This window comes from Rhodamnia argentea, chromosome 11 (assembly GCF_020921035.1).
Source record: "Rhodamnia argentea isolate NSW1041297 chromosome 11, ASM2092103v1, whole genome shotgun sequence".
Taxonomy (NCBI): Eukaryota; Viridiplantae; Streptophyta; class Magnoliopsida; order Myrtales; family Myrtaceae; genus Rhodamnia; species Rhodamnia argentea.
In genome coordinates, this window is record NC_063160.1 from 21,798,366 (window position 1) to 21,906,246 (window position 107,881).

Sequence of the window (107,881 nt, forward strand, 5' to 3'; positions counted from 1 at the left end):
CGTCGAATCCTAGCACTCCGCCCACCCTCCACAACCCTCATCCGTAGCTTTTAGATTTTATAAACATCGCTCTCATACGAATTCAGCCATAATTCAAAGCGGGTAACGTTTATATTTGTAAATCACAAATCGTAGAGACGCGGTCGTTGGGTTTGAGGAAGAAGAAGAAGAAGAACGCAGCCAAATTTCCAAATCGCTTCTAGAGCTTCCCGTGATAGCAAGGTCGGATCTATCGAAGTCAATGGCTCCATCATTGATCTTACAATGAAAAAATTTTGACCGACGGGAAGCATAGAAACTCAATAAATCAATAAACTTATTGAGTATGTTGACCGCTCGTGGGTTGAATGGTACTATGTACTTTCATCTCATAACGCACGACGTTTTTAATTATCAAAACCAAAACAAAAAAAGAAAACAAAACAAAACTCAACAGATCCACAAATTACTCCATCGAGAAATAAAGGTGCCCGAGAGTGGAGTCCACCATTCCGATCACCTCTTCCACTTTTATATAAACCTGTCATTACCAGTTCTTCAATCTCGCATTCAAAACAAAATATTCCCTAAGACTTTTGCTTGCGTCTACATCAAGATTTTATTGATAGGCCCACTTCGATATCCATCGATTAAATTGCCCGTCTAAGTCGAAGCTCCATCACGCTTGACGTTCGGGACATTAGACTAGCGACTATTCTTAACTAGACGAACCCAATATAAAAGTCCTCTCATCGCCAATATAGGGAAAATTAGCAAAAAAAATCGTAAATTTGTTGCAATTGTGCAAATTCAGTCTTAAATCTTCTTCTTCTTTTGCCAACTGGATCCTAAATCTTTTACTTTAGTGCCAATTCAGTAAATACGTGGCGTTATCATTGCTGACGTGGCAAATTTTAGTACTATTTTTTTTCACTATTTTTTTTTTCTTAGTTCTCCTTCTTCCTCCAGTTAGTCACTGCCAAAGGCGAGGGCAACCTCATTGGACACCGGCGAGTCCTCGCCTCCGGTCGGTCACCGGGCAATGGGCTAGAGAAAGAAGGAGGGAAGAAAAAAAGAAATGAAAAAAAAGGAAAAAATAAGTAAAAAATTTGAAAAAAATGTTAAAATATTATTCAAACTACCACGCCATTACCAGCCAGTTAAAATTAAACGGATGAATTGAATTGGCATAAAGGTAAAAGATTTATGAGTCAATTAGCCAAAAAATATATTTTTTGATTGAATTGACATAATTATAATAAATTCATAAAATAATTTTGGTAAATTTTTCCGCCAACATCAAAGCCTACGTCACAGCTTGCATCGTCCACGAGAGCTAAACTAAGGAACATTCAGCATTACGAATTGGGTCGCGGGCGCAACTTTCGAAGAGAGGTTTTAGGGCTTGTAGAATTTGGGGAGACGAAAGATTCGGCAGAGCGGCGGACGGAAAGTCCAAGTTAGTCGTCACTTGTGATGTAACGAAAAATTGACAAGAAAACACAGCCCGAATTCCCACGACCCCGATCGACGAATGCGTTCCAAGATTCCCCACCCACCCCCCCGAACGCGTTCGCTTTTTCTGAGGAAGGCTTTAGCTCGTGTTATGTCCTTCTAGCCCAATATTTAGCTCCACAAATTCTATTCTAAAATCACGTGTCTAATTGCGTATCGCGAATTTTCAAGCGAGCGAGCTATATTCAAATACCGGTAACAGCTCGACACGGCGTCTAATAAGCCAATTCTATGACTAAACTGTCGTAAGCTTAATGGGTTCTCGTATCTCATGTCATGCTATCGGTTTCTTACACAAATGTAAGAGAACTTCTAGTTTCAAGATATTTTTCGAATCGAATCCTTTTGAACATCCGCATTACATATAATTAGAACTTATTTCCCTACTTTTTCTTCCTGGGTTTTTTTTTTTTTTTTGTAGCTACTCATCAAGAGTGTGTTTAAATTAGAATAATGCACATATTACCCGATAATGTAGACGGATCTCTAGCTTTTTCTTAGGAAAGTTCCGCCGGTTGATGGAGGCACAATCCTCGAATGCCACTCTCCCTAAATGACAGAACCCCTAGTTACTCACTCGCTCTTACTTGCATCGTACATCCATCCGGTCAAAATGATCATCCCGAGTCAAAATGCGACCTTGAGTCAATACACGTGCGTGCTTAAAATGGGGAATGTTTTGACTGATGAATTAAGAAATAGAAGTGCGATTTTGATTGCCGAATGAAAGATGATGTGAATTTTCGTGGTGCCGAGAAGATTCGAAGGTCCACGAGACGTTAGTAAGGACAGCACAATAGCGACGATTTCACGCATCGGATAATTCAAACATGCCACGTGTCCATAGTCAATAGAAATAAAATGACCACGTTTCGTTAAAAGTTTGGCATTGAATACATGTATTGACATTACTCTATGAATGGAGAGCGTTTCGTTTCCAATAATAACCGAGGTACGAGACAAGCACATGAGCAAATACTCGGCATCTTTGGCATTGACCATATTTTGCAATAAAGAGGAGGAAAATTTTTTTACCGTCCGACAAATATTTTGTGTTCGATCCCCGAACTAAATACATCTCTATGCACGTTTACATGCTTGTGAAATTACGGGATATACATTGTTTTAGGAAATTGGCGGTGGGAATAAATGTCGGGACTTTATCATATCCTGTGTTTGGTTTCTGGCGAAAGTAAGACAAAATTGGATATAAGTTTATGTACAACAAATGCATCAGATAAAGGAATCTGGGGACAAAGTTTTCATAACAATAATAACATTGATTATCATAATTTTTATAATAATTTAAAGGAAAATTTTCAAATAAGGGTCTAAAGTATCATAATTTTCACAAATAAAGGCATAGAGTGGATATTGTCCCAAAGAAGGGCATGACCAAAGGCACTTTCATTATTTTTTGATTTTTTCCTTTTTTTTTCCCTCTTTTTCTTTTTTTTCTTTCTACATCTCACCGGTGGCCGGTTTCAGGTGATGGCTGGCCATCGGCGAGGGTCGCCTCCCCAAGGCAAGGCCACCCTCAAGGCTAGCAAGGACAACCCTCGCCTCACCAGCAAGAAGGAAGGGCAAAAAAAAAAAAAGGGAAAAAAGAAGTAGGAAAAAAATAACGAAAATGTCACTTGTCGAGTTTTTCTTTGAAATAATGAGGGTACTCCATGCATTTCTTTAAAATAATATTTATTTCAGGCATTTATTTATAAAAATGACGGTACTTTGGGCCTTTCATTTAGAATTTTCCTTAATTTAAAAGGGCAAGTTGGTTCTAAACTGGGCAGAAAAGGTAAAATCCAAGTGGGAAAAAGTGAAAGGCCTCATGGGCTGGTGGACGAATTAGGTCGCGCATTGGATTGCGAAAGGGACGGATCATGAAGATCGTCGTCCTAACATGGAGAGGCGAGATATTATTCTCCATGCTCGGGGAGCACGATCGACCGCGCCTCGCACTATCTGCGGGCGTCGTTTCTTGCTTTGTTGCACTAGCGAGCGTATCCTAGCGTGTTGACCTCCCCGATCTAATTTAGGGGACCGTCACGAGTATTGATTTTCCCCTAAATTAACCCCAAAGATTACGGATGATGAACCCGAGTTGAAGAGGGAACGGTCTGCGCTACACGAAGTTCCATCTTAAGCTCGGTACCAATTGTGTCTGTGTCGATTCAATTCTAAATCATTTTTCTCGCCGATTTGATCCCAAACCTTTTGCAATCGTGTCAATTCGGTCCATCTGGCTAATTTTGGCACGCCGGTGCTGACGTGGACCATGTCGGCCATCGCTAGCCAGAGGAAGAACAAGAGGAAAGGGAAAAAAGAAAGAAAAAGAAAACAAAACAAAACAAAATAAAAATATAAAAAATATTAAAATATTATGTCGCTAGACTGTCAAAATTGATCGGATTGATTGAAATGGCATAATTGCAAAATGTTTAGGACTGAATCGGCAAAAAAAAATAGTTTAGGACTAAATTGATATAATTGCAATATGTTTAGGATTTTTTTTTTTTGTAATTTTTCCGATATTTTCTTATTAATGTGTTATGGACGTTGACATATACGTGTGATGTCCGTGACTCGTAACCAGCCAATCAGAGGCACACTTGGAGGAAAGATGGAGAAAATTTTGCTCGCACCCATGATCGACCGGAAAGAATGTGGACCTCCTCGTACCAATGTTAGTCGATTGTGAGGTGCGCATGCTTATTTTGTGCCTTGAAAAATGGATCTCTCTTTTCATGGTCGAATGCATTCGAAGAACGCGTTGGTGCTCCCACCGGACGAGGCCCCCCCGACTAAAAGTTTACGAGAGCAACTACAAACCGTTTCGAAACCTTTAATCGCCAGCCTTTTGTCTGCCTAACGCAATTCGTGACGAGCATGAGTTCTAACATGGAGATCTCATCAGGCGTTCACTCGTCAATTTAGAGCGGGTATGAACGGAATACCGACCCTCGAGACGGACCCGTCAATTCCACCGGTACCCCAAACATTTTTGCAGCTGGCGATCAGATGGCTTGCCAATTCGCACACGTGAAGCAATCGCCATCCACTACCACTAGTAGCAACTAAAACTAAAACCTTGCTAATTATTGGGACTAGAAACAGCACCCTCTTCGCCCATCTCTTGTCGTGGCCTCGAGCCCCTTTTTCCTGGTTTGTGTTCGTGCGGATCGATTGAACTGTCGCATTTGTCGCTTACCTCTGTCTGTGTACCTAAACATGTCGTTGTCTGATGGCGAAATCAGACAGACCTTACCCACCACGAGCGAAGCTCTTCGTTTTTCTTTTTCTTTTTCTTTTTCTTTCCCTTTACTTTTTCCCTCTTTTTTTGGTGGGTGGGTCGAATTCAAGTGCCTAAAGCGAAATTCATACTCGATTCGTGCGCCGTACGTGCGACAGTAGCTCGAAGAACTGTTCTTATTCGACGAAGATTTGGTGTCGATGGGATCTAGTGCGGCAATTCCTGTCCACGTGTCGTAATCGCGATCGAGTCTCAATCCATTCGTAATAATATCTGGATACCGTCACTTCTATTTCACAAATCGAATGATTAACTTATTATATACATTTGCTATCACACTTTCACTCTTCGTGTCGTGTTGGTATTTATACTTCGTTATCGTATCTTACACCCGTGGTCGTGCTGTGTGAATAAGTTGTGTTCGATAACGCCCATCCTGTGAAAATGGGAGTTTGCTTCTTGACAAAATATGGACCCCTTTCTCGAGAGTCAAATGTTTTTGAAGGCAAAACAAGGCATAACGTTCCGGATGAAATTATCATCTTGTTATTTCTAAATGGAGAGAAAGTTTTGTATCCGCCAAAACTTAGGTGATAGTAATAACATTTATTTATTTATTTTAAGTTGGTCGTGCATAACGAGGCAAGGTGAACAAATGTAAAAAAAAAAAAAAAACGGAATTGCTAATTCAAACTCGTTCTATTTGTCCTTTGGACTGATCAGCCCTAACAGGCCAAGAACTTCTTCTTCGATTGTCGATAGCGACTTTGAATTATGAGGATCCTATTCAAAATTTGTTAAATTATACTTATCATAACAAGTCATTGAGTGTGTAGATGAGAAAACTATAGGGTAAAAATTTTAGTATTGCAGGCCTGCTCTTTCTACTGCTTCGCTCCCGTTTTCATGCTCACAATCGGGCAAGGAAAAATTAATCACTCGCTTTCCTTGAAAAACGAATTTCGGGGTAATAAGTAGTTTCCTTCAAGATTAAGTTTTTCATGGAACCGCATATCGGGTTAAAAAAGGTTTCCTTCAACATTAAGATTTCCATGAAACAATGACTTCCTAATACATGTACTTTGTGCACAGTAATTTTTATTTCATGGACTCTCTCTCTCTCTATCTCTCTCTCTTCTCACGTTTTGCGGAATTGTGGAGCCCGGAGCTGGACCTCTGCTGTGCTGTCTCCAAGCTCTGCATAGTTGGTCTTACTTGTCTATCTCGCGCATTTCTTTTTCTCTTTTAGTTTTCAGGCCCGGGCTTTAGACCCTTCTTCAAAACCAATGCCGTCCGCGTCTCTGCTTTGAACTGCTCATATTTGATGAGAGAGAGAGAGAGAGAGAGGGATAGAGGATGACCCAAAAAAGCCCACCAAAATTCAAAGTCCAACCTTTGATTCTTCGTTTGAACGACACAGCACGGTGATGTATCATCTGCCGTTAGCTCGCTTCGTTTTCCCACATTCTTTCTGCTAACAGCCGAGAATTCCTGGGTAAATGCTAGTTTATTCTTTCTTCCTTTCCAAGGACAAAAGCTCTCACGTGATGCTGTAAGTTGCAATGTGCAGAGCCAACAAGAAGTCGAATCATCCTGGTTTGATGGGCTTTTGGGTTCTTCAACTTCTTTGACACGAAGACTGACGAGGAAGGTACGGCTAGCCCTTTCCTTCTGGAATCCCAAAATCTAATGGCTGACCAAACTCTGGCTCGTGGAGGGGACAAAAAGGGGCTTTGACCGCTGGATTTTCAGCACTCCATACGCGTGTTCAGTTTGTTCTCTTTCCCTCTGTCCGAGGGTAACAGAGGTGGTGCCAAATTTCATAGTCCTATTCTATCTTTCCTTCGCTTTTGTGGGTCATCTTGATCGTGTTGTTTTCTCGGCAGTTGGGTTTTCTGTGGTCTGAGAAGTTGTTCCAAGTTGACATGAGAGGTGGGAAGGCTGTCTGAATCTGACTCATCCGAGGTATCCTATCACCCGCGTGAAAGGGCCTTTATGATTTCCTTTTATATCACTAAATCCATTTTGGCAGACACATTATTTTCTTGGTTGTTATATAGCAGGGTATGTGAGTTAGAGAATCTGCAAATAGCTGTTTGAGTTGAGTGTATAAACAGTAAACGGATGGGGATTCATTTAGGGGTTGCTTGGTTGAGATGAAGTATGTTCTCAAAGCTGATAAATCTATTGAGGGCCTGCTTCTGGCCTTGGTCAGATCGGTATGTCCACACGGGCTCGGACGCCGGAGGCCGCCAAGACAGGCTTCTATGGTTCAAAGATTCGGGGCAGCACTTGAATGGCGAATTCTCAATGGCTGTTGTCCAGGCCAATAATTTACTAGAAGATCAAAGCCAGATAGAGTCGGGCAATTTGAGTTCACTCGAGTCCGGCCCCCACGGTACCTTCATTGGTGTCTACGACGGGCATGGGGGACCGGAGACTGCGCGCTACGTTAATGATCACCTCTTTCAGCATCTCAAGAGGAAGTGGATTCGAACTTCGCTAGAAAGTTCCCTTTAACTCTAAATTGAGCTACGAGGACGTAGTTTGATGTTTTTCAAAGTTCGCTGCTTCTGAGGAAGCGAGGTTATTGATGATTGTAATATTCAAAAGGTTACGGCTTTGGCAGAGTACTGGGGATATGAACTTGAAGAAATTATCAGATTTTTAGATTGTCACGGCCATCGCTAGATGGTCATTGGTGTTGGATGAAAAGTCTTTGGGGGTGTTATGGACAGTTCAACCATTGTTTGCTATTGCGTCAAATTTCGAACTAAACTGTGCCTTCGTTTTGATAAACTACATCCTATTTGACGAAAAGATATACTCTTTATTGAAGTTGAGCAGACTTTGCAGGAGCTGTCTCTCTGTCTGCAATCTCCAAGAGGACTAGTAGCTTGATTACGATGATTCTAGTCGTTTGATTATGTCTAATTTGTGTTGCTAGTTTAAAATATTTTTCGTAATGAAGTGTTTTTCCTTAATTGTCCAAATATCAAAGTTTTTAGATGCCCATTGTGCGCATTTTTCATGACGCGTGAAATTTCAAAATGGAAATACTCTCCATTTTGGGGTGTCATCCATACTCACTATCGATAGAAAAGCACGGGGTCCCACTCTTTGATGAGAGAGTTGGGGTCACGAGGGCAGCGCCCTCGAGTCGTCAGAGCGCTTTTAAAATTTGAGCTCGTATTTTTTTATTGATAGTTTGGGTTTGGACACATAAATAGCTATTGCTATATATTATCTTTTTTCTCTTATACTTAATGGATGTAACAGAGAGGTGCGTTATGCTAATTACAGCGGAATCCTCTCTTGGATGTAGTCCTAATTTAAAGGTGAATTAAGATAAACGTTGTGTGTTGATTTCCTTTTCTCTCTTTTACGTTTAACTTAGTATGTGATTTTGTGCGCCGAATCCTAGCGCTCCACCCACCCTCCACAGCCCTCGTCCGTAGCTTTTAGATTTTATAAACATCGCTCTCATACGAATTCAGCCATAATTCAAAGCGGGTAACGTTTATATTTGTAAATCACAAATCATAGAGACGCGGTCGTTGGGTTTGAGGAAGAAGAAGAAGAAGAAGAACACAGCCAAATTTTCAAATCGCTTCTAGAGCTTCCCGTGATAGCAAGGTCGGATCTATCGAAGTCGATGGCTCCATCATTGATCTTACAATGAAAAAACTTTGACCGACGTGAAGCATAGAAACTCAATAAATCAATAAACTTATTGAGTATGTTGACCGCTCGTCGGCTGAATGGTTCTATGTACTTTCATCTCATAACGCACGACGTTTTTAATTATCAAAACCAAAACAAAACTCAACAAATCCATAAATTACTCCATCGAGAAATAAATGTGCCCGAGAGCGGAGTCCACCATTCCAATCACCTCTTCCACTTTATATAAACCTGTCATTGCCAGTTCTTCAATATCGCATTCAAAACAACATATTCCCAAAGACTTTTGCTTGCGTCTATATCAAGATTTTATTGATAGGCCCACTTCGATATCCATCGATTAACTTGCCCGTCTAAGTCGAAGCTCCATCGCACTTGACGTTCGGGTCATTAGACTAGCGACTATTCTTAACTAGACGAACCCAATATAAAAGTCCTCTCATCGCCAATATAGGGAAAATTAGAAAAAAAAAATCGTAAATTTGTTGCAATTGTGCAAATTCAGTCTTAAATCTTCTTCTTCTTTTTTACCAAGTGGATCCCAAATCTTTTAATTTAGTGCCAATTCAGTCAATATGTGACGTTGCCGTTACTAACGTGGCAAATTTTAGTAATATTTTTTTCACTCTTTTTTTTTTCTTTCGTCTCCTTCTTCCTCCGGTCGATCACTGCCAAAGGCGAGGGCAACCTCATTGGACACCGGCGAGTCCTCGCCTCCGGTCGGTCACTAGGCAATGGGCTAGAGAAAGAAGGAGGGAAGAAAAAAAGAAATGAAAAAAAAGGAAAAAATAAGTAAAAAATTTGAAAAAAATGTTAAAATATTATTCAAATTGACACGTCATTACCAGCCAGTTAAAGTTAAACGGATGAACTGAATTGGCATAAAGACAAAAGATTTATGAGTCAATTAGCCAAAAAAAAATATATTTTTTGATTGAATTGACATAATTATAATAAATTCATAAAATAATTTTGGTAAATTTTTCCGCCAACATCAAAGCCTACGTCGCAGCTTGCATCGTCCACGAGAGCTAAACTAAGGAACATTCAGCATTACGAATTGGGTCGCGGGCGCAACTTTCGAAGAGAGGTTTTAGGGCTTGTAGAATTTGGGGAGACGAAAGATTCGGCAGAGCGGCGGACGGAAAGTCCAAGTTAGTCGTCACTTGTGATGTAACGAAAAATTGACAAGAAAACACAGCCCGAATTCCCACGACCCCGATCGACGAATGCGTTCCAAGATTCCCCACCCACCCCCCCGAACGCGTTCGCTTTTTCTGAGGAAGGCTTTAGCTCGTGTTATGTCCTTCTAGCCCAATATTTAGCTCCACAAATTCTATTCTAAAATCACGTGTCTAATTGCGTATCGCGAATTTTCAAGCGAGCGAGCTATATTCAAATACCGGTAACAGCTCGACACGGCGTCTAATAAGCCAATTCTATGACTAAACCGTCGTAAGCTTAATGGGTTCTCGTATCTCATGTCATGCTATCGGTTTCTTACACAAATGTAAGAGAACTTCTAGTTTCAAGATATTTTTCGAATCGAATCCTTTTGAACATCCGCATTACATATAATTAGAACTTATTTCCCTACTTTTTCTTCCTGGGTTTTTTTTTTTTTTTGTAGCTACTCATCAAGAGTGTGTTTAAATTAGAATAATGCACATATTACCCGATAATGTAGACGGATCTCTAGCTTTTTCCTAGGAAAGTTCCGCCGGTTGATGGAGGCACAATCCTCGAATGCCACTCTCCCTAAATGACAGAACCCCTAGTTACTCACTCGCTCTTACTTGCATCGTACATCCATCCGGTCAAAATGATCATCCCGAGTCAAAATGCGACGCAGTCAATACACGTGCGTGCTTAAAATGGGGAATGTTTTGACTGATGAATTAAGAAATAGAAGTGCGATTTTGATTGCCGAATGAAAGATGATGTGAATTTTCGTGGTGCCGAGAAGATTCGAAGGTCCACGAGACGTTAGTAAGGACAGCACAATAGCGACGATTTCACGCATCGGATAATTCAAACATGCCACGTGTCCATAGTCAATAGAAATAAAATGACCACGTTTCGTTAAAAGTTTGGCATTAAATACATGTATTGACATTACTCTATGAATGGAGAGCGTTTCGTTTCCAATAATAACCGAGGTACGAGACAAGCACATGAGCAAATACTCGGCATCTTTGGCATTGACCATATTTTGCAATAAAGAGGAGGAAAATTTTTTTACCGTCCGACAAATATTTTGTGTTCGATCCCCGAACTAAATACATCTCTATGCACGTTTACATGCTTGTGAAATTACGGGATATACATTGTTTTAGGAAATTGGCAGTGGGAATAAATGTCGGGACTTTATCATATCATGTGTTTGGTTTCTCGCGAAAGTAAGACAAAATTGGATATAAGTTTATGTACAACAAATGCATCGGATAAAGGAATCTGGGGACAAAGTTTTCATAACGATAATAACAGTGATTATCATAATTTTTATAATAATTTAAAGGAAAATTTTCAAATAATGGTCTAAAGTATCATAATTTTCACAAATAAAGGCATAGAGTGAATATTGTTTCAAAGAAGGGCCTGACCAAATGCACTTTCATTATTTATTTATTTTTTCCTTTTTTTCCCCTTTTTTCTTTTTTTCTCCTTACTTCTCACCAGTGGCCGGTCTCGGGTGATGGTTGGCCATCGGCGAGGGTCGCCTCGCCAAGGCAAGGCCGCCCCCAAGGCCAGCAAGGACAGCCCTCGCCGGGCTCGCCTCACCAGCAAGAAGGAAGGGCAAAAAAAAAAAAAAGGAAAAAAAGAAGTAGGAAAAAAAAACGAAAATGTCACTGGTCGAGTTTTTCTTTGAAATAATGAGGGCACTCCATGCATTTCTTTAAAATAATATTTATTTCAGACATTTATTTATAAAAATGACGGTACTTTGGGCCTTTCATTTAGAATTTTCCTTAATTTAAAAGGGCAAGTTGGTTCTAAACCGGGCAGAAAAGATAAAATCCAAGTGGGAAAAAGTGAAAGGCCTCGTGGGTTGGTGGACGAATTAGGTCGCGCATTGGATTGCGAAAGCGACGGATCATGAAGATTGTCATCCTAACATGGAGAGGTGATATTATTCTCCATGCTCGGGGAACACGATCGACCGCGCCTCGCACTATCTGCGGGCGTCGTTTCTTGCTTTGTTGCACTAGCGAGCGTATCCTAGCGTGTTGACCTCCCCGACCTAATTTAGGGACAGTCACGAGGATTAATTTTCCCCTAAATTAACCCCAAAGATTACGGATGATGAACCCGAGTTGAAGAGGGAACGGTCCGCGCTACACGAGGGTCCATCTTAAGCTCGGTATCAATCGTGTTTGTGTTGATTCGGTCCTAAATCATTTTTTTTCCCGATTTGATCATAAACCTTTTGCAATCAGATCAATTCAGCCCATCCGGCCAATTTTGGTATCTAAGCATCGACGCGGACCATGTCGGTCATCGCTGGCCGAAGGAAGAAGAAGAGAAAAGGGAAAAACAAAACAAAACAAAACAAAATACAAAAAATATTAAAATATAATGTCGCTAGACGGTCAAAATTGATGGACTGGACTGAAATAGCATAATTGCAAAATTTTTAGGATTGAATCGGCAAAAAAAAATTATGACTAAATTGATACAATTACATTATATTTAAGATTTTTTTTTGTAATTTTCTTGATATTTTCTTATTAATGTGTTATGGACGTTGACATATACGTGCGATGTCCGTGACTCGTAACCAGCCAATCAGAGGCATGCTCGGAGGAAAGATGGAGAAAATTTTGCTTGCATCCATGATCGACCGGAAAGAATGCGAACCTCCTCGTACTGATGTTAGTCGATTGTGAGGTGCGCATGCTTATTTTTGTGCCTTACAAAATGGATCTCTCTTTTCATGGTCGAATGCATTCAAAGAACGCGTCGGTGCCCCCCACCGGACGAGGCCCCCGACTAAAAGTTTACGAGAGCAACTACAAACCATTTTGAAACCTTTAATCGCGGGCCTTTCGTCCGCCTAACGCAATTCGTGACGAGCATGAGTTCTAACATGAAGATTTCATCGGGCGTTCACTCGTCAATTTAGAGCGGGTATGAATGGAATACCGACCCTCAAGACGGACCCGTCAATTCCACCGGTACCCCAAACATTTTTGCAGCTGGCGATCAAATGTGCAACACCCCCATGTGTCGTAACAATCCAGTGCCCATAAATGATCAAATTCATCAGATGGCTTGCCAATTCGCACACGCGAAGCAATCACCGTCCACTACCACTAGTAGCAACCAAAACTAAAACCTTGCGAATTATCGGGACTAGAAACAGCAACCTCTTCGCCCGTCTCTCGTCGTGGCCTCGAGCCCCTTTTTCCTGATTTGTGTTCGTGCGGATTGGATTGGACTGTCGCATTTGTCGCTTACCTCTGTCTGTGTACCTAACAATGTCGTTGTCTGATGGCGAAATCAGACAGACCTTATCCACCATGAGCGAAGCTCTTCGTTTTTCTTTTTCTTTTCTGTTTTCCCTTTTCTTTTTCCCTCTTTTTTGGTGGGTGGGTCGAATTCAAGTGCGTAAAGCGAAATTCATACTCGATTCGTTCGCCGCACGTGCGACAGTCGCTCGAAGAACCGTTCTTATTCGATGAAGATTTGGCGTCGATGGGATCTAGTGCGGCAATTCCTGTCCACGTGTCGTAATTGCGGTCGAGTCTCAATCCATTCGTAGTAATATCCGAATGCTGTCACTTCTATTTTACAAATCGAATGATTAACTTACGATATACATTTAGTATCACACTTTCCCTTTTCGTGTCGTGTCGGTATTTATACTTCGTTGCTATATCTTACACTCGTGATCGTGCTGTATGAATAAGTTGTGTTCGATAACGCCCATCTTATGAAATTGGGAGTTTGCTTCTTGACAAAATATGGACCCCTTTCTCGAGAGTCAAATGTTTTTGAAGGCGAAACGGGACATAACGTTTCGGATGAAATTATCATCTTGCTATTTCTAAATGGAGAGAAAGTTTTGTATCGGATGATATTTCCGCCAAATTTAGGTGATAGCAATAACATTTAATTTTTTTTTTTAAGTTGGTCATGCATAATGAGGCAAGGTGAATAAATGTAAAAAAAAAAAAAATGGAATTACTTATTCAAACTCATTCTTTTTGCCCTTTGGACCGACCAGCCCTAACAGGCCAAGAACCTCTTCTTCAATTGTCGATGGCGACTTTGAATTATGATGATCCTATTATACTTATTAGAACAAGTCATTGAGTGCGTAGATGAGAAAACTATAGGGTAAAAATTTTAGTATTGCAGGCCCGCTCTTTCTATCGCTTCGCTATTGTTTTCGTGCTCAAAATCGGGCAAGGAAAAATTAATCACTCACTTTCCTTGAAAAACGAATTTCGGGTAATAAGTAGTTTCCTTCAAGATTAAGTTTTTCATGGAACCACATATCGGGTTAAAGCGGTTTCCTTCAACATTAAGATGTCCACGAAACAATGACTTGCTAATACATGTACTTTGTGCACAGTAATTTTTATTTCATGGACTCTCTCTCTCTTCTAACGTTTTGCGGAATTGTGGAGCCCGGAGCTGGACCTCTGCTTTGCTGTCTCCAAGCTCTGCATAGTTGGTCTTACTTGTCTACCTCGCGCATTTCTTTTTCTCTTTTAGTTTTCAGGCCCGGGCTTTAGACAATTAGACCCTTCTTCAAAACCAATGCCGTCCGCATCTCTGCTTTGAACTGCTCATATTTGATGAGAGAGAGAGAGGGAGAGAGGAAGAGAGGGAGAGAGGATGACCCAAAAAAGCCCACCAAAATTCAAAGTCCAACCTTTGATTCTTCGTTTGAACGACACAGCACGGCGATGTATCATCTGCCGTTAGCTCGCTTCGTTTTCCCACATTCTTTCTGCTAACAGCGAAGAATTCCTGGGTAAATGCTAGTTTATTCTTTCTTCCTTTCCAAGGACAAAAGTTCTCACGTGATGCTTTAAGTTGCAATGTGCAGAGCCAACAAGAAGTCGAATCATCCTGGTTTGATGGGCTTTTGGGTTCTTCAACTTCTTTGACACGAAGACTGACGAGCAAGGTACGGCTAGCCCTTTCCTTCTGGAATCCCAAAATCTAATGGCTGACCAAACTCTGCCTCGTGGAGGGGACAAAAAGGGGCTTTGACCGCTTGATTTTCAGCACTCCATACGCGTGTTCAGTTTGTTCTCTTTCCCTCTGTCCGAGGGTAACAGAGGTGGTGCCAAATTTCATAGTCCTATTCTATCTTTTCTTCGCTTTTGTGGGTCATCTTGATCGTTTTGTTTTCTCGGCAGTTGGGTTTTCTGTGGTCTGAGAAGTTGTTCCAAGTTGACATGAGAGGTGGGAAGGCTGTCTGAATCTGACTCATCCGAGGTATCCTATCACCCGCGTGAAAGGGCATTTATGATTTCCTTTTATATCACTAAATCCATTTTGGCAGACACATTATTTTCTTGGTTGTTATCTAGCAGGGTATGTGAGTTAGAGAATCTGCAAATAGCTGTTTGAGTTGAGTGTATAAACAGTAAACGGATGGGGATTCATTTAGGGGTTGCTTGGTTGAGATGAAGCATGTTCTCAAAGCTGATAAATCTATTGAGGGCCTGCTTCTGGCCTTGGTCAGATCGGTATGTCCACACGGGTTCGGACGCCGGAGGCCGTCAAGACGGGCTTCTATGGTTCAAAGATTCGGGGCAGCACTTGAATGGCGAATTCTCAATGGCTGTTGTCCAGGCCAATAATTTACTAGAAGATCAAAGCCAGATAGAGTCGGGCAATTTGAGTTCACTCGAGTCCGGCCCCCACGGTACCTTCATTGGTGTCTACGACGGGCATGGGGGACCGGAGACTGCGCACTACGTTAATGATCACCTCTTTCAGCATCTCAAGAGTAAGTGGATTCGAACTTCACTAGAAAGTTCCTTTTAACTCTAAATTGAGCTACGAAGACGTAGTTTGATGTTTTTCAAAGTTCGCTGCTTCTGAGGAAGCGAGGTTATTGATGATTGTAATATTCAAAAGGTTACGGCTTTGGCAGAGTACTGGGGATATGAACTTGACGAAATTATCAGATTTTTAGATTGTCACGGCCATCGCTAGATGGTCATTGGTGTTGGATGAAAAGTCTTTGGGGGTGTTATGGACAGTTCAACCATTGTTTGCTATTGCGTCAAATTTCGAACTAAACTGTGCCTTCGTTTTGATAAACCACATCCTATTTGACGAAAAGATATACTCTTTATTGAAGTTGAGCAGACTTTGCAGGAGCTGTCACTCTGTCTGCAATCTCCAAGAGGACTAGTAGCTTGATTATGATGATTCTAGTCGTTTGATTATGTCTAATTTGTGTTGCTAGTTTAAGCAAATCCGTGTTCTATGCTTGACTGAGGAAGTGCTTCATTTCTTTTATTGACTAAATGCTTTTCAATTGATCACGTACTTTCCTGAAGTAGTCAGAGAGCTAGTTCCCTTCTATATTAGTTAATTGACCTCATTTTTCAGGGTTGATATCGGAGCACCAATCGGTGTCTGCTGATGTTATACAGAAGGCATTTCAAGCAACAGAAGAGGGGTTTATGTCTATTGTTACCAAACTCTGGCCAGTAAAACCACAGATCGCAGCTGTCGGATCGTGTTGCCTAGCTGGCATTATTTCTGAAAATACCCTTTACGTAGCAAATCTTGGAGACTCAAGAGCTGTTCTGGGAAGAGCGGTGAAGGCGACAGGGGAGGTACTGGCCATCCAGCTGTCGACAGAGCACAATGCAAGTATAGAGTCCGTGAGACAGGAGTTGCGTTCCATGCACCCTGAAGACTCACAGATTGTAGTTCTGAAGAACAATGTATGGCGGGTGAAGGGCCTCATACAGGTAAGTTAGAGCCAGGACTCAAAGATTAGTATATGCTCTCACCGCAGATCATCTGCTTATATATGTTAGATTACATCAATTAAGATAATAGTCCATAGTTTGATATTAGATTTGGAAAGTTCCTAATATCTTTGATGGTACATGCTAGGATAGTGCTTTGCTTTCGGCAAACGTTTTTTGTTATCAGGAAATGGGTTTTTGTGCTTGAAATGGTGCCCTCTCTAAAAGGTTCCAGTGGGAACATGAACAAGTTTAAGGACCTTTTCCTAGCACAACTGACCAGCAAGCTACAACCTTCTGCAATTGCAAAAGGAGGAACTTGAAAAATGTTCTGGCAAGGCAATAGAAAGAAAATATTACCAAAACTTACAACAACGCTGGTTTTATCGAAATCAGTTGGTTCTTCCTGCAGCAGTGCAGCTTACTTGTCCTGTCTTCTGTTCTCTCTCTCGATTAGTAATTTTCATATTATCTTTCAGTGTAATTGGAAATAGTCTGAAGTTTTCATCTTTGGTCCTATGGGTGTTATAGCGCACTTTCCTGGGAAACCAGCATATGCTGTTCCTAAAATTGTCATTTGCTCGTAATATTTCTTTCGCTAGAATTTGACTGGTAATTCTGTAGATCTCAAAGTAATGGTCATGGCATTCGGTTTTGCAGATTTCAAGATCTATTGGTGATGTATGTCTGAAGAAGGCCGAGTTCAACCGAGAGCCTTTGTATGCAAAGTTTCTCCTTCGTGAGCCTTTTGAAAGACCGATATTAAGTTCAGAGCCATCAATCTCGGTGCAACAGCTTCAGCGACATGATCGGTTTGTCATTTTTGCATCCGATGGACTTTGGGATCACCTCAGCAACCAGGAAGCAGTAGATTTAGTTCAGAATCACGCCCGCAATGTAAGTTTAACTTGCTACTTTTTCATTTTTTTCCCATTAAAATAACGTAACCGTCTAATTTGCATTCAATTAGCATGCTGTACCATGGAAGGTGTGGGTGCATTACCTTAGCTGTTTACAATCATATTCCATTCTATACTTCTGGGCTGATCTGAATTGAAGAAACTCGCTATCATGGTCATGAATAAAGGATACAATAATGCAATATCATATTTAACTAGAAAAAATATGTGCACTCAAATCCACTGACCTTCGCTGCAGGGAAGTGCGAGGCGGCTAGTGAAAGCTGCTTTGCAGGAAGCGGCAAGGAAAAGAGAAATGAGGTACTCGGATTTGAAAAAGATCGACAGGGGAGTCCGCCGGCATTTCCACGACGACATCACGGTCATCGTCTTGTTTCTCGATGGGAACACGATGAGCAAAGCGAGCTCAGTCAGGTCATCGAAAGTATCAATTAGAGGAGGCGGCATCAACTTGCCTCCCAATACTTTGGCTCCTTGGTCTACGGCCCCGGAGGCCGGCGATAATTGAAGAAGCTGCTCTTGGGATTTCTGTATTCATCATTATGCTGCTCTAGATGTATTTCTATTGTGTACCGGGCAGCTTCCTTGGCAGATGAAAGAGGAGATGGGCCTTAACACTCTTCCAGCTGAACTGGGACTCAGACTGAAACAATGGCCTTTGGAAAGCAAAGGGCTCTGGAAAGATAGTTTCATCAACTGGGTGGGGTGGTAGGATCACTCCACTACGAGCCTCTCTGAGGAGCAATTTTTGCCTTCATTTAGTCCAGCTGTGTATCAGCTCTGTAAATGATGTTACTTGTGAAAACAATTTGCCTTCTTTTAAGATTCTGTTGGGTATTTTTGCCTGGTTTTTATCAGTGGGAGTTCTTTTCGGAATGTTATGATTCCCAATGCCAAAACAGGGGGAGAGTGACCTTTTGCTCTCTCTGCTCATTTCAGTTCACGCACAGTTTTATTACGAGAGAAATAGGTCCAATATCCGAAAAAACTCTAATTTTAATATTTGTGATAATTATATTAAAAAAAAATTTATCTCGTAAAAAATCTCTAATTTTTACTTTTATCCTAATTTTATCATAAACTTTTACTTTTGTCCAAATGTTACCCGCTTAGTACCAAAAAAATTTCCAGCTTTAGCATATGCCCTAATGATATCTAAATTTTTTATTCAATTTTTATTTTTGTTTCAATTCTACCATCGTTGGCCTTTCATCCAATTAATCCTACGTGATATTTTCACGTCGTTAATAAATTACTTCTCAGCAAAATTGACATGAAAAAACTCCAGAACTTATCTTTTGTTGTTTGCTTCCCCTACATATTGCCCGGAGATACAAAATCACTTAAAACGGCGTCTTTCGTATTCTTTTTGGCACTCAATAACTTAAAGAACGGTTAGACATAAAGATATTTGTATGAACGATCTAAAAATCTATTCTAAAATTTGAAGATTTATTGGTAAGTTTGGTGAGAAAATTTGAGTCACGTAGGATTAACTAATGGTGATTATGAATGGAAAGTCGACGATGGTAGAATTGGGATAAAAGTAAAAGTTGAGGGTTTTTTTATGAGACAAAAAAATTTCGGATATAATTGGAACATATGCTAAAGTTGAGAATTTTTTTGAGTATTAGATCGGTAAAATCGGGATAAAAGTAAAAGTTGAAATTTTTTTATGAGGCAAAAGAAGTTTTGCATATAATTGTCACTAATACGAAAGTTGGAGTTTTATTTTAGTATTAGGTCAAGGGAAATAGGTACAGACTGTTGGTCATGGTCAAGGTCATAGTCATGTCATGGATGTTGTTATGCTATGTCTTTAACTGGGTATCATATCTGATTAGTGATCTTCCTAAGTGCTGATCATAATCCCTGACACAAGTTTTTTCTCTGCAAAATTTCAAGAAGTTCCTAAAGTTTGGTGCTTTATTCAATTGGGGGGACTAGCCTTGGACCTTCTTTGTAAAAGAACATATCGAGCACGAGATTAGAGCAATTTTTTTCCTTTTAAGTATTCACTGAGTATGTACAGGGGAAGTAGGGGTTCACGAGGCAAGAGAAAGGCTACTTGTCTTTTCCCCCCTCTCACTGGTCAGGCTTTGTCAGAGCATATTCTCGATCGCCACGAAACCAAAATCTTGTCGTCTAATTCGCAATTTGTTATTATTACATGTCCTTAAACAAGTCACGACCCTTGGATTAACTGCACGGTCCCCCATGCCACTACTGGCATCTCAAAGTACTTTTAATTTTTTTTGGGAGTAGAAATGTGTGAATGAATAACACCAATTATTACAGGGAAAATATGTTTCTGTTTTCTTGATAATCCGAAGAATAAGTTTGTTTGTCAAGCTCATATTTTTCTGACTATGAAGGCGAGGACACTTTTCCCCCTGTGAACTCAGCAGAAGGTCTGTGCACTGCAGATTAGGATAAGTATATGATAAAATTTCTTCTCCAGAAGATTAGTCAGAGACATGGCAATTTGGGTTGCGTGCGTGCAGCTTCTAATGCAATTTATTCAGCTGTTGAACTTCTTTTTCTAGACAAAGGTGAGAAATTTGCATGAGCCTACCTGAATGTTACATATTGTCAACTTTGCATCAGAAGCTTAGCTTCCGTATGGCGGTGTTACGTTACTATATGCCTGCACCAAGTAAGTGGGGGGTTTAAATGTACAAAGTATGGAAGGATTTTCATGTCTCCTTTGCTTTATTTTGTTTGCTTTCCCGGTATTTTTCATGGGTTGAAAGCTAGCGCGGAGTGGCTGCAGCACTTTTGGACTTCCATAAAGGAGACGTTTCTCTGTTATCAAAGGAAAAATACTCTGTTATGGTGGCAACCCTGCATCAGTCCACTCATTTTTAGCAGAGAATTTCTCCTCCGCTGAAATTCACATAAATATTTTCACTCTGTCCATGCAAAAATCTTCATCAGCTCTCTTTAGTATTGAACATTAAACAAATGCTGTCTTTGTCTGAACCAAAAAACGTGAAAGAAAAAGGGAAATGGTAGCAGATATCACTTTCCAATGTTGAGCCAGGACTTGCTCCCTCTCTCTCAATCTGAAGTCGTGAATGTCTGCGTTTCGTGTGCCTTGACTGCCTCCCCCACTCCTAGCGCAGGGTGAAGTTAGTTATGAGATGGGTGTCTTGTTCTTGGCCACAGGTTTGACTATCATTTTTATTTTGTACTGTGTCTCAATGGTGGTTTGACACTTTGACTTTTCCCTTCATGGGTAAATTAGTTCTCTGTACTTTTGAAGACCCAAGAATGAAGTTTCTGTCCAGAGTTTGAGGTCATCCAACCCAAGTTTCTCATTTTTGTAATTTTTCTGAAATACCCTTTTTCTATTTTTTGTTAAAAAATTAAGATTTAGAGAAAAGCGGTGTTGTTTTAGTTTTGTATTTCATGTTTTAGTAATATAATGTCATGTAGACGAAATAAAATATTCAATTGCACTGTTAGAACTTAATTGTACTTTTTGTAAGTTTTAGAATCCAGTAGCACTTTCATGATGAGTTTTAAAACTTTCAATGCTCTTATTTTTTATTTTAAATTTGATTCAATCTCTCGGCCTTCTTTGTTTTGGGATCTTGACCATTTTCGCAAGCAAAAGGGAAGTCGTAGAAAGTGGTACGACGCTAGGATGGATAAGAAATTTTTGGCCTGTTCCCTAACTGATAATTACATAATCTCGGTGCATCGCATGATTGGGACATTCGGGTCGGACTTTCTTTAATAAATGCCAAAGTATAAAATTAACCCAATGCGGTAATTCCGTCGGAAACCTTTGTATTTTGAAGCATAACGTCTTGACCTATTCAAATGAGGCGGAGCAAAATAGATTACTCCTGTAATGCATTGAAACCGCTCAAAATATCTATCGTTTGAAAGATGCGAACAACAATGAATGCCATTTAAATGACTCGTAGAGCTAAAATGTCTTTGATCCCAAGTAATACCCATATTCTCCCCCTTGTATGCATGCCAACTGTTTCTACTCTCTCCAGAGGGAGAGCAAAGTAGACCGAATGATCATATATTTACTTTGATTTCCCGTCTAGGTCATTAAAACCAGTAGAATCAAAGGTGAGAAGCTGGTAGGACCAGCAACAACAAAAAAAGAGCGGAGGATAAGGGCGCGCGTGGTAACATTTTTGTTCTAGAAATTAGCTTTTAATTAGAAGTTGATTTTTTTACTTTTTGAGAGATGTAAATTTTTTTAGTTTTTGGCTCTATAATTACTCCTGGAGCATTGTTTTTAAAAGTAAAAAAATAAAATTACTTAATCAAACGGATTTTTATTTGAGAAATAACGGTGGTACTAAAGGAGTTTTTCTCTAAAAGCGCACTTGCAAATCATAAATTTTATTTCAAAAGGATTGTCATGCGCCTGGGTGCTTTCTTGATCCCTTCCATGGGCCAGAAAAAGCTTCTCTCACATGACACGCCCATGCATTCAGTTCCAAATCTATGATGAGCCATGAAACATTAGATTCAGAATCTTGGTGCCATCTTGCTCAGGAGTTTCAGATGGGGTTAGTTTTTTCTTTTTTGGCCTAGCTCTTAAGAAAATGACAGGGGCAAAAGGGGTCCCGGCCAGGCGAGGCGACACTTTTCTTCTCCAGAAACTCCTCCAGTACTTATTGAAGAAAACGATGCCTTGGGACAAAGCACAATTACACCCTTCATTAGGAGTGGTTTCCGAGGTAAGTAATCGCGGTCGTGTTTGTATAATGACAGTGGAAAATACCCACCAGAGACTGGACAATTAATGAACCACTCTCTCTCTCTCTCTCCCTCTCTCTCACTAGGCTGGTCTCTCTGCACTGGTTACAGTGAATGAATGACCACATTTGGTTCGTCTCTGACCCTCTCTCTACTGGTGCTGGTTCCCTCTATGATCTCTGCAAAAATCAAGCACAGCCCTTTAATAATTTCACTTTTTTTTTGCCTTCTTCTTTTTCAAGAGCCACGTATGGAATGATAACCATGGTTGTACTTGTGCCCCTCGCTAAACTCATGCCTACTAATTACCAAACAGCAAAGCACAAGGATTCTGGTCTCTCGCTCCCGCTCTTTCTCGAGCCCCCTACCTTTTACTTACTCTACCTATGCTCCAGCTGCTTTTGGCCCTGTTGTAATGTAATCTCTCTTTTCTCCGTCCATGTTCCCTTCTAAAATTGTATATTAGAAGATAAAACTCTCCATCTTCTTGTTTCGCAGTCTCTCTCGCAGTTTCAGGGTATTAAACGAAAAAATAAAAAAATGGTGGGCTTAGGGAAAAGATGGAAATGGAGGAGGGGAAAGAACTACTCTTGCTTTTACCTCCAGCCTTTCTAGACACTCTCTCTCCAGAAAAGTTCACTCTTCTGTGTTTGCTTCTTTGAAGCTCTTTGTTTTTTCCGCTCTTACTTGGGGCTCTTTTGCTTGGAGAAGGAAATGGGTCGTTTGGAAGCTCCTTCAAAAGATGTGTCTCCACCAGAAGCCGGCGTGCCAGAGCGAATCCTGATATGGGTATGGCCTAAAACTTCCAATGGACCAGCATTTTGGACTCTGCTTTCTTGAAAACGCGGCTCAAGCGAATACATTCTCTGTCTTGGCGAAACCCAACCTCCTTTGTATCCGAAAAGGATAAAGAGACACCCCCAAAAAACCAACCTTTTTACATTCTGATAACCCGTATACCCCAACTTGAGGTTTAGGGAAAAGAAAAAGAAGCAGAGAGGATGGGATGTGTTGCTTCTAAGCTTGGTGAAGAAGAAGAAGTAGTATCCATATGTAGGGAGAGAAAGCATCAGCTCAAGCTAGCCGTTGAGAGAAGGTATGCTCTCGCAGAAGCACATTTTAGGTACTGTCAATCTCTACACGCAGTCGGAGCTGCCATTAAGCTCTTTGTTGCTAGACACTCTTCACCTTCTTCACCTTTCCTCATAACTTTCTCTCCACCTTGCACGTCCCCATCAACCTCCACCGAGAATGTCACCAACAACACCATGCTGCTCCAACAGAGGCCTTCTGAGTCCACCAAAGAGTCCATCCCTCGTGAGCACTGTGATTCCTCTGCTTCTTCAGATGACTCTTCAGAGGAAGAAACTGAGAAGAGAAAAAGTGCAGAAGTAGAAGAACCAGCCTGCGGGTACTATTATATGCAAATGCCACCACCCATTCCACCTCCTCAGATGGACTTTGAGTGGGACTTCTTCAACCCCTTCTTTGGCATGAGGCCGGACGTCATGAGTGGGTATAGGCAGAACTCTGAGGATGATCTGAGGGTTGTGAGGGAACAGGAAGGAATACCGGAGCTGGAAGAAGAGGAAGAAGCTGAAGAGAATGGGGTTGACGGAGAGAAAAAGGCGGTGGTTGTTGAAGAGAATATTGTAAGCGGAGGGGAGGCTAAGGAAGAGAGCGGTTTGGTTGAAATGGGGAATGTGGCGAACGGTGGCGGCTGTTTGGCCCAGGGTGAGCACAAAGGCTTAACAGTGATTGACATGCCCGAGAAGGGTAGAGAACTCTTGGAAGCATTGAAGGACGTTGAAGACCATTTCATAAGGGCATATGATTCTGGCAAGGATGTCTCTAGGATGTTGGAAGCTAACAGAGTGCATCTGCAATCTGGATTAGAGGAAATAAAAGGTGAGATTAGGGTTTTCCGGGTTGGTAGATTTTGCTGTCACATTTACAATGTTATTGAATAAAATCTTACTTCAACCCCGAGTACCCATTTTGTCATCCTACTAAACTATTAGCAGAAGGCAGCTCGAAAATCATTTCATGAAAAAGGTCACCTTTTTTGCATGCATTTCCGACCAATTTCTCAATTCATGTCTGATTAATCAGTGTTGAGGGAACTTGCTGTGTAATCCTTTCTCTGTTGTGGTCTTGGGTTCTCAAGTTCCTATTGATGGATTTGTTAGTTTTGTTGGTTCAGTTGTGACCTAGGTAATTCAACTTTACTTTTCCTCTTTCCTTTCAGTGATTCGGATTTCTAGACCCATCTAAAAAGTTGGTGGTTTTCATCTAATCTCGAAACCTTCTATTCCTAGGTCTCAAAAGGTTCTTGTTTCACTTGCCAGGATAAATCGCAAAATTGGTGCCCGACATCTTCTGGGTGTTGTGGTTTCACTTTTATTAGTGGTCCCTTTCCTGTCGTTGCTGCATTCTTTCTTCTCTTCTCAATAAAATCATTGTTGGGGCTTATTCTTGTCCCAGCAGCTAATGAGGACCAGACCACAATGTTGTCTGCCTAGGCTTCGATTTGTGCTTGCTCTGGACCAACCTGAGGGGAACTTAATTTCTCTCTGGTGGATGCAACCCACTCCAATGCAGACTGGAGGGAGAGGAGAGACGATTAGAAGTTGCTTTTTTGACCCCAAAAAAAAAAAAAAGAGGTTGCTTTCTCTTTGAATTCATTTCAGGGGACATTGTCTCCAACATTAGTGAACTCTTTGTTTTTCTTGTTGTTTAAGTTATTTTCTTGACCTCATCATTCATGTTCTTATAGGAGTTTTGTGAATCATTTTAGTCCTGCCCTTTTCTCTCAGGTTTATCTCTTTTAAATAACCTCTTTCTAGCAAGTTGCGATTCTAGAATATCGTAGCATTCGCCCTTCATTTCTATTCACTATGTAATGCGACATTTTCTTGATGAGGCATGATGACTGTGTTTCCTTCCTTAAGAGATAAATCAGAAGTGCCACATCTTTCGGATTTGGTGCATGTTTCCGATATTCTGTATTTTGCAGAGATCTGTTGGCACTCTCTAACTTCCAATTCTAATGCAGAAAATTCCACAAAAATTATCCAATCGTTAACGTGGCACCGATCAACTTCATCTAAGCCTACCTCATGCAAAAGTCTGGTGGCCTCAAGTTCAAAGGGATCGTCTACATGGACCGCATACACGAATGAATTGTTTGATGACTATGGAGGGATGGTTTCAGGAAGCCATTCACTCACGTTGGAAAGACTATATGCATGGGAGAAGAAGCTCTATGAAGAAGTTAAGGTAAAGCTGCATCTGTCAAAACTCCACGCGCTTGATTAGCTACTATTAACGAGTTCTCCGCATTGTCATGTATGAAATTGAGAAATAAGAACTACTCAAATCATATAATCTTACTGCATCCAGCATCTTCTGGTTCCCTTTTGCTGATTAGCTACTTTTTACCTGCTTTCATGGTTTCATGCTGTGAAAAGCAAGTCTCCTATGTCTTCACATCTCACCTGAACAGGGTATGCTCTTGGAAATGTTTCTTGATTCATGTAAAAAAAGATGAATTCTTGAAAATTGAATTCATGTCTGTATAATCTGTATGTTATGATGTCGGACTTAGTTTCATCTAGTTTACTTTCATTTATTTCGACTTGATAATTTCAATCCTATATGCCCAGGCTGGAGACAACATAAGAAAATTGTATGAGAGGAAGTGTACGCGGCTGAGAAACCAAGATGTCAGAGGAGATGATGGACCCACGATGGACAAAACCAGAGCTGCGGTGAAAGATTTATATGCTAGGATCTTGGTTGCGATTCGCAGTGCCGAGTCAATTTCTAAAAAGATTCAGAAGCTTCGTGACGACGAACTGCAGCCTCAAATTCTTGAGCTTTTGAAAGGGTAAGCGAACACCTAGGAAAAACCCTGTTTTTGCGTTCCAAAAGTGTACATCTTTCTGTGTTGGCTCTGTGAATTTCGTCAATGTACATCTGTTACATGAAGGTAATTAAGTCTATTTTCAGAACTTCATGGTCTTGCTCCTTGATTCGTCATTCTGTTCACATCGTGCAGCCTTACTCAAACCTGGAAAATTATGCTAGAGTCTCACGAGACCCAGAACAAGATTCTTCTCGAAGTTGGTACCTTTGCTTGCCCGATGTATGGAAAGTTCTGCAATGACTCCCACCGGCTCGCGACACTCCAGCTTGAAGCTGAGCTCCAGAACTGGCGGTCATGCTTTGCCGACTACATCACATCACAAAAGGCATATGTTGAAGCACTTCATGGTTGGCTTGCCAAGTTTGTAGCGCCCGAAGTCGAATTTTGCTCCAAGGGCAGGAGTTCTTCTGTGCCGTACCGTGTCAATGGTCCCCCTTTGTTACCGATCTGCCACGACTGGTCGGCCTTTCTGGATAAGTTGCCGGATAAGGCCGTGGCGTTCGCATTGAAAAGCTTTGCTAAGGACGTGAGAGCTCTTTGGGCCCAACAAGGGGAGGAGCAGCGCCAGAAGAGGAAAGTGGATGCGCTGGCAAAAGAAGTCGAGAGGAGGACAATGTCGTCGTCATTCCACAACGCGGAGACCCAGTTTCTCGAGTTCAGGCCGAGCGAGGACAAAACCAAGCTCGAGATCGACCATCCCGAGCTCACAGAAGACAAGGGGGATCACTTGGACACGTTGAGGAGGAAGTTAGAACTGGAGAAGGAGAGGCACCATAATTGCATGCAAGAAACGCAGAGAATCACTCTAAACAGGTTTCGGACCGGGTTCTCCGCGATCTTCGAGTCCATGACGGAGTTCTCCAAGGCTTCTCAGAAACTGTACAATGATCTGGTTGCTTACGGCGACAACGCAGAGAAAGCCGACAATGTAACGCGTTTAGAAGGCTCCCAAGCCGGAGACGGTTAAAGGAGATAATGGTTGGACTTAGATCTGACGGTTGTAGGTCTAACTTATCGGGTCGGGGCTGTACATTACCGGTTCGAGTCGAAGCGCCTCGCTGAGATTTGATTGGTGTCCTTGTTCTTTCTTTCTTTTCTTTTCTATTTTTTAACTTGGTAGGCTTTGGTGAGGACTGTTATTAAGATGTCCTTGGTGGTCCGTTGTGGTCACCCCCTTGGTTAATTGTTTATTGGCAATACGTGTTAGGAGAGTTTGCCTACTCTCTGGGAATGTTACATGCAAAATATATGTGAGCTAAGTTAAGCAATTGCTGGTTGATGGTCAAAGCCATTGTAGGAGTGATACTTGAAATCAGAAAAGGTGGGTTGCCTTTCGGACCGAAGAACGAAACAGTCAAGCCCGACCCGTCCATTCGCATTTCGGGTTTGGGCGGGCTTGGACGTCAATTCGTTTGCGCCTCCTGCGTCGACGGGCTTGGGTGGCTTAATGGGCCTCCAGGTCCGCCCAGGACCAAGTCCAGGCCCCCGGTAGAAATATCTCGCGCGGTTTGGTCTGCCTGTTGGCGGTTGCCACCTCCACCAATGAACTGATCTCAACCGTTTTTCCAATAACCAGGCAAGAGAGGGAGGGTGTGTGGAGTGAAAACAGTTGAAAGCCGCCGCAGATACCATTAGTCCACCATGTTATCTTTCTCTTGGAGTTGGAGGCAGAGTCTCACGCTATCGCCTTCTCCATTTGATTTCTCCAACAGACCGGATCGCAACAGAGCCGGTCCTTCTCTTGTTGTCCATGCCAGCGCAGAGAACAACGACAACGGTGAGGACGGGAAGAAGAAGAATAAGAAGGTGGTGATTGTTGGCTCTGGTTGGGCCGGCCTCGGTGCAGCTCACCATCTCTGCAAGCAGGTCCTCCTTCATCTTCTGCTTCCTTTCGATCGTTGAGATGAATATGTGAGTTTAGATTGTGTTCAGTTGGTGATTGTGCAGAATACCGACGTTTGACTTCGAAGGGAGTGCCTTTCGTGTTTTTTTTTTTTTTTGGTCCCCTTCTTTTTCAGGGTTTCGATGTGACGGTTCTTGAAGATGCAGACGATTATGGCAGTCCCGACTCAATTGGTATACAAGGTACTTGAAACGGCTCTTTTCCGTGAACAGGATTTCGTTGGTTCTTCTTCTGCTTTGTTGATGTGTTGGTATGGCAAAGTGCCTATGCGAATCTCGTAGCTGCTAATGTAGGACCAGATTAGACTAGTGGAAACTGTGAGTTCATAAGGTAATTCTGCTAAAGGCAGAGATGTTGTAATTATGTCATCTCCCCGTTTCATGTGAGCATTCACCAAGGATGATCGAAAGTTGATGAGCTCCAACTTGTCCTTTCCATGGTCGAGCTAGCAAAATGACCTTTCGAATTGCATCATGCGCAGAGGTGTCTCCCACAACTTAGTAGTTGGAAAAAGAAACCACACAGAGTTCTTTTGAAAGTAGTTGAAAAAGAAACCCAACAGAGTTCTTTTGAACACGCAGGCTTTTGGTACCCTTACCAGAACATCTTCAGCCTCGTCAATGAGCTTGGGATCAAGCCCTTTACAGATTCGATGAAGTCTGCTCTCTATTCACGTGAGGGGCTAGAGGTACTTGAAATATCTTTTCCATTTAACATTCCAAGCGCGTGAAAACGATGATAAGAAAACTACTTTTAGTATGTTTGGGATGGTGAAGTTTCTGCATATCTTATGCTAGTGAATGGAACCATTCTCAGTCACATGTGGCACTGGCTTCTCTGCTGTCAAATTCTGGTAGCCGTGATTATGACAAGTGCATAAGTCTTGCATATCTGGAGAGCCTTAGTTTTAGGTTTCTCAATGTGAAATTTATACTCATGCAGGTTGAGTTTCCGATATACCAAGATCTGCCTCAGTTGCCTTCTCCCTTGGGAGCCTTAGTTCATACTCAAGTACTCATCATGATGAAGCTACACGACACTGTCAATATATATCAAAGCATGACCAAACGAGTAACTCTGGTGATGCTAAATTATTCTTTGTGACATGCAGTTTTTTCGACTGGACTTGGTGGATAGACTGACGTCAGTTTCTCTAATGGCTGCAGGCATGTTAAGGCTTCTCAGTCAAGTATTGGATTGCATGACTTGTTTTGCAACTTCTCAATGCAATGGTTTTGCTGTATCTGTACCTGATTATAGATGATATTTCCTCTTAATGCCAGTGTTTTGTTATTCAATCAGGGATAGTTAAATGCAAAAACTTCTACAACTAAGGCAATAGATCATGCCAAGAATTTCCAAGGAGAATTCGAGTAAATTGAAGCATATAGCATGGCATATATGTGAACAAATTAATGAAGAAACAACTTGATTTGATTGCCCTATTGTAATTTCCTCTTCGATGAACAATGGAAAAGTAAATGAAGCATGTGATACGCTGCCAAGTCTTATAAATTTAATTTCACCGTGATGCGTTGGCTGATAAACATTATGACTGTGGATTGCATAGTTCCATATGTGTGAGTTGTGAAGAAATTTCTAGCTAGTTATTGTAGGACAGAAGTGGAGAACCTTTCTTCATTTGTAGTATTTACAGATGGATCTCCCTTGACTTCTATCCCTCTTCCCACCCCCAACTTACAAGTGAGCAGCAAACCAAGAGAGTAAAGTCAGCATCAGATTAAATTTGCCAGTCCTGTAGGATTGTTTTTGATAAGATCGTCAATAGCATTTGGTTACTAGTCTTATGACTTTTGCCGAATCTCATCCTCCTATCACAGCTAATGTGTGCATCATGCTTGCAGTGGTGGACTTTGACAACACTGATACTGCCTGGAGAAAGTATGATCCAAGTAAAGATCCAACACATTCGTTAAAAGAAAATCTGTCTATGGATGAACTTCATCACTAGCCAAAGTTCATAAGACAAATTCTTACGATATATTCAACTGGTAGTTACTGCCAGGGAGCTTTTCAGACAGTTTGGCTTCTCAGAGAAGCTCTATCAGGATGTATTTCGTCCAATGCTTCAAGTGGGTCTCTTTGTGCCACCGGAGCAGTGCAGTGCTGCTGCAACTCTGGCAATGCTATATTACCTCATCCTTGCTCACCAGGTCTTTTGGTTCTCTTCTCTAGACCTCGTTTGTAATTACATGCACTTGATCATGGGCAGTTCAATATGACAGCTGGCAGCTAGGGAACCATGAGATATCTCCTATTATGTGAAGTTTCTGGAAAAGAAGAAGAGGCAATTTGTCAGCGATCTTGGCCTATTGAATGTGCAGCATTGGTGCAATTATAGTCAAGATGGATGATGTGGTCCTTTAACCAGGATTTAACTGAGTGTCTGCACCAGGCCGTCCTGACGGACAATGGCGTTCATGTTTATGAAATGGGCACATCAAAGTGTAACACTCTCCTTTTGTCTTGGATGCAGAAAGATTTTGATGCTGTGTGGTGTCGGGGGACAGTCAAAGAAACAATCTTCAAGCCGTGGAAGGATATCATGAGGACTCAAGGTTGTGTGTTTTTAGAGGGTCGAAGCGTGACAGACATAATGTTCGATGAGGTGACAGGCTGCATATCACGAATAGCTTGTGGGGGAGAAAGCCTTAACGCAGATGCATTCATTCTAGCTGTCAGAATCTCCACGATTCAGGATATTATCAAGAACAGGTGATTCTTGTTCTCTCTCCAAAAATTTGGTAGTCAAAACAAATTAGTTATCTTGACTTTTAGCATATATGGCTCCTTTCCTCATTCAATGCGCAATTCTTTGCTTCTGTCCTATTGTTGGCCATAACAAGCTGACCCTGCTAATATTACTGAACTCTTCACTCTTAAAGATGAGCGAAAATTTCTATGTCGAAGAGCTAGTCAAATATGTTTTACTTTGTGAAACTTGGTTCTATTTGCTCTCAAAATCACTGATACTTGAGATAATAATGCGTATTCTTTCGCTAGTATAATTTAGAGCAAGTCTATACATGCTGGATCTCTGATTTTAGCGTTACATTCTTCTGTGATTCTTTTTAACTTGATGTCGAGTTCTGTGTAGCTCAGTATTACGCACAAGGAATGAATTTCTGAAAGTCATGAACTTGGCCAGTGTTGATGCACTCAGTGTCAAGCTTCGACTTGATGGGAAAGTAAGTGCTTACAGATTTCTTCGTCCTAAAATCTCCAGCTTTCTGCTAACATTACCCAATAAAGGGGAGGAAATACGGACAGTCAATAAGTGAATCAGGAAAACTTGTCCACCCTCAGTGTTGCATCCTGCCTTTGAAATGTTATGACAATTTAGAGTCCTTACATGATTAAGAAAGGTCTCCGTGTATTTGGTGATTTCTTGTTATAGCTAAATACGTGTATGTTATGAAGTATAGTAAAACTCTTGTGCATAGTAATTACTAGGAACTAAGCTGTTTCGGTCCAGATTATGCTCATTCTCTTCGGGGTGTCTTGGAAAGCTGTTGATATTTTGTTCCTCCCTTGTAAGGGGCTAAATGCCTTCTAATGACAACTAATGAGAGGTTATGTAAATCGACATATATCAGGTTACCCTTCCCAATGCGACCAATGTTTGCTCTGGGGATGACAACTGCTTTGGATGGACCTTCTTCGACTTGAATGCACTCCACGACGAGCATAAAGGCAATCCTATGCAAGTCATACAATCGGATTTTGTGAGTATTAACGTATCTTTATTTGTCTTAGGTGGGGCAATTTTTGCGACAGTGATTATCGATGAAATAATGAACTTTCCCTGGTTCATGCAGTATTATGCCAATGAACTGCTGGTGCTCAAGGATGAGCATTTAGTTGGGAAAACTATGTTGTACCTTGCTGATGTTGTGAAGGAGTTTGGGAATTCTACTGTGGTGGATAGGGAAATTAGTAGATTTCCAAAGTCCTTAACTCATTTCTTCCCAGGTAGCTCTTCAATAGCTTTATGCTATTGGTTTCTTTAATGCAGCTGATGCTAGACCTTTTTCTCATGGTAGATCTCACGGTACAGATGGCTAGAGAATTCAACAGATTGGGTTTGCACCATCAGAAGATGAGAAATCTTCTGAAATCTCTTCTGCAATTAATGAACTTAAGAAGATGCTTTTGGTTTTGGATACCTCTTTTATCCACGATAAATAAAGTTTTCTGCTGTTCATCTTCCTTGTATTATAGGTTCGTATGGTTACATGATGCGTGGTTCTACATCTTTCCCAAACTTGTTCATGGCCAGAGACTGGATTGTCAACCGTCATGGTTCATGGTCACAGGTTTTTGATCTGCCACTGTTTCTTGTTTCTTCCGATTTAAGATTCAACAGCAGACGATAATGACGATGGACCCGTCACGGTTGTGAACAGGAGAAGTCTTACGTCACGGGGCTCGAAGCCGCCAACCGTGCAGTGGACTATCTCGAATATGGAAACTTTGCTAAAATCATACCTGTGGAGGAAGATGAGCAGCACATCCAAGCACTTCGCGGCCTCAACCGACGCTTCGGCGAGATCAGAGCTCAACTCCCGCTGCCCAGTAACTTCCTTTGGTGAAAGCATTTTGTTATGCTTAGTCTCTTTGAATCCGATAGATCACCAGTGAGCCTGAAACATACTTGTTCAGTGAGAATAAAGATTTGGTGTGTCCTATACAACTCCAATGACAGCTAGAAAGAGTTGATGACCGCCTTAGCAAAGTTTTTCACTCAATAATTGAGAAATTTTGTGGATGTCATACGATCCTCAATCATGTCACTCTTGTACTTACGAGTACTAAGTTTGAGATCGAAAATTACATCTTTGAAGGCGAATCAAGTGATTCTAATTTGCTTATTTCTATCAGCTTGCGCTAGATTAACCCTCTAAATGGCTATAACTCTCCTTAATTTTATCGAGTTAGACGAAAAATGACCTCAACAGAACTAATTAACCGAAACAACAAATGGAATGAATGAAAGTTGTTACTTATTGAAAAATGCAAAAGCGAAAACATAAGATTGTCCGTTTGTAAACAAAATAAGGATAATGTACTCAACCACTTTATATTATTTTCTGTCCATTTTAAACAAACTGCGTCTCCTCTCTTCGACTTGCTAGCGTGCTCAAGCTGATTTTTATAAATAAAACCAGTTCATTTCACTCTCCATTTTGGAGCCACACATCCCCGAGCAGGAAGCCCGACCCGGTTCATGTTGTGGACATGACATTCTCGACAGAACTGCCTGAGAGAGTCCGTGAATAGAGTGTCTTGGTACACTTTGAAGCTGCAACTATAGAAGACCAACATGTCAGCTTCACTTCGGACGACCACAAACTAGGTGTTTCTGCGGCCCGACCGTGTTTCGGATGGCCATGTTTAACGTTACGAAATTCGATGCCTCTGGCTGCTATAGCAATAACGAATTCGTGGCAAAAGTATTAAAAAAAGTCATAAACGTTTTATATTGGTATCAATACAGTCATAAACATTTCAATTAGATCAATTTAATCCTAAACTTTCTTGTATTGATACCAATTCAGTTAATCCGGCCAATTTTGATCGAAATCACTGACGTGATCGCCAACGATGCCATATAGGACGGCCGGCGCCGACATGGACATTTTTCAATAATACATATTTATTTTAGATCAATATGGTTGCCTCACTCTGGTGAGGGCGACCTTCGCCCAACCCTCTCCAAGCATCGCTCGGTCACCGACAAAAAGGAAAGCTAAAATAGAAAAAGGAAAAAAAAATAAGGGATGAAAATGCCCTTGACCATATTGAAGGCCATGTCCTTATTTGAGATTGTCATGACCACTTCAAGTCTTTATTTGAAATAAAGTTTATTTCAGACCTTTATTTGAGATAACGAGAGGACTTCGGACTCTTATTTAAAAAAATATCCATTTCAAGCCTTCACTAAATTTTTCCTTAAAATAGAGAATGCTGACTCCCATGGCCTTCTCTTGTAAATCATCCGGAATGCGTTTCCAATTTGCTTGAGTTGGCTCTTAGTTGACTTTGTTTGAGAGACAAGCTGAAAGGTAAGTTCTTTTTTCATGTACTATTCCGTAGGGGTGAGTAGATCGGATCAACCGGACCAAGAATTGCCTGGACCGGTGATCCGATTCCTGGTTCTAGAGGGTAGCAGTTCGATTTTCGGTCCTTAAAATTAGAATCGATGGCCAGGCAGTCCAGTTTCCGGTTCCGGGAATACAGGATCGGACCGGTCAGTTTTAGTTTGTTTTTTTAATTTTTTAAACGTACTCTCAAATCTAATATTTCCTTCTTTCTTGTCCAAACTTTCTTCCCGTGGCCTCTCTCTCTCTCACATCTCACGCAGTCACGCCTCGCCCTTCTTTCTTTCCCAAATCGTCGCCTCTCTGCTCGAAGGTTACCCGTGCTTTCCTATGACAAGTGTGAAATTGAAGGTGACGCAAACATTTGCTGTTGCCATCTCTCACTATCGGTTACTTCTTCGTTCTCATGATTCGGGATGTTCTAATACTTCTTTATCTGCTCTTTTCACAGTAACATCCCCTTAACATTTACAGTAAATCCTTATTGCTCCCGTTACATGTGAAGAGATTAAGGAGGTATTGTGGTTCCATGAATGGGAATAAGCACTAGGATCAGATGGCTTTTTGGTATTCTCTTATATTTTTGCTTGGATTGTTATCAGTAAAATTTTCTGTGATGCAATGTCTTGTTTCTTTTCCTCTTCGAAGCTATTGAAGAAAATAGATTCGACAGCAATTGCTCTTGCTGATTCAACAACCGCTTCTGCAATTGTTGATTTTAGGCCTATATCTCGATGTGATGTTATTTATAAGCGAGTTACTAAGATCCTAGCTTCCAGATTGAGTAAGTTTTACCTCGTTTCATTAGCATGAATCATAGGGATGGTACATCTCCAAGGTGCTTGATTGAGGCTGATAAGAGCTTGTCTTATTGAATTTGGATTCCCTTCTATAGATTCTGCAAGCAATAGGTGTGCTAGTTTCTTTACTGATTTGGATCAATCACGCAGTCACTGTAACACCCCCATTTTGTAGTTCGAAATAAACAAGAACTGGGCAAAATAAATTAAAAAGCTTATTCATCCGATGGAAGAAGAGAGTGATTTAGATAAGCTCCAGAAGCGACTAACAGCCCGAGGAGTGGGCGGTGACCGCGAGACAACTTCTGGGAGTTCGACTCGTTGACAAGATTCCGGCCCAATTGAAGAGGCCGAAACAAACCAGGTTAGTGGATGGATCCTCTCCTTCCACCACCAGCCGAAGGCCCATGAAGGCAAGGCCAGATTTACTCAGTTTAATAACAAGAAAATGGGTCCAACTCTCTTAAGATGAAAACAACCCAAAAATTTGAGAACAAAAGGGTGAAGGAGGAAGTGTGGTCGAGCAGTAGCTTCCTCGAGGGTGTCACTGGCGAGAATTCTCCATTTTCCTCTGGTTGCTCATCGTTTGGCAGGCATTCGACGACTCTGAAATAGTCGGAGAGCTCAAGCCAGACGCATGGCAAAAACTGAGGCAAGTTTCTCTTCTAAAACACTTGCTAGCTTTCACAACGCGATTCAGTTTCGGTAGGCCGAGGGATGCGCCGATGCGGGGGTGGTCTCGGCCGTGGGTTAGTGGGTAGTCTTGGTGGTAACAATAGATAGCTCTTGCGGTAGTGGTTTTTGTCGAGACGGTTGGATCACAAAATGCGTAATCCGATTCTGGTTGAGGTGCCGAAGAGTGGGTTTTTGTGGGTTTGGATATCCGGAGTCGAGAAGGGGGAGGGTGTACGACTGTTTCGAACTTGGATGCATGCTGATGTTTTAAGCTGCGTTGAACTCACTAGGCGTTGAGCATGAGATTGGGGCGACAGATCAAGAAAAGCCGAGGGGGATTAGCCGGCCAAGAGAGAGAGAGAGAGAGATTCGGCGAAGGTGGCAATGTTGTGCTAATATTTTTACTGGAATTTTCTTGTTTTGATTTTGAATTAGTCGATCGTCCGAGCTGGTTGGTACGGTGAGTGATGTCTGTGGATGAAGGGTGGACAACGTGGAGGCCGAGAAGCCCAAATAGCGAGGTCTATGATGGGAATTTATTTGTTGGTTGTTTTGTTCGTATTAGTCGAATTCTTGATTTTACTTTATCAAGCTGATTAAGCCGCGATTGGCGAGGATAGGGTCGAATTGAATCGTGCGAGAATACTTGCTTGTGTGTGATAGCTGGTATTGGGAATACGACATGTATAGTCTCGTAGTCATGGGACTCTGCGTAGTGATGATTAGAGAGACGCACTAATCGTGTACGTGTACGTGTCCGGTCTCTCATATCCTAAATATAAACCAACCGAGCTTTCGTGATAACGAGCTTCGTGCTTAAATGTATACCTTATGGAGTTTATGGGAAGACCTTGCTGTGTGATTGGGTGGTCCTATTGTGTGACTGGACCCGTCTCTGAGGCGATACGATATGTTATAGAACCCCGCTATGTGATCCGGGTAATCCCGTTGTGTGATCTAGGCGGTCCTACCATGTAATCTGGACCAGTTTTTGTTGCCATGCTATGTGATCCGGGTGGCCGTGTGATTTGGACCCGTCTCTGTTATGGTACGAGACGTTACATAATTCCGCATCGAAAAGTAACGAATTATGATGGTGTTGGATAATACGTCGTATGTATGCATGTTGATACTTGTACTTTGTATTAATGCCTACGCCCCGATTCCATTTAGTTAGGCAGCTTGAGTAAACCGAAAACTTGTTTACCTTGTGTACGGGTGTTATCTGTCTTGGCCGTTATTGTAATTCATTGTCTTTGTTTGTCGGTGGTTTAGAATTGCAACTTGCTAAGTTATCTCACTCCTTTTCGTTGATATTTTTAAGTAAATGACAAGCACTTGTTAAGGTGTCGAATTCGAGGTTTCACGTCGGGCGATATCAAAAGAGGAGGATTAGCGGGGTCAAATCGTTACAGTCAACACATTTTCTTATTCTTTGAATCTATCCTGTGACAGGTTATCGGTCCCATTGAACCGCTTGGGAACCGAATCGAGAACCGCTCACCCCTACTATTCCACAGATGGTGAAATTTCCTCTCTACTCACTAAAGACTCCCTCTCGGATAGCTGCAAGTTGCATTTTAAACCGAATCACTATTTACTTCCCCCAGTTTGTGTTGCCATAGAGGTGACTGTTGTAGGAAAGAGGCAGAAATCACTTCGAACACAAACTATATCTTTCTCGGAGATGTTGACAAAATGGTAGGATTTTAACTGCATACCAACATACCATTCGACTAAATAGACCGCGATATCGATATGCGTACAACCGGCAGGCAGTTCTCTGTCAAATTCGCAGCAACAGAAACCAGCTTCACTGGTCACTTGGTGGGAAAAAAAGCAACTATGATGCTGTGAGAAGACCGACTTGGATTCACAATTACAATCAACTTGAATTTTGCAAGACAAGACGTAGGAAGCGGCCATCTATGGTTGGTCATTCCACTGGTGATAAGCAGGGCCGCAATCCTGCAGATTGGGGCTGATCGAGAACCGGAGCCATCTCCTTTTCTCCACGTACCTAAGGAAGGGCTCCAGAACAAGCCCGATCATCACCGCCACAAGGCTGATCCCCATGACCTTGTTCGGTGCTAGAGCCACGACCACGAGGAGAAGCGCGGTAGGGGGTATGCACATGAGAATCGACCCGACTGTCCCGACCGGTATCCTGTAAGGCCTAGAAGCCGCTGGCTGCTTCACCCTCAACTTCACAAAGGCCGTGAACTCCATGATCATCCCAAAGCAGTACAAGAAATTCTCTGCAGCTACTATCTCCTGGAAGCTCAGCCAAGAGAGCATGATGACACCCGATGCCGAGAACAATATCCCGGTGAGCGGAGTCCCGTGGCGGGAACGCTTGGCGAAGAACTCGGGAAGCATACCATGCTCCGCCATGCCGAGCAGTTGGAACGAATCGCTGCTCATCTCGGCCAGAAACATCCCCATGTTGGAGAGAGCGGAAGCGGCTTGGACCCAACTCCGCAGCCAGACACCTCCGAGGATCTTCGCAATGTCCGAGAAGTACCCGTCAGACCACAGCTCGCGCTCAACAGGGATGGCTCCAGTCCCAATCAGGAGAGGGAAGAAGTACCCGAGGACGACCAAGATGAGAGCGTAAAACAAAGCTCTCGGGAGCGTTTTGCTCGGGTTATCTACTTCGCCAGTGAGAGTACTGATGGAGTCCCAATAATTGAGGTTCCAAAAGAGAGTGTTTAAGTACAAACCCCAATTGACATTGCCAAGATCTACCATCAACCACCGCGAAGGTTTCAGACGAGGAATGGCCACCAGTCCCATGACCACAAAAGGAAGAAGGGATATCACTCCCAACAGTATAGCAACCCAACCCACTATTGTCAAACCCCTGTAACTCATATAAGTCAGCACAAGAGTCAGCACAAGCACAGCTACAGTTCTAGGAAAACCGCCTTCGAGAGCCGGGACTGCCGATTTAAGATAGTCCAAGAAGAGAACAGGGTACAACGCATTGTCGATAACGCCACTCAGCCATTTCATCCAGCCCTGTTGGAAGCCCCAATAGGGGCCTAAAGCCGATGAAACCCAAACTACATAGCCTCCATTTTCAGGAAACATGGTGCCCATCTCCGCAGTTATCAGAGCCTCAGGGATGCTCCATATAAGTGGGAATATCAAGAAACCGAGGACGGCTAAAAAGGGACCTGCGGCTTTCACACTGTCCTCTACACCAAATGGACCCCCAGAGACTTCATAAAAGATGAGGAAAACAAGAGGTATGATTGAAACCTTTTGGAATTTCTCCAATGTTGGGGATGATTCGCCCCCCAATGATGTGTAGTCCAAGACACCATTGTCTCCCGGCATGGGAGAAGTTTGCTTTGAAGTCGGATTTCTCTGTTTCTGCAAGCAAAATTAAGGAACATTGAAGGTCTTAAAAGAATGTGGGCTGAGTTGATTCCTTCAGTGAAGGGCAAAAAGCACACCTTACTGCAGTACATGTTGAGCATCCTTACCCACACATTTGCGCTTCGTATTCATTAATCATATAAAATTCAAGTATGTGAGCTAGCTGCTTCTCAATACAGATAGACTTTCTATGCTAAGCCGGAAAATTTTTACACCTTCATTTATGCAATGAAAAGTCATTCGACGTACACTACTAAGCTCTTTTTCTCACTTTCTCCAACTATGATCAGGTTCATGTTCAAGCAAAATCTGAGTAATGGTTACCCATTGAAACAACACAACTAGTGCAGAGAATGCAGCCACGAAGAGTGCATCTTATCAACTAAAGAAAGAAACCCATTTTCTCCTTTTGGCCAAAAAGAAAAGAAACCCATTGGGCGGCACAAAATTGAACACCTGAATCTTCTCCGTTTGCACAGAAAAGACGGCAATTTTAAACACGAACTCTGAAAATCAGAAGAGAAGGGCTTTCCTTGTAGCAACCACAATACACAAAAGAACCAAACCAGATACCAAAGAACAGTCACCTCTCGATTTGTGTTGCCAAAGCCAGCAAAATCAGACCTTTAGGAGGCGATCACAAATCTAATGGCGAACATGCGATTGAACGAACGAGGAGATAAAAAATTGCAGCTAAATGACATCAATATTACCGACCATTATAGGAGGAGGAGGAGAGAGAGAGTTTTGCAGCAGCAAGAAGAAGCGGTGACGATGAGCAACCAAAGCAACATGTGTCAACCATGCAGGCAAAAGCGAATCCGAGAGATCCCAACACGTGCGCCTCCAGGACCGAGCCCTCCGTCACGTGCCCAAGACCCACATGCGCCAATCGCGATCGCAGACTCGCTCCTCGAACCCCATCGCGGGAAGCCCCAGCCCGAGCCCGAGCACATTCAGTTCGGCTTTAGAGGGATGAGAGAAGAAAGGCAGAGGAGGAAATAAGTTGCTGGCGAAGTTTTCTACGAGAAGGTTTTGCGATGAATCCAACAGGGTTTTACTTCTTTTTCCTCCCGCTTTTCGCTCTAATCTATCGTCCAGAGACTCATTTCTTTTTCACTTTTTCCATTTTGGTCCGCCCGCTGCACCCAATGCCTCACCGACGCGCGTGTAATCACTCTCTCTCTCTCTCTCTCTCTCTCCCCCCTGCTGTATTACCCCTGCTGGGCCTGTTCACCTTCTATTCCATCCTTCGCAGAGAGAGAGAGAGAGATAGAAGAGAGAGATCATACTTACAACCTCCATTCTGTGGACACCCCAAATCGAAAACCGCTTTAAAATCAATTAATGTAAGGCGCCCACACACGCACAGACTCTGACTCTCTCTCTCTCTCTCTCTCTCTCTCTCTCTCTCTCTCTCTCTCTCATCAGTCATCGTCATCCCCCAGCCAAAATAAAAATCACTTTTTTTTTATTTCAGTCTCCTTCTAGATTCCTCTCACTTACTCACTACTGCTGCTAACCCACCCTTCTACTTTTTGTGTTTGCCCATAATCACGTTCTTTGATTACTGCCTCCCTCCCTCCTCTCCACGAAGATTCACCATAATCTCCCCCCAATTAGGAAGCAATCTCGCAATTCCATTCCCGTTCAAATTCTTCTTCTCGCGATCTCTCCCTCTCTGCGGCGCGCTGGGTTTCCATCTCAATGGATCCTCCCATAACTACCAAGACCCACCAGTCCTCCGCCCTCGATCACACCTTCCTCCACCACAACGGCTTCGCCACCGCCGCCCAGCTCGAAATCTCCGACATCGAGATGATCGCCTTCCAGTCCGTCACGTACACCAGCCTCCGCGACCTCCTCCCCTCGTCCCCGCCCCTGCCGTCGGCCGCCTCCCCGACCACCAACTCCAGCTGGTACGAGATCCCCATCAAGAACCCCCTCGTCAAGCACGCCGCCCTCGCCTACCTCCAGCCCATGTCGTCGCCGCCCGAGGTCGGCGACAAGGGCCTCCTGGGCAAGCTGAAGGACAGCTGCGGGTGCTTCTGCTGGCTCGGCGACATCTTGTCGCGGGTCCTGAGGGAGGTCTTCGGGAGCTTCCTCTGCGACGACGACAGAGGGTGGTTCGAGTACATCGAGGACGACGAGGAAGATGAAGATACAGAGAAAATCGACTGAGCAAGGTTCCCTTTTTTTTTTTTTTTTGGGTTCGCCAGGAGAGGAGTTTCGTAGGTTTGACTGGTGGATGAGATGGAATTGTACATCAATAGTGAAGATTTTTTGCTGTCAGTGGATTCTTTTGTAAGTAATAAAGAAGTTCTAAACAGGAAATTAATAGACTTGTTCTGATTCGGCGGCTCTATTGGGCTGGTTCTGTTCGTCTGCTTCTCGAACGAACGTCTTGGCGAACTCGTGAGCTGTAAACATTTTACGCCGTTGCTGCTGTTCGGCGATTAAAATACAATCCTTGGGTCGAATCATTCTCATATCGTACGCACAGGTGTTTAACGACCGAAACTGACTCAAAGATTTGGTTTCCACGTCATCTTGCATCTGGTTGTCTCTTTGATTTCTTAATTGTGCATTGGCGCCAGATAATCACCAAGGACTCGTCTTTTTGTCTTTCGAACAAAACGCTGACACCCGTAAGAGCATATCTGGCCACGGCAGAAGGAGCATTAAGAAAGATATTTACTTTTGCGTTTCTGACGAGGACGGTCGGTCAATACGGTTGACTTCCGCTGCTTCAACATGGTTTTCCCAAGGGCCCTGACGTTCAGGTGAAGGCTGGTTTTTTTTTTTTGGTTTTTGGTCAGAAAAGGTGAAGGCCGGTTGAACGAACCGTGAATCTGAATCAAAGCGGTGCTGGCAAAAGGAAAATGCAAGCTTCCACGCGCCCGAGGGAGCGTGCGTGCGCTCGCAGAGTCTCTCATTCTTTTTACTTAAAAAGACGATGGGGAAAAGACGCATCGTCATACGTGGCGTAGTTGATCCATCTCTCTCCGCCGCCGAACACGTACAAGATTGATTTTGCTCTTAGAGATCTTGATCATTTGTCTGTTCTGTCAAAGTCCCTTGTTAAGCTCTCTAAGCGTAGGATTCTTGAGAAAGACAGTAGAAATGGGGATTTCCCGCATTCACAACAGGCAAGGCCCGTTCCTGGGTGGCATTCGCGTGCGACTTGGTTTCCCCGGATCGAGGAATCTGTCGCTGTCCCGTCGACAAATTACAGGCGCCTGTCTCGAGCGTCCACTGACACTTTGGTTTTGTTTGAAGATGGGACGGACAAAGACAGCCATGTTCGAAGGAATCAAGAGCAGAAGGAAAGGGAGAAAAGTCGCGAGGCTTGCGAGATTTGTTCGTGGGCTTCATGGCACGAAGACGAAAGCCTGGTCATGGCCCGAACGGGTGTGGTTGGTTTGACTGTTCGGTCTATTTATCTATTAAGGCGAGAAACGGACCGAGCCCAAGGCCCGTTTGCCTATTGAGCAGGGTCAAACTACAAACCTCGCGGGGATGATACAAATGATCCTTCTACTTTGACTCAATATATTATGAATCTTTAATTTGTTCGATGTGACTTTTAAATTTTTTGTAAATGTTCAATCTAGCCCTTCTATTTTCTCAATCAACAAATCAGGTGTTGTTTAATGACGTGCATTATTATACTCTGAATTGGATTTTAAAAAAAATGATTAGTCAACATGTCCATATTTTTATCCATCTACTTTAGGAAAGGAAAAACAAACTCAAGGCGTTAAAATTTCCGTCATTATTTGCTGGCGCGGATGTTTTAATATTAATATTTTACATGGAAAACCCATGTGTAACTTTTTTTTATAGTCCATAGTTCAAATTTGACATATCGAAAGTTACATCGCGAGATTCCATTAACTTGAATCAATGGAAGGATGACATTAAATATTTTTTTATAGTTTAGTGATAAAGATTAAATATTTCTAATAGTTCATGAATCACATTAAACAAAATAAATATTCATGGATGACATTACACATTAGACCAAAGTTCAATGATTGTTTGTGTCATTTTCTTCATAATATAGGAGGCTCATTTATATAGTTTCCTCTATTGAAGTGTGAGTAAACCTAAAAAGGGCTGGTTAGTACAAGGGCGAGGACAACGGACAACAATTTGAAACGAATCGTCAGACTGGTTGTGGTGAAAGAATCTCGGTGATATCATTTCATAAGGCCGTCAACTCTTATCGATGGTAATCTCAACAATCCAATCGGATAGACTAAAAGATATTGAGCAAGTTGACCGTAGCTCAACCCAACTAGTTTAGCAAAAAATCAATGTAAAACGATGCTACATACCTAACTAGTGTCCACACCGTCACATTATAAAATCATTTTGTCATAACATGACATCTACCTAATGGTTGGATCAATCAAACGGGTGAATCGGATCAGTTTTAGCTTGTGTCATAAATGGTTCAACCTAAATTGACACATTAATATGTTTATGACCCATTTATTCGTAATATGAAGTTTTTGACGTATACCCGACTCGACCCATATTGCTAATACATTTTCATATTTATCCCAACCTAAGAAAACTTATTTCATAATTGCTAAAACACTTCTATGTAGTACAAATTCAATGGACAACTTTCATAATTTTTTTTAAAAAAATGATTTAAAAAAAAAAAATTCTTTTCCTTTTTCTACAATTTTTATTTTATTTTATTTTTTCTTTCTTTCCTTTCCTTTCCTTTTTTATTCTTGCTCCCCTCTTCGAACTTTGTTGAAAAAAAGAACAAGGAAAGAAAGAAAAAAACTAAAAAGAAATTTAAATAAAAATTATAAATAAATTTAAAAAAATCAAAAAAATAGTTATTAAAACTCTATTACTTGTTGGGTCTCTTAAGGTTCAACTTTCCCAAAGCCCATTTGAGCCCCAAAGTCCCTTGGAGAAAAATGTAGAGCATTTGGCAACCATTCTTAAAGGACTTTGGAATGAAAGTTGGCCTTGGCAAATGCTGAGCTAGAGCTTTTTTCTTTCAAAAATATCCTCACTTTTTCTTTTAAATTTCGATTTTGTTCCTTTTTTATTAAAAAATAAAATTACAAAAAAAGAAAATGAAACCCTAAGCTATCGGCGAGCCGGATCTCGCTCGTCGACAACTGTTCTTGAGCCATGCAAGCCCGGGCGATATCTTGTCAGGGGTCACGCGACCCGAGCCGCCCCTAGCCAAGGGTTGCTCATCCCTAGGTGGCTGTCGCCTTGGTCGTGCGACCTCCGGCAATGGCTGCCCGGGGTCCCGCAGCCTAGGTGACCATCACCGAAGGTCGCTCGATCCCTAGTGGCCTAGGCTAACTGTCGCCAATGCCGGATCTAGCTTGTCGGCCTTTGCCCTATGTTTGATTTTCCTTTTTTTTTAATTATAATTTATTTTAAAAAAATATTGAAAGAAAGCTCTTTTACAAATTTTTCTTGCCAAACACTAGTTAGGCCAAAATTGCTTTTCAAAGCATTTTTTTACCATATGTTATTTGCATTTCTCCAAAACACCTTAGGCAAAAGGTATTTGCATTCCCTCAAAGTCTATTTAAAAGTTAAACCAAACTCACCCTAAATAAGTTAAGTCCACCTCATAGTGAAAAGGGTAGAGGCCTCTTAAATGTGTTGTCTTAAGTGGGTTACGTTGTAAATGAGTTCACAATAGATCCATTTATAACCCACTTATTTTGACCTCTTTCTATTGTAAATTCATTATGATGCTAGCCTAAATTTGTTATGACCCATTTAAATGCTTATAGGTTATTGAATAGATATTGGACCATTTTAACAAGTCTACTAATGGTGTATAATTACTAGACATAACTTTTCCTTAATTCACATGATATGCATCTACATCTGCTTCTGCTTCAACACAGATAATAGAAGCCCCACTTCTCTTTCGGCACGTCAATGTCTCCAAGTTTTCAATGCTGAGCTGTTCCACGTGGCGGATTGATCACTACGTCCAATCGTCGGATTAGAAAAGCATAATTGCTCGACGAAGGAAAAAAAACGGTAGTTAGCATTAAATTTGCGTGCATAAGATTATCTGGAACGAAATGGGAAGGAACGTAAGGTCATCGCTCATCGGTAACAAAACAAATCATCACAGATGTTCATCGCTTCTCGTCTTGAGTACCAAAAGCACAGTACACAAAAGAAACGGCCAAAAAGGAGGAAAGTGGGAAAAGTTTGATCCTCCTAGCATTACTTTGTCAGTTCAAATTTGGAGTTTGATTCGAACAGGAAAAAAAAAAAAACTTGAGTTTGCTCTAAATTTTCAAGGTTGCAGTACTTGCAATTCCTCGGGGATGCTCTGCAGTGCCGGTCTCCACAACGACCTCCGGCGACCATCCTTTGCGAACGTCCTCCTCCACAAGAGATTCAGACTCTGCTCGCCGGACAGCGACTGCCCAGACGTCGCTGTCTGGTGCGTGGTTTTCTTCCTCCCGCTTCTTAGCGCTTCCAACATTTGCTTCAGCTCCTGCTTCCTCACCACCAGCTTCATCCTCACCGCCCCGTCCTCTCTCACCTGCGACACGGAGACATCCAGGCCTCCCGCTCTTGCCCTCGCGATCGCCTCGACCACATTGTGGTTGCTCCGCATGGACGTCGTCTTCGGGCTGCGATGCTTCGACTGGCGAGCATCTCTCTTTCCTTCTGCAAATGACTTCAACTCCATCGTCCTCCTCTCTTTCGCTCTGTCACCTTTGTCTCTGATCAGCCTTGTTTTTTTATTTCTTCCTCTGTTTGATATCAAGTAAGTTCGGTGCTCGCGACTTTATATACAAAAGGGCACCGAATCTTGAGGGGAAATGCAAGAAATGTATATAAGTCGGTTGATTAAGAAATTGGCTTATCTTTTAAGTTACATAACTGAGAATTTCCAATCATGAGATTGGTGGCCATTTGACTTTTCATTGGGGTGATGAAGCCCACAGAGGCCCATGCACATAACCCTCAGACCTGACTTGTCTCTAAAATTTGAAGCAATGATGTGATTATTCCGAGTGTCAGAGGATCGGCTCGGTGGTTAAACAACGGACTTATACATGAACTATGCACATACTTTAAGTTTCATCTCCCATGCCACCTCCAATTAATATAAACAAGTCCTTCGTTGAGCCAATTATTGGGGTGAGCATGGTTCCATGATAGAATCGGGAGCCGGATCGGCGGGTACGGATTCGGTTTTAGATTTTAGGATGTGCATAGAAGGTTTCAAGTTTCAAAAATTGTAAAATTGATTTCAACGGCAGGTTGAACCCGAAACAAGTCTTTATGTTTTTCTTATTCTATGTCTTCACGCGGTCTTGTGGTATTCCATGGTATCTGATAATTAATGTATAATCTGAAATCACTATTCTGAACTTTCATTTCTAATTATATCCATGGCTGAGGCTTTTACTTTGTTAATATTTCATAACATTCATGTATCTAAATATGAGTTACGGTCGGTAGATTGTAGTAGCAAATGGTGGTTATTAAAAAATACAGGTCGAACCTCGACCTACCCTCAAACCGCTCACTCCTAGCCATTTGTCTGGGTTTCAGATCATCTTACTTGATTTATTGCGAAGTTAGTGGGGGGTGTTGCATGAATTCGGGTTTACCCGATTAATATGGACCTCCTCGTGTTTTTAAGAAGAAAAGTCAAACGTGGTGTCAAAGTATGATTGTATTCACCGCCGGCTCACATGCAAATCGCCTGTTCTTGCGGCGATGGAGCCGATGAACTGCAACGCGCATACGTGTAAGAGAGGGAGATCATCTGCGCCTCATATTCTTTCTGTTGGATAAGCTGAAGTTTTGGTCATTAGGGCATGGACATTCCAAGGCACAAACTGACATTTTTGTCCAGTTTTTTTTTTTTTAAATATTTCCATAATAATACTGTCAATTATTTCTTATCGTAGATGCACACACGACTACCGCATGTTTTGTGTAAAACACTCATTAATTGAAAAATCGTGGCGTCAGAAATAACGACGTAACCGTCAGACTATCAGAGTAGTAGTTTTTTTTTTTTTTTTAATCACGGAGGCTCTATTTTTTTTAAATATAATTTCTTTCAAGAAATGCTGGAGAGGAAGGTCTTGATGATTGAGCGGGTGGGGCAGTGAGGGAGTATATGTGTTGCTGCAAATGTCAATGGTATGAGCTGTGCATCACCTGTCGTTCCTTTTTGATTTAGCGCGTTCTTCTTAACCAACATAACTTCCTATGATTCGGAATTTCAGGGGTTGGATCCTTCTTTATATGTTAGGGTTAACTATCCTTGCCGTCACCTAAATTCTTGATTAGGTTGCTGGGATGGAGACGTGTCTGGAGGGTGATGAGTGGGGGCGGCTGGTTTGGAGCACCGAGATCTTCTCCCACTAAGGAAAAAGAAATAATTATGTGACCATCTTTAATTAATTGTGGGACTAACAGCTTCTTCTGAACTACGAAAATGTTAGGATACGGCGTGCATTCACAACGAAATAGAGTGTAAAAACGAGAAAGAGGAATCGGGACATAAGATTTATCCCGATTGACCATTAAACTATGACTAAATCTAGCAAATGATTTCGTTATAATTAACACATTGCACTTGTCTCTTACGTAACTCAATTACTAACGAAAAAGTATATATAACCGTAACTATTCGTGGAGCCAAACCCAAACTGCTACTAAAATAAAGGGTTTAAACTATAAAAGCACTCTGGTGTTTAAGGGGATCATGTGCTTTCCTGTCTATGGGTGTATGAACCACAAAATAAAAAAAATAATAATTAATTAATTAATTAAAAATTATTATGGGGTCTTTTTTCATAATTTGTGGCCCACAAGAAGCTATTACTCTCACAGTCACCTTAAAACCGGGGAAATGGCATAAAGTGCCATTATTATCTCAAACAAAGCTTAAAGTGACCTTATTTTCTTAATTAATGGCTTGAAGTGAATCTTATTTCAAATAAGAACCTAAAGTGCCTTCATTATTTCATAGAAGGGCATGGTTGAAGGGCAATTTCATCCTCTACTTTTTTGAAAGTTTTTCTTTTTTCTTTTTCTTTTTATTTTTCCTCTCCTATCCCCCGACCATCATCGGCCTTGGGTAAGGGCTACCTTCACCCAACGTTTGGCCTCACTAGCCCAAGCAAGGGTTGCCCTCGTCGGTGTCGGGCCTCGCCCGAGTCTGGCTACCTTTGCCGGTGGCCCGAGGAGGGAAAAGGAGAAAAAAAAAGAACAAAATAAATAAAAAAAATGATTTAAAAAGTAAAGAATGAGAATGCCTTTGATGAAGGCAAATTTAGTTATCAATTTTTCAATTTTATCAATTTGGTCCTAAACTTTTGCATGAAATTTCAATGTAGTCCTTCCGACCAATTTTAGCCTATAATTGCCGACGTGGTGGTAGCAAAATCATCGCCGGCCATCTTACGCAGCACATTGCCATGTCAACGATCTCCGATGAAAATTGCCCGGAATGAATATAAAGGAATTTTGCCCAAATGTTTAGGACTAAGTAGATCAAATTAAAAGAAAATTAAGACTGAATTGGCATCCATACATTAATTTTAGGGCTTATCGGATAATTTTCTCCTGCTAAATGGGGAATTAGGAAGTTACTTTGACGAATGATTTTATGACAATCTGATCCTTGATTCGCAATATGGGCCTCAACGGGCCAATTCGAATCAGGGGTCCACAATACCCGGTCTACTTCCCCCCCATACGGAGCCCACCCGAGCCTAACAGAAAAATGGTTTGGGTTGAGTTGGGTTATCGCGCATGTATTTTTTTTTTTTTGGTAATTAGTAACCACATATTCAAATTGTTATGATTTTGAAACAAGTTCAGGCATTTCGAGGTACCGAATTGAACCACCAGAAACCTATTATTTCACTAACTATCCAACCCGAAAAGGCTAACAAAATTTCATTTGAGTTCGATTACTGGGTATATGTTGTTTTGTGTGTGTGTGTGTGTGTGTTTGCTGTTAGGTATCAATTTTACTCTAAAATTCCGTTTGTTTCGCAAAAAATGAACTTATTTAAAAAAATATTATCCTAAAAATGATTGTTGTATTGCTTGAAATAACTATTCAATGGAAAATTTATCATTATTGATTAAAATATTTTTCGTCCATTCAGTTTTGTAAGTACCAAAAGTCATCTAATATTTTCTAAATCATTCAGTTTTTCACAAAATAAATGCGTACTAATTGTATTGATTTTGAAACAAGCTCAATAATGTGTTTTGGGGTCCATTTGGCAATAATTTTTTTTTTTGGTTTGGGGTCTGACCATTTGGCATTATAACCACAATCGAAACAAATAGACACAAACCTTTTTTTTTACTTGCTACTCAAATCGAATTGAAACCCAACTCGAAAAAGCTAATGTTTTTTTCATTTCAATCGTTTTAAACTATTCTTTTTTATATTGGTTTTGCTGTGATGACCATCCACTATCAAGTCTAGTCACAAATTATTTTGCGGCTGGCTCTTAACGTTAAAAAAAAAAAAAACAAACAAACAGAGAGTTGAAATTTTTTGTGATAAATATAACACGGTCACATTGACGTGCACAGGATGACTGTGTTGCTGTCCTTTTCCTTTTGACATCCCTAGTTTTTTTTTTTTTTTTTTTGACATCCCTAGTTGGCGAGCATATCCCCGTCTCAAATCCCCTCTCCCAAATGCACGATTTGAGATGACAATCTCCTTCTTTTTTTTTCCCCTTTGCCAAGAAGAACTCAGAATTTGTTTCGATGGAGTGGGTTTGCCTTGTATACGAGGATTAAGTGTTGAAAAATATGGGGGAAATGGAGCAACAATGTAGTCGGATTTTGAAATATGTAATTATTTTTTTAGGATCAATTTGCCCTACAAAGTTGCTATAGGTTTCTGGCAAATTTCATTTAGGATACAACAAAGTCACGGTGAGAATACTGGATAGTAATTCCAGTAAATCTTCGAAAACTCTCTGCGAAACAATGAATAATAGTTGTCTCTCTTTTGAAGGAAAACGAAAAAATGAAAGTAACTTCTGAAAATAAACAGAACTGTCCATTATATAATACTACTACGACACACATCTTGGTATCCGAACTTCCCATATGAACGCATCTATTCATGTCCGAAAAATGTCGCGTCCGAAAACCGTGACTCTTCATTGTATAAAATTCGAAATTAAATAATAATGATAATAATAATAAGATAGAAATTAACTTTAACTCTTACGTGAACGGTCGCACTGTTTCGGTAGGGTTCAGCAGTTAACTATTATTACTATTTCAAAATAAAAAAAATAATTGCTGAATAGTGCCAAATCCGGACCACGACCGTGCAAGCGTGTTAAGTGCGTTAAAATCGCGCATGCGCATGGGGGTATAGTGGGATCTATCCCATTTGCTCATTTTTTTTTTATTTTGAAAGACTATAATAACCTTTTAACTAATAAAAAGACTTACACTCTTCTTTCTATTCTATATGGGATTAGAAAAGCAATTTTTTGTTTTGTTTATTTTACAAATAAACTTCAACAGCAAGATGGGAAATCATGGCGGGAAGGCATTGTGAATCGGCATTCGAGTAGGGGTAGGCACTAGGTATGGCTTTCCTCTAATAGTTGTGGGTCGACATGGCCGGTTCCTCTAAAGCTGAGGTTTCGGTTCGAGAACCGACTGCTCCGGTTCCTACAAAAGGTGGAACCGGAGATTCCGGGTCGGTTCCGTTTTTTAAATTTAAATTTTAAAATAATAAATAATAAAATAAACATAATAAATTATAAATTATAATCAAATTGTACATTGTAATAAAATTTGGAAAAAAAAGAGAGATATGAGGAATGGGTTTGAATTTAATGAGTTATAATTAAGCGTCTACATATCTTCTTGGGAATAGAAGAATCAAAACCCATGTAATTCTCTTACCTTTGGTAACCATAACTTACCTCATCGTCAATCATCGCTATCTATTGTGGTACCCGTGCCGGTGGAATCTCCATAATCCTCACTAAAGAATTTGTGTTCTTGATCCAGCTTTTGGTATCGAAATCTAGCTTTCGTCCAATTCTCGACACAAGCTTGAGCTTCCACGGATTCTGAACTTAATCTTGAACGGCGAGAGTCCAAAACTAATCATCCAGCGCTAAATGTTTGTTCAACTACAACTGTTGAAGAAGGGGTTGCTAATATTCCGCGAGCGATGAGGGTGAGAATAGGGCAATCGATTGAGTGACTCTTCCACCACTCCAGGATTTGGAAATCTATACCGTGTTCGGCATCACGAAACTCAAATTGAGTGGTTAAATATTTTTCTAATTCAGAAATACTATGTGTTGCTCTTTTTTTTTTTGTCTACTCTTGAGCATATTGTACCATCTACTTAATGAACCACCAGTTTCGCTTCGTGAGGCAAGAGATTGTAAAGATCCATAATCTCTTAAATCATGTCTACTACAAAATTCTCCATATAATATTACTATAGATTATTTAACTTCTCATTATATATTTGAAATATCTATTGCATCTTCCAAATGTAAACAATCATAATAATACACATTCAGATATAGTAAACCATCTAATTTAATACGTGGATAAAAAACAATACCAACTAAATAGACAAGAGGAATTTTGAAATAATAATGCAACTATTTTTCTCACATTACTAAAATAGTCCGAGCTAATTCAATATCTTTTTCATATTTACTAAAAACACCACCAATATTAACACACTCTATTAAAAATAAATGCGTAGTAGGATAATAAATACCAGATAAAATATTAGTAGCATCATTAAAAATTTTCAAAAATTCTAATTTTTTTTGCAAACATCCCAATGTTACGGAAATAAAGTAATTTTGAGAATATTTTACGAAATAAACATACATAATAAATCTTTGTAATCAAAAGTTTGACGAAACAATTCGTAGGTAAAATTCCAACGAGTCGGAATATCTTTTGGAAATTTTTTTGCCATTTTCCCATGTTATTTACAAAATTTTCCTTATGCTTTTATAAAATGGACACGACTCCATAAAAATTTAATTGCACCCTTTATTGGGGCGAGAGATGTCTCAAGAGTTCGTAAACCATCTTGTACACGTAAATTTAAAACATGGCAAGCACATCTAATGTGAAAAAATTATCCGCCAAAAGAGAGTTTACAAATATTTTCTAAATCGGGAATAGAAGTAGTATTTGCGGCGGCATTATCAAAACCAATTGAAAATACTTTATTTATCAAATTATATTCTTCTAAAACTTGCATAATTATTCTCTAAATATTATGAGCTGAATGCTTTTCATCAAAAACTCGAAAAGCAATAAGTTTTTTTTTTAATAATCCAGTCATCACCTATCTAATGACATGTAACACCCATATAAGAACGAATTTGCCAAGGATCACTCCAAATATCGCTACCTAAATGCATACGTCCATTGAATTCCGCAAAAATATTTGCCAAAGATTTTTTTTGTTTTTTATAAAGATGCAAAAGTTTGCATTTAAGAGTAGTTTTCGGAATAGTTGGTGCTTGTGAAATTAACGCAGTATTTATCAAATATTTCAAATTAAAAAATTTTCCAGTAGTAAACGGAGCATGATCAAGGACAACATATTCAGCTAATGTTTGTTTATAAAGTGCATCGGTGTAACGGAATAAAAGATGAGTATTAGGATTTGTGTACCCGAAACTTTGTTGTTGCCTAGTGTCGATCCCCGCTTGCGTTGGATGTTTTTTCGTCAGATGCCGACGGAATATTCCATAGTTATCTCCTTTGGTAAATTTGTATGTTTGTGAACAATATTTACAATTTATATTATACTTACCTTCGCTTTCATCATAAACCTTGTCGAAGTGAAGCCACAAGTCGGATGTACTCTCTCGGCCCTTCCATTCCGACTTATTTGCCGTCAGCATTTCTTCGACACCAGTAGGAAGATGAAGACTTTCTTGTGTTTGGACGTGCTCAACGTTCGGAATGGGAACAACGTTGATATTATCGTCGTTGTCTTCCCAATATATATATTCACGAGAATCATATCCGGGAATAGAATACTTGGAATCTCCCATTGCCATCTTGGCCTTTCCAAGATTTCTACTTCCATTTGCTATTTTTGAGAGAATTGATCGGAAATCCGATTGAGAGAATTGAGGCGGGATTGAGAGAATTTGAAAGAATTGAGAGAATTGTTGAGAGGATTTGTGAGAAAAATGAAAGGAGGATGATAGGTATTTATAGAAAAGGGGAGAGTTATTTAACTTTAAAAAAAAATCAAATTTAACCCCCCCTTTTTATTTATTATTTATTTTTTATTGATCGGAACCGACGATTCCGGGCCGATTTCGATAATTGTGAAATCGAAACCGACCCTTGAGGGCTGGTTCCGGTTCTGGGTCGGAACCGTGAGTCCGGTCAACGAGCCGGTTCCGGACCCCCGGTTCGGATGGCCACGTCTAGTTGTGGGTGGCTTGCATCCGTTTTCACGTCATTGTAGAGTGAAATCGAAGGGGAAGACTTACAAAGGAAGCAATCGATGATGACAGGCAGAGAAAAAAGGTATTTCAGATCCGCATGAGCTTTGTCATGTCAATGACATTCTCCACTATGCACCTATGGTTTTGGTCCCCACTTTTCTTTTCCTTCTCCTTCCGACAAAAGTCATTTTAGCTCCCCTTCATTTCCTTCAAAGATCAAATGTGGCCACAGAATTTCTAACTAGGACCGTCGCTCCTTTTGCAGAACTTTAATCCATCGAAAAATTGTTCCCTTTCTCAGCCTAAAGTTCCCACCTCAATGTAGTTCCTATCAGTCGGTTCACGCACCGCACATCCCTTGCGATCAATCATTATCCCCAAGCTCGGAGGCATCGAGACTCCCCTTTCCCACCCATCATATTTGCGGGAGAGGAATCGCGGTGCTGACCGCTGCACTAGAGGCGTGAGTTTCGCATGACCTGTTCGACGTGGCGATCACAAATGTTTCACAAGGGTATGTGCTCATAAACTCGGACTTGATAAGCATGTCGACCTTGGAAGAATGCAGACGGATGAGCATTCATGTGCCAGCACGCGTCGTGGTCCCGTTTCGATACTTGCAAATAGGGTTGTGCGATTAGACCGCCCTGATAACAGGTCCGCTTCCCATTTCCGAAATCGATGGGAATCGATCCGGTTCCTGGTTATGAGCGAAAACCCACTTGAGAATCAGGCCAGTTTTGGAACTGGTTTAACAAAGTTAAAAAAATAATAAAACCCTACTTTCTTTATCTTTAACCCGCTGAGGTTTTATATAAATCTCTTGCAAATATAACTATGTTGTTTGTACTGTTTTCAAGTGGTTAGAATTTGGAGTAATATTTTTATGAATGAATAAGAGATGGAGTTTTATAATTTATGTTTCATGTTACGGGTTTGAATTTTTTTTATCATTTATGATTGTATGTGACTACATGTTCATATGGATTTGTGATGTTCATCTTTTATTTTGAATCGTTTTATTGCTCATGTTATTTTGTAAAAAAATGAAACCAGAAAAAAAGGAACAAAAGAAAAACAAGCTCTCGAGTTGTCACTGAAATCGGACAAGAAAAATAGGGTGGGTTCCATGCAAATAAAATAGTTTTCAGGTTCCAAAAACTAGAAACCAATTCTAACAAATTAGATTTCAAGATTGGAACATAACCACCCTGGAATCAATCGCCTTTAGTTGATGATGGAAGCGGTTTACTTTGTTTATGGGGGTGACCGAACGGCGTCCGAGGCTAATTCTCGGATGCGAGATAGAGTCAACTTTCGAAAGTGAACCGGAAAAGTGAATGGTTGGCCATTCAAATGATAATGAGTCGGCATTTTGATGTATGGATATGTGATCTCGAATGCATGCATGCACTAATTCTAAAAAGTTTTAGTTAACTGGTAGAGGGACACTACGTGAATATTTTAAAGAGTATTTGAGGACCTGTTGCCAAGCGGTAGATGTGGAACAATACTTCAACAATCATCTAGGCAATCCACTAGGTAACCACATTTTCCACACTGGATTCCCCGCTTCAATCTTGTTCGATCTATATGATGAAGTTATTGTTCCACATCGCTTGACAATACGTCCTATATGCTCTTTATATTCACGTGGTCTTCCTCCACCTATCAATTTAAACTTTTAGGTTGGACTTTCTAACATGGTATCAGAGCCAATGTTGACTACAATTATGCGTCCACCCCCTATTAATCAAAAGGGAAAGGATTGCATGATGGTCACAAATAACAGTGTGACCGTGTTTTGCAATCCAAAAAATTCAACTTCCTTTTTTTTTGTTAAGTGTTATGAGCTAGGCATTTGACCATCCACTGTCAAGGCCAGCATAGCATGACTCTAGTCAAAATTCGAAGTGCCGCTCGTAATTCGGTTTGCACGTGAGAGGTGTTGAAGTTGTTGTTTCACATCGCTTGACAACTCTTTATAATTATGCGGTTTCCCTTTACCTATCAGCTTAAATTTTTGGGTTAGATTTTCTAACACTATAGATGAGATTAATTTATTCACAGTATTTCAATCAAAGAAACCGGGAAAAAAGAAAAAAACTAATACTAGCCCCCAAGATATTCTGTAATTTCAGGGGCGATTCTAAATGGGCAGGCTTGCCATCTTTTCGTATCGAGTATCAGACTATAAAGCAAGCTGTAAGGGAAATATAAAGCTGCTTTATACCTGCTCCAAATTCTCCCAACTTGACAGGTCACATGCTTCAGAAGTATCTACTGCCCTTTTCAAATCACAGTGTTCTGAATCTAAAATTCTGGCTAAAAGCTTTAAGGAAATCATGTTAGAATCAACATCCATGAAAATAGCAGCCAACTAGAGCCCAATAAGACATTCGCTCGATATCAACGGCAATCGAGTAGTTCTCCGAATGAGTTCGATAGCAAAACATGCGATCCATGGTTGGCAAGCCTTCCCCCGCCCCCGAGCGTACGATTCGAGATGACAATCCAATTATCGTTGTCCTTTCTCAAGTGGGTATCCGGTGTAAACGAGGATGTAAGATGGGAAGTCATGTTGGCAACACACTGTGAATCGGCTCTCGAGTGAAGTGGATATTGCTTCCTTTTTGTTTCTCTGGAAAGCTTTTGTCCACTTTGATGTCGATTGTAGAGTAAATGCATAGGGGGGAAGGCAATGGAGGAAGGAATCGATGACGAAAGAGAGGGAAAAGGGGGGGCTTAAGATCCGTATGAGCTTTGTCATGTCATTGACATGCTCCACTATGCATCTGAAAGTCATTTTGGCTCCCCCTTTGGAAATTCCATTCACTTCACGATCAAAGGTGGCCCCTCACAAAGGGAAAAATAAAACAGAGAGAAAATGACCACAGTAAGGCTCCACCTGGGAACTCTTTGGGACAATGCAATTGCATTCGGCATTTGGCCCAATGAAAATTCGGAGGTACTTCGAGCTTCGAGTATTTTCAGTATTAAAATGCATTTGTTTTCTTCCAACATTGCCACCGCTAAAATTTTATAATTTCGAAAATGCCCTTGCCTCACACGACGCCAACAACGAGAGTTCATGCCGCCGACGGGCCAAGTATTATTTTTCCAAATGCCATTTAAATAAAAGTTGTTTCCCAATGCACTTTACATTGAAATTTACCAAACACTAACTTGTCTTTCGAAAAACCCCTTTAATCTAAAGGACTTTGCATATTTCCAGAAAACCTTCCTCAAAAGTATAACCAAACGTACTTTAAGTCCAACGTCCTGCCATTACTTTTTCTGTGAACTTTAATCTATCAAAAAACGATAAGAAGAAAAGTTTAAACATAAACTTCACCAGAAAATTATCAAAAAAAGTTGCAAATTTATCATATAGATGACAATTCAGTTTTAAAACTTTTCAATTTAGTTATAAACCTTTTGATGATTTGTTAATGTAGTCTTTATGGCCAATTTTGACCGATAGTCATTGGCATGGACACCGACCGATGCTAATGTGGGCAACTTTTAAAATTTTTTTGAAATTATATGCATTTTAATATTTTTCTATATTTTTTTCAACCGATGGCTGGATAGGGTCATGAATACAACAGTGGAAAACAATAAAATACTAAAAAAATTTATAAAAAAAAGAAAAGAAAAATTTATCCACGTCAAGACCGATTGTGTCACGTAGAACGATTGGTGTCCATGCAAACGATTATTGGCCAAAATTGTCTGGAAGGGCTGCATTGATAAATCATCAAAAGGTTTATGACTAAATTGATTAAATTGAAAAATTTCATAAATGAGTTTATATCGGTACAATAAGGTGCACGGCTTTATTTTTTTTGGTAATTATTCCTAGGCTTTCGATAGTGACAAATGTTTCCAAACACCATATACTCAGTCATAAGCCATGACCGGGTGTGGTAACAGCAGATCAGAAGAGGAACAAAGAACCAAGATTCTTAGGTTCGTCATGTCGGGAGCAAAAACGATGCAAGATAAAAGGATAATGTCATATTTTTATTTATTTATTTATTTTTTTTTAGTGGGGGGGTTATTTGGGGGCGGTTGGCTGGCGACCTCACCCCTCGCCATTTTCTCCGCTTAAAAGGTTCGTTCGGTGAGAAAATCGAACTTCCTTGCCCTCCCTCTCTCTCTCTCTCTCTCTCTCTCTCTCTCTCTGCGGTCTCAAAAGCAAAAGCAAAAGCAAAGCAACGCAGTAGTGCTCGCTTCTCGCTCTCGGCACTGAGCCAACTCGGTACGACGCTCGCTTTCTCTCTCTCTCGGCACTGAGCCGACGCGGTACGCATGCTTGCCCGTCTCTCTTTCTCTCACTGCGTGGTGTGTAGTACTGTGTAGAGAGAGCGTAGAGAGAACGATGGAGAAGCTGAGAGGGCTAGGCCACCTGTTCGGGACGGTGTTCCTCTATGGAATGGCCAGCTTCATGGTGGTCCCGGCCATCACCGACGTCACCATGTCCGCCCTCTGCCCCGGCAAGGACGAGTGCTCCCTCGCCATTTACCTCTCCGGCATCCAGCAGGCGGTACGTACCTTCCCTTCCCTTCCCTTCCCCTCTCTCTCTCTCTCTCTCTCTCTTTGCTTTTGGCGTTCTTCATTTGCTCGCTTCATTTCTTCGATCGATCAATCGATGGTCTCTTCTGGTTACGGTGAAGTGGTAGCCTTATCCTCACTGCTCCTCGAGCTCTAGAAAGTCATTGCACCTGTAAAAATCTCAGTTCGGCTGCTTCGTTTCTGTCTATTTTGTTTTTTGGGGGGCACAGAGGCGGTTTCGCAATGAACTTCCCGTAGGAGGAAGGGAAGAATGAATTACAAGGATCCGCTACGAATGCTTTTGGTCTGTAACTTTTCTGGACATTCGTTAGTCCATTGAAGAATGATTAGATTATGACCGGGAGTCGCACAATTAAACAGTGACTTGACAGAATCTTATTCTATCAAATCTTCGCTTAACCTTCCGTATCGTATCGTATCGTATCGTATCGTAACGAACCTAGAACCCGTCAGGGGCTGAACGAGGTACACGTGGACGAACATGAGGAGGGTAGCCGTGGGCAAGTTCCTCCCCGATGTCGAGGACTCAGCACACCTACTGTTCAAACCTACCATGATGGTTCCTCATGTCCATGCAAACTCCCAGATATTATTTCTCCATCCTCGTCTCCTTCTGCTAGTGTCCACGACACGCTACCCATTGGCAATTCAGCATCATTCGACTCGATCACGACGGCACTGCTTGGCCATATCTGATGGAGGGAGCAGAGTACCAAACTTTGGATAGTCTCGTGCAATTTAGAGGAGGATAATTCACCAATTAGAGATAGTACAGCCCTAGTTACAACAAGGAAGAGACTGCTGTTTGCCACTTTTTTTTTTTTTTTTGCCCCCTTGTCCTCGCACATCGTTACCAAGTCGCTCGGCCACGGAGAGACATGGTTCTCGAGTCAGTACGGCCGGTCATGTAACTGGCCATCGATAGAGTTAAGGTAAATGCGGGGAAGTTTGAGGATGCTAGAGCGAACCTGCTCTTTAACTATAACATTAGCTAGAGACTTTTTAACATTAGATCGAAAGCGCTTGACGAAGGATGCACGTGTTTGGGGTGCAGATCGTAGGATTTGGGACGGTGATTTTGACGCCGTTAATTGGGAACCTGTCGGACGAGTATGGAAGGAAAGCTCTGCTCACCATCCCCATGACAGCCTCCGTCATTCCGTTAGGTACGCATGCTTTTTAATAACCTTTCCATATCTTTTGCACCCTTTTCCTTTTCCTCGTTTTTTTTTTTTCATTTTGCATTCTTCATGATACTTCCATGGACCACACATCGCGTTCCGTCGTACAGCATCTTTGGCCTCATTGTGGGAGCTTCGCAGTGGTCCAATATCGCCCCAACTCATGAAAATAACTTTTGATTTAGAGGACTCGATTTGTGATCATTCGGGGGTAGGATTACTAAAAAATTTAAATTTATTATAATTATATCAATTCAGTTTTTTAATTTTTTTTAATCAATTTATTCTTAAAAATTTTACATTTGTACCAATTCAAACCTTTCTATAAACTTTAATCGGTCGGTACTGACGTGATAATTTTTACTTCTTTTCATTTCTTTTGGCTTAGGGCCAGGAATAGGGCGAGGGCTGGGACACCCTCTCTCATCCCTTCACAGGTGCTGGCTAACTTGAAATGATAAAATTAATATGAATGTAAAAAATTTAATACTGAATTGAAAATAAAAATTAAGATTGAACTTTCACAATTATAACACTTTTAGGAGATTTTAGTAATTTTATCACCAGCCAGCCTTGCTTTGTGTATTTATTACCTTGTTTTTTTCCCTCTTAATTTGATTTGATGTTGCTGTCCTGTCATGTTTCCTTAAAGTAAGTTGTTTCAGGAAAGAAAAAAAGAAAAAGAAAAAGAAAGAGTCGTCCCCTCTTTTGTTACGTTATAGGTGGATTTAATCTGACCCATGATTTGTTTTTTAAAGTGATTTCAATTCCGGGGCTTAGCTTTCCCTTTTCCTCTATTGGATCACCTAATATAATATGCCCACTGGGATGGAGGTGGGCCTTTTGAGTTCCTTTTGCATAGCCAATAGATCTTCTGAACAGTGAAAGGGAAGAACCCATTTTCCACCTTACTGGGTACTTGTGTCCCGCCAGTAATTGTCTCTTCATTTTTACATTTCCCACAGTAAACAAAAAAAGAAAGGACATGGTTTTTTTTTTGTCGGGACTCTCTAATGGCGAAATCTTTTTTTTTTTTGTTTGTTTGGCAGTGATACTGGCATACAGTAGGGAGACCAAATTCTTCTATGCCTACTTCGTCCTCAGGACTCTCGCAGCCATGGTTGGCGAAGGCACCATCAACTGCCTTGCCCTTGCATACGTGGTGACTACTCACATCCTATTTCTGCCGCCTTTCGGCATATATGCTTATGCCGCACGTATGCATGCTTATGCCTGAGTGATTGCTTGCTTGTTTATGATCAGGCAGACAACGTTCCGGGGACGGAGCGGGTATCCGCGTTTGGGATTCTTTCGGGTGTGCTCTCAGCTGCATTTGTTTGTGGAACCTTGGCTGCTCGTTTCATCTCGACCGCTTTGACATTCCAGGTCCTGTCTTTTCCATGTCTTTGTGCTCCTCCTGTGGTTCTGCCCATTTAAGTCCTAATACTGTCCACTAAACGGGCATTGCTATTAACAGGTTGCCGCAGTTGCATCCATGGTTGCGGTCGTCTACATGAGGATCTTTCTCAAGGACAGCATGCCGGTAGCAGACGAATCGGCACGGCTAATCTTAAAGGGATCGGAAACTGATATTGACCAAAATGATGGCGACTCCGTGAAGAAGATACACGTGTTCAAGAAGATTCCTTCGATTGGAGATCTCATTAGCCTGTTGAGGAGAAGGTAAAGCTTTCTGTCTTGTCTCGCATGAAACGGATTAGCAAAACTTGGCAAAGTTTATAATCTTTCTTCTTCTTCTTCTTTTGTTACGAAGTTTACCATCTAGATGGTATTCAAGCTGCCACAGTCAACTTGTACAATTTTGTTTCTCAGCAAGATATTTGCACAAGCTGCAGTGGTTGCATTCTTCAACAATCTTGCCGAGGGAGGACTGCAAGCTTCCTTATTGGTGGGTTGCCTACTCAAAACGTGTCGAGTAACAAGAATTTAGCTCGCAGACTTATGATTCTGGCATTAACTTGACGTTTTACCTCAACTGAGATCTGGAATGCAGTCCATTAGAGCTCACGTGAAAGATAAAATCAACTTGTTACGTGATAATGTGCGTGAAGATGGTCAACAATAAGAAGAACAAGTTCTCTAGATAGATGGTATCTGCGTAAACATCTACCTGCTCGCAAATCGAATTGTTATACTCTGCTCCTATCATATCCTTGCACTTCCGCTGATAGAACTCGGAATACTTTTGATTAGAATAAGCAGAACAGGTTAGTCGAAAAATCGCATGTTGGTCTCACCGAGAGCATCCTCTAGAACCTCTCTGGTCCCTACCCTATCTATTTTTAAGTGTAGCAGGCAATTTTCTGAACCTTGTCTCGGGGTCTCTTTGAGACTTTGATTTAACACAAGGCCACCGAACCCGTGCAGTATTTTTTGAAGGCTCGTTTTCATTTCGATAAGACTCAGTTCGCTGATCTTATGCTCATCGTCGGAGTTGCCGGGACACTTTCTCAGGTATGTCCACAATCTGTTTCCATCTCTTCTCTTACCACTGTGCGCTATTGATACGGTTTTTAATATCGCATTTATCATGGAACTAGCGAGTATAACACGACATCTCCGACTTCCGCAGCTGATTTTCATGCCGCTGTTGGCACCGGTATTACGTGAAGAGAGGTTGCTGTCTATAGGGCTGTTTGCGGGTTTTTCACATGTATGAAACTCATTCCTGCTGTTACTATCTGATTACAAAAAGAACATACTGCTGCTGCTTCTAAGAAACATTGCCGAAACGATGACAAAAGGATTCTTATCTTGCAGATGTTTCTCTACAGCATAGCCTGGGCACCTTGGGTAATAAATCTCTTACTCTTGTCGAACTAGATTTACAAATGTTTCCGCTACCCTACTGACGAGATGCGTCCTACACTACACTTTCCATGACTTTATAGCAATTACTCGCATGTGTTTCCATTAAGAATCTTCAGCTTCTCAAACACCATGTCCACCACCACTAAGTGGGTTCTGGCTAATGGGTCGAGTTAACCAAAACATGCAGGTTCCTTACGCAATCACCGTGTTCTCAATCTTCGCCGTCTTCGTTTCTCCATGCGTGAGTTTGTGCTTTTATCACTGAAAAGCGCTGTCAGCTAATTCGTTTTATCATCATTTGTTGACACGAGCATTTTGCACCTTCAGATACGCAGCATCGCATCGAAACAAGTTGGCCCGTTCGAACAGGTTATTTCACTGGTGCCACCCCCTAGTACTGAATAGATGCATCTTGGCCCCCACCTTTGTGCTTAAATGAGAAACTTCCATCACAGGGCAAGGCTCAGGGATGCCTCTCAGGAATAAGTTCTTTCGCCAACATTGTTTCTCCACTGATATTCAGTCCTCTGACAGGTAGCAGTTTCAATTATCGATTCTTCTGTTCTGCCCTTCTTCTTCTCCTCCTTTTTCGTTTTTGGTCATGCTAATCTAGGAGTCGTCGAATCCACTCTTGTTCCCATTTCCTTCCAGCACTATTTCTATCAGAAGCAGCGCCCTTTCCGTACCCTGGTTTCAGCCTAATGTGCATTGGACTAGCCCTGGTAAGAGCCTTTTTCTTATCCTTGACAAGCTTTAGTATAAACTTCGTCACCATCGCCTGAGTCATCTCAGAGATCGCAAGGCAATGTAGTCCTAACTATATATTATTACCCACGGTCGGTGCATCCTGAGGTTGAAAGTGATGATGATTTTTTATTCAGTGACCAGAAGCAAATAGCAGACTTGTTTTAATCATTGCTAGTGCAGATGATAGGCTTCGTCCAGAGTCTCATGATGAAAGCTGCTCCACCGAGTACAACTAAGGAAGTCTTCGGCGAAGAACCATGATTTGTGGGAGCGACATGAAAAGTACTAGTGCGAAAGGAAGTGCTGGGCGAGGAGCGAAAAGACGTGAGAAAGGAAATTGATCAATGAGTTAAATCCAGCTTCGGACTGGCAATAATGTTCACTCCACCGAATCCTTAAATTGTAAAGTACATAGTTTCAAGTTTGGCAATACACATACAAAGCACAAGGAGAAAGTTGCGTGATTCCAAGAGAACATGTAACTCCTATCTTTTATGCATGCGGTCGACTGCTAGTCTAGCTTCAGCAAAAGAAAAGGTTCAATGAGACATACTCCATCAGGACAAAAGGTTGTATTGGAACACTTAGTCCGTCAGAACAGAACTTATTTGACAACGATATTGCATCAGCTGAATTTTCTTTTTGCTTCTCCTTATCTCCATTGACACTACTTTTATAGTATCAACAGCCGTACATATTAGGTCTCTTACTCTGTTCATTTTAGAAGTACCATCTTCGTCCCTATTCCCACATATGTTTTTGTTGTCAATTTGCGTGAGACATTAGGGGCATATTTTGGGTATCTCCGGACTTAATTTTTTTACATTTGGAATAAGATTCTTACCAAACATTTTATCGTGAATAAATTAGTTGTTAATCACCTCAAATCGTTAAGAAACTTATAATGTCAAAACGACCAAGGAAAATGGCTTAGTGGAAGGACGGCTGCGGGTAGATCCTGGGAAGCTCACTCAAACCTCTGAGGGAAAAGTCTACCAAGCAAGAACGAAGATTAAAAAGAATGTCTACACTTAAAGTCCGTTAACTTTTTGTTATATAGTTCTCAAAAGATTAAAATTTTTGCTAGCTAAAAGCCAGAATCAAAGGCATTTTTGTAAATCTTTGGCAAAAAAGCATCTTCCAGTCCTAGAAATGAGAATATAACGATAACATCATGCGGGTTCTAGCTTTACTCAGAAGATGTAATCATATAAATATCTACTGAATATTCACATGATTTAAAGATGACAGCAATCTAGATTTTGCTGAATGTGTATTGTAGACTATACAGCAGTCCAAAGCACAAAACTTGCCTCATCAAGGAGAGAATAAGTCATCTTCGGCATCACCACTGTCAAGAAAGTTGAAATTTACATCCAGGTTCGGGCCACTGTAGTTGAAACTGGAGTTCACATAGCAGTTCATATCGTGAAACAAGTTAAGATTATCCACAAGCTTGTGATATGCATTGCATCCACAACACTGCAAGAACAAAAGAGATTCATCAGCATTGCAGTCCTCACTGGTTGCATAAATTTTTATGGGATTATGGCTGATCAAGCTTAATAGATTCGCCCATAATCACATAAAGCTGCAAGTACTTTGGCCCTTCGCATTGTGCTATTGCAGCAGCACACCATAGAAAAAGAATTAAAATATTGACAGCATACTTGATCAAAGGGCGACTTTCTTGCCTACTTCCTAGCCCTTTATCTACCTCCCATAAATCAAAAATCATATAACCATATATCTCCAACTTGTGTGAAACCAACTGTTAAATAAGAGACCTTAATTGCAGCTTCGCATTTGGGGAAAAAAACCTTTCTACAGAAACTTTTGAAAAAAATAAAAAATCATCAAGAGGCAGCTAGGAATGTTGTCAATAAAACATTTAGTGTACGACGAACACAAATGATTTTGATTACAAAGCGTGACAGGGAAGGTTGATCTTCCTTCACAAATTAAGATGTGAGTAATGACTATAGTTACAAGGGATGGGAACAAATTTGGGAAATAGGTGATGCTCGGGGAACCTCCTGAATCGTGTGTGCTTATGCTGGGTTTAGAGACCATCTAAATCCTAATTCACTATGTCCATCCATATAAACAACTAGACCAAGCAACAACTAGACCTTTCTTTTATCCATTTTTGAGTAATTCTGAAGATCTCTCATTGCTCAAGACAGGGACCACAAGAATCAGGAAAACAACGACAATTAAGACAATACAAATTACTACCTACAAGGCCCCTTGCATGATCAATGTCTAAGCTCCGACTTCAAGTCCACTTCTCACTTCTCTTAACGTATACATCAAGCTAACCAACTAAGCAAGATGATGAACTTCCCAAAAAACTTTCTGTTTATAGGTTAAACTAGAACTGACTTGTATTTTAATACACTACTAAGTTACTTTACAAACTACATGCAAAAGCTACATGTTCAGCTAGCTTTTTTTAGCAGGAAACTTTCAGCTATCAGATTATGTACTGAGTAATTAGCCAATTACCTGTACGAAGACTGTCCCATCTGTATATGCATGAGGATTGATTGCCCGGGTTGTCCGTTGCTTGCAGATGTTACATGTGAATGCAACAAGCATCCTTCTCCGAGGAGACTTAGTGAACAGCGAAAATGGGAAAGTGGAGGTGTTCTCCGAGCATGATTCTGTCTCCACAGGAACAGGGGGACCTTCCATTCCCGAACCAGTTGTCCATCCTCTCCCCACCGCTGCATTCAGTACCAACCCCATCGCTGTTTCCTAAGAATACACAAGCAAAATATGAAAGCAAGAAGCAGCACATAAGCTCCAAAACTCAGAGCTCCATTTGGCAAGTGAAGATGAAAAAAACTTGAGAATCATTTTGTCAAAAAGTTATGCTTCCGAACCTTCTTTGAATATACAAATCCAAAATAGAACATGTGAAGCACTAAGAACTGTCTAGGATGTAGGCTAACAAGACATTACGTCTGCAATCCAATCTCTTCGACAGCTTTCACAAGTTTCAACTCACAATATAATAAAACTCCCAGGATCAAATCCTCAAAACAGAAATAGCACTTGCAGAAAAACGTCTTATTTCCGAAACGACGGAAATCATAATCAAAGACGAAAAATGTTACAGTACAAGAGAAGCAGCCAAACCTGCAAAACAATCTGTAGAAAAAGTTCTCTACTCACGTAATCCGATACCAAGGAAAAATCAGCCACAAAGAGATGCGGAATACCTTGGAGAGAGGCGAAATCGAGAGGCTGCGATCCTTCCTGACCGGAGCTACACTCGAATCCCTCGAGTCCGATTCAACATCACCTTCTTTCTTCTCGTTATCTGACCACAAAGAATACACAAATCATGACTCGATAACTGAACCTAACACGACGAACCGGCGGGACTGAACATGAAATCGAGCAGCTCGGAATCGATCGGGACTTACGGGAGGAGGCGAGGGGGAGAGACAGAGGCCTGGAGAAGGAGCTTCTCTTGGGAGAGAAAATGGAGAGGGGAGATGAGGAAGGTGGGACGACCTTCGATCCCGTCAGGATTTCCATCGGAGCGACCGGGCGACGACAGTCCAGAGGAGCTTCTGGAGTTCTAATCGGAGTTTTATAGGTGCGAAGATATTTCTTGCGCTCGAAGGCGCTCACAGCCCCGTTTTATTATTTTTGCGCTTTTTTTTTTTTTTTTTTTATCTCTCTCTCTCTCTCTCTATTTATGCTTAACAAATATATCTTAATTGCTTTTGTCATAATTCGATTGTCTTACTGGCAAAAATAAAAATAAAAAATTTGGCCAGACCATATTGAGGGGTTTAATATAAAATGGTTTATCTTGTAAATGAAATTAACTATTTAGTGCGACGGTGCAAAAATTACTGATCGAGTTTCTATTGTCATTTGAGCATAGAAACGAGCATGTGATGATCACACTAACTGCATGAAGAACAAATTATATGAATTAATGTAAATAATCCATGAAGAGGAGGAGGAATACATAAAAAGGGAACATAAACAAGCATGAACACACCATGTGAATGAACATATCCATGAAGAGGAGGAGGAGGAGAGAGCCAAAAGAAGAAAAGGAAAAGAGAGAAGATAGGGAGGCCAAACGTTTCTTCCCTACATTATGTACAGTCCCTAGTCTGTCTTCCAAACGCCGTCGCATCGGTCGGCTAAAGGGCTGGACCCGAAGAATCACCGCAGCCATACGACGAACCGTCATCATTAGCACTCAGTGTGCAAAAGAGTTCCATGAGTTCCTGTCGAGCAGCCGAGCTAGATGAAGTCTCTCGACCATGCTCCAACACGTTTGCGGCCCACCTTTGCAGGGAATGCAGCTGCGACAACAGGTCCCGGGAAGACAATATTCTATTCATCCACCCCCTAGCCTTCGGTTTTAGCTGGAAATAGAAAGGGTCAAATCACAATCATCATAATCGCCAGAAAAACTATCGCCACCACCACTGTTATCACCATCGCCATCTTCGTCATTGTCGTCGTCTTTGTCAACATCATCATCTTCACCAGCAACATCACTAGAATCTTCACAGCCTTCCTCGTCGCCGCCGTCACCATCATCGTAAAAATCACCATCATAAGAATAATCATCATCCTCATCATTCTCGTCATCATAAAACCATGGGATACGGTCAGAGGGGACCTTCCTCCAAACAAGTTACAGCAGAGAAATTAGGCCCTCTGCTGTCATATGGTCTATAACGGTTTATCATCACAAGCCCTATGACTGAACTGATAGCACGAGCCGAATGCCAAAACTCAGTTGAGAATAGGTGTTTCTCACCCTCCCCGTATGGTGAAGCTAGGATTCAGTTTCACCCATCTTATGCAGGTCCAGGGCAACTAAAGCGTCCGCAAATGAAAATGATAATCGATAGCACTTAACGAACGACGGGAACAGAGAGATCAGGAGAAAGATGTGCAGGTGTGGTATTCTAAGGTACAAAGCCGTATAAGAACTGTCCCTATAATCCCGTTCAGATGATTAACATACCTAAACCTCCTTTTACAACAAGAAAAAAGAATCACCTGACATTCTTAAGTAATATCTACATATTGTTGAAGACAATTTACTAAAGAAACCAGACTCCGTCAACAGCACATTCTAATTACCTTTTGAAAAGCTAAAGAACTGCTGAATGAACACAGCCTAAGCAGACCAGAATGTACAAAGAAATAAGTAAAAAGGTTCCTCCATGGTCATAAAAATTAATCAATGATTTGGAACAACATGAGGGAGAAGAGGAATACATAGAGTTGAACATAGTAAAATAAGAAATTGAAAGATTTTGTTGACATTTTCAAGAGAAACCTTCCTAGCCTGTTTCAAAGAGGGAATACTGAAATACACAATTTACTTATCATTTCTCACCTCTCATAAGGCATAAATTAAATTCTCGGGACCAAAATTTTCTAATAAAATGATGCATCAAATAAAGATGATATTGTAGTTTCATGAAATCCTCCTGACAAATGATTGAATCACCCACTTATTGTGAGATGTAGAGACTCAGTGGCTCAAAGAACAAAAATTTAAAAGATGAGAGAGAATTTTCTATTCCAGGAAACAAGAGATGTAAGTGTCAAGATCAATGTACTTGATGAAAATGAAACAAGAAACAAGGTAAGACGTACAAACTTAATTTGCTCGTTAATTTGCAGGGGACGATGTTGTAGCATACCTCTTCGACATTTGTTGGCAGAGTAGCTCTTTCAATAGCCCTTGGAGTCCAGATTTTAATGTCATTTTCTATTCCGCTACTAGCCAGAGCTGGGGTATATGGATGAGGTTTGATACAGTTTACAACATGTTTATCAGCTGCCATAACACGGATAAGCTGTCCCCCTTTTTTCTTCCAAATGAATATGCGGCCACAGTCAGACCCGCTCATCACATATTCACATTTAGGCCCGAAAAAGCCAACACCCTTCACCGTCTCACGGTTTCTGTGCCCTTTGTAGACTTGGGGGGTAACATTGTCATCAGCATTCACAGTTGTGGGAGATGTCACTTCACTGGAATTACTGTCCACGGACTTGGTAGAGGCAGAAAGAAGATCAGGACCCAGTCCCATCTCCTGGGTGAAGAGATAGATGAATTCGTCATTGTAAGAGACGAGAAGTTCACTCTGATCAGAGAAGGCTAAGCCTGTTATTCCAACTTGGGCATCACCAATCAGATGAGACGGGGAAAAGTAGTTAGCAGATCGACCAAAATTATGCGATCCATTCCACTTGTAATTGCGAATATCATATATCCGAGCATACTCATCCGACCCACCAATCACAAATAGATTCGGGTTCCTTGGATCAATCGCAATTGCATTCAAATGAACAACTCCAACATGAGTCCTGTATACTTCTTGGCAAGTGAAAAGTTCTGTGGCAGTTTTACTCCTGAGATCAAGCTGATACAAAATGGCACTGTTACATGAGCATAGAACAATCAACTTCTATGAGCAATGAAATCTAATATTCCACTTAAGCCTCCCCCAAAGACTTCACAGCACAGGACAAATTACCAAATTTCGCTTGCAAATTTAATAGATGGTGAGGGGGAAGACACTTGCTCTAGTGCTTAAAGTTAGCAAAGTAAAACTCATCAAGAGGCCCTCACACAGTCATTACGGTCTTGCTATGAAGATAGCTTTAATCATGCGAGAGATGGGTATCGAAGTATAATCTTGATAAAGAAAACTCACACGTTGAACTAATCCATCTTCAGCACATGTGTAAACTATATGCGGACTTCCAGGCTCTATAGCCAACTTATGAACCCTTCCCTGATGTTTGGCTAACAACATTGTCTCAGCTTGTCCCCCCTCCAGAATCTGAGCATGCCTTGCCTGAAATAAAGCAATTTCCTCATCAATAGCTTAGTCATCAAATTACAAATGCCAAACTCCGGTACTCCAAGGCTTCGTCCTCAGCAAGGTAGTAACTCAGATATGCAATTGAATTGAGAAACACATTTAACATAATAAATGTGATTCAGATTTGAGACAAGAAAACATAGTCGAGTACATCAAACATTGATATAACCTTTGTCATTGCATTGTAGCCCAGACCTGGCCCGGATGCCAAAAGAGGGGGGGCGGGAACCACTTCAGTATCCAGAAAAAGAAGCATGCCACTCGCTTATAGATGTGGGGATTATTTTTATCAAGCCAAAAAGCAAGGGAACGAAATGATATAGCTTCATAATGGACCAGCTAAGACATTGTACGGTGATAAGCACACAATTTTGAGATAAGATCCACCTCGACAGGTGTATCATTAAAAGTTACTGCAAGCCAATGGATAGGAGTCAAAATTAAAGGATGAAAGCTATTCTAGTTCATGTCGCAGAAAGCCATCCACTTACCACATGAAAACTAAGCCATTTTGGCTAATTTAAGAACTTTCAGTTTTCTGTATGATAGATAAGCAAAAAAAAGAAAACACATGCTTTTTCATAAAACTATTTCTATCTAAAACATACATTGTACTATACTCAGTCCAAAATAATTCAATTTTGACAATTGAAATCTATTCTAAGTTTCATAACATACAAAACACATGTTAGTTTCCACATGAATGTCAATAAAATTGATGATGTTACATAAACCTTCAAATAAAAAGTATATGATATGCTTGATTTCATTTCCAAAGTTGTAACCTTAACTCTAGATACCAACATTCTTAACGTAACCTCTTACTTTGTGTGATTGTAATTCAGTTTATAACATTTTCTTTTCAAGTAAAACGCATTTGAGGTACATCTATGACCATGTCACTTACAATTTTGTATTGTTACGTTCATTCTTTTTCATTGTACTGTTATAACAAGATTACAATGTATGATAGTCTGTATTCTACAACAGTCATCATTATTTCTAGCCCATTCATGGCTAACAGAGCTAAGGAAAGCATTAGAAGTTCTTGTGCAGGTAAAGGAACCTTATCTAGCCTTCTGTTCTCACGCTGAATCAGTTCAATTTCAGTAATTATCAGTTTTCTGGACTGATATCGGTACACTGCCTTCTGTTCTCACACTGAATTAGTTCAATTCAGTAATTATCAGTTTTCTGAACTGATATCAGTTCACCTCAGTGCACCTTATTTCATTTTCATGGATATTAAGCCCTCATGGGACATCCTTGCTCTAATGTTACTATAACACATTGTTGTCTTATCACTTTGTTGTTTTTTTATAGGTTACTTTATATAGTAGATGTACTTGAACAATTTTATAAAAAACGAAGTCTTAAATTATCAAAAGATGCTGCCTGTCCAATTCCTAGCCACAATGACCAGGCATTCTAACACTCAGGAATTTGGCAATGTCCTTTTGTACATACCCAACATAATAACCTTTGTGCGCACTTTCCTTCGTATTGTGCTTGCAGCTCACAATTTACGCGATCATCAAATCAGAGAAATCAAGACAAATTGACAAGAAGTAATGACTTAACAAAAGCACTAATCGATTGTCTTCAAAAGTGACATTTACACCGATATAAGAATACAGCAATTAATAGAGCTAAACCTTTATCGGCCATCCACTTGAATCGAACTGGGTAAACTACTGACTCAACAAAGCGTAATCCTAAACCTAAAGCTCCAGTATAATGACCACTGTAGAAAAGATATGAAGTCAAATAGTAACTTTCAAGGATAAAAGAAGTCGTGTCACTGCATTTAGCTAGCACTTTGATTCCGATATAAAATACCTCTCCATCAGCTGCACAAGTAACAATGCTCCTGTCATCAGTGTATGGCATGATCTCTGCTTGGAAGACATTGCTATGATGACCCGAATGGAATGACAACTTCACCTTCCCGGTTTGCCAATCCCAGAGTTTTACATGTCTGTCATCCGAGCCTGATATTACTATGTCACCATCGCCACTGAAGCTGACAGTGTTGACACATCCCCTATGCCCGTCCAGTTTATTATAGACATCAAGCCTCAAGACGAGATCCTAATAAAGCAGAAGATAACTCATACGAGTGAGATTACTCTGGTCTTCAGAGTTGCATTTAAGTAATTAAACTCCTAGCCCAATCAACTAAATCGAACCGCTGCTTCCTCCAGGCACCATCAACCACATCCAAGAGATTTAAAAAAGAAGAACAAACACACGCATCAATGTCAGCCAATCTACGACAGCAGCTGCCTGGCATACTCGTTAATTACTTCATGAAATCAGAATCGCACAATGCACCACCGGAAAGAAAACGAAAAAAAAAAAAAAACAGATGTTCCGACGACAAATTCACACTCGCCACAGACAAAACGGCGTTCTACACGCCTAGAAAAGTATCTTCGTCGGAGAACAAGCGGAATTGGCATGGGTGAAGGGGTGAATGAAAGAGAGAAAAACCTCAGAAGCAGCGAGTCGGCGAGCGAAGCTCCGAGCGGAGAGGCCGCCGACCTCTCGCCGCCCAATATCAACGACCGCCTGATCGAGGCTGGTTCTGGGCCTCTTCTTCATCCCGCCGGGACGACTGATCAACCGATAATGTGCAGAAGAAGGGAGCGAGGGACGATCAGCGACTCGATGGGAGGGTCATCACCAATCTGAGTCGAACAAGTGAAGAACACGAACGAGAAGGAGGAGAAGAGAAGAGAGAGAGAGAGAGAGAGAGAGAGAGAGTCGGTCCTCGAGGCTCTCGCCGCCTGCACAAGCGGTTTTGCATTTGAAGAGGCTGCGTTTCCTATTTGTCGAGTGAAAAAAAAAAAAGGATCACGTCAAAAATAGTTTTAAACCTTTTTTTTTTTATTTGGGTCTAAAGTTCTAAACCGTTTATAAAAACAAACGAACAAAAAAAGTATTTTTTTCACAAAATAGATATCAGTTATTATTTGATATGAAAATATTTCTGTTACTTTATTATCTCATCTCAAGTAATATAATCCATCTTTTCTTAAGATATGTTATATAAATCATCTATTTTTTCGTGAATTAAACGCACCATAATTCCTTTTTTTAAGAGAATTGAAAGCTCTTATTAATCGAATTTTTCGTCGATCAAATGCATGACATGAAGACAAAATTAATGTAAGAACTGCAGTAAAAACACATTTTTATAAATAACCGCTTGTGTTACTGGAAATAGTTAGTCGATGAGAAATATGTATTATTGACAATAAGTTATGCCTAAATATTTTTCTAAACGATGAAATTTTTTTTCCGCTCATTCGTTTTTGCAAGCAATTATTTTCAGATGAATTACACAATGATGGAATTAGGGAAGGAAAGTTTTAGCCGAATTTCAATTAAAATAGTTTCTTGACTCCTTGCATGCATAGGATGAAAGTGCTTTTTCGAATTTTCTCTTAACAAGCGTTGAAAGTACTTATTAAGTAATCAATTAAGAAGATTTAACAATTTTTAAAGTGTTAGCTTTTCGCGTATCATATATAATTAGTAATTTAAAGAACTTACTAAGGTTTTACGAATTATTCTTAACAAGTATCTAACAACGCTCATAAATATTTTTCTTTCTCGGTCCCGAAAACAAATGTCCCCTGCTGCGTTCCTTGACTACAAAAAACAATTTTCACGTTCAAGTCCTGTTTATCAAATTGATGTTACTTAAACAAGCAGAAATAACTCAACTACATGAAAAGCTCAACAATAGTTTTGGTTTTCAAGTACCTTACCTACATGATGCGAGTAGAAATTTAAATAAAAAGGAAGAGTCGAAAGAAGAGTGAACTTCTCGAAAATCTCCATATATTCTCTCATTCGTTCTTCTAAACTCTTTTCATTTGAATCAGGTAAAATTTAGAGATCAATAATATTCCAAATGCAATTATCAGCTTAGAAATACATGGAGATTAATGCTATTCGGATACCAATGTGCAGCATCGGTTAACGATCGACAGAAATGGCCTGTAATTAGACATTATCATGTTTTGAATAAAAGAATATATATTTGACCCAAATAAAAATAAAAATAAAAATAAAAATAATATATATATATATATATATATATATATATTTGTTAGTCCAAAATATATCTCAAGTTGAAAGGTGGGCTCGATTTAAGGGTGGGCGGGACCGAGTCGCACGGGTGTCTCGCTGACCGTGGCTCATCCAAAAGGACCATGGGGAGTCTCCAACTGTACCCGCCACTCCCGCCGAACATCCTCCGCCGTCACGAGCCGGCGGCCCCCCCGGCCAAGGCGTCGCACATTCGGTGCGCATTGAGCAAGCACGGCCAGCGGTTGCTCCGCAACCTCTCCGCCGCCGCCGGAGATGCCGCAGCGGCGGACAGGCTGATGAGGAAGTTCGTCGCGAGCTCGCCCAAATCCGCCTCGCTCAACGCTCTCTCCCACCTCCTCCCTCATCCCCACCTCTCCTCTCTCGCTCTCCCTGTAAGCTCTCTCTCGTCTTCGAAGGAACAGTCCAATGGCGAAATCGCTATGCGTCGCGATCTCAGTCGCTCCCATTTCATGTCGAGAAAATCGTGACAAACAAGAGGATCAATGGGTCGCAGTAGATGTATTCTGCTTTCTTCTCTCTCTGTATCAATCACGAGCTTCTGGGTTTTATGCAGTTCTATGCGAAGATCCGTGAAGCGTCATGGTTCAGGTGGAACGCCAAGCTAGCTGCGGACCTCATCGCCTCGCTCGAGAAGCAGGGATTGACCGCAGAATCGGAGAGCCTCGCTGCCGAAGCAATTGCTAAACTAGGGCTAAGAGACAGAGACACTGCGCTTTTGTACTGCAATTTGCTTGATTCCCTTTCCGAATTGAGATCTGAGAGAGGGTTCGATACTTACCTCTCTCGTTTGAAGCAGATCGTGCATGATTCCTCCTCGGCTTATGTAAAACGCAGAGGTTACGAGTCTATGATCAAAGGTCTAAGCAAGATGGGGCGGCCAGGTGAGGCGGAGGGCTTGATGGATGAGATGAGATTAATAGGAATTGCAGTATCTGATTTTGAGGTTAGAGCTGTTATGTACGGATATGGGAAGCTTGGGCTGTTTGATGATATGAGCAGAAACGTAGACAAAATGGACGCACAAGGATTCGAGATCGACACGGTTTGCGCCAACATGGTTCTCTCGTCTTATGGGAACAGCCATGACCTGTCCAGAATGCTGTCGTGGCTTCGCCGAATGAAGACGACAGCAATTCCCTTTTCGATCAGGACTTACAACACGGTCTCGAACTCTTGTCCAACGATCTCGTTGCTGCTGCAAGATTCCTCTAGCCTTCCGCTGTCGATCGAGGAGCTGAACAGGGCTTTGGATGGCGAAGAAGGCATGCTGGTCAAGGAACTGGTCGACTCGCCAGTTCTGAGCGAGGCAATGGAGTGGGATCCATTGGAGGCGAAGTTGGATCTGCACAGAATGCACCTGGGCTCTGCTTACCTGATCATGTTGCAGTGGGTGGAAGAGATGCAACGCAGGCTCAATGGCGGAGAATATGTGATTCCAGCAGAGGTTACAGTGGTTTGTGGGTCGGGGAAACATAGTTCCATCAGAGGGGAATCGCCGGTGAAGCAGATGGTCAAGGCAATGCTCGGTCGGCTGAAAAGTCCAATGAGGATTGATCGGAGGAACGTCGGTTGTTTTGTTGCCAAGGGAAGAGTTCTCAAGAAATGGTTATGTGCGGATTCAGGAGGAAGTGCTTCTTACATGTCACTGTCATCGATGGATAGAGTAGAGGCAGCAGGAGAGTAGAATGTCAAAGAAGTGACCTTAGGTCATCAGGAAGAATTGAGGAAAATTGTGAATAGTATCCTTGGTACGAAGAAAGGAAAATTATGAGAATGGTGAAGTTATCCTTTTTCGACTTAGCATGTGACGTGAATGTGCCTGGTGACCGCATGCCCGGATGCAATCACGAAATGTCTTGCACCTGCTCTAGAGGTCGATCACGGCATTATAGTGTCTCTTCACACTCGTGTCCCAAAGGACCCAGGAGATTGAGTAGTACATACAGGCGCTTGTCCTCCAGACAAATCTGAACCCGCCCGAGGAGAAGAGGCTCTTTCCGCTTTCATGCCCATGAAAGTGCCAGACCTAGATGTCCATACGCAGCATTGTTATCATGTCCAGACCCAATTCTCCAAAGATTCTGTTCACGGTTGAAACAATTTCAGGACTTCAATTTTCTCATTCAAACTAGCACGCACGCGCTTCTGCCAGTACATGAAAGTTCAAAAGAGAGGAGCGGGGCACAAAATGCTCTTCCGTGGCCCCGTTACTGCAAAAACTGATCCAGGAGATGCTCCCATCTCGTCTCTTGATGTCATGGCAAGTACTCGCACCTACAGATAGCATATTGCAGGACACTCTGATTAGTGCATGTCGCCGCAGCGACATATTCCACATGATTCTGAGGACATCATATAGGTGTTCAATATCCAAAAGCTGGGGCCCTCGGAGACAGGCCATTTGTGAATTAACCCATATGAAAACAAGAGGCATCAGAAGTAAAAGCGGCTACCTGAAGGCTCAAACAGCTTTAGCATAACCTCTCAATTACCACAGTGCATAGATTCAGATACACACGGATGAGCAATCCGTCCACTACAAGCATTAAAGAGTTGCCACGACATCAGGTTGAGAAAGTTCATGTTCCTTGATCGTGTTTCTTTTGTAGTGTCCAGATCGGCGTTCACGTGGAGAAGCCAACCACACCGAAGCCGCTGTAAATTCGAGAAATAATAGCAACCTGCGTAAAGAAAGTGAACTAAGTTATCACATCACAGAAGATTGAAACCATTGTTGTCGAATTCACTGCTTTAAGAAAATGGTGACCTGTATAAAGAAAGTGAGGGAAGGAATCACAAAACAGTGAGGTCTATCCTGTAGAGGTACTCAAATTGGATTAGTGATTGATTTCTAGGTTTCGCTATAAATGAAGATGAACTAGTTTTGATAATAAGAAGCAATGAGTTGTTCATCATGAAATACACTCGATCATGGCCAATGTATGAAGGGCGCATCAATCTAAACTTTGCACAAGATTGCATGTATGGGAACGGCGGAATTGCTTGTACAATCTCCCTGAGAAAATCCTCATGGAAGGCTACTCTGCAAATCAAAGTTAAATATTACACATAGAGAACTCGAGATAAAATGCAGCCTACCTGCTTCAGTGTTAGCAGTACTTTCTCGGAGCAGTTATTCCTAAAACCACGGCATCCACCATATATACATTTTCCCCAGATTCTTGAGTGAAACTGCCTCGGCAATCAGGCGCCGTGCTTGACCTTCAACAGCTAAAGGCAAAGATGGGGCAGCGCCAACACCTACAACAACTCCTTGCAGCCTTGCTTCAATATTACTGATGGCTCGCTGCAACAGAACAGAACAATTTGTTTACAACAGCCAGTGTGGTGCTAAACACAATCACCTGAAAACAGACATGTCAGATTACTAGCCAATGGTCCATTTGATAGGCCTGACCGCCCGCCAAATTTCCAACATTATTCCTCAAAATCACTGGTTGGTATAGCTAAAAAAACTTGCCGTGTATTTTAGATACCTTAGACTAAGATTCACAGTTCATAGTTCCTTGGTTGGTTTCTCCAGGATACTATTTCTCCTTCTAGCAACAGAATGTTTCAGGTTTTAATTTCTATTATAGTGTCCTTCAGCATGTCCACATCAATATTCAATTTCAAGCCTGCACAAAATTGAACTATTTTCCGTTCCAGGAAACAAAAAAATTGGGACCATGAATTATCTTTAGCTTTCTTTTCTTTCTTTTCTTCTATTTTTTTGGTAAGAAAAGAATGTAGAGATAGATTTTTAGCTTTCTTTTAATTTGAATTAATCGAGAGATTAAACATTCTTTAGCTTAAAAATATTAAACAACATCTTCATCAATTAGCTTAAACTTTTAGGAATAGTTGGCAGTGGTTCCGAGAAATTTAAGAATAAGAGATCCCAAGTTCAAATCTATGCAAGCCCCTAATTTGGCTCCCTAATTATATATTTCCACGATTCAGTGTTATGTCAAAGTCTAGCCTACGCACGCCTTAAACTACTAGATTAAGTTTATAAAACGCGGTCGTCCCACAAAAGTAGATCTTCATTTTGTGGAACAGAAATATCCTTTTGAGGTACATATGTTGCCAAATATCAAATATGATGCTTGTAATGAGATGTGAACCTGCGCGTGTGGGTTTTGAACTTCTATGCCACTGGACTTATGAGATTTTGTCCACTCCACCAAAGGATCATGTATAAATGTTTCAAGCACACTCATCAATGTTTCCCTGTGTGTCCTCAACACAGAAAGAGTGATTTCACAAACCTTCAGAAAGATGCCCTCGTACCCAGTGATGCCCAATCCATCAATCATGTTCTGAAAGGTTCATTGGACACGCTCATTATATCAAAAGCAGAGTCATCTAGGTATAGTATGTAGTGGACAACTTAGAAATGAACTTTCTAATCATGACTTAATGCATTATGTACATGTCTGAAGAAGCTCTCTCAAAGATTTTCAATGGCAGAAGTGCAGACTCCACCAAGCTACTAAAAAAGCATTGCCATCATGTTGCAAACTCTCCAACGGAAAAATTCATATGAAACTGCATACTGCAGGAAGATTTTGATTTGTGTCATATCAGAAAATCTTGTCTACTGACATTTCAGAGCTAATTAAGCATATTAATGAGTCTAACCAGAATTAAACAACTGCATGCAGGACACAAAAGTTAATGAGCTGCCTTACTTGTGTTAATCTAAAAGGCACCAATTCAGGCTTTTCCAGTTGCAGGCCTTTGTCAAATAAGCAACTGAAGTCAACATGAACACAGTCACCCGTGGTAGAATCAAAGAGAATGTTCTCGCCATGCCTATCACCAAGACCCACGATATGTCCAACCATTGACCAAACAGCAGAAGTGTGAGCATATGCTATCCGAGCCCTAAACCAAGCAGCAGGCTCCGAGAAAGTGGTCAAGAACCATCTATGGAAGACCGGAGGAAACATGGGAAGAATTCTGTTCTTTAGCATTTCATCTTCTGGCATTTTGCCCTGGCACTGATCATAAATCCGTTTAATTTGCGGATTCGTCCTCTGCCTATCAAATTTGCCGCAAGTAATATATACATCTTGAAGTATATGTCGAAGTCCACGGGTGTGGGGAACCCATTCTATCATTCCGCAGTCCTCTGTCAGGGGAACCACTGCAAATGTGCAAATATAAAGCTTTCTTCGACGACTTTCGGGATATTTAGATAACAAACGGTTTATCATTGCGTTAAACTCCATCATACGGGCATCTTTTCGGAGATCATCCTTCGGCTTGCAAAGGAATGGTCGCTCAATGCCATCACTGCCCAGCAGTATAATCTGAAATGTACAACAACATGGCTTTTACTTGCCAATACATTTAGAAAGACCCCCCACCAAAAGAATGAGGCGTTTCTGTTTGGTTTCAGTAACATTCCATAATATCATTATAACAAATCCCTGCTCTCCCGATTGCCATGTTTTACATGTCTAAGAGCCTTGAACATGTCATTTTAAAAAGTACATCATATTTTCCTTAAAATTACCCTGTACGCAACAAACTCATGATCTTACTTTATATTAAGATTGACGGAACCTTAGGACTTTGTTTCCTACGACAAACTGCAAGGCCCTAGCACTCATCCTATGGTGAAACAAGTTAAGGCTATCCTAATCTAGAAAGTACAGGAAATGTTCTTTCTTTGCAAAACCCAAAGACAAGAACATTCAGGCAAACCCTTCTATTTTTTCCTAGCATTCAGGGAATCTTATCTAAACCAATTTTACAGTAGAAACATACCTTCTTAGGTCTTTGAAGAGATGAAAGAATCTCAGCCTCATCAGCTATCCCTGATATTATGGGAAGATCAATAGAACTAAAGATGTCTGAAGCAAGGGTTCCTTTCGTATTCTGATCATATGTAGGTAGAGTAACAGCAAGAGACTGTTGGATTGGCATTATGATATCCACTGGCATCATCCTCTTCAAGGCACTGAATTCAGTTGCAATGTTAATTGTCCTTGCTTTTGGCTGCCCGGCATTGAAGCATAGCTTGATAAGATGGTCAATAAGACCGGCAAACTGGATAAACAGATTGGTGCCACTATTTCCCTGGCTAAAGCCCTTCCGTGCAGCTTGTATAATTTCTGCTGATGCCTCCCGCCTTGAAGGTACAGTAGATTTTGATACTGCTGCCATTATCCAGAGAGCTTGCTGTGGATACTGACGGAGAACAGAGGTAATTATGTGTTTCACGAGTCGAACAATTTCTTCATTCTGATGGCAAATTCTTGAAACTAATTGAGGCAGTACTGTCAACCATTGATAAGTTGGCAAGTCCTTCAGGCAGCCCCTCATAATACTCATAACCTGACCAAAAGAAAAACAAGAACACGTCCAATACATAGCAGAATCAGTTCAAAACTGAAAATTCAAATCTTAAGGTGAATTATTGACTAATCCATGTGCGAAAAGATTTTTCTACCTTTCCATGGACACTTTTCAAATCTTTGTTGGATGATAAGCTACTTTTCTGATAAAAGCTTCCAAAATCAAACCAAAGGGTTAACAACCTTGGAAGGGCTTGAAACAGATTCTTGTGACCTCTGTGAAGCCCCTTGGCATAAAACAACAGGACATCAGGCAGGTAAGACCACCAACACTTCTCAGCATTTAAGTTTGCAGACGTTGAAACAGCAGAAGACGATGAAACTGTTCTGGGACCTGGTTCAAAGTTTTCTTCTTGGCGCTTACGAGCATCAACTAGCACTTCATCGCAATACTTAGCCATATAGAAGTATCCTTTTTCCCACTTAGGCTGCAGTTCCCTCACCCTTGTGTAAAGACTGATCACATCTTCTTTCTGCTTCTGCCCAGTATAATGGATCCACCGAGAATAAAGCAGCAGACTCTTAGCAATATCACGATTTTCATTTAGAGCCTGAGTATCACAAGGTAAAGGTGGCAAGTTCAGAGGAACCAGGGAAAGGCTGCTAATTGACGATATTGCAGCAGAACCAACAACCTCCACTGGCATATTGAGGAGAGATTGCTGCAGTTCTGCAATGGCACCATCTGTGCGTCTAGTGCTCCAGAGAAGTTTAGCCTTTTCCATGTGAACATTAGGTGCAACTGAAGCCTGAGCTTCTACAATGGCCCTATTTGCCGTCTCATAATGACCGGCCAAGCGACAGAGCTTCGCATATTGCACCCAGCAATTCCCAACTTGAGCACCTAGAGCACTGGAATGAAAAACCAGTCTCCGCAAAGCTAAAAGTGGTTCTCTTGCCCAGAGTGAAGATTGTGTAAACTTGAGCCGATTTTCCCAATTCTCCATTAGCTTTGAGAATTCCAAATCTCCCACCTGAAATGACTTCTCTAAGAAAGACTCATTGACAAGTAGTGCATGGAAGTCCTCTAGCTCACGTAGAAAGTGAAGCTTTACGACATATGGGTAAGCACGCACATAAGAGTCCATGCCAGCGGCAGCCAGGGGGGCAATCAAGGCTTGTTTGGAAAAAGCAATTTTCTCGCCAACCAAAAATTGATCCTTTTTCATCATTGCCTGGAGAATCTTTGCGACATCCATGTCAAAGGAAGCATTACTCTCAGAGCTGCTACATAGTAGACCATCTTCATTGGCTCCATTAAGATATTCATCCATCAAATCCCACCGGCCAAGCCTCCATGCAGCCTGCACTCCTTGCATGGACCATGTTTTCTTGTATTGAGGGATCCTAGCAATTAAGCCATCAACATGGGTGACCATGGCCTGAAGGTGACACATATTTAATAAACAGTTGAGCACATCTGAATGCCGCTGAACTGAAGTAGGTTCCATCTGCAAAGCCTGTTCACAAGAAGTTAAAACTTCAGCCCAATTCCCCGCTTTCTTGTTTATAAGGAGCTGGTCTTGCAAACTTAATGATCTACGCAAACATGCCAAGCCTGATAAGCCATCAGGCTCATCAAGACAGCTATATATTTCCATCAAATAGGAAACATCCCCATCTTCAAATGTGTTACTGGTTTCAGCTGCAGGATTGAATGAACCAGTTCTTTCCCGCACATGAGATTCAAAGTACATCAAAGCCCTTGCATATGCCTGACACCTGAAGGAGGCTCTAGCAAGGGTCACCTTTGGTATTGCAGCCAAAAGCTCTGAAACATTTTTACACTGAATGATAAGATCTGAGGAAAAACTTGGACTTGAATCTTTTGCCTTAGAAAGGTGCTGCTTTGAGGCAGAAGATTGTAAAGAGGGGGAAAGAGCTAGATCTTGGCCAATATCGTCAACCCATTGGCCAAGATTGTCGAGCAGAGTAAATATAGCTTGAATGCAAACTTCACTTTGCCCACAACTGATTCCATGAACCAACACACCACTGTTTTCCGAAGCTGCTGCCTCAAGCACAGAGAGAATTTCTTCTGTTATGCCATGACGCGCCTCCTCCGTTCCATGACAGACAGCATTCAGGACTAAATATGGCAGCAGATATATAGCAGTTTGCATGTCATGGCGAACAATCCCTCTGCAAGAATTAAAAATGCTTGCACGTGGACCTGTAGCATGTGTAGTCAACTTCTTAATCCAGTAATATATCCATCTTCTGAATGACATAGAAGGGCGATAAATTGGACCACTCGATGCAGAATCACTCGTATTAGGAAGCTGAAATCTGGAGGTTAGGCAAGGAGCAATTATCTCTTTCACATAATTTGAAAATCGAGCCCATAATTTCTGACCCCTGGAATTGACATCAGCAGAACCATTTTTGCTATTGCTTCCAGCATAAGTCGCCTTTGAAGTACTTCTGTTCTGCAGCATCTGCGACGTAAAAGCATCAACATTCTCATCTAGTGATGCTTCACAACCAGCAATCTTCAGCAACTCCTGAATCGCTAGAGCAGCAGAGTCTTGAATAATCGTATCCGGTGCAGCTCTGAAAGCCCTAGCCAGGTGCTTGTGGATCAACCCAAAAATAAGATCATCATCGGAGCACTCAATTTTAAAACGCTGGGATGAAAACCCCCTAACTTTGGCAGGATCGACTGCCCCCAGGGCTCCAATGCAATCAGCACAGACTAGCTTAAGTTTCTGACCTACTACTGTTCTCGACTCTTCTGCACATCCTCTGAGTAAAGATCTAATCAGAGTACTTAAAACATCCATGTCTGAAGCCACCTCGCCAGTAATTAAAGCTGCAACATCTTCCCTTTTTGTGTTCAGCAGTTTGCTCAATTCACATGCCCCCATGTACCTGACATTCAAATTCTCATGATTTAGACCACTGACAACATCACGTAACTGATCCTTCAGGGTCATTGACCCCCGGGCTTCCTGTATTGTCTTATTCACCTCTGCTAGAGCAGATATACTTGGCAAGGGTGGGAATTCACGAATATGCTGCTTCAAAATTACTTTGTTCTTTAAGACGAGCTCTTCTAAAATCTCCACCACTTTATTGAAATAATTAGAACTATTTTTCCCATCTCTCTCAATAAAAGGAATAAGAGAGGCAAAAACTTGGGAGCTCACATGTGCAATGCTAGATGGAGATACCTCACCCAACTGTCTAATAAAGAAGTGTAGGACAGAGAGACCTTCAAATTGGAGAGATTCTTTACCAATAGAATGCATGATAAGCACCATTAGTTTTGGTATATAGGTACTAAGCTGAGAACCCATCATGTTGATTAGCATCTCAATACGTTTTAGAGCTTGTTTCTGCAATAAAAGATCCTCTGAATGGAGCAATTTTCTATCAACACTGTTAAGAAGGCCAACAAAGTGATTTTTCAGAAAGTGGGGAAGATCTTCACCTCCAGTAAGAACTCTTGCGACCTCCTTAACCATCTCCGGAACTCTTGCTAATCTGGGTGTGTGGCACGCAGAAAGTAAATAAAAATAAGACTTTCAGGCTATGTCCAAAGTACATGAAGTTCAAAAAGTACAATTCAAAAGAAGTCATCACAATTAATAGAGAGAAGAGGGAACTTCATCTAGCAGTCAAAATACATATACAAGAGGACACCTCAAAGAAAAAAATCAACATAATAGAACATAGTAATTGATACTATACGCATGTAAATATGTAGACACACACGCATGCACAAGTGCCAAGACCATTTGCTTAAGAAGCAGAACAGCACAGATTAACCTGTTCTCTTGAAGATTAATACGACAGGAGATATAGAGACAGAGAAATGGTATTGAAAATAAATTCACAAGAATAAAATCCATATAACACCAATGGAGAAAACTACACCTGCTGCCTGTTTCATCTGAGTCACCACCATCAGTGAAGCATACAAGTTCATCCAGCAGAGCAGGTAATGCGGCAGCAAAAATTTCTTTACTATCTGAACCAGTTTGCTCATGGTAAAACTGCAGAGCAGCAAGCAATTTCTGTTCATTTGCTTGACAGAGAGCAAAAGCAAGCACTTTCGGCAGCCAATTAACAACCAGTGGCACCAAATCCATGTTTAAGGACTTAGCAAACTCATGTAAGGTGTCAAGTGCTTTATCATCGTCATCCTGAGATACCACAAGCTTAGGCAGAACAACAGGAATCATCATCTTAAGAAGATCTTCAACTTCGATCCCAAAAACAGCTTCCGCAAACTCTCTAACCATTCTTGGACGGCTCGCCAGTCTTGCCGAGAGATAATCATAGACCTTATTTCTGACATGAACAACTTTTGAAAGAATTACTTCAAGTCCTCCTCCTTTGATATGGAAATAGCACGACTTGCCTATCAATCTCGATGCATTCGTCCGCACAGTAACACGAGGGTTATCTAGTTGATCGATCAATAAAATTAGGGAAGACAAGAAAAGCTTGCTCTGGACATCAACAGCAATCATAATTTCTGCTATAGACTCCAAAAGAGTTTCAGAAAGCTGTGGGTCTATTGCTTCTCCCAATGCATTATTAATAATGTCCAAGAATAATTGTTCTGCGCTTCTGTTTTGAGTGTTTTCAACTGAGAAAAGAAGAGTCAAAATCAATTTATCAGTGAAGTAACCAATCTGAGAGCAGAATGCTTCTCTTACCCCCTTCTGTCTGCACACGAGCAGATATTTAATGCATGCTATCCATTCAGTTCTCGTTTCAACTGAAGTATGTTGAATCCCATGTACAAGGATTCGTCGAATGTTGTGCACACAAGCAATTTGCACCTCTTCAGATGACTCGTCATAGAGAATTTCGAAAAACAAGGACTGCAGTTGGATGAATTCATCACTCAGCCAGACATGAGCCCACTGTCCATCAGGAAAAGATATGACATTGGCATCTGGTTCTTGACGGCAAACACCATGTCCGTCACACTTCAAACACGAGAAGCCTTGTAATAAGAGGTCTATTGTCATACTAAGTATCTGATCTTCCGTATCAAAAAATAGTTTACAAAAGCTCTTATCAGGACAGCCAGTGCCATTGCCATTGCCAGACTCATAAAGGCACGACAAATAGCCAAGGGAAAACGGAATAACTTTCTTGACCTTTTCATGATTGTAACTCCCCAGGACTCTGCAAACAAAGAAGGAAACAGAATCATAAATGAGTTGGAAGTGTCAAAAACCCATTAAGGCATGTTCTTATGGAAACCTTTACAGTTATGCAGGATGAGAATGGTTTTTATTAGCACCCTCGATTCCTTCCTACAAAATTGTAAGCCCGCCCCTGCCTCATCCATCCTTTTTGGGATGGAGTAATTATATTATATATTCATGAACCAGAGGAGATCTCTAGTATTAAGATCGTGGAAGATCTTCCTGAAACTTAACCCAGTTGATTCATTCCCCTAAAGTAATAAAACCTTTAGTCGAGCTCTTTTTTTTTTTTTTTTTGGGTGGCATTTAGTTGAGCTATTGAAACATACATGAAAATGCACAGATTTCAGCATGTTTCACTTACTTCAGCCTTCCAAACAAACTTGACATTACTGCAAGGCCATACGAAAGGACAATGATGGGCATAGATATGATAGCTTCAACAACTACATCTTCAGCTTCATCTTGAAGGCATAAATCCAGAATTTCAAGAACACTTTCAGCAGCAAAGGAATGACCAAGCTTAGATAGAATTTGGACAGAGTAAAGTTTTGTCTTCCATTGAGGACTACGATCAGAGACTGCAAAAGCATGTGTCCATGGAAGCTTGAGGACTCCTATCAGAGCATTTGCATTACCTTCCTCATCTCTCAAAAACTTCTTCATTAAGATAGGGCCTAGTTTGAAGATGAAAAAATGTCAAAAAGGTAATCTAGAAAAAGATGAACTATATTAGATCCATAGACATGACAGATGGACTTCCAGATTGCAAAGTATCACATTAACACTAATAGTTCACTCCAACTATGAAATCTATCAAGTTTTGTAGTTTATTGAACCTAAAGAGAAAGTCAATGTTCTATCTTCTTTGTAATTCAAAACCTACCAAAATAAACTATTAAAGCATCAATGAAAAGATTCTGCAAAGGCATCAATGAAAAGATTCTGCAAAGGCATGTATGGTGCTCTAATCCACACACGTTTCAGGGTTAGAGATGAACAGAAAGCACATTCAATCATGTCAGGGAAAAATTGATGTACCAGTTGGCTATAGCAAGAGAACTAGGGACATTCCCCACTTATATAATTCTGAGGTATGGAGCAGGGTCAGGATGCATTAACTGGACTTTTTATATGTGATCCCCGTGCATTGATTAATTGCACTAAAACTAACAAGTGTCCGCCAAGGCACGGATGGGCAATCTGTGTGTTATTTGATGAGGTGTTTGATCAATTTGGAATCCTCATAAATTTTCAGCCTCCCTTAAATCCAATGTTCAATTACATGTGGAGATGACTTTTGGGATTTTAAAATTTCATCATTTACATCAGCCACAAGACCACAAGAAATTTAAAAAGCCAATTTCAGTTTAGGAGAAAGAATCTGTTCCGTGTTGTCTTTGCTTTCCTGCAAATCGAATCATGTAGTTATTATGTATCCATCCACCATCCACTGCTTAGAAAGAAGCATCTGTACTGCATTGGCAAAACCTAGATCTTCATATGTATACAGGATTCGGGTGCATGTCATACTCTGTACAAGCAACATGCTGTGAATGGCTTCCAGGTAGATGGCGATATCAAGCACAATGGATCTTCCTTGCTTCGCCTACAAAATGCAATAAACAATCAGCAGACAAGGGCAGACAATGACAAGAAATGGAAAACTGTTATCCTACCTCCTCAAATATCCAAGGGATCCATGAAATCATCTGCCGACAGGTGGACAGTGAAAGACTGGTCTTTGGGACCCTATAGAAGGCAATGCTAAGCATGCTAAGAGCTCTTAATGCAACATTCGGTTCTAAAGAACCAGGTTTAATAGCTGGCGACTTTAACAGATCAAGCAAAGAAACAATCAAAGTGTGAATGGGGTAGGCATAGCCTCTTTCACTTTCACAGGAAGCCAAATGAATCGCTTTGTGTTCTGATAAGATCTTAGAGGCAGGAGCTTCACTTGTATGATCAACCTTTTGGCGTTTGACATTAAAACTTTGCCTACCCTCAGAGGATCTCCTTTTCCCTCCAATACTTGAAAATTTGGTAGAATCATCGGATGAGATTAACAAATCTGGACAGCTTTCGTTGGTAATTTGGCCTCCGACATGATCAGGACTAAGAATTGATAGTGCTACTTGCAGGCATCTTATCAACAAAAAGCAAGGTTCTGGAGAACAAATCATTTGAAAAAGATAATCTGGTCTCCATATATAAGGTGGGCAAATTTTAGCAATCCTCACGTACGCATTGCATAAAGCAACCTGAAAATTTACAAATTAGATTATCAAATCCTTCTTGAAATTTTACCTCATCAACAGGAAGATGCAGGCCAATGCAAGTGCCAGCAGAAAATGACCAAGCTTGCCAAGATAGGTTACTAACCTTAAGCTCTGGGCTCCTCGTCCTGAAAACTGACAGGGGAAAGACACTAATTAATTCTGAAGCTGTGTATCTGACAACATCATCAGGACAACAAGGGTGGAGTGCATCAAGACAATTGCCAATTGATGCATCATAAACTTTGTTTCTGCAATGAGTTCCAGTCCAAACATTCCAAGAACTGTTAGGAGAAATCACTAGGAATAGCTGCCATAAGAGCAAGACACGGGCCAAAATCTGCTAGAAAAGAGAAGGTGAACATGAAAATGCAGTCTATAACCCCTGGAATATGGTCTGTTCACCATAATAATGCTACCTACTACAGTGAAAATCACTGGGATGGCCTTGCTGCTGAGAGACTGCAAGGCATCTAATATCCCATAAATTGCATGTATATCAACTGCATATTCTAGAAGTCTTCTCAGAAACTGAGCTAAGAGCGGTTTGAATCTGGATGTGAGCTCTTCCAAAATCAGCTAAACCAAGAAACTTAGAACAAACAACTATGGAATACCTGAATACAGAAAGTCCATCTTTGTCCTCACTCAATATTGCTGATATCGACTGAATGAGACTCTCATAAGGAACTATATCATAGTTTACTGCCGATCCAATGATGCGTGCGAAGTCAAAACATGCCTTCAAAAAAATAAAATTAATCAGAAAACTCTATGGCAAATATCTGGACTAGAAGGAAAATATAAACATCTGAGAAGCTACTTGCATAGCATAATAAACTGACAAAATGGCAGCTTACCATTTGCAAGTCACCATCTCCATAACATAAGAGACAACATGCTGAAGATACAAAAGACAAACTAAGGAGACCTTCTACAAATACAGTTCCCTCTGTTAAGCATTTACTCAGAAGCTTAACCATCCAAGTGGCAAAGTACTGCCACCTTCTTTTAGCAGAAAGGTTCATCAAAAGGCCATATCCATCATTCGGTTTATTACTTGCTGGAAGATCGCATAAGCAAGCTGGATCGCCAAATATACCAGTAAAGGACCCGCTGAAACACCTTAGATCCAATCTAGTGCATTCAGAAATGCTTGATTCATCTGTACAGAGGGATGCTACGTGCAATATATCTGGCAAGAGAAAAGCATATTAGTGCCATAGGTACAGTGAAAGAGATGCTTATGATACAACACCAACCAAAGCATGGTCATATAAGCAAGCCCAGGAAAGATAGAAGTGACGAAATAACACCATCCAAGTAATTAGAGATCACATCAGTTCTTTGAAAAATGAACGGAAGCGGCTGCTTTCTCACCTTCAACAGCTACCATCGTATCCACAAAAAACTGACGGTAGGCATCTCGTTCTCCAGTCCGGAGCAAGGACAAAAGAGATCCAACTGTCTCAAAAATTACTCCATGTCGACCACTGGAATAATTGGAAAAAATTATAACTGTAATCAAAGATTTACCATAGCAAAAATGCTTAACATAAAACGAACAAACTGAAGAGAATCGTACATAAGAAGATTTTTACAAGGGAAAGAGTAAAGTATGTTTACGTAACTCTGTTAGCATTCCAAAGCAGAGAACCAAAACACTGTACAACACATATATGCTCCTGAATAAATGCTCCCTTTTAGCATTAAGGATGCACAAAATGCAAAAAACTACTTTTGCTGGAATTATCTCCTCTAAAGACGAAGACAAAACAGCAGACTTCAGACTGATAAAGAGCAGATTATCTAATGTGAGATAAATGGTAGTTTACCAAACAAGAACTTCAGAATATCTCACCGTAATGCTGGCTCTGCAAAGAAGGGAATTATCCGGCCAATCACAGGTAAAACAGCACTTGCTTTCCCATGGTAGAATACCCCAGGAAAATTTCTGGCAGTGTGAGAGATGAGCTTCAATACAGCTATAACTTCTCTCTCATTCGCTAAAAGAGATACAAAGACAATGAGAACTAAAAGACTAAGACAATGCCTGACAAAGGCTGTTCACATCACTTAACATACAAAGCGGGAAATACGAACAAAGAGTGTTACTTCGCAGCTATTATATCAATTTGACCAGGCAAATGAAGCTTTCCAATTTGGGAAAAAAAATTAATCAAGCCTATTTCCTACTCGCTTCAGGCAGTTGAATTCTCATTCCGAAGGAAGTAAACATCGTGGGCGTATTCAGCTTCCTTCTATTTTTCCGCAGGCTCAGCAACAGTTCAAGGATTTAAGTCCACAAGACTAATAGAATTCCAATTCCGATCCCTTAATGAGCGATCCCGTAGTGAAAGCTTGATAGTGACATGAAATGAAGCCATTTTGCCGAAAATTCAACACTGATAAATCCAGCACCAGAAAACACGCTCCCTTAATCATTGAACCGAAAATATGCACCCTTTGCAATTCTAATCCCTTAAGAACTTGTGTTAAGTTCTAGGCTTTCACTTCCATAGACAACCTGATCATGCATCAGCCAGAACAAAGCTCAAAACACAAAATCAAGGGAGTGTGCATTGCTCAAAATTCGTTTCCAACATCGAAATATCAACAAAAGAATGATATGCGAAGTTCGATTCCTCAACTAAATCACAGAGAGAGAGAGAGGAGGTACCGGAGGGAGACGGAACGACGTAGGCGTGGAGGAGATTTGGGAGAACAGCTCGGAACCTGATTTCCAGGGCGTCGTCGCCGCCATTGCTGCTGTTGGGAGGCGTCGATGAAGAAGCGGCTATGCGTTCTCGAAGCTCGTGAACCAGGCTCGACAGATTTCTACGGGAGCCCATCGCAGTCACCGCACGCACGCGAGCGATCACGCCTGCCGCCCTCTCTCGTCCCGACTGTGGAGTGCGGGTGCAGAGAGTGCTACAGTCGCTTCCCTCTCAATTTCGAAATGAGAGAAAGAAGAGGAAAGTTGCCGCTTTTCCTTCCAAGCGCCTCCGACAAAAAGGCACATGAAGAAAATGTTCGAATGAAAATTCCTCCGAACAAACACTCTTTTTTAAGAATATGTCGAACTCTATTCATCAATTTAATCAACACTAATCACCATATTAAAATTATCTTTTATTCTCTTATTACCCGTGAAATTAACGCAACGGCAAGTTTACTCACAAGAATATTGCACTCAAATTTATTTCAATGAATTATCCTAAAATTAAATAATTTTATATTCTTCATTCAAACCTGAATTTGATCTAAAATCTATTTTGAGAAGCACGAATCGTGTATTCCAATAGTTAATCAGTATGCGCAAGGCAAGACGGACGTGGAAAGGAATATAAAAATGTCAATTACCGCTCAATTTTGGGACACTATGCGCCATTGCCAAGGGGATGTAGATGTAGAATGACTGCATTAGACGATATGCGGAGGTCTGCCTAGGCAAGTTGGTCTTGGGAGATGGCTAAAAACTTTTGGCAAACTCTCATAATTGGAAAAGGGGAAACTTGATGACTGGGAAGTCCTGAGCTCAAAACCAAAGCAGGCTGCAAATATTACCACCTCCACAGCATACCCTCATGAGCAGAACGGTTTCACCATCAAGAGCTACACTTCACGGGCGGCCCGAAAATGTCCGCCACCGCCATCGAGATGCGGTTTCAGATAGAATACAGAAAGCTGAAGCCTACTAACTAGTCATTACTTATCGGAGCACACCATTCGAAAGGAAAAAGGACCTCGCCGCATTTATGCTCTCTTTTATTGACGATTGTCGCAACATAGTAGTCGCGAGAAAAGTATTTACAAACTCAATGTCAAGGAGCAATATTCTGACGTAAAAATGTCGGTTTAAGCTTTGCTAGTGCTCGTGCACGCCAAGATTATCCTCCATTATTCCTGTTTCTACTGAGGGGTTCGTGAGTTACCAGGGACAAAAATTTGAAAGAAAAAAACTTTGGTCTGCAAAATCTCAGGGTTTTCCTGGTGGTTCGGTGGCTTTTTAGCTCCCATTTGCTGTCCAAGCCGGGGGCAAACGGGTAGAGCTCACGAATGGCATCTCGCGGACATTGATGTCGAGGGGCAGCAGGCGGTACTGGAGATCGAGCTCTCGGAAGATCTTGGCCATCTCCTCCACCAGAAGGGACCTTCTTTCCCACTTCTCTCCCATGTTCTGGTGGTTTGTCTTGTGGCAGACCCAAACCGCCATCCTCACTCGGTTCAGCTCCTCCAAGTCCTTCATTATGATCATTGGAGACGAGCACCAGTGCTCTTTCTTGCAGTCGATGTAGCTGCGGTGGCAGAACAAAAAAAAAAAGCATGATCATACTAGCCATACAATTAGCAGTTAAATCAAATAGATTAAGAAGTTAGCAAGAAAAGGCATGTTATCCTAAATTGTGGTCTTGCTTAGCTTTCACTCGCCTGGTTATCTTTTGTTTCATGAGAGCGATTTTCTCCGCAGGGGTCGATATATGGATGCAGAACTCCACCCCGTCACCCATATCCGGGCTCCGATAGTAGTTGCCGATGGACTTTGTGGCAAGAGTGCTGTTTGGATATACGATTTTCTGATTATCATACCTCAAGAAGACAGTTGTTAAGATGTTCATCTCCTCAACGATCATCTGAAAAGGCATCGAAACACAAATAAGACAGTAAAAATTGACTACAAAGAAGCGACAGTAATGCGCAAATGATAAGCTTAATTCACCTGAATCCCCTCAACCTCGCACCTATCGCCAACATCAAATGGGTGAATGACGAATAAGAAGATGATGGCCTCGAATATAGTCTTGCAGGTATTCCCGAAGATAAACGCCACAAGGACAAGTTGAGAACTGAGGAAAAGCAAGAACTTGCTCGTGGCGATCCCGAGTATGAGAAGCCAGAACACCACAATGATGACAGCCACGATCACATTGGCCACGTGATGCAGTTTATTGACGGCCGTCTTTGTGTCATTCAGGGTCAAGGCAAGGGCTCTCCTCTCTCTGAAAACATTGACCTAAGACAATGAGGCAGAGCTGGATCATATCCTACATACCAATCGAGCGAATCCTGTGAACTAATCCAAGATTATGAGCCCATGTCGTGCTTGTGCTTAAAAATTACCAGCCAGTTCTTGAGGCTCGATTTGCTGATCCTCTTTCTCCCAGCAGCTGCTTCAAACTGATCAATCACCTTCCAGGCTTCATCTTCTTTCATGAATCGCAGAAGATCTTCCAAGGTGATATATCTGGAAGAAAAACTCAGTTTAAAATGTGATGAAAAAATGTGCCTGAGTTTATTAGACACCCTCATGAAGATCAGATGCCAAAGTATAGTCACTGTTAAAGGCTATCAATGTATCTAAGACATCAAAAGCAATACCTGGTGCCGGGTTTCGCGACATTCAGGAAGATCTTCCTTGCGGCAGCTTTAGCCTCGTGTTCGCTCCTTATCAAGTTGGTTGATTCATCCTCATAGGCAGTATCAACCACCTGCTCATCCAAAGTAGAGAGGACCCCGTGCCGGACGATTTTCATCAACCTCTTCATGTTCCAGGCCGACACGTTCTTATGATTGAGTTTGTGCAGGTGATCTATCGAGAACCCCTCGTTACCCTTCCTTGACAGATCCCGAGAGAACTTCATGCTCTTCATGTGGAGCGGTGAGCTCCTCTGGAGCCTGCCATTCCCAATCACTCTCCCACTCTTCAACGTAGAGAATGCGGCTGCACGGAGCTCAGAGGGCAGATTGGCCCCTGCGTTTTGCAGACTCCAGAGCTCATCTGCGATCTTCTCCTCCTCATCTTTCCCCCTCTGTATCTCGACCAGGGGTGGGCCAGACAGCGTCTCAATCACATACTGATTGAACAGCGACTCCTGGATCCTATCAAAGTAGGTGCTCACATGGAACGATGATGCAAGCACCTTGATGATCAGGGTCTTGACGAGCCACAGCAGAGTCCCCACCAAGAGGCACACCAGGACTTTGGTCACGTACCGCAGGCTCTGGCCGCTCCTCTTTCTGGCGACCTTCTTGTCGAACAGCAAGTTCCAAGCGATTAAGACTAGCCCCAACCACAAGCAATTCTGGACCGCTTTCCGAACACCATACACGAAATACAGAACCTTCTTTCGCAAGAAAAAGTTCCTCTCAATGAAGAACACAATAATCTTGATTCCCCAACCTGAGACTAATCTACCACAAATTAAGACCAAGATCATGACCTCCCACTTCCAGAGCCTGAGCTTCCACAGGCTCTTTTGCTTCAATGCCGGGATGGCGAGAGTGCCAACTAAAACAGCAATGATCAGGATCAGACTCACCCATTGAAGCAGAGTGATTGCATTGAAATTGGCCCTCTTGTACTCCTCCGGCAAGTCCTCTTCCAATAGCAGGTCATCATCCTCGTCATCCCCACGCAAGCTAATAAGCCCGGATCGGAACTGGCCGGACTTGGGTATCTGGCCCGACTTGGGTATCTGGCCCGAAATGGGTATCCGGCCCGACTTGGGTATCCGGCCCGACCTTCGCTCAGGCTCCTCGGGAGGGTCCATCAGGCGGGATCGGGTCTTCGTCCGCAGCAGGCTCTGTCTCCGCTGTAACGACGCGTTCGACGAGCATATCAAGACCTCATGGCCATCCTCCTCCTCGTCCCCGCTGATTGGCGAACTCTTATCCCTGTGCCGACCCAACCTGGGGGTCTCGGGCTGGGGATCGGCCAGGCTCCCCGAGAGTTGGTCGAAGGAGACCTTGAGGTCTCTGGACCGGGTCGGGTTGGCGAGCGATTCTGAAACCAGAGGCACGTGCCTGTTGCTGGAATCATTGTTTCGGGCTTCCTGGCGCAACTCGTCCATCTCCAAGTCCATGTCCAGAGAGACCTCACCACCGCAAGCACTCTGCTTCGTCAAGAACTGCTCGATCAGCTTCGACGGCGGATCGTCCATCCCTTTCCCTTGACGTGCCGGACCATCGCTGCCACCGCTCCTCGCGACGTTGTCCCCCTCCGACGTGGCTTCCCTCGAAATCTTGCGATTGCCGTCGACGCCGTCGACGATCTTGAGGACGACGTCGCTCTGGTCGGGGTGATGGGGGGCCTGCGTACGGCGATGGTGGTCGTCGTCGTCGAGGGGGAGATCAGAGAGAATGGGGAGCTCCTCGTGGCTGGTGGAACGGCTGGAGGTCCCTCCGGAGGAGAGCCTCCTCATGTGCTTGTACGAACCGTGGGATTTGAACGACTTCTTGAAGGACTCCATGTGAAAAAGCGCAATTTTGCTGAAGAGTTGGTTGGATCGAGAAAGAGTTTTTGGATGGGTTGCGTTGAGAGAGAAAATTGCTGAAGAATGGGGTTTTCTCCGACAGTTGTCCTCAAAGGTTAGTGATGATTTCTCGTGTAGAGAGAGAGAGTAGCTCTCTGATGCAGAAGGACAAGTGGCGACGTAGAAGAAGTGTGAAAAGGACGAAAAGAAGAAGATGAAACAGCCAAGCTGGGCTTTCGCGCTCTCTCGTGCATGGTTTTGTTACGCCCAACAAAGAATCGCCCCTCCTTTGTCCGTATTATTACCGTCGTGCCACTTTGTTATTTTCCTACTCATTAGGCGAGGGAAAAAGCTTTGCTCACCGTCCCACCAAGTCCGACGGTGGGACGGTCAACTATTTACCAGAAATATTCCTTGCTAAAATTGAATCATTTATTGATCCGATTTCACTTCACATTTTTTTTTTACTTTTATGTGTTTTTACTTCACATTCTATCCGCGTGAACGCACCACATATCTATGTAATATGTTTGTCGGCCAAACGTCTATCTCTGATATATACACATCATATATCCGCGTGATATGCTTGTTATCCAAAAGTCCACATCTGATATGAACGCACCATATATCCGCGTGATATGCTTGTAAGTCAAAAATCCAAGTCTGACATGAAGGCACTACACATCCGCATGATATTCTTGTCGCCCAAAAGGTTACGTCTGACATGAACACACCACACATCCGCGTGATATGCTTATAGGCCAAAAGTCCACAATTGACGTGAACGCACCACACATCCGCGTGATATGCTTGTAAGCCAAAAGTCCACGTCCGACATGAATGCACCAAATATTCGAGTAGTATGCTTGTCAATCAAAAGTCCACCTCTGACATGTATGCACCACTTATCTGTGTGATATGCTTGTAGTCCAAAAGTCGATATCTAACACAAACGCATCACATATCCGTGCAATATGTTTGTCGACAAAAAATCCACGTCTAACATGTATGCACCACATATTCGTGTGATATACTTGTCGATTTGATATGTTTCATTAGAACATTGATTGTGTGGGCCCTCTTATAATTTTGTCTTTTAATTTTGCCTTGCGGTAAAAACACATAAAAGTAAAAAAAAAAAGAATGTGAAGTGAAACCGGATCAACAAGTGACCCAATTTCAGCAAACAACAATTTTGGTAAATAGTCGACCGTCCCACCGTCTGACTTGGTGGGATGATCGCCTTAGCCCATTAATCATTTGGCAACTAAAAGGGCTTGTTCACACTCGCATGACCGTCCACCATGCACGAAAACCGTTGATATGTGTTTCATACTCTTCATTCATAGGAAGGCATGGAGATTTCGTTCCGGATGAGCAAGTGGGAATTTGTAGAGGCAACCCCCCAAAAGCTCAGAAGGCTTTTATAGCTTGAATCTGTATTTTATCGGTAGATTGGGCTTAGCCCTCCGGCTACCTTATTACGACTTCACTCCAACCATTAGCCCTACCTTCGGCATCCCCTTCCTTGCTATTAAGATAACTCATGAGATGATCATCTTAAGGTGATCCTTTTGTAGATGGATGCTCCTACTAGACACGCAATCTTTGAAGGATAATCTTTTAAAACCCTTTCCTTTTTTTTTTTTTTTACAATTCCCTATTTTAATTTTAATTTCTTATTAATTAAATAAAGAGATAATAACTATTGTTTTATATAATCAGTTTCTCTTGTAATTGAAAGTTGTAACAAGATGTGCTAATTATACTGAAATCATTTACAAAATGTAGCTCTAATTTAAGGACGAAACATGATAAGTCTTATGTCTTGATTTATTTCTCGTCTTTACTCTCTATCTCGTAGTGCTTATGCACCTAATCCTAACATAAACAGGATGTATCCGCAACCAGGTATAAGATTCGCTCTCGTGATTCTCTTGCCCGCAAAAAAAAAAGAAGGAAAAATCGTAGGTATAAAGTATAAAAGAACATGATTAAGGGATCAAGATCAGTTTAACAGGTCCCATAGATAGGGAGTCACAGGTTACCCGTAGTTCCCTCTCGCGGCGACCACGACATGACGGCGGCTCATAAAGAGCCCCTCCATTTTTCCCGTGGGAAGCAAAAAGAAAGGGAAGCTAACGTGTCCCAGGTTTCGCATCGGCCCATGATTCAGCACTGAAGTTAATGCTTTTATGATGTTCAGCGTGTCTCGATCGGAACTCACGCTCAAGTTCCGGCCGCTCGGGTGGGCCGCATCGCCTGATCTACATGACACGGCGAAAGATTTCCTATTTTTCGGGTGGATCGAGAGCTATCCACAATTTCCTTCACGACCCAAATCGAACTCGGGAAAGACAGAAGACGTATTTACCGATAATGCCGACTGCCTTGCTGGTTGTGAAAGTTACCGCCTTTAAATTCATTCTTAACACATTGAAAAAAAAATAAAAATCGCCCGAACCAGCTTTACCGGCCACGGACAATCTGGCTTTTGGGGTCATCAACCCCGTTCATATGCCAAATGCATCATAGACAGATGAACACTTAATCTCATAGAGGCTCCAATCCAACCCAAGAGACCTCTATCTGGTTAAAACCAAAAATCTACCGCTGATTTTTCTTCATTAGGAAAGAAAATGATGAGTTCCTTAACCGCATCGATTTGTTTTTGTATGGCCGCCAAAAAAGAAAGAAAGAAAACCCCTTCAGCTACACTCAATTCAACATCACTTCCTTTCTCTGATGATGCTAGGATGGACATTGCATTACGGATTAACTTGTCAAAAATTGAGAAGGGAAAGAAAACTTGTAAGGGATTATGGGAAGACGAACTTATCATGTGGACACATACTGTACAAAGACGATCGATAGTACGATTCTATGTGCCTTGCGCCCCTTCAATGATGCCCTCGCCTGAGCACAGACAGGAATCCACCTGATTTCTCCCTCCGCCGATCCTCTCCGTCATCTCCAACCTGTTCACGTCATAATTAAAACTCAGATTTTTGCCCAAACAGGGATACAGCTCTCTCAGGCGAGAGGTTAGGATCTCGCCAAGGTTAGGGAAGTAAGGTCCTTGGATGACACAAAGTTTGATGAAAAGCAAAAACAACATCCAATTGCTAGCTCGAAAAAAGGTGGTCATGTTCACATGTTTTTGCTTGCCACCTTAGAAATTTTTATAGCTAACCATGTTCACGAACGTTGAGCATCAGTAATCACAATATGAGCCACCTCTGCAGTCTGCAGACTACCAACTCACCTCCTTTGCAATTTTGTGCAAGATAGTTGTTATTTCAGAAAAGTCGGGCCTTAAAGTTGGATCTTGCTCCCAGCATCTCTCCAGTAACTCCACAAGCTTTGGATGGGTGTCTTTTGGGATTGTAGGTCGCAGACCCTGAAGTATGGGAAATAAGATTTAATAAAGCACAACGCTTAATCAATAAAGAAAAATTTCCCTCCCAAAAAAATTAGAGGTAACAAGGAAAACTTTCCGGCTAGCAAGGACTTTGCATCCTGACTCTTGATGTGATTCGAAATAAAAAGCAAGCTTTAGCAATAAAGAAAAATTTCGCTCCTAAAAAATTTACCGATAACAAGGAAATTTTCTGCCAAGCAAGGACTTGGCATCCTGAATCTTGATGTCGATGAATAACTCATAAACATGATTTTGCCTAGCCTAAGAATTTCATTGATTTGGTTCCGAAAGAAGGACTCCATGCAGAACTCCGAGAACTTCACAACAATTTAATAGAACATAAAAACTGACTAGCTGATCTGGCTCACTCAAAGGTGAGATGACATTAGAACATTATGAGCACTAGTTGATATTGTACCTTCTGAACCACTCCAACGGCTGCTTGCAATGGGGTTAAATGCTCATAGGGAAGCTGGAACACAGAAATGCAACATATCATGACAAGGAAACAGTTGAAGCATGCTGCATAGAATAATTGAACTCAACTCATATTACCTTCCCTGTTAGTAACTCCCACAACACCACTCCAAAGCTGAATATGTCAGCTTTATGATCATATGGTTTGTGTTCTATTACCTTCAATGCAAAACAGAATGGATGTAAGAAAATACTGCATTAGCATATCCGGAAGATGAAAAGTAGTACTCTCTCTATATTCCCTAAATGTGAGGGTCCAAGCTAACTACATGATTAAGGTGATTTCTAATGATAAAGATCCTCAAAAAAATGTCAAATTTTAGAAAATCCCAGAATGGCCCACCATTGAAAAGTGATGAATTCAGAGAATTTATGTACAAGTAAAGAAATCCACAGAACAAAAGGCAAAGAGTAATGAACAAGATCAACACAATGGAGGCAAAAATCATTGCTAAACAGCTTCACATCAAAAAACTTCATGGGAATAACCTCAGGAGCCATCCATCTGTATGTTCCAGTTTCTGCAGTCATGACTCCAGATTGTGCTTTCACCCTAGCAACCCCAAAATCAGCAACCTTAACAACCTGCCGAGAAAAGCCACAACAAGACAATGCATTGGAAATGACATACTTTCCATAAGAGGGTGTTTAACAAATACCCAACAAAGTCCTCGAAAAAATAAAGCAGAATTTCATAGTACTTTTAGCCTGACACTGATGTGGGCAGAAAAGAATGGTATTAGATCAAAACACCCTAAATGACCAAAGATAATTTATGAATAGGTATTTAGGGTCCCAGCATTTTGTTGCTATGGACAATCCAAATTATACAAAAAAATAAAATAAAATGCAATAAGACTCTTTAGCAGATAAACCATGAGCAACTCAAAAGCTGACATGATCAATTGTCTTACTTCATTTTCATCCATCAATAGATTGGCAGCCTTCAAATCCCGATGAATGATATTATTTTGATGCAAGTAATTCATTCCCTTGGAGACATCAATTGCTACTTTCAACAAGGTAGGAAGCTTGAAAACACCTCTCTGCTTATGAAGATAATCATATACACTTCCACCAGACATAAATTCTGGGAGAGGATGAAAGATAAAAAAGCAATCTCAGAAAGAGGATAGACAAGAAATCTCGAAGTTAACAAAAAAACCTCCCATTCTGAATTATGACCTGTCACAATGTACAAGCTTGGAGGTTTTGTGCATGCACCAATAAATTGCACAACATTCTTGTGCCGCACTTTCCTGAATGATAACAGGCTTATGAGAAGATGCTGAGAGACAAAACATATTTATCTATCCGAGAGCTGCCAGATAAGTGTGTGCAGAATGGAGATGAAGATAGAGGGTAAGTTCCACAATCAACATGCAATATGGACTTGCTCACAAGACACATGAGGAGGAGAGAAATAGAAGAAAATTTTCAAGACTGAGAAACTAGACATACTGCTTGATTTGTGATGATTTTGAACAAATACAACCATATAAGGAATTTTCTTCCAGAAGGCCGGTTTGCCAATGCTTGAACTAATTGAGAAAGGAGTTTAACCAAGTGTACTCTCTATTTTGTCTTGCCTTTATCGGGGTATTCCCACTTAACGTATACGCTCATACTGTTAGCTCTCCTGTGGTAGTAACGGAAGTAAGCTGGTCACAAGTGGATTCCAATCATAGTGAGTCAAGCTGCTTTCTTTGCTAAAATTTAGGAATAAAAACAGTTTTCTGTCTTTATCCATAGATCCCTTACTCATAAATGGGTCCAAAGGTTGGATGTACTAATACCCCATCACACCCATCCGGAAATCTTGGTTCAAACTTTACTACTGGGTGAAAAGATGCCTCTTCTTTGCATGTATTACGTTTCTTCCTCCACAAGTATTGGAATAGTCTTATTACTCCAAAGAAACATATTACCATTTTTTCAAAAGGGAATCCAAGATCATTATTGTTCCTATATAATTCTCATATATGTGAATACAAATCTTTCTTTTCCTCTGTAGTCAATCTTCTCAATACTTAAGCTCATGCATACACCACGGTGTAACCAAAAATGCAAAGAACAAGCATTCCAAAGAGATGGAAATCGTGTAAAATGCACATGTTAAATTACAGGCAATACGGTAACATGCTCAGGCGCCAAAAATGTTAAGCATGCATGCATTCACAAAAAATGCACAGCAATTCTGATTGAACCAACGGGAAAAACTAGCGAGTGAAGCCCCAGGCTAAAGTTACAAACCTCAGAATAAAAACTTCTTGTGCAAACTCTTTTTGCATGTCTGAATTTACACGTTCAGGCTTCAGAACCTTGATAGCCACTTCTTGACTGCAGTATGAACCTTTGTACCTGTGGTTCCAACACAAAGGTTACAGCACATCTTCACACTATAGTTTATCTGTCTACGAGTTCATTTACTTACAGGTCACCATATGAACCAGATGCAATTTTGGTTTCAAACTTAAGACATCTTGGGTCCAGTTCCCAAACATCAGTTCCATCGCTTGGTATAGAAACATGATCAGGTTCCAATTTGATGGCCGTCTGTGGAAGTTCATTTTTGGGAGAACAATGTTCTGGCCAAGATTGTTTCTGTAATGCAAGGCAAAATGAGAAATCAGTAGGATGTTCACACTTACACTCAAATGAATTATCTTTCAAGTCACCAATCCAAATGGAAAAACAAATTCCCGAATCCTGCATGTCTTTGGTTTTAACCACTTGTTAAGTCAGAGAACAGCTACGGGCCTTCCACTGCTACCAAAGTGAACAGTTTGCTAACTAGCATCCCCACAAGGAAAAACGATTACATCAACAAGTCTGACATGTTTACAAGGTGGATCTTCCCCAGAATGTTCAATTCTCAACCTAAACCACATAAACAACAAAAATGATGTATTTAAAGATGTCACTGGGAGAGTACCCAGAATTGGGAGAAGATGGAGGATCTCCCTTGAAAATCCATAGCAAGAGGTCAACCGAAAATATTCATCTCCATTCAATCAAACACAAACAAATTTGCCAAGGGCGACAACCAATTTCTTTTACCTTTACAAAAGGAGCTGTTTAGAGCATAATGACAGCCATTTGAACCTGATTATGATTAGAGAATTTATACCCGTTCGATCAGTGGTAATTGCACTGCATACCTCTAGTGAAACAGCAAAGTCTACTTCACGTGAACTAATATGCAGAAATGAGGACAATGTAGAGAAACACTGAATAGTAAAGTTGCAATGCACAATAATGAACTTCCTTTTGTGATGAGTGGTATCATCCTTCTTTGGTCCAAAAACTCAAGTTGCCAATTGGTATAATTTTCTGACATTTTAGATGCACAAAACATTGAGTCTTTCCTTTTTTTGATACCACTGATTAAAAATCTTGGTATGGAAAAACTTAGAGAATCACCTCGATCTTAAAAACTTCCTTTTCCAGTGCAGCTCTTAGATGATCCGTCTCCTGCAAGTCCAAGTGTTCCCTTTAAAATCATGTTGTGCTTTTTAGCCATAGTCGAAAAGATCACTAAAATGGGACATCCAACTTAAGAATATCATCCAATATAAAACTCAAATGAGTGAAAACAATTCAACTTACTTTCTATAAAAATAAATGAAAACACTTTTGAGGCAGAACTCGCCGACAGAACAGCTCTTTTGTCACACAAATTACAGTTACACCTTCTACAGCTTTGATTATATATATTTCTATAAGGCTTGTCTAGATGAATACATTAACCTTTTCCAGTGGACAGACACTGTTAAAATGTCTGTAGACAAAAAGGCAAAAGCTCCTAAACCTGACAAGCCCCCCACAAAAGGTGGGTAATTTTACTTGATGGAACAACGACACATATGCAATTGTCTTGATGTAGACTATAAAACATAATTTTCATGGATAGATACCTCGTATGGCCAACCATCAACTACAAAAACATCCAATGAATAACCATCCACTGTGGAAAAGGCATGTGCTTCTTGGATGTTCAGCCCAATATCAGCAAGTAAGGATGTCAGCTGCAAAATTTTCACACAAGCAATAAGCTTCGGCAATTATAGATATCACTAACAATGACAAAGAAAGTAATTTCACATGATTCATGCATCACATGATAGAAGCATTGTCCAATTAAATCTGACACTTAGACTGTAAGGTCCACTTCATAAGCATATTCATCAAGCAAAACCGGACAATCTGACTGTTAAAAAGTCCAACCAAAAAGCTTAAGCTGATAGGTGGAGGGAAACCACATGAATATAAAGAGGATTTAGGACCCATTGTCAAGCGATATGGGACAATACTTCAACAAGGATACATAAATTGGATCCCCTTTTGCTAGACCGTTATTTCAGTTAAACCATGCAATATCGTATGAACAAGTGCAACACTCAGTATGATACTACAGTCATAATCGATGGTATTTAGAGGACATGATAAGCTTCCTCCGAAGCAATGCAAGAACTTGATGAAATGCATTTTCCATCAAGACAACAACAGAACATAAATATAATAAACAGAAAGCCAGCCCATAGTAAATGTGAAAGGGAAAATATACCACCATGCAAGACCATATCAATTGAGCCTGTGTTCGAGGCATTTTCGGCAATATGCCACCATGCAAGGGAAAATATTAGTTCTAGGCTACAGTTGACAAATCACCTTCATAAATGAACGGAGGACTGACAGTCAACCTACAGCAACAGGTATAGCCAGTCCATGGTAAATGTGAAAGGAAAAGCAGTAAAGATCCTCTCTTTCTAAGATCAAGATAGAAAGAAGGTAAACATTCTCTAAAAACCAAAATCAGGTACCTGACTGAGAAGCTTTGGCTTGTCATCGGTTGAAAAGGTGATTTCATGCATGGGCCTACATTGTTGATCATGTACACATTTTAGTTGCACAAAAGAGTTGATAATGAAAATATCTCCACAAACTGAACTAGCACTAGGTAGATGGTAAAAAGGACCATCACACATTGGCTATCACAGGGACAGTTAAACATGCATAATGTGTATGAACAAATCTAGCATATGTCATCTAGGCATCATATGTGCTCAAAATTATTCTAATAACTCAAATTTAAGCCCTGGAAGCACTGAGGTTAAAAAGCAAGAAGGACAACAAAGTGTGTCCGCTGCAAAAGGCACTTTGAGGCACTTTAATCACCTGATGGGGCTACCAGAAGGATTAGGAAAGCTACAATGAGAAAATTAACCTACAACGAAGATTTTTGTCAAGCTCAGTCATTCTGGAAATCTACAATCCTAAGTTACTCGGCTTAACGACCAACATTGGATTAATAGGACGATAAAAGGGCTCATACAAGTCGCTTGATGTCTCTTAAAAAAAACTTTAGAAAATAAAACCGAGGAGAAAGGGCGCATATAACATGCAACAACTACAGCATGTGCGATGTCAATACAAGACAGAAGCAAAATCCAATCATTATTCCCGGAGAAACATCACTATGGGGTATAAAGTATCCTTGACATAATTGCAATGGGAATTAGTTTAACAATTTACAATAAATGAGCTAGCTCAAGACAGGAGTTCTCACCGAGAGTATTGTGCATTAGCATGAACGGAGCTATCGCCGTCTTTAGCAACGGATTTACTAGCTTCAAGTGCAAGAGCTTCAAGATTTGGTGATGAACCAAAGGCAGGTGGTGGATGAATGCTGATTGAAAGATTAGAGTAAGATGTCATTAGTATCAAAGAAACGATAAAATCTAAATGGTAAAAGCAAGAAGACATCAATCCATCTAGGAAATACTATCACTGAGTTCTTCAGTTATTTTTCTAAAAAGTCTGCAAGAATACCTTTGTCTACTGTGATGATTAACTGAAGTAAGGGTCTTAGATTCTTCATTTGAGTAATGACCTGAATGGTTGGAATCATTTGGATGCGCCTCGGATGCAGGAAGAACCTGAGAAAAGTTATTCCACTTTGATAAATCTGTCCATGGAAGTAATTCCTGGAAGAACTGCTGGTTATTTACCAATCAAGAAGCATCATGAAATGGATAGGTCTGAGAAAGTTAGGGTGCAACAAGGAAAGACTGGGTGCAGATCCCTTGCATATCATAAAGCCAACCTTTACTCTCGCAATTTTACAGTACCGAAACTGTCATACTGAGAGCAGATGGGAGGAATAATAAAGGAAACAGAGAGGAGGACAAAAGACGAAACTTGAGAACAGGCTATTCTCACTACTAAAGTCGGGCAAGACTACTCTGCTAGCAAGCAAGCAAGCAAATAGCAGACAGCGCTCAAATTCTACTAGTTAGCTTAAACACAACGATGTACCAGAAATCGTAGACCAAACTACTAAGGAACGCAGTAGCTTGTGAATACTTGGTTATAGAATCACTATGAACACTAGTCAAGACGGATGTGCTACATAGCATTCGCGAGTTCTCAATCTACATGCATGACCAGCTACATGTCGCATGCCCTCGATATTTTATAGATGTAATTGTATCATAGTGTCTGAGTCCTTTACCATGAAGATAAGCAGATCTCAACTAACAATCAGGAGACGATCAACCCAACTTACCTGTACCAGTCGAACTTCAATGGCCGGTCTATTAGCCGGATCGTGAGCCAAATGCAGCAACCTTTTGTGCATAAGCACGTCTTCTGCCCGCTCCACATTGACATCTAAGGCATATCTGTATGCGATCAAAGGAATCACGTCTGCTATCAGCCTGATAATAAACACAAACCGACGGGCTATCGAACACGGAGAAATCAAGACTGCCATCTAAGCTGACGGAAGAGACAGGAAATGTTCTTGCCCACAAGAAGGAAATATCGAAATCTCAATGACCCATGAAGTGGAATACGAGTCGCTGAAAGATCTAAACGATAAAAATAAGAGCACCAGCCAGTATCTGGAAAGAGTAAAGTAGAGGCTAAGAAGAGAAAAGTTGAATAACGAGTAAAGCGCGTCATGGGTATCTTCTCCATTTTCCAGAACTTAGTTGGCGATACTTCACCCACCAATTCACGTGAAACGAATCCAAACCACAGAAAACTCGAGCTCACCCGGATGAAGCGAACTCGGAAGGCAAATTCGAGAAATCAAAGACACGATAGAGCAAAACATAAAACGAATCCACAATGCAAAAACTCAGCGAACCCGACACGGATCTCCGAAAACAAAAATCCAAAAAACAATCAGCTGGAAAAGAAAAAGAAGAAGAAGAAGAAGAAAACTTGTCACCGCCCGTAACGTGCCGCGCGAAAACATCGAGCTACGCACAGCCCCTATCCATAATGCGGGCACAATACGGGACGGCGAGACGCGACGCGATGGAACGGAAGACCCGAGCGAGTTAGGATAGAGAAGGTCACCGAGTGGGAAGGCGATTGAAGTGAGCCCAGAGCTCGTCGTCGAAACCGGGGCTATGGGGCTCCTCGAGGTCCGCGTCCTTGAGCCGCCGCAGAATCTCGTTGTACACCTCCAGCTTCCGCCTCTGCTGCCTGTTCCCCGCGGGGGAGGAGGAGGACGACGTCTCGTGGACTCTGCTTCCACAGCTCTCGCTATCCTCCATCGTCACCATGGAAGAGCAGACAACGCAGAAACGCCCCGCACCCACCCGCCACGCACACACACACCCCCACCCCCAAAAGAAACCAAAAATGCGGAACCAGACAGAGAGCGATTCCGCCCTTTTCTTTTGCCTTTTTGGCTATTTCCAGATACCCACGTTGAAGCAGATTAGCCGAGTTTAAACGTGGGGGAAGAGGAAGATCAATGGTGGTGGGTGCAAAAACGTAAATAAAGGGGGAGTAGAATCGGACGAGGTATCGTCTCTGCGCCTATGCTCTCTCTCTCTCTCTCTCTCTCTCTACGTACATTGCCGACTATAATGGCCATGGAGGTAATTTTGGGTGGGTGGACGGGGCGCTGACGTGGACATTCTATCCGAGCTTTACCAATTTCGGATTTGTTTAATTTTGTTTCGGGGTTAATTTGATCGACTTTATTTTATGTGGAAAACCTAGGGTGAAGGTGGAGATTATTGATGTCGTTAATCACGATATCATCTTTGAAAACCCAAAAAATTAAAAAAAAAAATTAAACCTAGATTGTACAATGCCATGTTATGCTCATTTTTTCGTGTGGTTGGACTCGATTAGTTTCTACTTTCTAGCAAAGAGATTTATATTTACATGATTTCGAACTCGGTTAAGATTGGCAAAATATTAGTATGGTGAAATTATCTTTTTGCATTGGGCGAGAATGTTGCATGGCTTCTCATTAGGAGATTAACCATCGATTTCGACTTCTTAGACAATGGGAAAACTTGACCCCCCCCAAAAAAAAAAGAAATATTGCAAATCCTCTTGAATAACTTACTAACCGCATTTTGACCCAAAAAAAAACTTACTAACCGCATAAATCAAGTAAAACATGAGTCGAAATCTCCTTAATAATCTAAATAGGGCGTCGAATGAAAAGAGAAAAAAAAATTGTGTAGTCGACGAGAAAAAATATAGAGCGCGGATTGTGCAGCGAAATAAAAACGGATAGGTCCGATTCTATTAGATACATGCTTGCTTACTTCTCATCAACTGCTGTTTGCATGCAACATCAATGGTTTGGACAGAATACGAACAGTTGAATCGATGTGATATATAACACTTTCGAAAAGATCGATGAAAGCAAAACAACATAGATTTTCTACGGAATCAATAATCTGTTGGCGACTTTACATCTTAAAGTAAACATAAAGCGAAATGTAAGAGTTTTGTCAAGTGCTTAGACGCATATTAGCTTTCACCTAGGGTGTGCTTATTGCAAGAAAAATACATGATTTGAAAAATAATTTCTTAAAAATAATCTCTTATATCGCTTATAAAATGAACGAAAAAAAATCATTAAACGGTTAGACATAAATTATTGTCGATGATAAAATATTTTTCTATCAACTAATTATCTCAAATGATATAAAACAATCATTTAAGAAAATCAAATTATTAATTTTTTTTCTTGCCAAACAATCGGAATATAAATTTTACCCCGCATAAAATTCGGACCACCTTATTTGTCCAACTTCCATTACGGCCGACAAACAAGATGTTTTAACTTTGCTGAGCTCTCCCCACTGAAAAGGCAACCAAATGACGGAACCGGATAAGATAGCGGCGGCAAAGACGATAATGCCCCTGAATAATAGCAGCAATTGCAATGAAAGACCGATCAGGGCCGT

The 107,881-nt window shown here is 41.3% G+C and overlaps 12 protein-coding genes and 2 long non-coding RNA genes across 31 annotated transcripts; 8 read left to right on the forward strand and 6 right to left on the reverse strand.

The window, feature by feature from the left end:
- The first annotated feature begins 6,841 nt into the window (after positions 1 to 6,841).
- Positions 6,842 to 18,275, forward strand: LOC115735907 (probable protein phosphatase 2C 60). 3 transcript variants are annotated; one of them, XM_048272989.1, is made up of 5 exons: positions 15,026 to 15,401; positions 16,013 to 16,380; positions 17,041 to 17,277; positions 17,539 to 17,848; positions 17,891 to 18,275. In XM_048272989.1, the coding sequence occupies exons 1-4, from the start codon at positions 15,083 to 15,085 to the stop codon at positions 17,806 to 17,808; spliced, it is 1,194 nt and encodes a 397-aa protein (XP_048128946.1). In that variant the 5' UTR covers positions 15,026 to 15,082; the 3' UTR covers positions 17,809 to 17,848; positions 17,891 to 18,275. The 3 variants fall into 3 exon arrangements, with proteins under 3 accessions (XP_048128945.1, XP_048128946.1, XP_030523206.2); XM_048272988.1 differs by lacking the exon at positions 15,026 to 15,401 and adding an exon at positions 6,842 to 7,229 and having other exon boundaries at positions 17,539 to 18,275; XM_030667346.2 differs by having other exon boundaries at positions 15,027 to 15,401; positions 17,539 to 18,275.
- LOC115735908 lies at positions 14,190 to 15,020 on the forward strand. The gene is made up of 3 exons (XR_004014823.2): positions 14,190 to 14,414; positions 14,490 to 14,884; positions 14,983 to 15,020. It is a non-coding gene; the product is annotated as an uncharacterized LOC115735908 (long non-coding RNA).
- A 3,929-nt stretch (positions 18,276 to 22,204) lies between the features above and the next one.
- On the forward strand, positions 22,205 to 27,235 carry LOC115735886 (protein ALTERED PHOSPHATE STARVATION RESPONSE 1-like). Its single transcript, XM_030667315.2, has 4 exons — positions 22,205 to 23,939; positions 25,087 to 25,310; positions 25,697 to 25,920; positions 26,092 to 27,235. Exons 1-4 carry the CDS (start codon positions 23,033 to 23,035, stop codon positions 26,924 to 26,926), a joined length of 2,190 nt encoding a protein of 729 aa, XP_030523175.1. The 5' UTR covers positions 22,205 to 23,032; the 3' UTR covers positions 26,927 to 27,235.
- Positions 27,236 to 27,376: 141 nt separating this feature from the next.
- LOC115735887 lies at positions 27,377 to 32,487 on the forward strand. Of its 2 annotated transcripts, XM_030667316.2 has the most exons (13): positions 27,377 to 27,825; positions 27,978 to 28,044; positions 28,444 to 28,550; positions 28,805 to 28,873; positions 28,974 to 29,028; positions 29,728 to 29,775; positions 29,879 to 30,036; positions 30,360 to 30,598; positions 30,981 to 31,071; positions 31,480 to 31,608; positions 31,702 to 31,855; positions 32,105 to 32,199; positions 32,290 to 32,487. In XM_030667316.2, the coding sequence occupies exons 1-13, from the start codon at positions 27,601 to 27,603 to the stop codon at positions 32,473 to 32,475; spliced, it is 1,623 nt and encodes a 540-aa protein (XP_030523176.1). In that variant the 5' UTR covers positions 27,377 to 27,600; the 3' UTR covers positions 32,476 to 32,487. The 2 variants fall into 2 exon arrangements, with proteins under 2 accessions (XP_030523176.1, XP_030523177.1); XM_030667317.2 differs by lacking the exons at positions 32,105 to 32,199; positions 32,290 to 32,487 and adding an exon at positions 31,941 to 32,076.
- A 3,792-nt stretch (positions 32,488 to 36,279) lies between these two features.
- LOC125312777 lies at positions 36,280 to 45,704 on the forward strand. Its single transcript, XR_007196830.1, has 3 exons — positions 36,280 to 36,371; positions 43,033 to 43,039; positions 45,693 to 45,704. It is a non-coding gene; the product is annotated as an uncharacterized LOC125312777 (long non-coding RNA).
- LOC115735945 (probable polyamine transporter At1g31830) lies at positions 37,244 to 40,030 on the reverse strand. Of its 4 annotated transcripts, none has more exons than XM_048272205.1 (3): positions 39,431 to 40,030; positions 37,378 to 38,837; positions 37,244 to 37,265 (listed from the first exon to the last, which is right to left on the reverse strand). In XM_048272205.1, the coding sequence occupies exon 2, from the start codon at positions 38,799 to 38,801 to the stop codon at positions 37,386 to 37,388; it is 1,416 nt and encodes a 471-aa protein (XP_048128162.1). In that variant the 5' UTR covers positions 38,802 to 38,837; positions 39,431 to 40,030; the 3' UTR covers positions 37,244 to 37,265; positions 37,378 to 37,385. The 4 variants fall into 4 exon arrangements, with proteins under 4 accessions (XP_048128162.1, XP_048128161.1, XP_048128163.1 ...); XM_048272204.1 differs by having other exon boundaries at positions 39,561 to 40,029; XM_048272206.1 differs by lacking the exon at positions 39,431 to 40,030 and adding an exon at positions 38,951 to 39,424.
- Positions 40,137 to 41,204, forward strand: LOC115735926. The gene has a single exon (XM_030667374.2). It carries the CDS (start codon positions 40,551 to 40,553, stop codon positions 41,022 to 41,024), a length of 474 nt encoding a protein of 157 aa, XP_030523234.1. The 5' UTR covers positions 40,137 to 40,550; the 3' UTR covers positions 41,025 to 41,204.
- A 3,117-nt stretch (positions 45,705 to 48,821) lies between the features above and the next one.
- LOC115735925 (tetracycline resistance protein, class D-like) lies at positions 48,822 to 63,304 on the forward strand. Of its 4 annotated transcripts, XM_048272708.1 has the most exons (15): positions 48,822 to 48,834; positions 57,706 to 57,887; positions 58,971 to 59,082; positions 60,147 to 60,259; positions 60,361 to 60,483; positions 60,575 to 60,780; positions 60,931 to 61,006; positions 61,486 to 61,572; positions 61,691 to 61,771; positions 61,879 to 61,911; positions 62,117 to 62,170; positions 62,257 to 62,298; positions 62,385 to 62,463; positions 62,581 to 62,651; positions 62,857 to 63,304. In XM_048272708.1, exons 2-15 carry the CDS (start codon positions 57,723 to 57,725, stop codon positions 62,935 to 62,937), a joined length of 1,323 nt encoding a protein of 440 aa, XP_048128665.1. In that variant the 5' UTR covers positions 48,822 to 48,834; positions 57,706 to 57,722; the 3' UTR covers positions 62,938 to 63,304. The 4 variants fall into 4 exon arrangements, 3 of the variants coding, with proteins under 3 accessions (XP_048128665.1, XP_030523229.1, XP_030523233.1); XR_004014824.1 differs by lacking the exon at positions 48,822 to 48,834 and having other exon boundaries at positions 57,613 to 57,887; positions 62,581 to 62,763; positions 62,811 to 62,930; XM_030667369.2 differs by lacking the exon at positions 48,822 to 48,834 and having other exon boundaries at positions 57,613 to 57,887.
- Positions 63,305 to 63,864: 560 nt separating this feature from the next.
- Positions 63,865 to 66,285, reverse strand: LOC115735606. The gene is made up of 4 exons (XM_030666942.2): positions 66,111 to 66,285; positions 65,904 to 66,004; positions 65,185 to 65,436; positions 63,865 to 64,158 (listed from the first exon to the last, which is right to left on the reverse strand). Exons 1-4 carry the CDS (start codon positions 66,223 to 66,225, stop codon positions 63,994 to 63,996), a joined length of 633 nt encoding a protein of 210 aa, XP_030522802.1. The 5' UTR covers positions 66,226 to 66,285; the 3' UTR covers positions 63,865 to 63,993.
- A 277-nt stretch (positions 66,286 to 66,562) lies between these two features.
- On the reverse strand, positions 66,563 to 72,310 carry LOC115735604 (DDB1- and CUL4-associated factor 8-like). Of its 5 annotated transcripts, none has more exons than XM_030666938.2 (6): positions 72,060 to 72,310; positions 71,406 to 71,657; positions 69,396 to 69,539; positions 68,376 to 69,101; positions 66,898 to 67,076; positions 66,563 to 66,847 (listed from the first exon to the last, which is right to left on the reverse strand). In XM_030666938.2, exons 1-6 carry the CDS (start codon positions 72,168 to 72,170, stop codon positions 66,814 to 66,816), a joined length of 1,446 nt encoding a protein of 481 aa, XP_030522798.1. In that variant the 5' UTR covers positions 72,171 to 72,310; the 3' UTR covers positions 66,563 to 66,813. The 5 variants fall into 5 exon arrangements, with proteins under 5 accessions (XP_030522798.1, XP_030522797.1, XP_048128963.1 ...); XM_048273006.1 differs by lacking the exon at positions 66,563 to 66,847 and adding an exon at positions 67,150 to 67,336 and having other exon boundaries at positions 66,922 to 67,076; XM_030666937.2 differs by having other exon boundaries at positions 66,563 to 67,076.
- Positions 72,311 to 73,744: 1,434 nt separating this feature from the next.
- On the forward strand, positions 73,745 to 75,646 carry LOC115735605 (pentatricopeptide repeat-containing protein At2g17033). 2 transcript variants are annotated; one of them, XM_048273008.1, is made up of 3 exons: positions 73,745 to 74,059; positions 74,242 to 75,316; positions 75,353 to 75,646. In XM_048273008.1, exons 1-3 carry the CDS (start codon positions 73,790 to 73,792, stop codon positions 75,370 to 75,372), a joined length of 1,365 nt encoding a protein of 454 aa, XP_048128965.1. In that variant the 5' UTR covers positions 73,745 to 73,789; the 3' UTR covers positions 75,373 to 75,646. The 2 variants fall into 2 exon arrangements, with proteins under 2 accessions (XP_048128965.1, XP_030522801.1); XM_030666941.2 differs by having other exon boundaries at positions 73,765 to 74,059; positions 75,362 to 75,387.
- A 581-nt stretch (positions 75,647 to 76,227) lies between these two features.
- Positions 76,228 to 90,491, reverse strand: LOC115735603 (serine/threonine-protein kinase ATR). 3 transcript variants are annotated; one of them, XM_048273003.1, is made up of 16 exons: positions 90,181 to 90,491; positions 89,362 to 89,506; positions 88,881 to 88,993; positions 88,361 to 88,695; positions 88,118 to 88,242; positions 87,607 to 87,751; positions 86,904 to 87,485; positions 86,758 to 86,833; positions 85,589 to 85,901; positions 83,936 to 85,201; positions 80,152 to 83,542; positions 79,467 to 80,036; positions 78,383 to 79,006; positions 77,816 to 78,010; positions 76,788 to 76,995; positions 76,228 to 76,343 (listed from the first exon to the last, which is right to left on the reverse strand). In XM_048273003.1, the coding sequence occupies exons 1-15, from the start codon at positions 90,350 to 90,352 to the stop codon at positions 76,828 to 76,830; spliced, it is 8,220 nt and encodes a 2,739-aa protein (XP_048128960.1). In that variant the 5' UTR covers positions 90,353 to 90,491; the 3' UTR covers positions 76,228 to 76,343; positions 76,788 to 76,827. The 3 variants fall into 3 exon arrangements, with proteins under 3 accessions (XP_048128960.1, XP_030522793.1, XP_030522795.1); XM_030666933.2 differs by having other exon boundaries at positions 76,235 to 76,369; XM_030666935.2 differs by lacking the exons at positions 88,361 to 88,695; positions 88,881 to 88,993; positions 89,362 to 89,506; positions 90,181 to 90,491 and adding an exon at positions 88,324 to 88,344 and having other exon boundaries at positions 76,235 to 76,369.
- Positions 90,492 to 91,369: 878 nt separating this feature from the next.
- On the reverse strand, positions 91,370 to 94,763 carry LOC115735857 (mechanosensitive ion channel protein 6-like). The gene is made up of 6 exons (XM_048273005.1): positions 94,001 to 94,763; positions 92,880 to 93,946; positions 92,622 to 92,745; positions 92,221 to 92,514; positions 91,932 to 92,134; positions 91,370 to 91,798 (listed from the first exon to the last, which is right to left on the reverse strand). The coding sequence occupies exons 1-6, from the start codon at positions 94,748 to 94,750 to the stop codon at positions 91,510 to 91,512; spliced, it is 2,727 nt and encodes a 908-aa protein (XP_048128962.1). The 5' UTR covers positions 94,751 to 94,763; the 3' UTR covers positions 91,370 to 91,509.
- Positions 94,764 to 97,466: 2,703 nt separating this feature from the next.
- Positions 97,467 to 106,512, reverse strand: LOC115735576 (serine/threonine-protein kinase STY46-like). 2 transcript variants are annotated; one of them, XM_030666875.2, is made up of 16 exons: positions 106,020 to 106,512; positions 105,220 to 105,334; positions 104,484 to 104,590; positions 104,221 to 104,340; positions 103,475 to 103,529; positions 102,569 to 102,679; positions 102,075 to 102,125; positions 101,086 to 101,255; positions 100,905 to 101,012; positions 99,837 to 99,910; positions 99,566 to 99,741; positions 99,141 to 99,239; positions 98,730 to 98,810; positions 98,593 to 98,646; positions 98,019 to 98,153; positions 97,467 to 97,731 (listed from the first exon to the last, which is right to left on the reverse strand). In XM_030666875.2, the coding sequence occupies exons 1-16, from the start codon at positions 106,226 to 106,228 to the stop codon at positions 97,654 to 97,656; spliced, it is 1,743 nt and encodes a 580-aa protein (XP_030522735.1). In that variant the 5' UTR covers positions 106,229 to 106,512; the 3' UTR covers positions 97,467 to 97,653. The 2 variants fall into 2 exon arrangements, with proteins under 2 accessions (XP_030522735.1, XP_030522737.1); XM_030666877.2 differs by having other exon boundaries at positions 99,141 to 99,236; positions 106,020 to 106,510.
- Between the last annotated feature and the right edge of the window lie 1,369 nt (positions 106,513 to 107,881).

Bases quoted from the DNA above. Each gene is read 5' to 3' on its own strand.
- LOC115735907 (XM_048272988.1), top strand. From the start codon at position 6,911: ATGTTCTCAAAGCTGATAAATCTATTGAGGGCCTGCTTCTGGCCTTGG. The intron at 16,381-17,040 runs GTAAGTTAGAGC...TCGGTTTTGCAG, and splicing joins GGGTGAAGGGCCTCATACAG to ATTTCAAGATCTATTGGTGA. The intron at 17,278-17,538 runs GTAAGTTTAACT...CCTTCGCTGCAG, and splicing joins TTCAGAATCACGCCCGCAAT to GGAAGTGCGAGGCGGCTAGT.
- LOC115735886 (XM_030667315.2), top strand. From the start codon at position 23,033: ATGGGATGTGTTGCTTCTAAGCTTGGTGAAGAAGAAGAAGTAGTATCC. The intron at 23,940-25,086 runs GTGAGATTAGGG...ATTCTAATGCAG, and splicing joins TGGATTAGAGGAAATAAAAG to AAAATTCCACAAAAATTATC. The intron at 25,311-25,696 runs GTAAAGCTGCAT...CTATATGCCCAG, and splicing joins AGCTCTATGAAGAAGTTAAG to GCTGGAGACAACATAAGAAA.
- LOC115735887 (XM_030667316.2), top strand. From the start codon at position 27,601: ATGTTATCTTTCTCTTGGAGTTGGAGGCAGAGTCTCACGCTATCGCCT. The intron at 28,551-28,804 runs GTACTTGAAATA...ATACTCATGCAG, and splicing joins ATTCACGTGAGGGGCTAGAG to GTTGAGTTTCCGATATACCA. The intron at 31,856-32,104 runs GTAGCTCTTCAA...CTTGTATTATAG, and splicing joins CTTAACTCATTTCTTCCCAG to GTTCGTATGGTTACATGATG.
- LOC115735945 (XM_048272203.1), bottom strand. From the start codon at position 38,944: ATGCTCAACATGTACTGCAGTAAG. The intron at 38,838-38,920 runs GTGTGCTTTTTG...TTTTGCTTGCAG, and splicing joins TCAACATGTACTGCAGTAAG to AAACAGAGAAATCCGACTTC.
- LOC115735926 (XM_030667374.2), top strand. From the start codon at position 40,551: ATGGATCCTCCCATAACTACCAAGACCCACCAGTCCTCCGCCCTCGAT.
- LOC115735925 (XM_048272708.1), top strand. From the start codon at position 57,723: ATGGAGAAGCTGAGAGGGCTAGGCCACCTGTTCGGGACGGTGTTCCTC. The intron at 61,912-62,116 runs GTAATAAATCTC...CAAAACATGCAG, and splicing joins GCATAGCCTGGGCACCTTGG to GTTCCTTACGCAATCACCGT. The intron at 62,464-62,580 runs GTAGCAGTTTCA...ATTTCCTTCCAG, and splicing joins GATATTCAGTCCTCTGACAG to CACTATTTCTATCAGAAGCA.
- LOC115735606 (XM_030666942.2), bottom strand. From the start codon at position 66,225: ATGGAAATCCTGACGGGATCGAAGGTCGTCCCACCTTCCTCATCTCCC. The intron at 66,005-66,110 runs GTAAGTCCCGAT...CTTTGTGGTCAG, and splicing joins TCTCCCCCTCGCCTCCTCCC to ATAACGAGAAGAAAGAAGGT. The intron at 64,159-65,184 runs GTAATTGGCTAA...TTGTTCTTGCAG, and splicing joins ATGGGACAGTCTTCGTACAG to TGTTGTGGATGCAATGCATA.
- LOC115735604 (XM_030666936.2), bottom strand. From the start codon at position 72,170: ATGAAGAAGAGGCCCAGAACCAGCCTCGATCAGGCGGTCGTTGATATT. The intron at 69,102-69,395 runs GTGAGTTTTCTT...ATTTTGTATCAG, and splicing joins AAGATGGATTAGTTCAACGT to CTTGATCTCAGGAGTAAAAC. The intron at 67,337-68,375 runs GTATGCTACAAC...GTTTGGAGGAAG, and splicing joins TGCCAACAAATGTCGAAGAG to GTCCCCTCTGACCGTATCCC.
- LOC115735605 (XM_048273008.1), top strand. From the start codon at position 73,790: ATGGGGAGTCTCCAACTGTACCCGCCACTCCCGCCGAACATCCTCCGC. The intron at 74,060-74,241 runs GTAAGCTCTCTC...GGTTTTATGCAG, and splicing joins TCTCCTCTCTCGCTCTCCCT to TTCTATGCGAAGATCCGTGA. The intron at 75,317-75,352 runs GTGCTTCTTACA...CGATGGATAGAG, and splicing joins ATGTGCGGATTCAGGAGGAA to TAGAGGCAGCAGGAGAGTAG.
- LOC115735603 (XM_048273003.1), bottom strand. From the start codon at position 90,352: ATGGGCTCCCGTAGAAATCTGTCGAGCCTGGTTCACGAGCTTCGAGAA. The intron at 87,486-87,606 runs GTTAGTAACCTA...GTAAATTTTCAG, and splicing joins CGAGGAGCCCAGAGCTTAAG to GTTGCTTTATGCAATGCGTA. The intron at 76,996-77,815 runs GTTCACATCTCA...GTTCTGTTGCAG, and splicing joins TTCAAAACCCACACGCGCAG to CGAGCCATCAGTAATATTGA.
- LOC115735857 (XM_048273005.1), bottom strand. From the start codon at position 94,750: ATGGAGTCCTTCAAGAAGTCGTTCAAATCCCACGGTTCGTACAAGCAC. The intron at 92,515-92,621 runs GTAATTTTTAAG...TCATTGTCTTAG, and splicing joins CGAGCCTCAAGAACTGGCTG to GTCAATGTTTTCAGAGAGAG. The intron at 91,799-91,931 runs GCGAGTGAAAGC...CTGCCACCGCAG, and splicing joins ATGAAACAAAAGATAACCAG to CTACATCGACTGCAAGAAAG.
- LOC115735576 (XM_030666875.2), bottom strand. From the start codon at position 106,228: ATGGTGACGATGGAGGATAGCGAGAGCTGTGGAAGCAGAGTCCACGAG. The intron at 99,742-99,836 runs GTCATAATTCAG...ATCCTCTCCCAG, and splicing joins AAGCTTGTACATTGTGACAG to AATTTATGTCTGGTGGAAGT. The intron at 98,647-98,729 runs GTAATATGAGTT...TCTGTGTTCCAG, and splicing joins GGGAGTTACTAACAGGGAAG to CTTCCCTATGAGCATTTAAC.